The following is a 144,179-nucleotide window of genomic DNA, read 5'->3' as shown; positions in this document are numbered from 1 at the left end:
GCAACAGATAAAAATTTTAAATCATTGCGTTTAATTTCCTTGTTGGCCAACAATGAACTCGGTTACCAATCGCGTGAATACATAGCCGTATTTAAAATATGCTTTAAAAAACGGAATAATTCGAATTCTATATACAAATACAAAAGTGACGACCAGCAACAGGCTCTGGGCCCAGCTAGACTGGTCCTAGTCAATTTAAAATTCCCAGTGAAGATCAATGGCCCTCTTAAAACTATCTACTCCCTTGCTCAATACCACCTCTTCCGGTAAGCTGTTCCAAGGTTCCACTACCCTGCTAAAATAATAATATTTACTAATATCCATGTTAGCCTGAGATTTAAATTTCTTTAAACAATGACCTCTTGTCCTGTTTTCAGTGCTAAACTTCAGCCCCGTAACATCTTTCATTTTAATAAATTTAAACAACTGAATCATGTCCCCTCGGTCTCTTCTTTGCTCAAGACTGTACACTTTTAGCTTTCTAAGCCTGGAATCATAATCTAAGTGGAAAAGTCCATTTATTAGCCTTGTAGCCGCCTTTGAACCCTTTCCAATACATTAATATCTTTCTTAAGATAAGGAGACCAAAACTGAACAGCATATTCCAAATGGGGTCTTACCAAACTTCTATATAAGGGCAGAAGAACTTCTTTAGATTTGTTTGAAATAGATCTATTGATAAATCCAAGCATCTTATTGGCTTTGTTACTAGCAATGCTGCACTGTTGACTAAACTTTAAATCCTGACTTATTAAGATCCCCAGATCAGTAACTTTGTCTGCAATAATAACATGGAAGTTCCAAACACATTCTATCAAACGCAGAAAAAATACTCTTTATTTTTGGTTCTAAATATTTAATTTTTTTTAATATGTGTTTAGAGCAAAAATCGCGAAAAAACGTTTAGAGATTTTTAATTAATATCTTAACTAATGTCGCAACCTAGCTAAGAACTCTCGATCAACTCTCATTTCGAACATTTTTTTTTTTTTTTTTCAAAATCGATCCATTTGTTTAGGCGTTAGAGTGTCACAGACAGATACACAGATACGTCAAACTTCTAGTCCCCTTCCTTTGTGTGTCGGTTATTCAAACTATGAGAAAAATAGTAATTACCTAATTCAACTAGTCTTCTTCTTACACAAAAGAGGTAAATTTTGTTTTTAGAAGTCAGTTTTAATTGTTAAAATGTTAAAATTGAAATATTTTTCCCAACGTTAAATTGATTATTTTCATGAATGTTGGAAAACCGATATTGGTGCATGAACATCCATCTGCAAAAAGCATGTCAAAGATGTCTACCATTACTCATCGAAACTCGCTTAATTTGGCGACTTTCTTAAAAATTTCACCAGACTTTAAAACCTTGTAGTTTGGTGATGGGGCCACAAGGACCTGTAACTTATGCTTCAAGAAACATACTTTGCAATGCTCTTTGGATGACTATCGGTTGGTTTCCTAGTAAATAGTACTTGTATTTGCGAAACATATTTAAGTAATTTTTACAAATATTTGTTACAAAAAATGTCAATTATCAGTGTGATTTGCCTCAAATGGTATTAAAATCATTTCAATTTTCATACAAGTGAACTACACCCCTTCCCCTCCCCCCCCCCGGCTCTTTTCGTTTTAAAGGGAAGGAAACGGCATTCTGCTATCGAAAGGGAAGAAATTCAATTAATTTTTCTCTTAGGACGCAACAATGGGTACTTATTGCAAATATTGTCATTTTAATGGACTTTTCTGAGAAGGCGGAGGTATCCTTCATGTGTTTAAACATCTCTAATTCCTAATAATTAAATAATGTTTTTCTCATCTTCTAACACTGAAATCATTTAATATGAAGTGAATTGACAGACGCCATGCTTAATTAAGTTTACTGTCTGCTTTATTCATGCGAAGATGAAAATCACGAAAGCATTTGTAAAGATGATAATGGCTTTTTGTTCCATTCGTGAACAAGAGATTAGAACAGCAGAAAAAAAAAAAAAGAAGTATCTTATTGTTGAATTCGAAACGACTTTGATGTATGATTATTAATTTCATTTTGAGAAATGAAATCGAAGGGTAAACTAAATGAATTTAAAAATGAGATTGTGTTTCTTGAAAACGGAATAGGAGACCTTACATAAAGTTTGTACCAAATAGTCAGTGCCAAGAAAATTTAAATAAAATGATATAAAACATAAAAAGGAGATGCAGTGAACATGCATCTGCTTATTTATGTTTTATATCATTTTATTTAAATTTTCTAATCAGCATGCAGCTAACATGTTATCTTAACTGTTTGAACTTTAACCATCACATTAATAAATGAGAATTAATAAACAAGAAGTTCAGTCTAGAACTAAACTAGCCGGTTTTTCCGTATGCTAACATCGACTTTCTAGCATTTGGTCAATATTCTCAGGTTGCTAAAAGTGCAAATTATGTCAAACATACCATTTTAATTTAATGTAGATAAAAACATAATTCGCAACTCCTGAGCTCGAATACGCTACCTTGCGATGATTCACAATACAACTGAAAAAGGTAAAACATTCCGTTCCACGTGTTTTCTTTGGGGTAAATTAGAGGCTTCAGACAGTTTGTGATGTAATGTAATTTCAAGGAAATGGAAAAGAAAGCTTCCCACAAACACGACGGAAAATTACTGTCAGTCACTAAGCTTCAAAGTAAGTTATAAGTTATGGCATTGGTTTGTTTTACCTTTTTTGTCCGCCATTAGACATTGGCTGCATGCCCCCTTTAGTTTATTGGAGTTGCGAATATGCCTCTCGCGTCTGATGAAACAGTTTTTAAAAATAAATAAACGAACAGATAAAGTTGTTTCACCTTTTAAACAATGCAACTAACATATTTTTTCCGAAAAAAATTCTTTTATCGTTTTCAAAATAAATCTTTACTAATAATAAAGCAGAAAGTATCTCTGTCCGGAGGATGTCTGTAGGATGTCTGTAGGATATCTGTAGGATGTCTGTGACGCGCATAGCGCCTAAACCGTTCGGCCGATTTTCATGAAATTTGGCACAAAGTTAGCATGTAGCATGGGGATGTGCACCTCGAAGCGATTTTTCGAAAATTCGATGTGGTTTTTTTTATTCAAATTTTAAGAAAAAAAAAACTATCATAAATTACGAAATTATCATAACGTGGAATCGTACCATGGGCGCAAGCCAATGGGTGAGATACGAAATTATCATAACGTGGAACTGTAACGTCGGTACAAGCCAATTGTCGAGAAAATTCACCATACATTATTTGTAAATATATACAAGCGAACCAAAAGACCTTTAATTTTTCTATTACGGGCGAAGCCGTGCGGGTGCCACTAGTTACTAATAATAAAGCTGAGTCTCTCTGTCCGGAGGATGTCTGGATGTCTGTAGGATGTCTGTGACGCGCATAGCGCCTAGACCGTTGGGCCGATTTTCATGAAATTTGGCACAAAGTTAGTTTGTAGCATGGGAGTGTGCACCTCGAAGCGATTTTTCGAAAATTCGATGTGGATCTTTTTCTATTCCAATTTTAAGAAAAAAACTATGATAAAATACGAAATTATCATACCGCGGAACTGTAACGTGGGTACAAGCCAATTGGCGAGAAAATTCACCATACATTATTTGTAAATATACAGGCGAACCAAAAGACCTTTTAATTTTTCTATTACGGGCAAAGCCGTGCTGGTTCCACTGGTAAGAAATAAAACCGCTTGCAGTTTTTTTTCCGCTTTAAACTCACTTCACTTCGATTCAACCAATCAAAATCTAACTTTGGTCAATTTTAACTGTTTTTTTTTTAATTTTTCTCTATTTTTGAAATAAGAAAAATATTTCATTCAGAATTTCTTCCTTCTTAGATTTTTCTGCGAAAAAATGAAAGATAATAACAATAATAATAATAATGATTTTTGTTGTTAGATTTTAGAAAAAGATATTTGAATTTTTCCTGAAGGAGTAAATATTTTCAAATGTTTCATAAAATAGCCTCAAAATTGTTGAATTCAAAAAAAAAAAAAAATGAACGTGTTCTTTATCAAGAATGTTTTCACCAAACTTATTTGGAGCAAGTCTGCCTTTTATTTCAGAATTAATTTTTGCCCGAAATTCACCGTAGGTGCTAATATTAAATTTTGTTAAACTGTTAAAAAATTAACGAAAATTATTTGAATATAAAAAAAACAAAAAATGAAAATAAGGAGTCATATTCCAAACTTTCGAACAAAAACGGTTTGTTTGAATACGACTATTCTCTCAAAAATCACGAGAGGAGCAGGGGGGAGGTGAGACCAGCAGACCGATTACATATGCACAATGTCCATCTCAAACCACTACTTTCAATCTTTTTTTTTCTCAATAGTTATTTATTTATTTGTTTTATTTACTTATTATTATTATAATATTTATTATCTTGTCTTGCGACTGTATTAGTTCATTAATCATTTTTCACTGATTTTTTAAAAAAAATATTTTTACACGAAAGTTGTTAAAGCAGCTCGAAATAGTTCTAGAGACGTGCACTGCATAATTCTCTTGGAATGCAAACGTTTTCATAAGAATGTGATCTCTACTAATAATAAAGCTGAAAGTCTGTCTGGATTTCTGTCTGGATCTCTGTGACGCGTATAGTGCATAGACCGTTCGGCCGATTTTCATGAAATTCGGTACAAAGTTAGTTTGTAGCATGGAGTGTGCACTTCGAAGCGATTTTTCGAAAGTTCGATTTTGTTCTTTCTCTATTCCAATTTTAAAAACATTTTCAGGAGCAAAATTATCATAAGATGGACGAGTAAATTACAAAATTATCATGACGTGGAAACGTACCATGGGAAGAGCGAATGAACATAGCCAATTGGCGAGAAATTCATTATCCATAGTTTGGCGAGATCCAAGGCGAACCAAGATCTTTTGATTTTCTACTACGGGCTACTACGGGCAAAGCCGTGCGGGTACCAGTAGTCTTTACTAATAATAAAGCTGAAAGTCTCTCTGTCCGAAGGATGTCTGTAGGATGTCTGGATGTCTGTAGGATGTCTGTGACGCGCATAGCGCCTAGACCGTTCGGCCAATTTTCATGAAATTTAGCACAAAGTTAGTTTGTAGCATAGGGGTGTGCACCTCGAAGCGATTTTTCGAAAATTCGATTTTGTTCCTTTTATATTCTAATTTTAAGAAATATTTCCGAGCAAATGATCACAACGTGGAATAGTAAATTACGAAATCATCATAACATGGAACCGTTATGAGCCATGGGCGAGTCATTTAACATAACCAATTGGCGTGAAATTCATCCTCCATTATTTGTTTATATACAGGCGAACCAATGACCTTTTAATTTTCTACTACGGGCAAAGCCGTGCGGGTGCCACTAGTAAATAATAAAAATGAAAACAGCATCAAAATTAATTTTCAAAACCAATCGTTTGCTGTTCTTCCTTTTGAGAGAAAATTAAACACCTCGGGTTAATTTTTCATCGTTGCCAAATATTTAAAAAAAAAAAAGTACGCTTTAGCAGGGGGTCATAGCAAATCTTATATATCTTTGGTCATAGCGCATTTTGATCGTCAAAAAGTAGGAAAAGTAGAATATTTTTGCAAAAAAGTAGGAAATGTAGGACACTTTTACAAAAAAGTAGGAAAATGTAGGACCAGTATTTTAATGCAAAAATAAGAAATTTTCAAAACAATGAAAAAGTAATTGAGCATTATATTTTCATGAAAAACTTCCTTTCATATTTTTAACTTGCCAGTACGCATCTTACATGCAAAATATATTTTTAAAAAATAAACAAACAAACAAAATAAAAACATAATTATACTTAACTGGAGTACTATATGGGCAATTCCATGAAACTAGAAATATCACACTAAAAAAAAAAAAACTTCATTGTATCAGAAATTTCTTTCTTTCACATAAGGTAAAAAAGACTGCATTTTTATAAAACTATGCAAAAAAAGTATAAACACGTTTTTGTTAGTTTTATAGGCAAATTCTGTCAACACTACTCAGTGCCCACGTGTCGTTGTATTAGCGGTTCTAAAAACAAATCTTTCTTTTTCAATTAGGAAATTAATTGTTATGTCTACAATCTTATTTTTATTGAAATTTATTTTACATAGGAAGATAGACCAACAATGAAACTTTAAACTGTTATAATTCTCTTGTAACATTTTTTTTTAACTAGGCCTCATAGTAATGTAACATCAGTCACAAAATTGTATAAAAGTTTGCATTGCTTAAACAAAAACAAACCCAAGTTTATAAAAAGTCATATTATCTTTATTTATGATGATATTTTTAATATTAATCCCTTAAATGTTTAGAAATAGTTGAATTTAAATATTTAAAACTTATTTAAAATATGTAACATCAGTCACATTAACATCAGTCGCATTTCTCTTTTCGTTAATTAACCTCAAACACATTGCACAAATGGTATTGGCTGCTGCAGAAAGGCAAAAAAAGAGGAGAGTTTAATTAATAAATAAAGGAAAATATGAAAATTATTCAAAAAGTAAAACAAAGTAGAAGCTAAAAATAGCGGATGATAAAAAATAAATAAAATAATTTTTAAAAACCTAGCATAATTACCAAAGTTAGTTCTGAAAAAAACTAAAAAGAGAAATTAGGTGAAGAAGTAGAATAAGAGTAGAACAAATTTAAAGTATTGAGGTCCCAGGTTTCAAGTAGCAGCTGCATTAACCCTCTTAAAAAAATTGAAATCTTGGTAAAACCTGTTAGTCATTCAAAGCGCTCTTTGTCATATCTTCACAAAAGAAAACTGCGGCTGTAAAAAAAATTTCCAACATGAAATTTGACAAACAGATACGCCTAGTTCTTCATGTGTTACATTTGAGGAAATATGCTACATCATCGATACAGAAATATTTCTAAATGTTCATGCTTCACAGCTTCATGCAAATTTCAGAGCTATCACCATCCGACTTGCATTCATGTTATAAAGAGTTATAAGCTGCAACAACACTTTTTTTACATTAAAAGAGGGAATCACTTCCAGCTGAACACGTTCCAAAAATGTTAGCTGCAACTGGAGAATGGGTTGTTGGAGACAAAACATTGTATTGCGAGAAGTTAGAGGCATTGAAATTGATAACTAGGAGTATTTAGTAATTCTCAAGATTCAAGCAGAAAAACATTGGAAATAGTCTGTCAATGTGGATGAAATTTATTATTCACATGAGAAAGTAATAAAATATAGCGCAGACTTTTTATTTTTTGAAATACATTAAAAATATAACTCAAAACTTTATAAATGTATTTTTCTTGTAATTTAAATACAATTTTACAATTTAAAACAAAACATATGCTAATTTTATTTTCAAAGAGAAATAACTTATAATTGCAGCAATTTATTGTAAATGTAACATCAGTCACGGGTGTTAAATAATTTTTATACTTGCAATTTTTAAGTTTTTTTAATGAAACAAAGTGTTTTCATCAAATCTAAAATTTCTACTTTAAGGGGAAGAAATCTGTTTAGATTTTACGTTATCAGTTTGAAGAGAATTTCAAATTATATATAAGTCACTTTTTTCAATGTCTCTTCTGCGCAACGTCAGTCACATTTTTTTATTCCCCTTAATTTCAAACAAAAAAATTTCCTCAAGTCTGAAAACAAGTGTGGAGACAGTGGTGTACCATATCATGATATTTTAGATCAATTTCAGAAGAAACAAATTTAATTTCAAGACAGTGCTGAATTTACAAGTTAAAAATTGAGTCAAATTGTAACGTCAGTCACCGTGGACAGACCCATATACACATTTTTAGGTCGACTCAACTTCTTAAGCGAGTTATTAGAAATTGGAAGATTTTTTTTTTTTTTTCGAAGTTCAGATGAAATATCATTCATAAGCATGAAATCAAAAGATGCGTACAATACTTATGTAGAAGCAATATTAGATTGTAGACTCCAAAAACTTCAAACTATAAGTAAAATTTACAACTTTTTAGAGCTGTTGGTGCATAAAGCTTTGTTATTTTAATTTTATTATTTTTAAAAGCTACATCCTTAGTTAAATGCCTTATCCTAGAGCTCAGTTACATTTCTTCTAAAATGATTATTTTAAATGAAAATTTTATTAATTTTAAATTGTAAATTTCCTTTTTTTAAAATACTAACATGTAAACTTAATTAAGTACTTTTAAAATACTAGACGAAAGCTTGCAAGTAATTTAAAAAAGAAATATAAGAAATACAGTAGTTTGTCCACTGTAATAGGAAATTTGAATTTATTGTTTCAAAGCAGTTTACGTATTACCGGTAGAATTAGATGTGAAAAACATAATCATCCAGTATTGCAGGTTGACAGGCAGTATCTTGAACATAATACGAACACATATGTCAAGTTATATCACTAAGCAAGAATAAATAAGACGGGTGCGACTCTCAATCGTAAGGACGCACCACCCTAAATACCACACAAAAAATTTTTTTATATAGTAAGCCTCCCCCCTTCCAAAAAAAAAATACCCCTTAACCCCTCCCCCCCCCCAAAAAAAAAAAAATTCAACGCAGCAATCTGCTCCATGAAACTTCTAGGTGGACACCCCTGAATAAGAATAAGTAACATACTTATTTAAAGCCAAATGCTATTCTATTTCCCAGAACCCCTCCCCCCCCCCTTTTTTTTTCTCTTTTCTTTGACACTTTGTTCAATACACTAGTAGCAACATTAAATCAAATATTTTTGTTGCACGACTTCTAGAAAACTCTTTTAAGTCAACAAGAATTTTTTCACTCAAGAATTTGTTCAAAAACGTGTGGGTCATTGGATGTAAAACGAACACAATTTTCTACTAAAATTTATGTTGTCATTTAGGATTTCAATGAAATTGGTGCAGAGGGGGACACATTCATTGAAAGCTTTATTTTTTTTACATTTAAATATGAACCCCATTATGATACATGCTATTTCAATACATACATTTTTTTTTAACTTTCTGAAGAGATGCATTTTGGAAAAAGAAGACTTTATTTTAAATTTTAATTTCATGAACAGTTTTAATGAGCCTTCAAATTTTATTGATGTTTTTTTGGATTTCTACATAGCTGTACTTTCAAAATGGATGAATACTTTGAAATGCATTTAATGACTTTTTATGTGTTATCGATATCACCCTTTATGTTAAATTTAATCATTATTTACTATTGTGCAGCCAAGCTAAGAGTGTCCCAGTGGGAGGGCGCTGAGATCTTCCAAAAATTTCTTTATTCGGCGAATTTTGTTTGACCATTCCGAAAATTTGGGACAAAACTGCAGTTCTTCAATACCCAATTGTCTCTTTTTTAACACACTTTTATTAGCTTCACCTGTCTGCATGTATGTCTGTATATATGTGTGTATCTTGTAACGGAATCTTGCAACTCAAATTTCGCCCACTTCTTGCGAACGGATTCTTTTGCAATTTTGCACGCGATCTCAGAACAGACAATGCAATATTCTATAATGAAGTTAATTAATTAACTATTAATTATTAGTTTATTCCAATTTTAATCAATATTTTATCATTAATCGAACAATGTAAAGAAAAATTTTAAAAAAAAATTTAAAATGCTCTCAAAAATAATTTTAAAATATCTATTAAAAAAAAACCTTTGATTTTTCTGCATCAGACAATGTTTGTTCCAACGTTTCAAGATAATTAGAACATGAGTTACAATTGTTTTTAACTAATTTCATGCCAAAATTTCGGTGAGCCTCCAATTGGCAATTCATTTTTGACCAGGCCATTGTTGAACAATACTTTTATTAAAATGTATCTCAAATTTTCAAAGTAATATAAATATGAATAAAATATGACAACGTATATAAAGTACAAATTGAGAATGAAAAAAGGTTAAGAAAACAGGCAAACAGCTGTTTCGGCACTCTAAAATACAAGCGCCATCATCAGTGCATTAAAAACGAAGACAGGTTCATCCGACTAAAACACAGTCGAGGCGAACAAAAGTTCGAACAAAGAGGCGAGCAAAGACCATATTTGTTCGCCTCTTTGTTCGAACTTTTGTCCTCCTCGACTGTGTTTTAGTCGGGTGAACCTGTCTTCGTTTTTAATGCACTGATGATGGCACTTGTATTTTAGAGTGCCGAAACAGCTGTTTGCCTGTTTTCTTAACCTTTTTTCATTCTCAATTTGTACTTTATATACGTTGTCATATTTTATTCACTATGCAGTACAAAGTTTTCGACTACTTTTTCTTTACTAATAATATAGCAGAAAGTCTCTCTGTCCGGAGGATGTCTGGATGTCTGTAGGATGTCTGTGACGCGCATAGCGCCTAAACAGTTCGGCCGTTTTTCATGAAATTTGGCACAAAGTTAGTATGTAGCATGAGGATGTGCACCTCGAAGCGATTTTTCGAAAATTCGATGAGGTTCTTTTCCTATTCCAATTTTAAGAACAAAATTATCATAAGATGGACGAGTTAATTACGAAATTATCATAACGTGGAACCGTAACATGGGTACCAGCCAATCGGCGAGATACGAAATTATCATAACGTGAAACCGTAAGATGGGTACAAGCCAACTGGCGAGAAAATTCACCATACATTATTTGTTTGTAAATATACAGGCGAACCAAAAGACCTTTTGATTTTTCTATTACGGGCAAAGCCGTGCGGGTATCACTAGTGTAATATAAATATGATTTCTGCACACATACATTGATGACTGAGATGGATTATTAGACAATTACTCGACAGGCAATTTAACGGCCCAGTTGAATGTTTTTAGATCTCGGCTATTACACTTTAAGGAGTATAATTATTCTTTTTGGAGTTCAAGAGACCGCGTTATGAATGCTGCCGGAGCCCGGAGACCTATAGTCGCTTTTTGGGGGGCAAACTCCATGAATTTGAAAGATTTTGAATTATACTGAAATGAATATTTTTTCGTTAAACAAGTTTAACTAAACAGAGAAAAAGAAAAATAAATAAAAGTAAAATAATAGTTTAAAAAACTGAAAAAAAAACAACGAGTTTTTGTAGCAAAATGAACTGAAAAGTAAAAAATAAACTTTGGATGACAAGGTTCACTTTGCTACAAAAGCGTGTTTTTTTTAGCTTTTTAAACTATTATTTTATTATAAGATATATTTATGTGTCTATATATGTACTGCTATATAAAAAGACCTATCTACTTCAGTACTTTGTATGCAACAAAATATTTTAGGTAAGAAATATCATGAAATTTTTAATTTAAAACTTTTTGACTTAAAAAGAATGTTTTATTTCTCTGATTTAAGTAAACTTCATTCTGTCAGACTGAAAATTATATCTATTTTACAAAACTCTTGAACTTTAAGAAAATGTGACAGAAACAAAAAAAAAAGTTGGGGGAGGATTCAGATTTTTTGATTATGGTTCAAATTGAAATTTAAATGCAATAACTACATTACATACCAGCAAAAAAAAGAAAAAGAATAACATACATAATCAAGTGTAATTACCAAAAGTTTCTATTTATATTGATGGATTTTTTTATTACATACTTTTTAAAAACTAAAGTTGTTTCTTAACAAGCAGTAGAATTCAAAAGAAATTGCAAGCATGTATAACTTAAATAATTCAATATTAAATATAAACAATTTACAATCAAAAAATTTTCATTTTCTGAATGCAAATTTCTTGAAATCATGTCAATTTCAAAGTCTTCTGAAGGAATTTCAAGCTAAATTCTAAAGGAAAATCAAGCTAAAAAGTAGGAGAAGTAAGAATGTTTTGCTGAAAAGTAGGAAAAGTAGGAATTTTCGCTGAAAAGTGGGACTATTCCTACTTAAGTAGGAAAAAGTAGGAAAAGTAGGAGGAAAATGAGCTCTGCTTTAGAAAATAAATAAATCTATTCGTAACTCCAACATACTATAGGGGGCACTGCAGCCACTGTCTAATGGCGGAAGAAAAAGGTAAAACAAACGCATGCCGTAGCGTAGAAAATGCTCATAAGCCTAGTAAATTTTGTTCGTATGCATGATTTTTTCGCTTTATTCTTTTTGAGTTAATTTTCAAAGTCTTGTGGATATTCTGGCCCACGTAGAAAGAAATGAGAATTCAATAAGCATTAATAAACGTCAAAAATTAATGCAAATTACGTAGTTCGTAGTTCTAAGCAGCCATTTCCACGATGTTGAATTCGATATTTATCAATTCTTGATAAAACTAAATGATAATTGTGGCCTGAAAGGAATAACAATTAATGCTAGATAATTTAATTATATGACATTACGAATTATTATCAAAAGAAGATTATACTTCTTTGTCTTGCTTGACTAGCGCTAACTATTTTGCATTTGTAGCTGAGTTATTTTTCTCAAATTGCCGAATCGGTTGATTTAAAATTTTTCTGTTTCGTATGTTTCTAATTTCTGAGTTATGATTTAATTATGTCATGCTACATAAATCATCAACAAAATTCTCACGGATGTATGGTGGTAGTTTTCTTTTCAACTAATCTAACATTATTTCTTTTTATTACTTATCAAATTCTGTAATCTTTTACCATTTTATTCCACTCATGATAAAAAAAATAAATATGGTTTAACTGACATGCGAAATCTTCTCAAGGGTTCTTTGCTCACACAATACTAAAACTATAACCCTAAACAAATTTGGCGAAACCTTTCAGATGAGAATGTAAGCAATAAAGTAAATTCTTTCTCGGTTAAACATTTTTCATTTCGTTCTACGATATATATTCAAGAAAATATTTTGCATACTGTCCATTCCAACTAAATGCTGCTGTAAAATATGGTTAGTTAAATTAATTTAAGATTTTAAAAAAACCGATATTCTTACAAATTCACACAAAACAATGAAAAAATTTTACCTGGTATAACGTTACCCAAGTTTGTTTATCCAGAGTTTTCTTGTGTTTACGTTTTCACCATTTAACAATCAATTCATTTTTTAGAAGGGAACTAGAGGACCCGACAAACGTTGTTCTGTTTTGTAAATTGAAAGGTTAATAAATTTCAATAAACTATCAAGTGTTTGAACCCTTCTGTTGAAAAAACTAAGTAAAAAAAAAATGGTTTAAGCTGCTATGGTGTCAGAAGTCGCATATTTATTACAACTTGATTTATCTAATGTCCACTGAGCAGTTGCTTTATTAACTGTTTTTTCTCCCGTACTTGATGGTTTGTTCCTTCAACCATACTCAAAAGATAAAAAGCGTCCTCAGATATTAAGTGTAAAAATCTAACTACCCATCTAGAACAAACGGGAAATCCCGCTGCAACATCCCCCATATGAAAAAGAAATAAAACAATCGAAAGGATATCGTTTAGAAAAAGGATAAAGGTAAAAACAATTCTCTGAATAAGCGAAAATCACTCATCCCTCTCCCCCTCCCGGTATACGCCCAAAATGTCACGGCCAAAATGTCGTCGGCCCAAAATGTCGCCGGGCCAAAATGCCCCCGGTCCAAAATATCACCGGCTCAAAATTCCCTCGTTCATGCGATACGAAAAATTTAAATATACGTCGATGCTTTTCAGCATAAAAGTTGCGAAAGAATGCTAATTGCCTTTCAAAGTAAGTTTATTGAAAAATTTCAAAAATTGTCTTCTGTCTTAATTCGTAAACTTCAGACATATTCCAGAAAATAAATAGTATACAGGAAAACATACGTTTTTCTGTATATTGTTGCATGCGTAAACATACGTGAGGGTGGTGCAACGGAATTCTCTTTCGTGTTTAATATGACTGCTATATTTCAAGACGTAATGCAAGGATTCAGACAAAAAAAAATTGGTATGGAAGTAAAACTAAACAGAAACAGGAACTATTTGTTTTAAAATGATTTTTTTAATTATTTACGCGAGTCATAGTTAACGTACTTAAGTAAACATTAAATTTAAATATTTCCCATAGATCGTCTCAAGATCAGGCAATAGAGAAAGAGGGCAATTGAGCAAGATATCAAAAAAAAAAAAAAAAAAATTGAACTTTGACATCTTGAATTCAAATTATGTTTTTTCGCAATCACGAGTGTGTCTGTATGTGTGTTTGTGTGTGGGGGGGGGGGTATGTGTCTGTGTGCAGGCATAAATGTGTTGGATGTGTGTGTGGGGGGTGGATGTGTTTGTGTGCACATCATGTTTACTCTGCACATGCACATTTACATCACAAATACACATCTTAATATATAAAAATCTTCTGTGCGGACGTTTATAACCATAAGGCTTTTAAACGGCTGGACCGATTTTGGTCTAATTTTTTGTGCGTAATTAAGTTGTGGCAAGCATGGTTTCGATGCGCGATGGATCGAATCGGAAACGTTTTTGTTAATTAATAAATTAATTTTAACGTTGGATGGTTATGTCTCCCAAATAATTAATATTTATTTTAACCTATTATTGAGCGAGAACTGAAATAAATATTTAACCCGTTGCCAAAGAACAATAAGAAAGCCAGCTCTGCTTTTTGTAATGAAATTTCCTACTGTGATATGTCAGTTGAGAATAGATAAAACGTAGGGAGAAAGAAAGAGTAAAGCCTTCATTTCTCTTGAAATCAACGATTTTAGTTCCCGTGATATATCTTAAAGCAAAGTACTGGAAGGTTCACGCAAAACGTGTGTTCTGTCGTTGTAGTTGAACCATATGACCGGATCGGTGCTTTAGGTTTTCCTAACCAAATGATCAGAAAGTACTGTACCTAGCAAAATTTGTTTCTCGGCTCAAATCCATCTGAGTTTCGGTAATAATGGCAAGAACACTTTAAGGATTATCAAACTAATCAGTACATAATTGAGGGAAAGGATAGCGGAATCTAAAGACGAAACAAATTTTATTTTAGTCCAACAGGGTAGCTCTGTACACAAAAGATCAGTGCAGTGGAAGATCTTTATCTTTGGTGGAAAGAACAAATTAGGCAATATATGAAGTTTTAAAAGTTTCCGTTCAAAAGATCGGACTGCTAATCGGTCGGAGTTGACTTCGCTCACCGATCGGCTGGATTACAATAACGTGGTGGCTTAGCGACTTTGGCTATAAACAATAGAGTTGCGTGATCATTTGTTTACATTTTAAAGCAACTGTTAATGTAATTTGTTGTATTTTTTGTTTATTTGGTGAAATATTTTTAATAGCAAAGAATTGCTTTTCGTTTTTAAAGAGTTTTTTGTCATTTTAGTCGAAGAATGTGTTTGTTTTACATTGGGAGGGGGAAGGGGGGAATGATTGATTTTCGCTTATTCAGAAAACTGTATTTACCTTTAACATTTTTTTAAACGATATCCTTTCGATTGTTTTATTCTTTTCATATGGGGGATGTTGCAGCGGGATTTCCCGGTTGTTCTAGATGTTTAAATAATTTTTTACACTTAATATCTGAGGGCGCTTTTTATCCTTTGAGTATGGCTGAAGGAACAAACCATCAAGTACGGAAGAAAAAATAGTTAATAAAACAACTGTCAGTGGGCATTAGATAAATCAAGTTGTAATGAATATACGCATTCTGACACCAAGCATCAGCTTAAAACATTTTCTTTTTACTTATTTTTTTCAAACAAACGGTTCAAACACTTGATAGTTTATCGAAATTTTTTAACTTTTCAACTTACAAAGTTTGAACAGAACAACGTCTGTCGGGTCCTCTAGTTTGATGTAAATACTAACATGATGTGCAAAAACACATGCTCACCAAGCAATCACCTCAACTAGAAAAGCTTCCCGCCAAACAAGATCAACAATTTAAAGGATCTATCCATATTTCTGAGAAGTTGAAGGCGAAAGCCTTAATATCCATCCTTCCTCCTCCTCTTTTTTTTTTTTTGTTTTTCTTGGGCCATTTTCGTGGCACATTGTTTTTGGTCGATTCATGCTTTCATTTTTATGTTGCATGATTATTTGAGTATATTTCATGCTTAAAAAATAAAAATAATTAAAACTAAGCATAAAAAATTGTAATAAATGTATTTAATAGCAAATTAAATTGAATTATTACGTAAATATGAAAATGAAAATTAGGCGTAGATGAAATTAAATCAGTACATCAAACCAGACTCGTCATTTAGGGAGGTCAATTGCTCTCGTGGTTTTCGGAAATTAATGTATTTAGATGTAGGTGAGCGTGGTTTTTGTTGTTTTTATATACAATTTACATTGAGTATACTCTTTACCCTTTCCTCCCGTGTAAAGGTTCAAAATGGCAGATCCAGCCAAAATCCATATTTTAGGTAAATCAATTATCTCATCAATGGTATTTCACAAGCAATTTAATCAAAAAACGAATACGAAAATTTCTTCACTTTTTCAATTCCGGTATTTGATGACGACTCTTAAACTGAAGTCAAAAAATGCCAAGCAAAAGAGCTGCAATGAACCTCCGAAGTAACATAAAACCGTAAGTATGCTCGGATTCGCATTTGTTATAATCATTACGGCTTTAACTTCGTTTATGCGCGGTACTTACGTAAAAACCCCATTTTCGGCATGCAATCCAAAACATCCTTCAACTCCGGATATGCCGCATGTCTGGCGACAAGAGATATCAGGAAGTTTAGTTTCGTTTGGGGTTGCCAGCAATAGCGAGATTTATCATCGTTTCAATGGCGCCGTGTGCTATGAACGAAGTTAATATTTTTCCTCTTAATTTCGGAATTAGTTATATTCGTTCAGAACTGAAAGAGTACCCTTAGTGAGATAAATGTGCGACAAAAGTAATCTCATTAGGATTTTTTCGTTTTTATTTTTTTTTTAAATAAAAGCAATTCTGTTCAGTATTTTTCTTAAGCATTTTATTCAGCGCAATATCAATTATTTATGTTTTTACCCGCGGCTTCGCTCACGTTGATGTAGTTTTTTTTTTTTTTTTTTTTCCTTCAATTGATTCAAGTTAATGTTTATTACAGGCAGAGGTCAAATAGTTACCAAAAAATTTTTTGTCTCTAGTTTCGCCGACATTACAATTCAAAGAATTCGAATCGAAAAACGGAAGGAGCACGAGGAAAGAATAAAATTGGTTTTCAGTACGAGGTACCACATGTAGTGAATTTACCTTGGGATATGAAAATGTTGCCTGCTTTGAGCGCTCAAAAATCAAATGAATATCGGTTATCTATGGTTATTTCATAAGGATGTGACAAACAACTCATTGCTGAGTCTAAACTGGATAATTCTACAAGAAAAGAACAAAAACAGGCTGTTTGAAAGGCAGTTTTATATTGGAATCTTGAAGACAAAGTTCAAAACTCTTTTGTTGTGATACTGCAGCTTCCAAAACAGGTCCTTTCAGTAGTTCTTGCGCTATTCTTGAGCAAATATTTGATAGAGAAATGCTTTCCTTTGCTTGCCGCCGTCATATATATGAATTGATCTATCCCACTAAAATACAGTGCTATGGAGGAGCTGCGGAGTTGTTCCGAATTGTACATTAACTTGGAAAATTTATTTGACTTTTACCGTGCTGAACTCGCTAATATTACGGTCAGGGATGGCTATAAAGAGTTGATAGAACTGCCTATCATATTTTTAGGTGGAGATACAGAAAATGAATTTAAAATAAGACCACAGGGAGCCATGCTCCAAGCTCGATGGACGGCTCGAGCGATTTACTCCCTTCAACTATTACTATTTAGTTCACAACTAAAATTAGATACGAAGGAAAATGAAACATTGTTATGTGTCCTTTTTTTGTAGTAACAATATACGTGAAACCATGGCTTCAATGCATTTTGGCACTCAAAGCACCCAACAAAGATTTGTGCTTTTTGAAAAAGTGTACGAAAATGTGGACCCAATTATTTCAAAAGCTGCTCTACAAAAATTCATCCAGCTTTTATGGTATGGTCAATAATATTTCATTCTTTGATGTGATAAAGACTGTCTCAATGTTAAGAGCAGTAAGCGATGCAGCTGAAAAAGAGGTAAAAATGATGCAGGACTTTCATGGTTTGCTTACAGCTGATGAGGGACAAAAACAATGTGTGTTACGTTGCGTTTAAGAGCACCAGAAGCTCTATCCTGACTGCAAAAAGCAAACACTGAAATAAAAATATGTACAGTAATGTTTCTTGTAGTCTAATATTGTTGTAAATATCTGCTTTAAATAAATTGATGTCACGTGTAGTAAAGAATTATACAGTTAGCAGTATTTTCACTGTAGTCGCTGTACAGGATTTCAGGTTCAACTTTGACCTTAAGTCGGCACGGGTTCCCGTTATTTTACTGCAATAAAACTTTTTTCTCATGTTTCTGAGGTGAAAAGGAAAACAATTGGAGGGTATGCGTATTCGGTTTCACAAATTTTTTTTTCGCCATTATATCTTGGGACACCCTAATATATATATATGTATATATGTTATTTCAGGACATTGATTTTTATATAATAAGATTTTTCCGAATACGAGTAGAAGATAATTAAAGCGGTCCTTTCCGAATTAATTTTGGGGGATGACAAACCCTCACATTTGCTACGGAAAATGAAACAGTTGGCAGGACAAACACTTGGCGATGAGTTTCTCAAAACGCTTTGGCTACAACCAGTGGCGTAGCTAGACCCGACTTTCGGGGGGGTTACTTTTCTTATATATATATATATATATATATATATATATATATATATATATATATATATATATATATATATATATATATATATATATATATATATATATATATATATATATATATATATATATATATATATGAATCTCTGTTGTAATTGTGTTTTATATATATATATATATATATATATATATAAATGTTTATATATATATATATAAATATAATCGCTTGGAATTTTTTCCTTTTCTTCTTTTTTTTTTCTTTCTCTTCTCTCTTCTTTTTCTCTTTATTTTTTGAGACTAACTTTTCGGGGGGGGGGGGGGTTGTCCCCAAAACCCCCCCCCCCTTAGCTACGCCCCTGGCTACAACGTCTACCTAGTCAAGTTCAAGCTATTCTTTCCGTATCTGAAGACAATTTGGATAAATTAGATTTAATGGCCGATAAAATGCATGAGACTGCAAGCACAAATATAGATGAAGTAAAATACGCAAACACTGCAATTTCTGACGTTGCTGAATTGAAACTGCAAATTGCAGAACTTAGTAAACAAGTTGAACGCCTCTCGCGAAGTCGCGCTAAGGATACTTCGAAGAGACATTTTTCTCGTCGCCCACGTTCGAACTCGAATAAAAACGAGAAAACTTACGGTCAGTGTTGGTATCACTGGAAGTTTGGAAATGATGGAAAGCATTGAAATTCCCCTTGTTATTTTAAAAACTCGGAAAACTAAATAAGAAATCACATAATTTGGCGCAATGTGATTTCATGCCAATAAGAGTCACCTTTTTGTACAAGATCCGGTTTCAAAACTAACTTATCTTGTCGACAGCGGAAGTGACGTATGCTTACTGCCTTTTCAGAGGAAAAATTGCAACTCTGATAGTACAAATTTTACTTTATTTTCTTCTAATGGCTCCACAGTTAAAACATATGGAATTAAAGTGGTTACGTTGAGCTTAAACTTGCGTCGAAAATTTCAGTGGCCGTTTATTCTGGCAGAGTTAAGCAAGCCTATCATTGGTGCGGATTTTTTAAAGCATTATGGATTACTGATCGATTTAAAACATGGGTGCCTTTAGGATCCACTCACTAATTTAATTAGCAGCGGGAAAAAATCACTTGATAACACTCCACAAATAACCTTAATAGCAAGCGACTCATCTTACAAGGATATTTTAAACAAATATAGCGATGTATTTAGGCCATACCCTAAAATGAAGGAAATTAAGCATAATACAGTGCATCGCATTTCGACTCGGAGACAACCGGTTTTTGCTCGACCTCGCCGGTTGCACCCGGCAAAGCTGGCAGCAGCCAAAAAAGAATTCGAATATATGATTGAACATGGAATATGCAGGCCTAGCGCACCTCAAACTGGTCGAGCCCTTTGCATATGGTGCCTAAAGATGATGGTAAGGATTTTCGTCCTACCGGCGACTACAGAGATCTTAACCATATTACAATATCAGATAGATTTCCTTTGCCTCATTTACAAGATTTTTCAAGTCAATTGCATGGTGAAGTTATTTTTTCTAAAGTAGACTTAGTTCGGGCATACCACTAAATTCCGGTCCATCCTGACGATGTCCCAAAAACCGCAATAACCACTCCTTTCGGGTTATTTGAATTCCTCTACACCCCGTTCAGGTTATCTAACGCTGCTCAAACCTTTCAAAGATTTATTGATGAAGTTTTACGAGGTTTGGACTTTACTTTTGCCTATTTATATAGCATCTTAATCGCAAGTCATTCTGAAGAAGAGCACAAGACGCATCTTGAGTTGGTTCTAAAACGACTCTCAGACTACGGCATTCGCATTAATTTGAACAATTGTATCTTAGGTGTTTCCGAGTTATCTTTCCTAGGATTTTCAGTAGACCAAAAAGGTATCAAACCACTGCCAGAGCGTGTTGAACCTATTTTAAAATACCCATTGCCTACAACTGTGAAAGAACTCCAGCGTTTTCTAGGATTGTTGAATTACTAACGCAGAAATGTTAAACAAGCTACCCATATTCAAGCGCCCCTCAATGAAATGCTAAAAGGCAAAACAGGTAAAAAGAAGTGTAATTTGGAATGGACTGGAGACCAAAAGTCAGCATTCGAAGCTTGTAAAACACAGCTAGCTCAGGCCACAATCCTAGCTCATCCTGACCTTGAAGCCTATTTAACGCTTTTTACTGATGCTAGTGATACAGCAGTTGGAGCTTCGCTAAATCAAGTAAAGAAACTTGACAACGTACAAAGTTATCGAACTTTTTGCATTTTTCTCATCAAAGTTGTCTCCACCACAACAAAAATGGTCTACTTACGATCGTGAACTATACGCAATTTACGCTGCCATTAAACAGTTCAAGCACATGCTCGAAGGCCGTTTGTTCACTGTTTTTACAGACCATCGTCCTCTCTGATTCGCTTTTCAACAAAAGTTGGAAAAATGCTCACCGAGACAGATACGGCACTGCCCTAAAGCTACCTGGAGAATTCCTCTCACCTACACCAAAGGACTTGAACGCTGCCGAGTTTGTCCAACAATTGAAGGAGACTATGCAGAAGTCTTCTCCAGTCCCCACAAGCAATCATGACACCAAGTACCGATCTTTTATCGCCTTAGATCTCAAGAAGTGCAGCCAAGTTTTCGTACAGTATGATGCCGTACAACCCCCCACTGAAACCACCGTATGATGGACCTTTCAAGTTTCTTGAGAGAACGGACAAAGTTTTCAAGCTGCAAATTGATGTAAAACATAAATTCATATCCATTGATCGCCTAAAGCCAGCTTTCGTTCTGAACGATTCGGAACAACATCATTACCAGATGTTGACCAAAGACTCCGACCTGACTGCTGAGACTTGCTGCAAGCCACCAATGGAGCAAACCACGGAAGATAAAGGGGAGCACCCTTGTGAAGTTAAACGCACTCGAGCTGGGAGACAAGTCCGCTTCCCCGCACGTTTTAAAACCAACATTCCACTAGGAGGGGGGTACTGCGGTGTCAGCTTTTCTAATCAAAAGAACTGAACTCGAACTTGTTTTAACTGCAACTGTACCCGCATGCATTTTGTTTACTCGCACGTTCTATGTTCTGCCACTGCTCGCGGAGAGAATTCGACTCTTATAGTCGTTCCTTAAAATGTATAAGTAAAGTGTATATATATCTCAATTTTCGTAATAAAATGACAAAAAGAATCATCTGTATTCTTGTCACAGCTTGCACTTTAAACAGGTACTTGACTTCATCAACACATAAGTACCTGTACTTTCTTAACCAATACACATTCACTTTTAGTGACTCAAGAGAGGCCATGTTAGCTTTGTCAGAAACTAGAGGCGCAGTAATTGGAAGGACCCCGCTCTAAATCGTAGTTTAGCATAAGTTTCGAAAACTTCATAGGGGGAAGAGATCTGGAGACCAAAGTGACAAGAGGGCCACATTAATTTTATTAGAGCGGCTTTATTAATTTTTTCCTTTTACTGTAATTCAAAATTTGTATGAAATAACTGTTTGAAGAATGCAGATACTATCTTAAAATTTCAAACACTCACCCATCACACAGCGCTATGAAAGATTATGTATCTTTAAGTCAGTGTTTTAATTTCTCCGTAATTAAGTCCTGTAATTTCTTTTCAAATGATATATCGGACGGCAGTAGATCGCGGTAGTAGACATATATCGATATATGAAGGTATATCGGTACATCGTCCAGCCCTAATGGAGAGTTCACATTTTAATCAGCATAGCAAGTAAGACAATATAGTACGAGATCCGGCTGCAGAATTCTGCACTCATCGAGTATAAAGTCTAAATCACATTTTTATATTACTTTATGAAAGGGGCAATGTGTTTTGGCTAGGTTGCCTAGCAAGAAGTGCTCGCAAGTGTTTTTTATCAAATTAATACTGTTTGACATTTTGGGGTAAAAATGACGCATTTGTTATTAAAAGAAACTATACTGTACTTCAAAGAAATATACCTGAAGAACTTGAAAAGTTATGGTTGCCGTTGCGCAACGGGACGCAACCTTTTCGCAGCCACATGTAAACGGGTACTATTGGTGCACATTTATGCACTCATAAAGTCTAGTCATCATTTATACAGGGTCCATTATGAAAGTAATGAGCATAATATTATTGTGACGCGACGATAGGTGGCAGCACGGTAAAACTGGCTGGAAAATGTGGTGGGGGACATGCCCTTTCAATGCATCCGGTCGTCAGTTGAGTTCGAGCAGTGTGAGAGGAGATACGTGCCTCCGCTTGAAGTGTGTTTTCAACTTTTGTAACATGACACGATGGAGAGTTCGCTTAAACAACGAAACGCCTTAAAGTTTTGCGTGAGGCTTGGAAAAAATGCAACAGAAACATTCCAGATGTTGCAAGAAGCCTTCAAGGACGATTGCATTTCAAGTCACAAAGCCTTCATCATTACCAATTTCCTGGCCCGGAGCAACACCCCGGTGATCCCTCACCCCCTTACAGTCCCGACTTAGCTCCATGTGACTTCTTTTTGTTTCCGCGACTCAAGAGAAAGATGAAAGGTAAACATTGGGAAACCGTGGAGAACATCCAACACCATGTTACAACGTTCCTGAGAGGCATTCCCTTCAAGGAGTTTCAGGGTGCCTTTCAGGCGTGGCTAACACGTCTCCGCAAGTGTATTGATGCAGGAGGAATGTATTTTGAAGAATATTGAACATTTGTACAAATTACGATCAATAAACAAATTTTGCCATTAAATGCTCATTACTTTCATAATGGACCCTGTATATCAAATTAAAGCTATTTTTTTTCTGAACGCGATAAACTGAGGTTGCCTATGCAAAAATGGCCGCAAGTGGGGGTTGCCAGGTGTTGAAGATTGCTTAGAATGAAAGAGTTAGCGCTTTTTAATATTCGTTCGACAGGGATGGCAATAGCTAGCGCTACGCATAAGCGTATCCAGAGAGGGGCAAGGTTGGGCAGCTCCCCCCCCCCCCACCAACTACAAAAACTAAAAATATTTTGAGTTTAAAAAAAATTAAATTGACGGTTGTTTCAATTTCTAAATTTATCAAAGACTTGAAAGTGCATACATCTTCTTTGGGAATGAAAAGGGAAAGTAATTGGTGTTTAGTTGGTTTAATACCGCACTCATTTTATAATTTCAATGCTTCCAAAATCATGGAATAAAAAGGGGGGGGGGTGCTGAAACCAAGTCTCCTAACTGCCCAAATGATAGGCCTTTTCAGGTGTGCCCCGAACTTCAAATTTTATCAGGGTGGATACTCTCAATGGGCGGAATAGAATGTCAAATTTCCCCAAATGATATTTTTATCATGTCGTCAAAAAAATCTTTCCGAAGGATGATATTTTTTCCATATTGTCAAACAAAATTTGCCAAATAAGAACATTTTTGGGAGGTAGACCACCCATCAGGGTTTCCTTACGGCTGCTCCCCCCCCCCCCCTCCTTTCATGGTTGAGCTGGATACGCTCTTAGTTGCACGAGTTTTTAAAGTCATCGCGCATGCGCCAATTGTTTGTTTTCTTAACCAACGCAACGGTGTAAACAGTAGCAGAAACAAATTTTAAATGCTCCAAAAAATAAAATTAATACATTTTTGTGTGGTTACATTTGAAACTTCATAGACATATAACATGTATTCCTCAATAAAAGGTAAAATTAATTTGTATTGTAAAAATATTTAAATAGTTTTTTTGTTTTTCGGAAACATTTTCTGTATAGTATAATTGTCTTTCCAGAAATAATTGGCGTCATATTCTTTCATAAATATTAATTTTTTATTCTAATTTTATAGATGAAAGATATTTTACGTTTTATTGAGGAATACATGTTATATGTATATGGGATTTTTAATGTAACCAACAAAAATTTATTAATTTTATTTCTTTTGGAGCATTTGAAATTTGTTTCTACTACTGTTTGCACCGTTGGTTGAAAACACTAACAATTGACGCATGCGGGATGACTTTAAAAACTCGCACAACCAAGGGCGCATCCAGCTCAACCAAGAAGTGAGAGGGGGGGGGCAGCTGTAGGGAAGCCGATGGGCAAATTCGGCAAATATTGTTTAACGATATGGCAAAAATATCACCATTCGGAAAGTCTTGCTTGACGATATGATAAAAATATCATTCGGCAAAATTTGGAGTTCCTTTAGGCAAATTGTCAACATTCGGGGAAATTTGGAATTCCATTCGGCTCATTGAGAGTTTCCACCCTGATAAAATTTGAAGTTCGGGGCGCACCTGAAATGCCCATCATTTGGGCAGCTAGGAGACTGGTTTTTAGCATCCCCCCCCCCCCTCTTTTTCTTCTAAGATTTTAGAAGCAATGAAATTCTAAAATGAGTGCGGTATTAACCCAACTAAACACCAATTACTTTCCGTTTTCAATGAGCTCCCAAAGAAAATGTTGTACACTTTCAAACTCAGAATCAAGTTACTACATCCGAACTCTTTGATAAGTTTAGAAATTAAAACAACCGCCAATTAAAATTTTCTTTAATTTTAAATATTTTTAATTTTTGTAGTTGGGGGGAGGAGCTGCTCAACCCGCCCCCCTCTGGACACGCCCATGCGTAGAGCTGGCTATAGCCATCCCTGTCGAACGAATATTGTGAAGCGCTTACTCTTTCATTCTAAGTAATCTTTAACTGCTGGCAACCCCCACTTGCGGCCATTTTTACACAGACAACCTTAGTTTATCACGTTCAGAAAAAATTAGCTTTAATATGATGTATAAATGATGACTATACTTTATGAGTGCATAAATGTGCACCAATCAGGGGCGGATCTAGAGGGATCCAAAGCCTTGTGATTGTAGTATTTTTTTTAAGGAAAAAAAAGAAAAAAATATTTTGAGAAGATAACAAAATTTAACACATCTGTTTTACTGAAAAAAAAGGATAGGCCTTATTTGGGAGATAAATTATATCCCTATCCCCAAAACAAAACTTTTTTTTTTCAAAATGTTTCTCCATCTTTTACATCATTTCTTGATTCCAACTACATAGTGACACTTGGACGATCTCTAAATACTGCTGCTCTCAGAGTATACCTATTGTTCACAAGACCAAAGAGAGCCTAAATTTTCGTTTTTATGGCTTTAATTTTGAAACTCGGGGGAGAATCCTCTTTTCCTATGCCCTTTCACAAATGCCTTGATATGTAGCAAAAAATTGCATTTTAAGTCTTTTATTTGGAAAAAATGTCAACGGAAACTAGCTTATCCAGCCCTTATTACTTAACTTGCTTAAAAGCAACTTAAATGAAATTTTTTGGGACTTTAATTACAAACGATTTTTGATAGGACCCCCTCCCTCCCTAGTTTATATCGTGATGATAGCTTTAAAAGGAGGTTTTTGGAGGAGCTCACGAATCTTCCACCCCTTTCTAAAATATGGATAAATATAGTTAAAAATCGAATTTTTAGAGCCTCAAAGGAAAAATATTTCCAGGAAGGAAGGATTCTAAGCACCTTCACACTTCCTTTAATGTAAGCAAACATTACCTAAAGGTACATTTTTAGGCTGGACAGCTGAAGAGCTAGAAGAGCACCCTTCCTTTTCTAACTTCTCAATGTATAATGACAAAATATTTTGGTATCTAAGCTTTATTTTCAAAAAGTATTTTGGGGCCAGCGCCCGAAACCTGACCTTTCTCTGTACATCATCAAAAATTGACAAAATGCGTTTTTAGTTTCCTAATTTTCAAAAAATACTCGGAAATTTAAATTTTGAAACATTTTTGAGGGGGATTCCTAAATTCACCCCTCACCCAATGTCTCGATACCCCAAAAATTGAGTTTCTAAAACTTCATTTTAATATGATGGGGAGTTCGGAGTTTGTTCAAAAATTTCGGATGGCCCCTCCCAAAACAATCGGCTGGATCCGCCACTGGCACCAATAGTTACATGTGGTTACCGTTTACATGTGGCTGCGAATAGGTTGCGGCCAGTTGCGCAACGGCAACCATAACTTTTCAAGTTCTTCAGGTATATTTTTTTGAAGTAGAGCGTAGTTTATTTTAATAACAAATGCGTCATTTTTACCCCAAAATGTCAAACAATATTAAGTTGATAAAAAATACTTGCGGGCACTTCTTGCTAGGCAACCTAGCCAAAACACATTGCCCCTTTCATAATGTAATATAAAAATGTGATTTTGTGATTTGACTTTATAATCGATGAATGCAGAATTTTGCAGCCGGATCTTAGACTAATACAATGTTAATACATAATTTCGGAAATTTATCAAATACAATGCCAAAAAGAAAAAAAAATGCACGTTTGGATCTATGTTGTAAAAGAAGTTGGATAAACATCAAGACGTTGTCCAGACTTTATGTTGCGGAGTCTCAAATAATTAGATCTGCTTTTCTTTTTCATCGAACAATATATTATGCGAATTTACAAAGGTTTTTTTTTTAAATTAATTTGTCATTAATTACTTCAAACTGATAGAAACTTCAAAAACAAAAACAAAAAATTCTTTGAATAAAACGACGTTACTTTCCAGCCCCCCTGATTAAAGCTTCCTCTCTTATCACCACAAAAAAAAAAAAAAAAGGCGTCTCTCTAGTCATATGTCATTTCTATCGTTAAAAATAAAACCGTATGAAAATTTTCAAATAATTTCTCGTTTTATGCTTAACATGGGTAGCAGATTTTCCCGTAGAGAAAGCATTAGCTGCGAAAACCAAGATGGAAGGTATCAAAGTTCCTTATAAGACATACTAGGGAAAACTAGAAAAAATACGAAGACAAGAACCAAAATTTTGAAAAAAAAATTTAGAATCTTTTTAGATTTTTAAGAAAAAAAGTAAGCTGTGAGGCCAGAAAGAGGCAAAAAACGGAAGATAGGTTTTAAAAATCAACAAAAAAAAGGCGGTATTCTGGCAAAAGACGGAAAAATCCCATCCCTGTAAGGGCCGCCATTCACGGGCGCTCCATTCATCCGAATGGCGCGGCACCACTCCAAAATCCGGTCGTGAATGCCGAACGCCTCATCCATTTGGATGGCGTGGCGCGGCTCGCTGGATATCCAGCCGAGCTGAAATCCATCGCACCGCGCCGATTTTCGAACGTTCCATCGCATCGTGAATGTGAAAACCCGCTTGGAGTGGGAAGTCGAGATCGCATGTACTTGAAGCGACTAATTGATATCAACCAATGAGATTTGAGCTCCCTGGGTTTGAGAGGCAGCAGAGGGGTGAAAATCGTGATGCAATATTTGTTTTTGTTGATAAAATCATGTTCTCTCGTGTAATGGTTGTGTTTTTCATTTGTTTTGAATGAAACGCATAATGTTTAAAGGAAAGCAGACAATATGACAATCATCCGTTGAGAATGAATCTGACAAGGGTCAAAGATTTTTCAATAATTTTCTCACAACTGAATAATACTTAGGGAATTTTTAATTTAAATTGTAAAATAAAAGCAGTATTATTTAAACCAATTACTGTTTGTGAAAATACGTTTCGTAAACAGAGGTAGGAGAACAAGAAATTGGAAATGAAAAAGATTAACTCGTATGATCTCACTACTCTCAAAAATTAGAGCCTATAAAAGTAACAATATGAAATAAATAGGTTTTATTAACAGTTGTTAGATTCAATAGATTGTACTCAAGGTGAGGTTTTTTTCATATGGCTAAAACCAACTTGTGCAGCACATTATTCATACTTGTCAAAAGAAAAAAGCTAAAAATTTTATACGTATCTGTTCATCAACTTTAGTTAGTAACAACTAAAGCTGACTTTTTTTTACAGCATACTTTAAATATCTTTTTCATAACTGTAATGTAAGCATTTTTTAGTGCTACATAATGCTGCACTAAAAACTGCATATTCTGATGTGTTTCAGTTTCATCAATTAAAAAAAAAATTCTACATGCCTAAATTCTTGAATTCAAAGAAAAAAAAAGAAAGTCATTCTAATATTTTGAACACAAACAAAACAATATGAATTCTTTTTTCTTAGTGATAAAGATTTCATTGAAATAAATAGTAAGAGCAGATATTGATGGTTTTTAGCACTCAGCTAAATTTTCCTACAAAGACCTTATTAAGTTCTTGCAATTAAATGAATAATCAAGTGCATATTTTCATTTTAATAAAAACATGTGCTATAAACTTTGCACTAGTGCAGATTGATTTTTTTTTTTTTTTTTTGGTCATAACAGTTTTGGAATGACAATATATATTAAAACCAAATGTTCCTGGGGGGGGGAGGAGAAGGGGCAAGACTTTCTTTGCAGCACTACAGTTATGAAAAACTTACCTGGCAGCAATGAAATGGTAGGATTGAGATTTGCATAGCCTTTACAATACTGCCAGGTTAGGTTTGCCCTAACTGTATGTCTTTAATTGATAGCAATGTGCCAGATATCCAAAAGAAAATAAAGATCTGTATCCATATCATGATTAGTAGATCTTAAATGGATTTTTAGCCATAAACTCTTATTACATATTTGAAATTCTACATGTGGATAACTATAAAATAACATACAATTAAATTTGAATTAGCTTTACATTTTTTAAAGATATTATAAGGTAACATTTCAGCAATTTTTTTTTATACTGATTTAGGAATTGTACTATTCCTCCTATCGACTTTTCCAGCCATTCTTCGAAAAATTGAGACAGAATTCTCCGATTACTCTTCGTAAAGATGTTCTTGGCAGTGCTATGTCGGTAAGGGCAGGTCGAGAGGAATGGAACAACAGCATTTATATGCCGAAATATTATTTCTAGCCAGCAGATGTAGCAGCTACTAGTATAGCGACAGACCAAGCTAGAAATAATTTTTCACATTTTACTTCGTCTTAAATGCAATGCAGTCTCATTCTTACCGACACTCCCCTTCTCTTCGTAGAACTTATTTTCAGAATAAATCAAATTCCTGATTATGTTTCTGCTATGGATTGATTTTTTAAATAAATCGTGCTTTTACCCTTACGGGAATACCTCTCATCTCAAATTTTACACTTGGACAAGGATCAAATTGGGTTAAAAATTCAAGGTCCATATATGTATTTGCGGATCTACATTTTTATGATCCGGCAATTAACTTGTAATTATACACTGTAGCAGTGTTCTATTTTCAGTAGGAGATTTATGGAACCACTGTCAATTTTATAAACAAAATTTAATTTTAGAGAAAACTAAAAACATTAATTGTCAATATTCTGAAAATATTAATGATAATTATTTGTCTTTTATTCGTTCAAAAACAAATGCTTTTGATTTTTTTTTATTATTTGTGTGTGTTTATGAAGGTACTGGCTTTACAGAAAAAAAAACATAGATTGAAATAAGAAAAATTCTCGTAATAACAAAATAAGTTTATTCATACAGCATTTATATACATTAATCTTTTAAAGTGAACATTTATTGCCAGGTGGTGTAAAGTTGCACACATCAAATAAAAGACTATGTTACTAAAATATAAATAGTTGAAAGAATGTTAAAAATATATATATATATTTAGATTTTATCAATAAGGAATTAAATTTCAATTTCCAAATTTTACTGCAGACAATTCTTTACTTAGAAAAAGCAATGGTGTTATTTACTTATACAACATTTTAAAATCGGAACACTCTCATTTTCGCTCAAATTTTGTAGAATTTTCATGACATTGGCTGCGTAGAAAGCTTCATTTTTTTAAAAAGTTTCATGTACTGTGAACAAAGGCAACCAATGCCAACTTGTATCCAAAAGCGTGAATCAGTATGCCTTGTGTACCAGGCTAACGTAGGGTAAACCTTGTGTACTAGGCAAATCGGAATCCTTTTTTTTTTTTTTTTGAAAATTCGTAATTCCAAGTGGATAAAAAGACGCCCCTTTTGTCCCCACATGTACCATAAAATCATTAATCTCAGAGGCATCTCGTACAAAGCCAAAAATTTATAATTTTTCTTCAAAACCATTGATTATTTCTTCCTTTTTAAAAAAAATCAAACATAAGTCTAAAGAAAATATAAAGCTGAAAAATATATTAGCTAACAAACTTTCGAATCAACATTTGCAAATGAATAATAAAAAAAAACATATTCAAAACGAAAAAAAACAACTGAAACTTACAGAAATCAATATTTTTAAGCACTATGCGGGAGATTTTAGTGATGCATGAGAGCAAAAACTATTTTACATTAATTACCTAACTACAAATAATCAAGATAATCAGTTACTATTTACTGTTTTTCTATCTAGCGAATGCTTCCACACTTTCAAAAGTAAAGACGCATTGGTCTCCACTTTTCTAAGTTCACAATTATTAACTAATCGTAAAATAAAAGTACAGATCGACTATTGTGTTTTCAGAAAAAAACAGACAAATATGTTTTACATTTTTCTCATGTAATTTTATACAAATTGAAATGGAAGGAGGGAGTCTCTACTGGGGGTAGCCATCCACCTCGATTTTTGAGATTATGTCCCAAATATATTTGAGAAGGTCATTTAATTAATAATCACGTTAAAATCCAACATAGTCAAATTTTCATTAAAAGTTGACGATGAAGAGTTTACCCTAATCATCTCTTCCTGCATCTTTTTTGGTGCATCAGCCATCTATAAATCTTTAATGAGCCAACTTATGACTACAGAGCATTAAAAATGTATATAATTTAATTAAATCAAGCCGATTTCTTTCAAAGAACTAGCTGTGTCGAGCGTTTTAACTTTTATGGTTCTTTTAAAATAGTCGTATATCTGTTGTTTAATTATGACCACCTTGCCCCATGTACCACTCCTTTTACCTCACCACATGGGGTAAAGCAGTCATAACTACATATGAAAAAGAAAGTGAATAAAATATTTTTTTTTTCTTCTGAAAACTTAATGCAATGTGTTCTCTTAATGTAATGTTTCAAAACATATGTGAAGTTTTTACAGGAAGTCTTAAATATTTATTACGTACATAAGTTGAAAAGCAGGATTTTATGACAATTCCCCACCCTTTCCTGACCGTAATAAATGAAACAATATCATAGAGAAAAATAATAAAGTACATACACCAAATCTAATTTTTCTTTTTAAATTAAAACTAAAAATTGCATTGCATAAAAATAGTTTTCATAAATGTCCTATTTTCAATCACAAGTGATCATAGCCCCTACCACAAACTAAAGGAAACATAAAATTATAAGATAATTTTTTGTGCTGAAATCATTAAACGAAGAAAAACTGTTTTCCTATAAATTAAAATTGCATAACTTCAACATTTCAAAACAGTAAATATAAAAGTAGTATGAAAGTCAGTGGCGCACACAAGGGGGTCCAGGAGGGTATGGGTGGGGTCCGGACCCCTCCCATAGCTCGTTTTTTTTCCTGATTAAATTCCCCGCATGTGAAATAATTTCAAACAAAGGTAACAATTGTTTCAGTTCCAATGAGTGAAAAACTAAAATCCTCGTGTTAAAACATTTTTTAAAATATTGTGCCCTTTTCACATAATGCATTGCCTTTTAGAAGCGCAACGGTGATTATAAATGAATACACTGTAATAACCCTGTTTTTAGTTTTGACATTATAGAAAGAGAATTGAAAAGAGATTCTATGAACTTGAATCTATTTTTTAATTATGAGAAATGTAAAAGTGAAAATTATTTTGCTCTCTGGTTATTTTGTGTATTTCATTCAATGATGCTAATTACTTATTCAAGTTTATTTTTTACTGTTTTCCATTTTCGGGCACTGATAAAATCAAGTCGATATGTTTGACGGCATATTGGGGTATGAGATAGGAATTGCGCTTTCGACCTTCGACCCTCCCCCTTGCAAAATTCCTGTGTGCGCCACTGATGAAAGTGTATGATAAAAGCAAAGTCATTATTGCAAAACAAAAATTATACAAACCTTTCTTTTTTTTTACTTCCACTACTGAGGGATACATCCTAAAAGCCAACAAAAGCGAACGCCAAATTTAAATTAACAGGCAATCACCATCGTATGACCATTGGGACGAATTCTCTTTATCCCTTTATGTCACTTACCATAAACATGTTATGCGTCCTTTTCAGTTGCATGCATAGTGAACAAAATTGCCATTAAAAATATAATACTGCTGCGGACGAGAAGGTAAAATAATTACTTATTGAAATGAAAAATTTTAATTTAGGGGAGTAACTCAATATTAACAAACTTATATTTTACAGCATTAAAGCAAATGCGACAAGCTGTTTGCTTTTTTTTGAGTAATTGTAAATATATATGTACACATGTGTCAGGTTTTTCAAATAGATCATAAAAGAAAGAGACGACTTTTTTATGAAGTTAGAGTACACGATAAGGACTTAGAAAATGCTTCTCAGTTAATGCAGTCAGTTAATGGCTCTCTCCTTGTTGGTTGCTATAAAACTAAGAAATAAATTATCTTAAAATGGGCAATGTAAGTTTTTTTACCTTCAAATGTCTGTTAAACAAGGTAGTTTTGCATAGCACATTTCGAGAAACGTCAATCGTTGTGCGAACGATTAGCGAATTTCAGTAAAAGGTAATCTGATCTATGTTTGCAACGAAAAATCTTAAATTACATGTGAATACAAATGCTTAACCTCATCTTAGTAAAAAATCAAGACACGTTTACACAAATAAATGAAGAAATTTGGCTGATGAAGCCAGGAAATAAACGTATACAAAGCTATTTGAGGACTAGCTATCATTAAATTGACGTTATTTGACCAAGGACATCCAAATAATTTCAAATAAATGCAGGAATAGCGATTTTCTATTTCAAAACAAACATTGGCGCGGTGCGGTGTGGATGCGGTCGTGAATGCGGTAACAATTTTATCCCATTCCAAATGGAGCGACTCCGAATGTAAGCTACAAACAACTCTAAACAGATACTAATTTCATGGAAACACAAAATAAGATAATTTTAAGGAATTAAAATGCGAAAGAAAATAGTTCACAATTTGAATGGAAATGAGATTTTTTGAACTTAATTTAAAAAGGCTTGTAACCTTTTTTTTCGAGGTAGAAGCTTAGTTTTCGACCGTAGGACGAGATAGATCTGGAGTAAAAAATGTCGCTTTTTACAATGGTGTCAAAAAGAAAACTCTGGTACAATTCCTTCACTTTTTATTGATAGATTTAATGAAGAAAGTAGTGCCTAAATTTCAGCTAAGCCTAAACAAGTTTTAGCTAAGAAAACAAACAACCCCCACCGTAAGTAAGTTAGAGCATTAAAACAAATTGCGTAGAACGCGGGAAGTTCTACTCTTTCCACTGATACATAATATTAATATATGCAAGTAATTTTTCACCCCCATATTCGGGAATTTATGTGAAAATTGGGCCTAAATTGGAATAAAAAAAGAACTATTCATCGAATTTTTTTCGAACCGGTCTGCAAACCTTTTCAGGACTTAAAGGAACAAATTGCGAAATTTTCAGCGAAATCGAACGGGTAGTTCTCCAGTTTTGTGAGTTCAAACGCAAAGACGCTTTTTGGAGACTTCATTTTATATTATAGAGATAAAATTGAACTCCTGAAATATAAAAATAGAAATTTAAAAAAAAACTGAAACTGCATCTTATGTCTCAGTAAGGACGTGTTAAGGCGCCATTCCATGAAGAAATGGACAATTTGTCCCGCACATGTCATGTCATATGTTTTACATCAAATAGTAATTTCAAAGGGTAATGAACACAATTCTGTTGAAATTGTTATCAAAAAACTTTGTTCATTACCTTTGAATTTTAATAGTTTTTAACAAACTACATGAGCTGTCACGAGATGGATAAAATGACGGCTCTTTCCTTGATAAAGCGTCTGCATTACCGTGAGACAACCCTTTTCGGTGCTTGATCTCCATGTCACTTTTCAATTTTAATGTTATTATTCAGTGTCAAATTGATAAATGCAATGTTTAAATTCGTTAAACAGCATACATTCAAATTTCGGATAAAATTTTTCCGGATAAAATGATAAGATTTAGCACTAATTTGAAATTACCAAAGTTATTAGATTTTTCAGTTTGACGAAATTAGGGCTTGGTATGAAAGCATTTTTACTGGTTCTTGAAGAGTAATATTATTTTTGTCTTTTTTAGTTTATTACTCTTGAGTAGCTTTTTTTCAAATATTATTTCGTTTTCATTAATTTCGTTTAATTTATGTCATTAAAAAGGTTTAAGTCGGACCATTTCTGTGTTGTGCTTTCTTTCGTTACTCGATTATTATTTATTTTCAGCAAGCATGTAAACTAGTACAACAGAAGTATAAATAGTTATATTTTTGGTTTAAGCGGTTGAGTTTCACTTTGTTGAACATCTACGTAGGTTAAACTCTAGTTGAACATATTTACTTACGAAAAAGAATACGCACATCTTATTGCTTTTCCCAATACACTTCTTCGTTTTCACTTTAAGTCTACGAAGCTGATAAATAAATTGTTCTTACTTGAAAACGTTGTGAGTCAGTGGAATATTATTATTAAAGGCAAGTTAATATGTAGCATAGGCCACACATATACCATAAAGCACAAGCGCTGCCAGAACTTGCCTTCTGTGGAGAGGGGAGGGGAGTTTGGTCATAACCATCTTTACATGAATATAAACTACTGTATTAAAATTATTGGCAATCTAAATCTGCGTTAAAACCAAGGGCCCGGGGAGGAGACCGCAATCCCCCCACCCCAAGTGTATATCCCATGATTTTCACTTTAGTTCTTAGAACCTGACAAATAAATTTCATTCACTAGATAACATTTTGAGAGATACTTTTAAAAATCAGTTTTCTCACTGAGACAAATGGCGACTTTTCGGGCAAAACTTTTTTTTTTTTTTTTTTGTAGATTAATTCGGGCTTATCCCATATTTCCGATCAGTTCTCACTGTCTCATGATCTGTGATGTATTCATTCTGAATGGATATGTTACGTTTGGTAAATATTTTTGAGAAAGTTAGATCCTTGAAATATCATCTGTATATTATGGGCGTTTGCTGTATGCTTAGTTTAAATCAATCTGCCCACTAGTTTGCTTGAAATGAAAAGTTAAATAAGGATTTCTGAAAAAAAAAAAAAAAAAGTCTTGGTATTTCAGCGGGAGGAGAGAGGTTAGGGCTGCTGGAGGAACCTTTTTTTTTTTTTTTTTTTTTTTTTTGAAAAAACTTACAAGAAACTTTTTAGGTTTGGAAAACTACAGCCAAACTTTTTGGATGGGGCCGGCATGAATTTTTTTTTTTTTTTCCACATTAAAAGTTTAGGGCCAGTCCGCCCCTGTATACATTCATAGAAAATTCTTACAAAAGACACTATTTTTGAAAAAAGTCATTCATCAACAAATGCTTTTTCTGGTTACTCTTTAAATTTGTCATTTCTGAGTGACACCAGATATTCTTCAAAAGTTAAATTTATAAAAACCCTCCTTGTTAATTTTGGACTGTTTGAAAGCGACTCTTTAAAGGAAAAGCCGACGTCCTTTTACATGCGTATGTCTTAGTTTGAATGTTTATTCGCTTTGTTTGTATTGTGGAGAGTTTAAAAAAAAATTTTGTACTTTATCAAAACATCTTCAATCCGCTAACCTTAATTTTCGGACTGTCCATGCTTCAGCTAAATCTACAGTCGAAACAGTTAATAAATTTTGCTTGGATGTATATTTCAACCAAGAGCAAAACTTTAAATAAAAAAATCTTAATTCGCGCCAATTTTAAAAAGGCGGAAAAAAATCCAAATGAGTTTAGAAGGTGACAAAAATCAACATGATGATATCAAGTCACGAAATTGAATTAGTATTTTGTATCAGATAAGAGATTGTTTCTAATAAAATTTAAATAAGATTTGATAGTAAAGATTTATCTGGGTATTGTTGGCCTTAAGCTCAATGTTATAGGGGCATTCCAAGGTATTTTTGACATTTATGTAGAGTCCGTAATGTGACCTTTTTTGCCATAACTTTTTAATTTACTGTTTGATTAGCAAAATTTTTTATTTTGATCTTTTCCTACCAACACACCAGCTGATATTAAAATAATTTTCAAATCAAACGGTAAATTAAAAAGTTATGGCAAAAAAAGGTCACGTTACGGACTCTACATAATGTCAAAAATACCGTGGAATGCCCCTATATTGATAGGTTATTGAAAAGGAGAAATAAAATGTTTCAATTATAAGTAAAATTTATAGCACTGAGCAAGAAGAATTGTTTTGCAAATAGCCACTACACTATTGAATGATGAAAAACGAAGAATAGCACAATATTCAAAGTTACCTGGGTTATTTTCAAGAGAAAAATCTAAGAGATGTGTTTTCTAACTTTGTAGCTTCAACTGTTTTTCAATCATTCCAATTGGCTCAGCTAGTTGTGAAAGATCATTTTTGTGCATTAGGAAGTTAGAAAATTATCTTCGGAGCACAATGGGACAAAAAAGACTTTCATCTTTAGTTATATTGGCAAAAAAGTACGACATTGCTTATTGATGGAATAAAGTAACACGATTTCCAGATTCTAAAAATCGTACATTAAAACTTTCTGAAAGGTAAAAACTAATATCAAAATATTTTCAGGAATAATTTATGATCAAATAAAACTATATTAATTAATATTTAAGCTCTCTTAATAGCCTTATTTTTATAAATACTTAATCCATTTTATGATCCTATCTTGTTAACCAACATGTATTTTAATCCAAACTGAGATAACTCACATTTAAAAAACTCGACCCCCCAAATGAAACGTTGAAATGCCGCCCCTGCGGTAAGCACGACATTAATATGAGTGAATCTTCCATACGTACAATTAAAAGTCAAAACAAAAAGATATCCGTAAAAGTTCAGAACTTAGTTTCAATATTAAAGCTTGCAGAGCAGTCTAGCAAAGTAAATATTATTAAAATATAAGCTGTTCTTGTATTGTGGATTAAAGAGATAAGAAAGAGAGGCTGTTGCCCCAAATTGAAACGTTATAAAAGAAAAGGCGAAGCAACCGTATTTATAAATGCATTAGATGAGAATAACGGTCTGATCATAAAGCATAAATCATCATTATCTACATTTTTTCACTCATAAATATTATTACTGTATCTACTGTGCAGTACTATTATAGTTCAGCATTTTATTATTAATCCATACTTTGCGTACCGTGTTGTTTTATTTTGTGTCTATATCTCCCATTCCTTTTGAGCATTTAAAATATTTCATGTTGGATAAAAGTTTTTTTTTTTAATTTTTAAATATGGTGACAGTTTAGTTCTTTATTTAAGAAATTGTAGTGTAGTTAAGAAATTTTTTTAAGCAGTTTGAGGGGTGTTTATAAGTGTCTAAAAGAATTTGGTATGCTTTAAAACAATGTTTTACATATATTTTTCCATAACGCGAAACTTCAACTTACGCGAGGAGTATTGGAACGCATCCTTCGCGTAAGTCGGGATTCGACTGTACTTTGCTTTGCAAGAAACAATTCAAGCATATTATAGAAACTTCACTACTATTTAGGTACCTCTAAATAATTATTTGGTAATATTTGGCCTGACCTAAGGGTTTTTTTTAAACAAAGGAACAAAATGGCAAAGTAAGAACAAAATATTGTCATAGTTTAAAGATGATCAAGTAAGCAACAAATCTTCATCTCTCGCTGTGGTACTTTCAAGATGTCACTACCCCCAGTTGGAGAATTTCTGGTGTCTGCCCAACGTTGTAAATTTCACGCAATGAAGGATTGAATCGTGGTGAGGGCTTGCTGCTGCTTGGCTTTATGACCAATCAGCAGCTGCTTTTTAATACACAAGAGATAATGCAGTGTCACATCATTCAAACTCAAATTTTTTTGAAATTAGCATTACAAACTGTTGCAGAAATTCTTTTAGATTTTTAAGTGTTATTATTATGATTATTTTTTTTGTAACAAACATACACACAAAAACAGAAAGGGTTGTTTTCGTCAACCCATCCAAAGCGACCACTCGGTCGGGCCTCTCCCCTCACCCCTTCCTTTCTACGCTACTGACAAAATTGGTGAGTTCATGCTGGCAATTTTTGCTTCCATTTTTGAAGATTTTGCACTCAAATTTCGGCATAAATTTCCGTGTTCTCACTTTCGATTGAATGTTAAGTAGTTTTTTCGGCCCGTTTGTACGTGCGCATGCATGCCTCTGAAAAATGTCTTTTTCTTTCTTTTTGAGCAATCACGATTGTTTGTTGCTTTCATTTGACTGTTTTGATGTCCTATCATTTTATTTTCCCGCCAGCACCCTCTGCAGCATCACCGTCGACCGGCCGCCTCACGATGCTGCTCCTCTAGCGAAAACCGTCTCCAGGTTGCGTCAATATCCTACACTTACACGCATACATACACGTACACGCACGTACACACAAACACATGCACACAGGGGCGGCAAATAGGGAGGTAAAGAGGGGGCGGTCGCACCGCCAAATTTTTTGAGCAGAATGATAGAAAATGGGTGAATTCAATTTATGTAAGTCGGAAATCAATGTTCATTGTTCATTAAAGGAAATCTCGCTGGTTCTCAGCAACTATTTGATGAAACTCGACACATTCTCAGACTAGAAAAAGGGGTTTTCGTTATTTGGATGATGACTTAGAAATTCATAAAGTATTTTCGGCTTCTTCAGAACATAGAAAACTGATAGAAAACCATGGTTTATTTTAACTAAAGAAGACATTGCCTCATATAGGCTAAATATTTCACACTTGTGTGCCCAGTGTAACGATATTACGTCCAATATGAGAGTCTCGTGAAAAGTGGTGTGGCTGCATGGTTTTCACAAGAAAATTCCTTGATATTTTACATTCACTTTTACGCTAATTTTTTAAGTGAATATTTATTTAATGAGTGTTCATCTCTTTCTTCTGCTAGAAACATGTTTCAGCTGCTCAATACATTATAATGCTTTCATAGAAACTTCTTAAAAATGCATGTGATTATTGAATAAAAAAAAACACATCAACCAACTCTATAATTATGCAATCGCGAAGTGACACAAGATAATCTTTAACAGTTAAATAATAAAAACATTTCCCTATAACTTCAAAGTAGTGATTTGACGACTGGAAGAATAATTGCAAAACGATTCTTTCAATGGTGAAAAAGCTCATGCCTTTTAGCATGTATGACTTCGTTTGAATTTTTATCCAATTTGTTCGCATCGGGAAAAGATTTTTGAAAAATGCTTTACTCTATCAAAATCTATATCTTCAATCCGCTACTCGACTATTCAAACCACAGTTCAATTTAAAATTGAAACTGAAAATAGATTTTTTATAGATGTATATTTCAATCAATCAAGAAAAAAAAAACAAATTCTTCCTCCGAGCCAATTTTAAAACGGCGCAAAGAAAAAGAAAAAAATTCACATGATGATGTGAAGTCAAACATTGATTTTTGAATATTTTGTATGAAGTAATAGATTCAGTTTCGAATGAAATTAATACAAGAATTGACGATAATCATTTTTCTGTATGGTTGGCTGGGATTATGGTTTTTTGGATTGGATTTTGAAAACGAAATATAAAATGTTTCAACTGTGAGTAAAATTTTTAGCATGAGGCAAGAAAAATTACAAGCAATATACCGACAGAATGGTTTTCACATCCAGAGACTGCAGTTTCGTCTTTGTTATGGACTCATAAGTCTGGAATAGTGAATAACAGAGCTGGAAGCAGATGCTATCTCATTGAAGCTGAAAGCGCCCAGATTATTCAATGATGAAAAGTTTAAGCCCCTCACAGTTTTTGAAGTAGCCTGGGTGATTTTGAAGAGCAAGATGAAAAAAGTGTTTTCATACATAACTTTGTGTTACTTCAATTATTTTTTAACTATTACAATCAGCTCAGCTAGTAGAGAAAGATTTTTTTTATGTCTCAGGAGGTTAGAGAAATATTTTCGAAGCACAAAGGGGGAAAAAATACCTTTTCTAATTAGCTGAATTGGCAAAACAGCACGACATTGGGCACTGATAGATTAGTAACACGATTCCCTGCTCTTCCGAATTCCAAAAATCATGCATTATAACTTTTCCAAAAGGTATAAAAACTTTAGTAGCGAGATGTTTTGTATGGTAACTTTTTAGTTAATGAATCAAAATTTTAATTTTTTCTAAACACTAATTTTATTCATGCTAAACCGATTTTATGACAACTTCTTGTTAGCTAATGTGTGTTTGGTTTCGCTTTGGGGTTATACATATTTAAGAAACTCGACCCCCCAAATAAAATGGTGAAATGCCGCCCCTGACTAGATCCTCTTTGTATAGTTAATACTTGATTGTACAATGAACATTAATGCCACTAATTAGTTAAATTAACCTTTATTTGAACTGATAATAATTATATTTTAGTGGTAAATTAAATGCTACTTTGTTGGTTAGTTACCTGTTTTACAAATGGAGTGGCGACTGCAAAAAATGTGGCTACTATAATTGCCTTTTCTCACCACTGGTGACCAGAAAATTCCCCCAATCTTTATCTTTGAATCCTTTTCTTTTTGAAAAAATATTTATTTATTTATCTAATTACTATATGCAGATGAGAAGGCTACGATAGCATTTCTCAAGGGGTTGTTATGGTGAAAGTTCTTTCAAATTGAGCATAACAACGGCAAAGTCGGGGACGGCTACGGAGAAGGATTTCCTGAATTTGAAAAATTAAAGATTTTTCTGTGATCTTTGTTTGTATGCAGGGGTGCTCACCCTGCTCCAAACTCAAAGGCGCAAATCACCCCTTCACCCACTCTCAATGTTTGTTAACTATCTTACGCTGAAATTTTGTACTAAAGCTAAACCTAGCACTTTTAGAGTCTCAAATTCCCAGTTACGAACTTCGGCAAAATACATGAGGTATTACATACACTATATGACCAAAAGTATTGGGACACTTTCAAAAATTCACAATTTTACTGATTTCTCGAGAAATAAAAGATCAATTGCTCTCTGCTCTGTAATTTTTAACTTTTTTTTTTTCCATTGTTTCTGGCAATAAATAAAAACTTGAGGTAAAACGCAGGAATTATGACACAAAATGTAAGCTAGAAAACAGTCTTTAATAAAAATAAAATTAGCTACAATTCGCATTGCTGCACTGGAAAATAAAAACTATGCTATTTTGTTTCTCACGTAATGTTTTAAAAACTGTATACTATCGTACATGTCTTAAAATAAGGAGTAATATTGCGACCCCATAAGAAACGTTTCACGATTCTATTTGGGGTCAAATTATGCATCGTTTTCTTACTTAGAAAGTTTTCTAAAGAAAAATACACTAAAATCCTATTACAACGTATACTAATGCAACGAAATACTTGTTTCAACCAAATAAATTTCTAGTCCCGATTCTGAAATTCGATGAATTTTACTGTATATTATGAATTACATGTTCAATGTGTATCTACCTTCTAAAGAAATTTGACGAGTCTGGCTCTTAAAGACACAAATAATTTTCAAAAACGTTTGTTGAGCTGTGGAAAGCACTTTATGTGTGTACATTTGTAGTAACATAAAACACATGTAAAACGATGCAAAATACCTAGTATCTGGAATCTGGAATACGATTTAATCCATATATAAAAATATTTTTCTACTGGAAGGGGAAAATGTCAACTTTTCGCATTCGACAGCATTGTAACAATCTTCATTATATCGTTAATAAACAATTTGACTCAGAAATATTCCTTTCCAATCTATTTCTTTTCAAACAACAAATTTGGGGGGGGGGAAGCAGATGTTGCTAATTTAACAGCTAATAGCACGCATCTACATGAAATCACTTTTAAAAGCACTTGATTCTTCAAGAAAGCCTTAGGAAAAAAGAGGAGAACGTACAGCGAAGGTCATTGAGGGGAACTAATGAAAGGGTAATAAATCTTACACCCCATTAGCGCTCTCCCCTCAAAAAAGCCAAAAAAGGCGTTTACTATGAGGGGCGGGGCAAATGCAAAAAGTGAACGTATTTTGAAATTTTTTTCAATAGTTAGAACCCGATATTTGTTTAAAAAATGGTCGCATTATTTCAAACAAGATCTCAAAAGAGAGCTGGAAATATTTTGCGTGTTAGGGCGTTCTTAAAATTTCGATAGCACGAGTTCCAGATGTTTTACAGAGCGAAATGTCCAACAGTACCTCGTTTTCAAAGAAATTCATTTTTTCTCGAATTTTAAAAAATCGGAGAATGGACACATCAAAAAAGTAAAAACTAAAATACAAAGACATGGTCTTGAGAAATACTCAGAAAATAAAATTGATCCGAAAACTTCACAGGAATTTGTAAAACAAGCTCCAACTTTCCTGGTAGGTTAACATTAGATCCGAATCTTTCAGACTCTCAGTGAAGAGCACCCTTAAGGGGCCACTGGAGAGAGCCTCAGAAGCTTCGAAGTCAATGTTAAGTCTACGGGGAAGTTTCCTCCCGATTGCTAATTCGCATTTCAATATTTTGAGATAATTTTTTCTGCATAAAATTCTTCACAGCAGTACAAATAACGCGTCTTTTTTAATTTTTCATTTTCTGTTAAAATTTAATATTAAATGGCTGTCAAATTTATGAGTTGACAAAATAAGAGGTGCTTTCTGTTTAAACACTTCATAAGTACTCAAGATCTAACATCTGCTCAAATTGAAAAACTACGCGTTATTCTTGAAAGTTTGGGCTTTTCAGGGATATCTTTCTTTTAATCATACTCAAATTAGGATAAGATTAATTTGGAGGGGAAAACTGGAAAATTTTGCAAAAATTGACGAATTTCCGTGTTAACCACGCCTCTCGCCGGTGACAATAGAGAAAGAGGGGACAGCTTCTTTATCCCCTTTTGGGGTGGGGCAAGGAGATCGTCTTCAGGCAGTCTTCAGGGTAATAAAAAAACATGTTTAGGGGGAGGGGATGACAGCAATTAAGGGTTGAATGAGCGAGAGCATTTATTTCCTTCGGGTCTAAACTTGGAGTAGACTATTTTTTGAGCTTCGCTACGCAATTTTTCCTTGCTTACATACAGATTTGGAAATACATATCCTAGCAGGGGGAACCCCCCACGTAATTCAAATAAATTTGAAACTTTTTTTTAGCGAAAATATTACACTATCTAACAATAGGTTTGCATTTTAACTTCGCGTAATTGCCATATTATCAACTATATTTTAATGCAAAACAAAAACTTTCTTTCAGAAAAAATGTATCAGAAGTGTAATAGGCAAATAAAATAAAAGATGTCATAATTATGTGCCCATTGAAAGTGATTACAATGAACTTTGAAGAAAAGCATCAACAATCTTTTGTGCAAATAAACAGTTGCATTAACTAAGATGAAATACTGTGAAAGCACTTATTCTTACGAGCCTAAATTTTAGCGAAATTGAAAAAATCTACGAATTTCTGAGTTGCAAATTTTGCGAATTTTATATGAACAGAATTATTCTATAAAACATTATTTCGCGAGGTTTAAATTTTCGTGATTACGACGAACTCTGGAAAATTGCGAAAATGAAAGCCTCGCGAAAATAAGTGCTCTTACTCAAAGTCATCATATAAATACGTTATCCTGAATCACTATTGATCTAATGAACTAATTTTCACGTGCTGAAAATCTAACTTCATGGTTCGAAAAGAGCCTTATGTTATTTAAAAAGTTCTATTCGGGAATTAATGTACCACTAAGTGCTTATAGTCATAGTTTTTTCCCCCTAGTTCGAGTCTCTCACTACCGAATTATGGCTGGGGGGGACAGCAATTAGGAAACTGAGGTGCCCCGCGTGGGAACACAGAGCGATTTGGAATGAGGTACAATGAGACATTGAGAAGGCTCATAATCAGTTATATTATGACACTATATTATAAATACTGAATACAGGTTAATATATAGTGAATGTTACACAAAACATTACAAGACTAAAAGTTAGTTATAACGATAAATTATTTATAAAGTAACGTTTGATGCATCACAAATTGAAAAAAAAATATAATAAAACATTAGATAAGAAAATAGGAATTATGGAACGTAAGAGACATTCAAATCTTCATTGTCGAGAAATTATTCCATCGTTGGCCATCGCAATTGGCCATACCTTTTCAGTGCTGTTACCAGTAGCCAGCTTGAACACGAAATAAGACTTTTTGAAAGTGAACCAAAAAACTCTTTGTGCTTGAAAAACTATTTTTTTAAATTTATAAATAATTTGCTTTCAAAATATTTTTTAAAACTTTTTACAAAATTTATTGGTTTTAAAAACATAATGGGGTTCTTTCCTTCAGTCAAAAGTATGTACTACTTTTAGTTACTGAAACTGATAGAAGCAAAAAAAAATAAATAAATAAATAGTAATAATAATAATAACAATAATAATAACATGGAGCAAGGAAAAACTTTCATTACCCAATGCTTAATTTTTATTTAATTATTTTAAATGTCCAATTTTAAAAATAATGCGTGGTCTTTATGGCGTCACAAATGATGTACTTTGGCGCATCTGTCTACCGCGTTTCCACGTTATGATAATCAAGAAACGAATTAAATATTGCGCTCTACGCTTACTCTCAGCCATATCATTGCCAGTACACGTGAGTAAAGATGCGAATTAAATATTTCGCTCTGTGAATGGCAAAAGTGAATGGCATTTCATCATTTGTGATATCATCAGCAGAAGCGTAAACAATGAAAGCTTCCGATTAAAATATCTTTTTAAAAATATTAAACTTAGTCAAATTATGTAAAAAATGGTCAGCTCCCATGTTTTTAAACATGCTCTTTTGGGAAAAAATACTTTTAAAATTTTGGAAACGACCCCATTTGAGGAAATTAATATTTTTAATTTAAATGTAGTTTTCATAGTAAGAATGATTGTGTACAATTTTCCTACTCCATCTTTTTAATACATATTGTTTATTTGTAATTTTGTTGTAAGCTATTCAATTGTTTTCGAGGTACCTATTGCGTTTTAAATTTAAAACTTTCGTAGATTCATTCATTCTGAATGAACCTATGATCTGAATGGCGAATGAATCTACATCTGAACGATTCAGTCTGATTAATAATCAGATACAGACAAAGCTTAAACCCATCATCAAGCCTGCAGTTTCAACATAGGCGAATGTAACACTTTTTTTTCTAAAATTAGCAGGTATTCCGGGAGGATATTTTAATGCTCCGTAATTGTTCTAAAGTATATCCTAAAAACTGTACCAATACGTGCGCCATGAAGTGTTAAAAAAGTGCGTTAAAATGTATGCTGAACAAAATACATGTTCCGAAAAGCGTTATCCGAAGTGTTCTCAAAATTACTCAAAAACGTTCTAAAAAGGGGGACAAGAGTCCATGCTTAAAAAGTATTTTGAAAAGTGTTCTCAGGAGGGTTGAAATACCTATTTCAAAAAATGTGTTCTCAAAAAGGGGACAAGTGTCCATGCGCAAAAAGTGTTCAAAAAGAGTTTGATTATTTGTAGTGCACTTAGGAATCAGCAAGAGGTCCAAGGCTAAAAATATTGCTTAGGAGAGCACTTGATTTCTTGCATAAAACTCTGCTAAATTACAGCTCCATAAGGCGAAACGTTCTGCCAATGTCCACAGTTCTGAATAAGACTCGTTTTTTTTTTATCGCGTCGCGATTGAAATGACAAAATCACCAAGTTTTGCTTTCTTTGCTTACAACCTGAGATGTTTGCAATGCTGATATTTGGATGCCTCACTTTCCGAATTGTTCAACTCCATAAAACAAAAGGTAGGGAATAGTTATGAGGAAGATGGTATTATACATAGGAGTAATTAGGCTGTCATGGTACATTTTCTGCCATCACTCGGTCAGAAATGTACTGAACCAAAACTTTTATATAAATTCACATGCTAAGCATTGATAAAGCACTTCTAAATCAGAAATGAGGATTTTTTTTAAAAATGGAGATAATCGATTTGGCAATTGAGATATCCATTTGGTGATCCTGATCAACTTTTGGGATAGAAGAACCCAGTTGTATAGCAAAAGCTCTATGCACGGTAGATTTTTCACAATTTGCTGCCAAAGTAGGTTAAAAATCGCATTTTTACAAATTTTAACCATACATCATCGGCTTGTATCTGCTGAGAGAATAGTTTTCTGAAGTTAATTTTTTCCTCGTTTGTTGCCTGTTGCTATGTCCGAAAGGTATGCAAGTGTCATTTTGATAGCTCAAATAATTGCTGTATTATCCTAGCTGAAAAATGAGCCAAAAATCGATTTCGTCAATTTTGTCTCTATTTCAAAAATCAATATCTCAAAAGGGTCCTCTATAATTTGGTTTTCCTTCACATCATTAAAAAGAGAGCACATTTTTATCAAATAAAAAATGTTCGTTTCATTTTCGAGAATAATGTACGTAGTAAAAAAAAAGAAACTTTTAAATATTTTAGACCGTTAGTAGGGAGATAATGGGCATTCACCAACAAGAGGGGTATCAGGAGATCAGATCCCCCTCCTCAGCCTCCACTTCCTCCCAACTCCTCTCATTCCCCCTCTGACCTTGGGTTGATCTTCCTCCTGATAGCCGCCTCCAGGGGCCGCCGCGAGAACCCGTAGAAGGTGACGAGGTTATTTTGGCGCGTTTTTGAATATTTTTCCGCGTTTTTGTACTTAGAATATTTTTGCACTATGTCGTTTTTTTTTTACTTTTTAGGGAATGGCAACACTTGCTGTCATGACAACTCAAGTTTTCGGGTGGCAACACTTGTTGCTTTCGATTTTTACTTTTAAGAGCGTTCGTGGCGCCATCTATCGTGACTTTGAATATTTTTTTCCGGACTTAAAATATTCCCCTGAATTTAATTATTTTTATTTTTCAGAGTGTCGGGAATCGAACACCCAAACTTTGAGTTAGCAAAAACGTATGCTAACCACTATGCTATATCTCCCATTACACTTTCAATCTTAATGTGAATCTGTACCATGACAACGAATATTACAATTAAATTAATTTTAATACCATCAATTAATTTACTCTTTAGTACTAATTATGGCACATCATTAACTAAATTTCAGCTCATAATTGAAACTATCATCATTATTATTATTTTTCATAATAACAAAGTTTTTCACTTAAGTAAAGATTTATTTAAATGCAACCCATTCGAGATTTTAGATTTATTTCAATGCTTTGTGGACTTGAAATATATTTTAAACTTTGATTTTCTTTTTCATGCATTTCAAACTTTATCATTTTTTTTTTTACAACATTGATTCTTTGCATGAATTTTAAAACTTGCAACCAATTTATTCTTAGCATTAATTAACCCTTATCATTAACAAATTTTGACGGAATTTTTTAAAATCATCTTAAATATGTTTTTTCTTTTTTTTTTTTTACTTTTATACAACAAAATAATTTTTCTAACTTGTAAAAATTTCGAAGAAATAATTTTCTTAACTAATTTTTTTTTTAACTTTCATACAACAAAATATTTTTTCTAACTTGTTAAAATTTCGAAGAAATAATTTTCTTAACTATTTTTTTTCTTACTCGTAATTTTTTTTTTATTACGAATAAAAATGAAATCATTTTTTTTTTTTTACTTTCATACAACAAAATATTTTTTCTTACTTGTTAAATTTTCGAAGAAATAATTAACTTAAATGTTCTTTCATACATTTTGAACTTTGTCGTTTTTTCCTGTCATTTAGCACTTTGATTATTTTTTTCTTTTTCACTATTTTGCCGTTTTTCAATTATTTTCAGTCTTTAACTATTTTCTTACTTTTTAGTCTTTAACTAATTTCAAGCATTTCAGACTTAGATTATTTTTTCATGATTTCGATTTTTTTTAGTATATTTTAGAGTTTGATCATTTTCTTGCTTGTTTTTACTTTATCGTTTTTTTTTTCCGATATTTTTAAACTCAGAAATTTTTCACAATTAGTAACAGGAATCGGACCCTCAAATTTTTCGAAACATTATCAGTTCTACAATTTTCATCCAACTAATTTAATTTAAAAACTTGCAATCAATTTACTCTTAGTAGTAACTAACACTTATCATTAAAAAATTTTCACGATTTTAAAAAAATCAACTTAATTAATTTTTTCATGCAAGCTAATTTCGCACTCAAGTTACATTTCATCACTACATATGCTTTTCAAGAGTTTCATTTTATTTATCACATTTTATTTAATCAACTCTAATAATTATTTTTTGATTAGTATTTAACTTAGTCATTTCATCGCATAGTATTTTACTTAATATCCTACAATTAACAAATTGGTTTTAACTTTGAATTTAAGAAAAATAAAAACTATTACACACTTAGTAACATATCTATCGATGTATATTATTTCATGACAAATCACAAATAGGTGAGGGTCTTTTATCGATCATGTGATCAACTAAGTTAAGAAAGAGCGTTCTTATCTCATATGAGAATTTATAAGTCTTTAATATTTCTCTTTAATGTAAGTGCATTGATACGTACGAGTTTGTGTATGTGAATATAACTGTGTATTGTTTTCAAACCATTGACATGTTTAAGCTTTACGGTTCTAATTTTGACTTTCCACTTAGCATTAGTCGAAGTCCTTCGCATGTATTAAACTATAGAAATATCACAAAAATTATATTTTCATTCAGTCTTAATTACAAAACCATACAATAAGATGAAGACAACACCGATAGTATTAAGATTACTTACAAGAAAGTGCATATAAAAAACATATGTAAGAGTGATTTCAAAGTATAATCCATCAACCATATTCAACAACTCAATAAAAACACAAGTCTCTTTTAAAATGATAAACACAATTTATTCATACACACAGTAAAAGACAATTAAATAAACTTACATCTTTAAATAAAACTCTTCAAAACTTTCAAGCATATTTTTAACATCGATTGCATCAAATAAATCAGACACATGACATTTTAAACATGGACTATCAACATTCAAAGTAACGAAGTCACGAGTCAAGTTTTCCCAATTAACATTAAAAAGAGCCTGTTCGAAAAAAGTGTCGAACTTTCGACCCCTTGTTAATGATTCACATTCATGCACTCTCATGTAAAAAATGAATCCATTTTTACAATCCACACATTCTTTTTTAGAAAGGTAGTTATGTTGCATATGAGCTCATCAAATAGTCACTTACGTAGAGAATCAGCCAATTTACCAACTTCTTGTGATGTATATGTGCTGATTTTATCACATCGACAATCACAGGGATATTTTTTCTCAATTTCCGAAAGGATGTACTCTTTTAGAGTATAAGTCATAAGTTTGTCTTTGACACTACGTGAGATACAAGGGGACGCGTAACACAATTTGTCAATCTAGCTTTCCAAAAGTAGAACTCTATCAGGCATCAACTGGAACACTTCTCGTTTCAGTTTGAACAATCTTTGCACACTAACACAGATGTTACCATTCGCACTCTCGACGAATACACATAAGTCCTTTTTTATAACAAAAGCGAAATCACGGTCTTCGATTAATTTTTGATTTATATTTTTACGTAGGCTTGAATTAAGTGATCTCCACACATCTGGTTCTAAGGAAATACCATCCTTAGTTGGTCGAAGAATACCATCTTTCCCACACGTATATCTACCCACATCGAATGCCGATGACGTTTTCGCATCTCATGCAAATTGACATGATCAATTACACGTGATTGACCATGTCATGCGCGAGATGCGAAACATCATCGACATTCGGTGTGATGTGAAAACCGATGTGATGTGTGTGTCAAAGTGTTGGCATTTTCTAAAAATCTGAATACTGTGGAAAACAACTCAACTCTGCTCAAAAGTTCGTGTGGTATTCTATGACGTCAGTAGCAAGAGACTTATGTACACTTCTCATTGGTTAAAGTGAATATTCATTGGTTTATAGTGGATGTTTGGAGAATCATTTTCAGAGTGATTCTGAGCTTTGAAAGACGTCGTGAAATTTTATTCTATGTACTTAGGATTTTTCTTCACCCGCTAGTGTTAAAACCTAGTTTGATTTATTTTTTAAGTTCACAGGAAGTTATTTTAGTATTGTGACTCCTAATCCTATGAAAGTTAAGAATGACTAACGCTGGTGAGAATCATTCTGAAACTTTGAAGCCTGAAGATGAACAGATGGATGCAACGAACATGAAAATGAACATTGAGGCTTCTCCACAGCCTGATGATATGATACACTTGGGTGATTGTATTTTCACTTTAGTGAATACTTTTCGGAAACGTACACGAGTGCATATTAGAAGATATACGTGTGGGAAAGATGGTATTCTTCGACCAACTAAGGATGGTATTTCCTTAGAACCAGATGTGTGGAGATCACTTAATTCAAGCCTACGTAAAAATATAAATCAAAAATTAATCGAAGACCGTGATTTCGCTTTTGTTATAAAAAAGGACTTATGTGTATTCGTCGAGAGTGCGAATGGTAACATCTGTGTTAGTGTGCAAAGATTGTTCAAACTGAAACGAGAAGTGTTCCAGTTGATGCCTGATAGAGTTCTACTTTTGGAAAGCCAGATTGACAAATTGTGTTACGCGTCCCCTTGTATCTCACGTAGTGTCAAAGACAAACTTATGACTTATACTCTAAAAGAGTACATCCTTTCGGAAATTGAGAAAAAATATCCCTGTGATTGTCGATGTAATAAAATCAGCACATATACATCACAAGAAGTTAGTAAATTGGCTGATTCTCTACGTAAGTGACTATTTGATGAGCTCATATGCAACATAAACTACCTTTCTAAAAAAGAATGTGTGGATTTGTAAAAATGGATTCATTTTTTACATGAGAGTGCATGAATGTGAATCATTAACAAGGGGTCGAAAGTTCGACACTTTTTTCGAACAGGCTCTTTATAATGTTAATTGGGAAAACTTGACTCGTGACTTCGTTACTTTGAATGTTGATAGTCCATGTTTAAAATGTCATGTGTCTGATTTATTTGATGCAATCGATGTTAAAAATATGCTTGAAAGTTTTGAAGAGTTTTACTTAAAGATGTAAGTTTATTTAATTGTCTTTTACTGTGTGTGTGAATAAATTGTGTTTATCATTTTAAAAGAGACTTGTGTTTTTATTGAGTTGTTGAATATGGTTGATGGATTATACTTTGAAATCACTCTTACATATGTTTTTTATATGCACTTTCTTGTAAGTAATCTTTATACTATCGGTGTTGTCTTCATCTTATTGTATGGTTTTGTAATTAAGACTGAATGAAAATATAATTTTTGTGATATTTCTATAGTTTAATACATGCGAAGGACTTCGACTAATGCTAAGTGGAAAGTCAAAATTAGAACCGTAAAGCTTAAACATGTCAATGGTTTGAAAACAATACACACACAAACTCGTACGTATCAATACACTTACATTAAAGAGAAATATTAAAGACTTATAAATTCTCATATGAGATAAGAACGCTCTTTCTTAACTTAGTTGGTCACATGATCGATAAAAGACCTTCACCTATTTGTGATTTGTCATGAAATAATATACATCGATAGATATGTTACTAAGGGTGTAATAGTTTTTATTTTTTTTAAATTCAAAGTTAAAACCAATTTGTTAATTGTAGGATTATATTAAGTGCTAAAAATGTGATATTTTCGCTTATAATTTCGGTTGATGAGTAAAGTTTTATTACAAGTTCCCTCACACGAATGAACAATAACATGCTAGATGGATATTTGAAAGCTTGAGTGAATGATTTGTAAGTATCTTAAACATTGTTATTATTATTTGTAATGCGTGTGTGTTAATTAATACTTAGAGTGCAAAGAGTAAATGGTTAAGTGCTATTGGTTATTAATACTAAGAGTAAAGTGATATTGAGTTTTAAATTTAATTAAATCATTTCGTTTGAAGATTCAGTTGAAAAAATTTTATTTTGTAAGTTTGAAAATTTTTGGAAAAAAAATATAGTTTTGCAAAAAAAAGATTGAAAAGAAAAAAAATAATATGTTACAAAAATATTATTATTATTATTATTATTTTTTTTGTTTTGAAAAAAATATTTTTGCGGAAAAATTTATTGTTGTAAGATTAAAAATTTATTTTTATATGATTGAAAAAAAAAAAATGATTTTTTTTAATTAGTGGAAAAATATTACAAGTTTGAGATATTATTTCTTAAAAACATTTTATGTGATTGAAGAAAACAAAAATTTTTGATTTCATTTTCTAAGTAGAAAAATATTACAAGTTTGAAAATATACTGTTTTGAATCAAAAATCTGTTTTTGAAAGAAATATTCTTACAAGTTGGAAATTTTTTTTATAAGTTTGAAATGAAAAAGAAATTAATTCGAAACTACTTATTAAAATCTAAAATTTTGATTGGAAAATCTGGCATCAGGCTATTGACGATCAATGATTGAGATTTGCTGTGACGTTTGAGAAACATGAACTAATTTTAATTGGTCAGAAACAGTGACATCACTTGAAAAATGTAGGCTAGGGGTGAATCATACTCGCACGTGGGGTTTGTTATCTGTTATCGGGTAGATAGCAATATTGATAAAGTCATTTCCTCAATTCGCATCGGTGTGTGTGGACGATGCGAAGTTCCTTTGGATTACGGTAGTTTTTTTTTTTCAACAGCCGCGTTGCTTTGCCGATATCACGGCATGCCTTCTGCAAATCGACGATGGGCAGCCAGCCGTATGCAGCGATTTCAAATAAAACATGCGTGTAGTTGTAATTTGTGAGATTGAGTTATAATTAACAATCTACTTATTACAATTTCATTCATTGTTTTTAAATAACTTCGCGATAGCTGGTACTTGAGGGATTTCACCCCAAAAAGGTTAGTCTTTTGTATTTAATTTTACTCAGTATTTAGTTATAACTTAATTTGTCAAATTTTGGATTAAGTTTCTTAATTTAACGTATAACTAACCATTTGAATGTATCGTTCGAAAAGGATAAAGACTAAAATAAATGATATCGATTTTGTTAAAGAAATTAGTTGTTAAAGTAAAATATTATTGGGAAAATGAAATAGCCAAAGTGATTCTAATTCATGAAGGTTGAAAATTTTGTTTTATTCTAAAAAGAGTGCTTGTATGAAAAAAAAAATAATAATAATAAATTAAAATACTATGCGATAAAATGACTAAGTTAAATACTAATCAAAAAATAATTAATAGAGTTGATTAAATAAAATGTGATAAATTAAATTAAACTCTTGAAAAGCATATAAAGTGATGAAATGTAACTTGAGTGCGAAATTTGCTTACTGGAAAAAAATTAAATAAGTTGATTTTTTAAAATTCGTGAAAATTTGTTAATGATAAGTGTTAATTACTATTAAGAGTAAATTGATCGCAAGTTTTTAAATTAAATTAGTTGGATGAAAATTGTAGACCTGATAATGTTTCGAAAAATTTGTGGGTTCGATTCCTGTCACTAATTGTGAAAAATTTCTAAGTTTAAAAATATCGAAAAAAAAAAAAAAAACGATAAAGTAAAAACAAGCAAGAAAATGATTAAGTTAAATACTAAGCGATAAAATGACTAAGTAAAATACTAATCAAAAAATAATTAAATAAAATGTGATAAATTCAATAAAACTCTTGAAAAGCATATGTAGTGATAAAATGTAACTTGAGCGCGAAATTTGCTTACATGAAAAATTATTTAAGATGATTTTTAAAATCCATGAAAATTTCTTAATGATAAGTGTTTATTAATGCTAAGAGTAAATTGCTTGTAAGTTTTGAAATTAATTTCAGTAGAAGTTATTTTTCGGTGAGTCTATTTTTAAAATTTGTAGGATTGAAGACATGAAGTTTTGATACTCGACTTATAATTTTAACATTTCTTGGGTTCTTCATTGATGTTTAACATTTTTATGTGATGTGTTTTATTTTAGCGTAGGTAAAAATAATTAAATAAAAGTGAAATTTATAAATTGTAATGAAAATTCTGTTAATGAAATTAGTTGGTTGTAAAGTAATATTTTGGAAAAGCTGTAATGAATGATAAATAGTAAAACGCAGTAAGAAAAATAGTAAAGTATGGTAAAGTAAAATAAAATATTATTGGGAAAATGAAATAGTCAAAGTGATTCTAATTCATGAAAGTTGAAAATTTTGTTTTATTCTAACAAGAGTGCTTGTATGAAAAAAAAAAATAAAGTAAAATACTATGCGATGAAATGACTAAGTTAAATACTAATCAAAAAATAATTATTAGAGTTGATTAAATAAAATGTGATAAATAAAATGAAACTCTTGAAAAGCATATGTAGTGATGAAATGTAACTTGAGTGCGAAATTAGCTTGCATGAAAAAATTAATTAAGTTGATTTTTTTAAATCGTGAAAATTTGTTAATGATAAGTGTTAGTTACTACTAAGAGTAAATTGATTGCAAGTTTTTAAATTAAATTAGTTGGATGAAAATTGTAGACCTGATAATGTTTCGAAAAATTTGAGGGTTCGATTCCTGTTACTAATTGTGAAAAATTTCTAAGTTTAAAAATATCGGAAAAAAAAACGATAAAGTAAAAACAAGCGAAAAAATGATCAAACTCTAAAATATACTAAAAAAAATCGAAATCATGAAAAAATAATCTAATTCTGAAGTGCTTGAAATTAGTTAAAGACTAAAAAGTAAGAAAATAGTTAAAGACTGAAAATAATTGAAAAACGGTAAAATAGTGAAAAAAAAAATAATCAAAGTGCTAAATGACAGGAAAAAACGATAAAGTTCAAAATGTATGAAAGAACATTTAAGTTAATTATTTCTTCGAAAATTTAACAAGTAAGAAAAAATATTTTGCTGTATGAAAGTTAAAAAAAAAAAAAATAGTTAAGAAAATCATTTCTTCGAAATTTTTACAAGTTAGAAAAATTATTTTGTAAATTTGACAAAGAAAAAAAATAGTTAAGAAAATTTAACAAGTTAGAAAAATTATTTTGTTGTATAAAAGTAAAAAAAAAAAAAGAAAAAACATATTTAAGATGATTTTAAAAAATTCCGTGAAAATTTGTTAATGATAAGTGTTAATTAATGCTAAGAATAAATTGGTTGCAAGTTTTGAAATTCATGCAAAGAATCAATGTTGTAAAAAAAAATGATAAAGTTTGAAATGCATGAAAAAGAAAATCAAAGTTTAAAATATATTTCAAGTCCACAAAGCATTGAAATAAATCTAAAATCTCGAATGGGTTGTATTTAAATAAATCTTTACTTAAGTGAAAAACTTTGTTATTATGAAAAATAATAATAATGATGATAGTTTCAATTATGAGCTGAAATTTAGTTAATAATGTGCCATAATTAGTACTAAAGAGTAAAATAATTGATGGTATTAAAATTAATTGTAATATTCGTTGTCATGGTACAGATTCACATTAAGATTGAAAGTGTAATGGGAAATATAGCATAGTGGTTAGCATACGTTTTTGTTAACTCAAAGTTTGGGTGTTCGATTCCCGACACTCTGAAAAATAAAAATAATTAAATTCAGGGAAGTATTTTAAGTCCGGAAAAAAATATTCAAAGTCACGATAGATGGCGCCACGAACGCTCTTAAAAGTAAAAATCGAAAGCAACAAGTGTTGCCACCCGAAAACTTCAGTTGTCATGACAGTAAGTGTTGCCATTCCCTAAAAAGTAAAAAAAAACGACATAGTGCAAAAATATTCTAAATACAAAAACGCGGGAAAATATTCAAAAACGCGCCAAAATAACCTCGTCACCTTCTACGGGTTCTCGCGGCGGCCCTGGGAGGCGGCTATCAGGAGGAAGATCAACCCAAGGTCAGAGGGGGAATGAGAGGAGTTGGGAGGAAGTTGGGGCTGAGGGGGGGGGGGGATCTGATCCCCTGATCCCCCTCTTGTTGGTGAATGCCCATTATCTCCCTACTGCCGTTAGTTTTTGTGTGAGCGTCCCTCCAACAGTCCGAGAAATGGTAAAAAGTGACATTCCGGTTCCTGGAAACGAAGTAAAATATGACTGTTAATTTGAAAGTAGTAACTTCAGGTTTAAAAAAAAAAAAAAACCTTGATAACAGGACGAAGCCATTTCTTCCAAGCTTTTCCATGGCTTTACAAATCACATGAGGGGAGGGGGACATGGCCACAGCCCTCTTATCCTGGAAATGAAGTAAATATGTATGACTGGTTCAATTTGAAAGTAATAAATTTTAAGAATAAAAAACCCCCGATTGCAGAAAGAAACTATTTCTTCCAAGCCTTTCCATACCATTGCAGACCACAATTTAATCTGCTTTTAAGTTTTGACCAAATGTGAGAAGGGATTACAGTCTCCTACCAAATATCCCCATTAATACGCTACTGCCAGTGGCGCACACAAGGGAAGGCCTTGCTTTATTTTCCATTATTGATTACGATTCTATGTATTTTGTACGTAAAATAATTTCGAACAATAATTTCAGTTGTAATAAGGTAAAAAAAAATCCTCATGTTAAAAGGTTTTTAAAAATATTGTGCGCTTTTCCTACAGCGGATTGCCTATAACAAGTAGACTGGTGATTATAAATGAATACACTAAAAATCCATGTTTTTAGTTTTGTAGTTACAGATTACATCAAATGAGATGCTATGTACTTCTATGATCATATGGTGCTTCTGCAACGATGAATTCGCTTTGCTGAATCCATTTTTTACTTATGAGAAAAGTTTATGCGTATATTATTTTGCTTTCTGGTAATTTATTTAAGTTTATTTCGTTAAATAATGCTAATTATTTATTCAATAGTTTACTTTTTACTGTTTTTCGTTCTCAAGAATCGACAAAATCAAGTTAATATGTTTGGCGTATTGGGGGTATGATATGAGAATGAGGCTTTCGATCTTGCACCTTCCCCTTGCAAAATTTCTATGTGCGTTCAGTATCATTTCATTTATTTTCAACCTTTTATTTACTGATTCATTTGATCAAAAATTCAAATATCGGCTTTCCCCTTATTTTTGATGCAACATAACACTTATCAGCTCAATCGTGACTTCATCCTTATCAAATAGTCTAACTGATGATAAAGCGTTATCAACTAGCAGTTTTTTGTCACCAGGTAACAGTGTAGCGATAGGTATGACAGAAGAGATAAGAACGTGGTTCGCCTTATTAGTATTCCTGTCACAAGGTTTTGGGTGGAGAATATGATCCATTGCTGCTTATCCTGCTCATTTGCACGAACTGCGAGCAGGAGCGAAAGAGAGAAAATAACGAATTACACTGTGGCGGGCAAATGAATAAATAAATAAGTAGGGGTGATGGGAGAAAACAGCGGTTATATTTGGATCAGAGGGAGGGTCGCGTTTTACATAAGAATCAGAAAGAATGGTGTTCCCCTAATTTTAAAAAAAAAATATCGAAAACGCTGTATTTTTTATACTAGGGTTTGTTTTTCTTTTTTTCGAAGTAAAACCAGGGTTTTGGACTCCTGTAAGCCACGTGTCCACAAAATGTTTTCCGTTGCAAAAAATGTTTTAAATAGGGCATGAAAACACTACATGTTGCATTCGAGCCGCACCACAGATTTTCAATAAAGAGATACACCGCCCCCATCACTATATCAAGAAGTGTTAGCAGGTGGTGATTATTAGTGACGGCGATCCGTGAGCTATGGAAAAGCAGCAATGTTACATTGCAAAAAAACTTAATTTCATTTTGAATCTTAATTATTTGATTAGAATAATTTGATTAAAACATATTTTTTGAACATGGGGCTTATAGGAGTGAGTCCGATACTCAGGTTTTACACCAAAGAATTACTAAGTGAAAGAATTGTAAAACAAACCTCTAGGAAAAAGATATTTTTCATGATCGTTTGAATATTTTAGGGGGAATGCCTACGAGACTCTCACCTTGCTCCAAATACGCGTGCTTTTGAACGTTGCACTTCTCTAAACCCTCATGGAAATGTTAATGGTTATTATAATACTCCCTTCTTGTCCAAATAAAAATTATGGCCATGAAACTGTCCAAAACTGAAAGAAAAATGGGAAGGGGGTGGAGATGGGGCGTTAAAACTAATCCCCCTTCCAAAACCTTACCCTTTTCCAACCTACAATAGTCTAATACCGTACGGAGCTGTAGACTGCGTAGAATGTAAGAATAAAGAAAATGTAAAAATGTATTATTCATGCATGTGTTACTTTAAAATAATACATGTGTGTATGTAGTTTTAATACGTTTTTTCAATTTCAAAAAATCTCCTAACTTTCTCAAAATATCTTTTAGCAAAATAAATCTTGCATTTAAATGCTTTTTCCCATCGTTCAAAAATGGTTGAAAACAGTAAAGACAAACTCATTGCAAAACTAAAGTTTTTTTTTGTTTCAAATCGTAATTTCTCTCTCTCTCTCTCTAGCGGCAATGAAAGTTTTCTTTCCTAACTCAACGAGCCGATTCTGGAAGTCTCCTGTCTTATAGCGAAGCAGAGGGTCTTCCTAAAAGCCCCGGGGTGACCGCAGGCGTAGTAAATAGGAAACAAGTCAAAGCAACAAGGGGAAACCACAACCCCTGAAGGTTGTCCATTATTGGGATGGCAGCTAATAAATAACATGTGAGGGGGTCCTAGATGCAGTGTCAATTCCTTCTCTGATTGGATGCTCGTCTGTCAATCATGTGAGCTTAGCACATGCCTTCTCGCCATGTCGAAAAAGGATCTGAAGTGAAGCGGTGGGCAACTTTCAAATTAGATCTCTATCCCGCGGCACCTTAAGGCAGTTGGTGCGACTCTGGATGTACTTTTCCCTCTTTGTGATGTAAATTCTTTCATGCGTTGTTTATATGTATTATGTACTGAAATAAAAAATGTAACATGCGTAAGGGAGGCAAGAGACACTCAGAGTGTAGTCCTCATCAAAGTAAACCTGTGAGAAAGACAGAAAATTTTTCCAATTGATATTTAATAATCACAATCAGAAATCGTTTTACAGATGAGCTGAACCACATGGTAAGAATAAGAAAGCACGTGTTCACGCTTTAGCAGTTTTGTTGCCATTTAAGTGTCCAAGATTGGAATTCGAAAGCCCTGACAAACTTTCTCATGTCGTACTCACTCAGGCACTTGAACACGGTGTCCACGCACGTCCACGGCAAGGGAGACCTATCTTCGGACAGGAGGGAGAAATATCCCAGGCACCGATCCATGAGTACCCTCCTCTCCTCGGCCCTCCTCATTTTAAGAGCGATGAAGTCGATATAGTTGGGAAATCTCTTTGTCAGGCGATCATCACTTAAACCACGAAGGATAACTTCATTTCTGACATAGGATGCGACTTTGCTCGTGTGTTGCCTTGCAATGTCATAGAATGACACCCCCGATTCACACACCCGGGCTTTCTTCATCCGCTTGATCTCAGTTTCACACTTGGAGAGCTGTTGCATGTGGTGCTGCTTTATGTCCTGGCGAAGCTTCAACTCTTCCCAGTCGATGGTAATGCCCTTTAGGGCACACATTGCAAGAATCACTTTCACAACATGAGACTTAGCCACTTCCAGTGGATATTTTCCACTCTTACTCTTAACATGTGGGTGCGCGCCACTACACCACAACTTTCTCAAAGTTCCAGCAAACCCAATGTTGGCAGCGAGATGCATATGCGTCCACCCATTCTCACATGAGATTTCAATTCCGCTGCCAGCAGCATCGGCTAGAAGCTCCGCGATGGTCTCCCGCCTTTCACAGATTGCGCTATACAGGGGCGTCGGTATACCGTAAACGAAATCGTAACCGGTTGGTCTCACATTTCTGTACGGACATGCATTTGCTCCGCCAGCAAGCAGCTTCCTTACAATTACGATGCGTCCCTCATTTGCAGCAATTTCAAGAGGGGTTCGTCCGTATTTATTTTGGATGTCGTTCTCACTGTCCCAATCAACCAGAAGCTCCGCTGCCTGTTCCCTGCCATGTATAGCTTGCTCAGTGTCGCCGAAAGGAAACAGAGCAAAGTGGAGGGGCGTATTTCCCTGGTTATTTAGGGCCCGGGTGTTGAAGCCTCTGGCCAGCAGGTTTCTCACCACCTCCACATCCCCTTCTTTTGCTGCCAAGTGCAACATCGTGTTCTCTTGTTTATCCGTATCTAATGAGACTCTTAGCAGCAGCAGTCGGGTCCTAGGGGGAAAAAAATTCTAGTTAAACACAATTAGTGGTCACAGACGGCATTCGGTGCGTATGGAACCTACAATATGTAACCATTGAATGGCGTGTTTGGAGAATGAAGAATTGACTTAATAATAGTGTTTTATAATTTCTTCATGTTATTTATTTCATCTTGCATTAAAAAAAAAAAAGTAACGTCAAAGAAATGGGGTCGTTTCCAAAATTTTAAAAGTATTTTTCTTTATGAAAGGGCATGCTTAAAAACGTAGGATTTAACCATTTTTTAAATAATTTGACGTAGTTTTAATATTTATTATCGATTATTGTAAATGGTGCGCTCTTATGGTTTGCGCTTCTGCACATGACATCATGATAATGAAATACCATTCGCAAACCAAAATATTTAATTCGCATCTTTACTCATTTTACGTTGGAAGGGAAAATAAAAATAAGCCAAAAAATTCAAAATGTAACTTTTTATACGTGCCCCAGGTTCTCTTAGTTATATTTAGGGAAATATTCTCTCTATTGAAAACTAATACTGACACAAAAACTTGACATTTGTATTTGTGAGACCAAAGTTCAAGGAGATATTCCATTTCAAAGTTTTAAGGGACCAGACAGAAGATAAAATAGGAACTTATCACCCTTTCAGAAGAATAACGGTTGTCAAAGTAAAAAAAAAAGCAAAGAATTTATATTTTTCATTGCTATTCACAAAAAATGCTGTTATGCCGTGATACGCAAAAACACGCCACTAAACCTCGAACAATTTGAAAACCACTCTAAGCGCACATATAATTTAAAACACTTGTTAGCTCCTATATCCCCCCCCCCCCCAAGGGTGTTATTGACAGCGAGTGTAAAGTGGTGTAAGTCACAAAACGCTGCGTTTCATACCTCGGTGATTATAAATCGTGCTAAACTGCTTCGTGCTTCTGCGCTTGGTATGGTTGGAAAGCACGAAAAAATACTTTAAAATTATTTGTTGCCATTTTTTTTAAGAAATGAAATTCTTGCATTTGTTTTTTATTATTGAAGCTTTTTGGGTAACTACGGGCATTTTAAAAAGTTTCATTTTCATTATGTTTTCCCGATTTTAATATGTAAATAAATCATTTTCCGCAGGGAGGGAGGACTTTCAGTTTCAAAAAAATCACCTTCTGAAAAAAAAAAGGAAACTAAAAACACAGTTTCCAATAATACCTGCATTTGCTATCACCACAAACAGATCTCAAGGTGAAACTTTTGATAAAATTGGTGCATTATTACGACGTCCTGTGCTTTCGCATAAACAATTTTATGTTGTCGGGAGTAGAATACGTTCATTTGACTGTTGGAAATTTTATATTTCTAACGGCAAAGGTCTTACCTACTTTTACATAGAATATTGTTGAAGTACGTATTAAAGAAGTTTTGCGGTATCATTTCATCCAGGACGACTTTCCTAATTGTGAAATTGGAGAACTTGATTCATTGGTGTCAAATTTTTGACACCAATGTCAGGGCGAGAAATATTTTTCTTTTGCATTCGTAAAAAAAGGACAGTCAATTTGCAAGGAGCTGACTACAAATGAAGTCCCTCTTCAAGGTGGAGTTCATTAAATTGTAACCGTTAGTGACAAGGGAAAGGGAGTAAATGACAAGAGGGACATACCATGACATAAAATTTCTAAAAATAACGTTCATGCAGGAGTTTTACGTATAATCTGAGTTTTGCAGCATCTATTGGCGTCAAATTTTTGGCACCCATTGCAGCGCGAGAAATGTTTTTCTTTGCATACGTAAACGAAGAGTAGGGAAATATATATTTGCATACGGTTACCACAAAACAGGGGCAATGAAGTCCCACTTTAAGCCGGCTGGTGGCATGATGGTTAGGAGCTGGCCTTCTATGCTTGTGGACCCAGGTTCTGGCCTGGGTGGCCAGTCGGTGGATTTTCGAGATGCAGAAAATCTTCAGCGCCCATGTCGTATGATTATGCGGTACGTAAAAGATCCCTTGGGTATTCGTTTGGATTAGAATATCCCTCGGCTAAATTAAATTTATAGTGCAATTTCGCATCAAATGAGCACAGGTGCCTCCATTTGGTGGAAATGGGGCGTCAAAAACAGTACTGTGTCATGCACCAGCGCCTAATGGTGGCACATGAAAGACTGATGCATTATAGGAAAGCGCACTAGGTCTGGTTATGACTAGTGATGTGCTGGATCGTTAAAAAGTAGATCCGCGGATACGGATTACTAGTGTCAAGATCCGCGGATACGGATCTCAACATTTTTTTACCCAATTCAACTATCCAAGTGTAAAATTTGTTACGAAAGGTTTTCCCGTCAGAATAATTATGCAGTTTCTTCAAAAAATGTCAATTGTGGCAAAAATATAATCAAGACTATGATTTACTCTTTAAAGAAATCTCCATTAAAATTGAGGGAGAGTTGGAAGGAATGGGTCAGCGCTGCTAGATGGAATGTGAAAAATTATTTCTTGCTTACTCGGTAGATGTAGGATACAGGAGCAAGAGTGTAAAACTTGATAGACATCGGTAAACGATATTTATCCGCGTTCTCATTCCTAATGTAATGTAATATAAAATTAGCTTTATTCAAATTAGATTAACTTCTCAACTCTTTCGGCACGTGTAAAGTTTCAGTTTTAGGTTGGCATCCTTTGATGCCCAATCATATGTAAATGAGGCAAGTATAAATAGTGAACGATTCCAATCGTTCTCTCTCTTCTTTTGTGTTCGTCAGCCTCTTGTGAGTTAGGTCCGATAGGTGTTGGGGAGTTGCGAACTCCGCCTCCACTTATGGCCGGGTTTTATTCTTAATAACTTAGTTTTGTTAGTTATATTTTATTTTAGTTACTATTGACCAATAAATTCTTGGTAAGATTTTAACAAGTTTCCAATGTTCATTTCTTCACATTAATATTTGATTCTGCACCTTCCACTGTGTGATATTATCTCTGCTTGTATAAGCATGTAACATTGTTGACTGACTTACGAAATTTAGCCCTTCGGCTTTTCGTTTAAACATCGTAAGTTATCATAAGGGTTATGGGCCCAGCCCTACCCAATTGTATCATAACAATTACGTGTTCAGTATCATGATGTATTAAGATGTTTTCGAATTGTCAGCAGAGTAGAGTATTAGACTTCGTGTTTTTGTGATGAAATGGAATGTTGTAACTGACTTGTCTTTTTGCTGAATCGGTAGATGACAAGTGTTTGGAAATCTTTTCAAATTGTTTTCCCCGCATCGGCGTTGAATGAAAACTGTGAAAATAGAAGCTTTTCTTTTACTTTTTGGAAATTTGTATCGAATCTTTAAGCCATGTGTAGTGTAAACTTTTTCTCAGACGTTTCGTTTGCATTTTATGGGGGGATATAGTTGGTTTGGTGTTAGGCAGAATAGTGGCTGCTAAATTCAGCGGAAGACCTGGACTTGTTCCAGGGGGGAAGCTGTAACAGTTGCACTATTTAGGTTTTTTTTTCGGGGATATTTTGAGATTTTGTTGGTTGTTTTTTTTGAAATTAGGTTTTTTTTTATTTTTCTTGGCGTTTTTCGTGTTCTTATCAATCATGGCATCCCAGAGTGTTCCTATCGAAAAATTAAGGTCTGACAACTATGTGAGTTGGTCATCTGATATTAAATTTGTCCTAATGGAACGAGGTTTATGGAAGATAGTTGATGGAATTGAAAAGGAACCTTTTTCTAATGATGAAAAAAAGGCTACTGAGCTGGAGATTCGTAATTTTCAAAATCGACAGGATGTGGCTCTATCCATAATTTATTTAAATTTGGAGAAAAATTTCAAAAAGATAATTGAAAATCAGGTCAACGCGGCTGATGCCTGGAAGGCTTTGAAAGCTCACTTCTTTCCTGACAATCGTTGTCAGCACATGACATTGTTTTCAGAGTTATCCCAATGTCGTATAAAAGAGGGAGAGTCGATAAATCTTTTCGCTGCCCGGACTCGGCAAATTTTCGAAAGAATTAAGGCTATAGACGCGAATTTTTCTGAAAATTATTTGATTTTTCAAATTTTGCGTCATTTGCCCTCAGAATTCGACAATATTTGTCAAGTTATTCTTAGAACTACTGCACAGGAATTCACATTTAATAAAGTAGTCAGCGAACTTATTGCCGAGGAATCGCGAATTCGACTAAAAGATGAGGACGATAAAATTATCGGCAGGGCTAACTTTGTAAAGAAACCGGGTAATTTTGACAAGAAAGGAGTAAAAGGGAAACTAATTTGTTTTAACTGTAATAAACCCGGCCACAAGCGGAATGTGTGTCAATTTAAGAGGCTTGACAAGGACCTCGAACAACGTAACAGAAAGTCAAGATCACCAATACGGAACAAGAGGAAGGCGAACAAGAAAACTGCGAGGTGCAGTTCCCCATCAGTGGAAAAGGAAACATGTGAGTACCAGAACTTTTTCATTTCCGAAGTACATCTAAATGAAGTATCAGAAGACCCAAATGAATTTATTTTCGACACTGGTTCCACCCATCATTTCGTCAACATTCGTAGTGCGTTTGAGGACTTTAAACCATTACGAAACAAAGAAATGGCTGTTGCCGTTAGAAATGAAACTTTCCCCATTTTGGGGATGGGAACTGTGAAATTAAAGTTTGATGATACTATCATTGTTTTAAAAGATGTAATGTACTCTCCTAATCTGCGTCAAAATTTGTTATCGGGTACTAAATTCGATAAGGGGGGTGCTAAGTTTGAAGGGGGAAACGGCTCCGTGACGATATCTGGTCGAAATGGATTTATATTTAGAGCAATTTTAAGAAATGGCATTTATTTTGTAAAACCTCAAATTTTGTATAATAAATCGTATCAAGAAAGTATAAAACCAAATAAAAGTAATGATCATTTCGAAAATGAGAAAATTGAATGCTCTAATGTAGAAAAATTAGAATTGTGGCATAGAAGGCTGGCACATATTAACACCGATAGTATCAGAAAGAGCGGTGAATTTGAGTGTGTCCATGGCCTGCCTAAATTCAAAAATGTAAAAATAGATTGTGAAAATTGTAAAATTGGTAAATTTAAACGTGTTTCATTTAAACCAATAGGTAAAATACGGTCTAAATGTCCCCTTGAATTACTTCATGCTGATGTGTGGGGTCCATGTAATATTAAAGGAAATAAGGGGGAACGTTTTTATTTATCAATCATTGATGATTTTTCACGTAAATCTGCTTTGTATCCAATTAGTGAAAAGAGCAAAGTACCAGAAATTTTCATAAGGCACATAAAGCGTGCTGAAAGATTTTTAAATCTTAAAGTAAAAGCTGTTAGAACTGACAACGGGGGAGAATTCGTAAATAAAGTCTTTGACAACTATTGTTTGGATAACGGTATAAAACACGAGTTAACCAATATTTTCAGTCCAGAGATGAACGGTTTGGCCGAAGTGTACAATCGCTCAGCCGCTAATGCTGCAACAGTATTATTGGAAGAAAGCGGGCTAAGTAAAAGATTTTGGCCGGATGCTATGCTTTATTTCAATTATACTTGGAATAGGATTTGTCACTCAGGACAAACTAAAACACCTTTTGAGTTATATGGTGGACGTAAGCCAAGTGCTAGGCACGTCAAACCTTTCGGTGTTTTGTGTTATCTTGGAACACCCCGTCAGCAAAGACATAAACTTGATGTTAAAGCCAAAAAAGGTATATTTTTGGGCTATGCATTTAACACTAAGGGTTTTCGTATCTGGATTCCCGAAAGCGGAAAAATTTTTGAAAGTATAAATGTAAATTTTAATGAAAATGTGTATTACAAAGAAGCTTTTAAAAATATATCAGAGAGTGACTCTAGTGGAGCTGTGCTGGGTCCCTGTCTCGAATGGTCAAATATTCAATCAGATTCTCAAAATTCAGAAAATGAATCGAATTCCGAATCGGATAACGGAAGTGAAAGCCCGAGTACGCCGTCTAAATTCTTATCTTCTGATGAGAGTGAAAGCGAGACGAGCGGGGATGAATCAGATTCGAATTCTGACTTGAGTGAAAATGGGGAAAACCCACCACGCGCCCAGCTGCGTGAAACAGAATGGGTGAGGAAAGCAATCCCAAGGTCAGATAAATCTCGTACTGATATTTATTTTTATGAGAAACATTCTTCTAAACGATTACGTTCTTTAAATGATGTTGAAAAATATTGTTCTAAAAATGCTATTTTGTTTAAGCCACATTTATTTGATTTTAATGGTAAAAATCTATATCAAGGTGAAATTTCTGATCAAACTGTTCATTTAAATTTATGTAACTTATGACTAGATGATGAAATTGTAATTCCTAAGAATTACAAACAGGTTCTTAAATCTAAGCAAAAGGACCAGTGGTTAGATTCAATGAGGGATGAATTAGAGGTTATGCATTCTAGAAAAGTGTGGGATTTAACACCTTTGCCTGCAAATGAAAAACCAATCGGATCGAGATGGGTTTTCAATGTTAAAAGAGATGAATCGGGGAAAATTGTTAGATATCGTGGGAGACTTGTTGCTCAGGGATATGCACAATCCCCTGAATCGTACGATCAGACTTTTAGTCCGACGATTCATTTTTCATTGGTTCGATTTTTCTTTTCCTTGAAAATATCAGAAGGTTGGTTTGATTTGCAGTGCGATGTGAAAAATGCTTATTTATATGCACCTCTAAAAGAATGCATCTTTATGAGACAACCACCGGGTTTTGCAATAGAAGGGAAAGAAAACCTAGTTTGTAAGCTTAATAAAGCAATTTACGGTTTGCACCAGAGTGGCCGTATGTGGTTTTTTGAGATAAACAGTGTTTTATTGAAAATTGGTTTTCAGAAATTTGAAGAATGTAATTGTGTTTATATTTATAATTCATGTGTCATTTTATTGTTGTATGTTGACGATATTGTTTTGCTCGCACGGAAAGAAAAGAATTTAAATCATGTTTTAAATTTACTTAGGAAAAATTTTGACTTAAAAGTTCTCGGAAAAACGAAAAAACTGTTAGGTGTTGAATTTGAAAGAACTGAAAATGGTTTGAATTTGTTTCAAACTAAATATATCATTGAAGTTTTTGAAAAGTTCAAACATTTTAATTTTCCGGTTTCATCTTTGCCGATTTGTAAAGGTACTGTTTTTTCGAAATTGAATTGTCCTAATACAGAAAATGAAAAATTTGAAATGTCAAAGATTCCTTATCGTAATTTGTTGGGTTGTCTTTCTTTCATTGCGAGCAGAACGAGACCGGACATTTGTTATGCGGTCAATATCTTCAGTCAATTTCAAAGCAATCCTGGTGTCATTCATTGGAACGGTCTTTTAAAACTTCTGGGTTATGTTTTTCAAACAAAAGATTTAAAACTTAAATTAAATTGTAATAGAACCCAATTAATAGCTTTTTCTGACGCCGATTATGCAGCTAATCGAGATGATCGAACTTCACTCGGGGGGCAGTTAATTTTGTTGGATAATGCGCCGATTGAATGGCGAACCTTCAAGGAACGTTGTATTAGCCTTTCCACTATGGAAAGTGAGTTTGTGGCCCTTTGTGAAGTGTCTAAAGAGCTTATGTGGTTTGACCGTGTATTAAACGAATGTTTACGCTGGGGAATTGTTAGAAAAAGTAAAATTAAATCTGTAATGTACGTTGATAATCAATCGGCCATTGACTTTGTTAAATCTCCGATTGAAAATCACCGTACAAAACATATTGATGTAAAATTGTTTTTTGTTCGTGATTTGATTCAACGGGACATTTTTACCGTAAAACATGTAGGTAGTAAATCCAATGGGGCCGATATTTTTACGAAGCCGCAGACCCGTTTTGAACTGAATCGTTTTTGTGAACAAATATTTTGTTAATTTTTAATGGTATGAAATTGTTTAGTATAATAAATATAATGGGGTATTAAAGTATAAATATTTTTGTAACAACTGAAATTCTTTTTCAAATTTCTCGTTGGTTTAATCTTTGAGATGGAGGAATTTGATTCAATGACAAGAGTTTTTTTGGAAACTAAGAGTTTTAAATAATTTTGTCATTGTGAAAAAAAAAAATTTTTTTGTAAAATCATTGTGCCCATCTATTTCAAAGATACTGTTTCGAGTATTTTTGTCAATTACAGTTTGAGAAGATAGTTTGCAGTGGAAATGTTAATCTTGGACTTACTATTTCCTTGGACTGTGTATCATCAATAGGCAAGAAGGACTTTTTTGAGAAAGGACTTCAATTAAATAAGCGGTGATGTATTGAGCTGCTGATGGATGATGTATTATGATGGATATATATCCATATTTGTTTATTGTTGAATTGTTAAATTTTGTAAAAGATTAAGCCTGGCCCTTTGTGGATTTTTTTGGGTTATTTTTTGGATCTATTAAAATTGTATAAAAATTTAAAGTTTAATAACATTACTGAATGAGAAGGGGGGATATGATAGACATCGGTAAACGATATTTATCCGCGTTCTCATTCCTAATGTAATGTAATATAAAATTAGCTTTATTCAAATTAGATTAACTTCTCAACTCTTTCGGCACGTGTAAAGTTTCAGTTTTAGGTTGGCATCCTTTGATGCCCAATCATATGTAAATGAGGCAAGTATAAATAGTGAACGATTCCAATCGTTCTCTCTCTTCTTTTGTGTTCGTCAGCCTCTTGTGAGTTAGGTCCGATAGGTGTTGGGGAGTTGCGAACTCCGCCTCCACTTATGGCCGGGTTTTATTCTTAATAACTTAGTTTTGTTAGTTATATTTTATTTTAGTTACTATTGACCAATAAATTCTTGGTAAGATTTTAACAAGTTTCCAATGTTCATTTCTTCACATTAATATTTGATTCTGCACCTTCCACTGTGTGATATTATCTCTGCTTGTATAAGCATGTAACATTGTTGACTGACTTACGAAATTTAGCCCTTCGGCTTTTCGTTTAAACATCGTAAGTTATCAAAACTGCTGCTGGACAGGGTAGAAATAATCTTTCCCATTTTATTTCAGCATAAATGCAGCTCTGACCCATTCGACCGAACTTCTCCGACCGACGAAATACAGAGTCGGGAACACCTTTACAAACAGTAAATAGATAATTTAATCTCACTTTTTTCAAAGGATGCTGAGAAAAACAAAAATGAAGAATAACAGAAACCCCAAATAAATAACAAAAACTAATATTCAATTAAAAATTAAAAAAAAACAAAACATGAGCCGACCTCATATTAAGATGAATTTCGCGGGTCAGAACACACATTTGTTAACAAGTATGACTGACAGCAGGTAAAAATTTTAAATCATTGAGCCTTTTCTCCTTATCTTCCGACTATGAAATCGCTACCAATCACGCGTATAAAGGCTTGGAATTGCAATAAAAATTTACTTAACAAGATAATAGCTCCTACTGTATATAAGTTGGAAGTTTCAAATAAATGTCAAACGAAGAAAACTTCGTTCTTTCAATTAGGGCCAACATTTTTAACGTATGGGTAAATTTTTACTACTATAATTGTGAAAAACGTTAAATCTGTTTTTAATTAATATCTCCGGAAACTAAGCATATTTATCTTGTAACGTGAGTCACGCATAGTGTGCATCACAGTCAATACAAGATAACATTAACTTCCTAGTGATATATTATGTGCCCTAATGTTATTTTAGGGGCTAGTGAGAGGTTAGCCTTTATATACACACCTATGTATATGATTAATAATACTACTGACATTACTTAAATAGTATAACTTTATTCGGTCTATTGTTTCAAAATGTTTTAATTATTGCAATAGTCAATATTTTTGCCCTTAAATTGCTATCTGTTTATTTTATTTTAACCAATGATACCTTCGTACCTGCCATTTCTAGCTTAACCGGTGAAGGGTACATTGGTGGATGAGGGGGAGAGAAAGAAACTGAGGAAATACATATACATGTCGTACATACGCATACCTTATGTGTACACACACACACACACACACACACACACATTATATCAGGGTTGGTAAAAAAAACGTTTTTTTTTTCAAAAACCAAAAAAACCGGTTTTTTTGGTTTAAACCAGGTTTTTTTGGTTTAAACTGTTTTTTTTTTTTTTTTTTGGTTTAAATATTATTTGCGAGAAAAACAATTAATTTTCTGAAGGTAATTAAGGCTCCATGTAATTAACAGTTATTCAATAGTCACATTATACCTAATTTCTTAATTAAAGAGATTAGAACAAAATCTTGTCACTAAATTAAATATTTAAAATAGCTTTCTGCGGGGAAACATTAATTGAAATGTTTGACTTGATTAACATATTAGTATGCATGTATATATAGACCCTTTATGATACGAAATACTGGCTTCATTTTTGATTTCATCAAATGAAAGCCAGATTAGGTCTTTTTTTCTACCAGAATTAGACATTCTTTTTAAAACAATATGAGTAAGTAACTTTTGTAAACTGCACAGGTTAGCTAAGGCAAAGCAAATACCAAAATCCTAATTCCGATGAACAAAAGGGGGAAAAAAACTTAAGAATTATCTGCACCCAATCAATAGTCATAAAGCAGCATAGGTGTATAGCCAATCAAAATGTTTTGAGCACACAGAATCCAAAAAAAAAAAAACAATGGAGAGTGTAGTTTATATGTTAAGATTTATATATTTCTCAATCAATTTTTACACATACATTTGCATTTTGTTCTGGGAATTTAAAAATTTGTCTTTTAATCTTCCTACATTATAATATAAGGAACTATTATGTATCATAATATGAAGTATAAACTTTTTTTTAAAATTAGATTCAAAAAATATTATTTGTGTTCACCTGTAGAACAAATCTTCATTTTTAGGTGCAAACAATTAAGTTAGACTGTTGATTACCTTACAAGTCAAAGTTAAAATTCCAGTTTTTCTACCTTCTAATGCGGATGCCTGAAGACGTATCTCGCACGTGCAGTCGCCAATCTATGACGTCACGACCTTTACGTAATCGACGAAGCATCGTAACAGATCGGCACGTGCCCGATGCTCATTGGCCAGGGGCTATGTTGGCGTGTATCAGAAGGTGATTTGGCGTCCGCATGCTAATGAGTTCACTTAGGATAAAAGGAAATGTTTCGAGCAGAAAATCGACTTCTTCGGTGTTTTCTCTCTGGCTAGTTGACTCGAGTGCCCGTTTGCTTTTAAGCAACGATGTGGGGTTATTTCTTTAATAGATAGATAATAGATTGATATAGCTCAGCTCTAGTTTGCGTTGTTTCAAATGTTTTTAATTTTATTTAACTAACTTCACTAAATTACCAAATAAATTTGGTTTTTATTTTTAAGTTGTCTTCAACTATTTTTTAATCATGCATTTCTAGTCATACATTTAATTAGGTTATTGCATTTGGAGGTTATTAGTCTTGAGCATTCTCTTGATCATTAAAAACGACCCTTTGTTGAGGTGCTTAGCGCACAGTCCTCTTTAAATACATTGAGATGATGCTCCCGTATGCAATCTAAATATGAAACAACTATAATTTCAAAAAATTAAGATGAGACCTTTAAACCCTCACCCTAGTCCATGAATATGGCTTAAAAACCTCGCTTTTTAGGGCTTTTTGTTTTAAGGTTCTTTGGGAGAAACAAAACGCCCCCTTTCCTGTAATCATAAAAGTTTGTCGGCAACTGCCTTTTGGAATTTCAGTGTCAAAAAATTGGGGTAAGAGGTTTACGTTATCTCAAATCTATTTTCAAAAAAAAAAAAAAAATCATCGAAGACAGCACCGAAGTCCCACCCCTTACTCTAAAGGCAACACATTTCGCCTATAATCGTGTTTTTAAGACTTTTCTTAAAATTCCCTCAGAAAGCCCCCTGAAACTTTCTACCATCTAAATCACCAGAGACCATCTAAAACTGCGTTCTTAAGACTACAATTTCAAAAATTTCTCCGAGGGAGAACCCCCAGACCCCCTAGCAGATACGAGTATTTTTAAACCTGCTCCCCCCCCCCTATAAATATTTTCTGGTGGCACAGCCCAAGTGCAGGAAAGCCTTGACCGTACTTAGGATTGATGAATACGTGAAGACAACGCGAAACTGCTTTCAATCATGACCATTTTAGGAGGTGGGGACCTGGCTTTATTTTTAGAAGAATGTTTCATATGTATAAAAAAAAGAGGAATTACCAAAAAGAAGCGACTATATTTTTAATGCAAAAATGAAAAATTGTAATGTTTGATTTTTTTTTACCGTGGGGAGGGGCGGCACTTTGAAAATTTGTCCGGGGAGGCAAAACTGCTAGAGCCACCCCTGCAGGAGCGATAAACTACTCTTTTGACCACGATCAAAAGTGTGAGAAAAAAGGCCCCAGTTTTTCTACCGGGTATGCGGCGACACTCTGAACCCATCAATCACCGAGGCGAGGAATCGTCTGGCAAGAAAGAATGCCGTCACAGCGCATGCTCTAAATATCTATGTGCTGAACCTGGATGGCATATGTGATCAGCGCAGGAGACTGGTTAACCCATTCAATTATAAAGATATGGTTCCATCGGTAAACCACAGATTTGCAAATGAATACAACGCGATGATGAGAAGATACAAAATTTTTCTAGTCGATTCCAGCCTTTTTTTTTCTAAGGAAAAACTATTTTATTCCTTAGATAAAAAGGCTTGAAATTTCAGGAATTCCAGGACATTGAAGGACATGAAAAAAAAACGAATTCCAGAACAACTTCGGGCTTAACTTACTACAAAACTCACTATTGTTGTCACAAAGCTATCGCGGACTAATAAAACGCACAAGGAATTTATGATATCGGGATGGAATATGTCACCCTTTTCATTGACCACTTAACCATTTCAAGAGGATATATCGATGGTGTGTGATAAAAGAAGTTATTTATTTACTTGTGAACCAGAAAAACACATTTTCCCAGCTACTGTACAGCCAGAATCACGGCAGCTTTAGATCGGCCTGGATCTGCACAACCGCAAGCCCCGCAGTGCAGGGGGGGGGGGGGCCACCTCCTTAAGGGGCTTAACGTCCCAAGAAATGAAAAAAAACCTAGCACTAAGACTTATTAACATGGCAAATATACACTCTTGGCTTCTGGGGAAGGGCCCTACAGATTTTGTTGCAGGGGGGGGGGGGGGGGCAAAATTTATATATCAGGTCCTGGCCCAAGAAAAGCATGTCCATTTTTTTTTCTTTGTTTAGTTTGTTACATTCTAAAAGCCAAAAATCAGGTACTTAATAGCGCTGAATAATACTCATTTAATTGGAGGTTCAATGTTAGCACTAAAATGTCATCACCTGGTCTGCAAAGCAGATATCTTACCTAAGGGATTCTTCTTCAAAGCTTCCAGAACGAGACTCGGACATTTCACCTGCTGCTGGCAGCTTATGGTCCGATCCATCAGAACGTCTCTGGAATAAAGGAATAGGAATACTGTTTGATTAAATCGAATCAGAACAAATTTCAGCATGTAACATTAAAAAACTGCCGGATGATATAACACGTGGCTTAAATGAATCAAGCGTATGCGACTGACTAATCATTTCCCCCTAACATGAGGTGCATCAGTGCAGTCAGTTTTCTTTGCTTTCTTTCAGTAAATTAAAATTTATTTTTTGTAAATAAGTAGGATTGAAAAAAGGGGGGAAGCAGGGTGTTGCAAATTTTTACAGGCAGTTTTCTCGGGAAAAGTCAAAGAAATCCAGTGAGAACGAGAGAAACATGGTGTCGACGAGACTTCTAACTTGAGCAGCGGTAGCCATAACAGTGAAGCAACGGGAATATAGTTGAGAATTATAGTTTTACTGCATTCAAAGAAAAAGTGTCAAAATTAATTACCACCTACTTTTAGTAATCAACAGCAGTTACCAGGGGCCAATCCAGGATTTTTTTCTCGCTACCTATTTTTGTGAAAGTATTGCATCATTCTATTTTTGTGAAAGTCCCGAAGTTTTCATTCATTTCTTAAAATATGTTATCAAACATCTTGCAGGCCGAGGACTACTGATGGCCTTTGAAAAAAGTGAGAAAGGTGACAAATTTGAAAACAAAGGTGACTAAAAGGTGACAAAAAAGTAACTAAAAGGTGACCAAAAGCAATTTGTTAAGAACTCAAAAAAACAAAAGATTATCCCTTTTTACTGACTTTTACCAAAATAGCCTTATACTTTTTGTAAAGATTTCTTTACAATTTTGGAAATGAATATTATAGGGCTAGAAGTAGCGAAATAAAAATTTTAAGACATTTTCAAAAAACGTTCAGTGTAAACTCTATGTAACCTTTCTTTAACTGTAAGTATGCTGTTTAAAAATCTTTGTCTTATTTTCACCAAAAAGGTGATTTGAAATGGAAAATCGTCTTTCAATGTCAGCATTACCATGTGATAATGCAAGTGAATCTTTTATCACCTTAGAAACATTAGGAAACTTTAGATCATTGGAAGTTGAGTCTTTTTTTTGAAATGTGCTGCTGCCAGTAGTTATTAGTTATCAATGGTTTTGTTTTCGGATGCTTCATCATCTTTTTCCAGCTGCAAAGGTTTCCATTCATCTTGCAACCTATCGAGTGGAACATTAAAGGGCATAATTTTGGCAACCTAACCTTTATCAAATCCTTACAGCTTCTAGATTTACTTCTCTCTTTTGGATCCAAAAATTTAAAACTTTTCAGTAACCTGTATGATATGCAACTTTTTTCTATTACATATTTGCATGCAGTCACACAATGCTTTTAAAGCAGCTTTTAAAAACGTAACCTTTTTATTTTCTTTCAGTTTTGACAGTTCATCTGTCACCTCCTTACTAACAACGAGATCTTCAAGAGGTACTCTGTTACCAACTGCAAACAGTGCATCCGTGTCTACGTTTGAAAAATCAACTTTTTTTATAACAGAGGCTTTTATAACTCGAGCCATAAAAGTCTGAACAATGGTCTCTATTTCTTGGTACAATTTATGTATCACAGGCACTTGGCATTGAAAGCGTTTCGTGAACTGCATAAACAAATCAGCAGATGAAATGATAAAATGCAGCTCAGCTTTTATAGAAGGTCTTTTTAAAACATTTGCAACAGCTTTATATGATCTGCATTGCATAGCTGAATTATTTTTTAAAGGCACATGTTTAAAAAAATAATACTGAAGAGCATCCCACTGTTCCAGTATTCTGTTTGCTGCAGGTACAAGGGTAAGCCAACAGGTACTTGTGTGTTTCAGGAACTTGTGATGAGGTGGATTTAGTTGAGTTTGCACTTCTTCGAAGTCCTCCCAACGGGAAGGTCAACCATCAAAATAGCTATAAGTACTAAGAAGAAGTTCAGATGCTTCTTCACCTAAATACTGCAATGCTTTGACATTTACATTATGCATTGTATGAACACTGCAAGTACCAATATTTATTAGATTTTTTTCTCGTGTCTCAAGGATAATAGTGCCAAACAACCTAAAAACATTTTTATTAACGAAAATGCACCAAACTGTCTCCGAGACGCACCAAAAAAGGAAATGTTAAGAAATTTTTACACAGACCAAGTTCACTTCACATTTACGCAGCAAAAATGGAACCAGAACCATTTCTGTGCAAACACAAAGTGAAACTATAAACACAAACCAAAACTTTTCTTTATTCCCCGCTCAAAGAAGACATCGAGGCATGCCTCCTTAACCCATCACCCTTTTTTCAAATTGAACCGCTCGTGGGTGCTTAGTCGCGGCTTTAGAGGTGAGTAAAAGTAAAACAAGCAAGTAACGCGCTCGGCTCTAGAGATGAGCGTGAGATTTAGAGACTCCAGATGAAGTCACTTGATAAACACAGAAGACAACTTGCATTCGATGACCGCTCACTCAACAAAGTGTGCAGAAACAAATTGCGCAGCTGAACTTTAGTCGAACAATGCTCTATGGCCAGAAACACGATAGGAAACAAAATGGCGTTTAGACGAGACTTGCGGAAAACGCGTCTGACGGCCGAAGGGGGATAGAAAGACTGGTTCTGCTCATAGGGTGCAATTGCAAGCGATAAAAAAATTCCCTGATTTCCCGGTAGCATAGCTATTTTTCTTAAACAACAACAAGGTAGGAGGGGGGCATGTTTAATGCTTACTTTTTTAATTAATTTCACTGTTAAAGCTATCATTCAGATACTTTTCAAGGATTTAATTATTAAAAAAAAAAAAATCCTAAGACACATTTCAAGAAAGGTGAGAAAGGTGACAAAAGTTGCAAAAGGTGACTAAAAGTAACCAAATTTTTAAAAGGTGACTAAAGGTGAGAAAGGTGACTGACTCCTCGGCCTGATCTTGCCTCAATTTTTCTTTTTCAAAAACATTTAACTGTTTTGGTTTTCCATTGTGAAATTTTAAAATTTTCCGCATCAAAAATTTTATCTGTTTGGAAAACAAATGTCTGTAGCCCAAGGAAAAAGCTTTTACCGGTTTGAGCTGAGATGATATTTAGCAGTGATATCTGAAGTATTTTTTCCCCTGTTTATTTACATTTAGATATCATGACTCTTGAATTCCTTGATAGTTTCATTTTTTACCTTGAAAATATTTAAAACTGCTGGTCTCTCTCTGTAAATATATTTAATTTTTCTTTTATTTTTATCAACTTTGTTGTGATCTAGATGATGTTTTGAAAAAAAAATATACAGAAAAATATGTTGGAAGTGAAACCCAATAACAGAGGTAATTATAAAGGAAAAGATAGAATATTGTGTCAAAGAAATTATTTATTAGGAAACTTGTATGCAATGCTTAGTGTGGAGAACTAAAGCAGACTATGGTGAATATTTTGTGTACAAAATAGGGGATATTATTGGCAAAGGCCGCAGGAGGTCACTGTGAACTCCCCAAAATTTCCTTATGCGTCAAACAATGTCTGACAGTTTGGAGACAACATAAAAATTCTTTAAAGGGATGTCTATTGTCTGTTTTCGTTAGATTTTGCTACACGTGCAATCATGCATACTCATGTTTTGTCATTCCGTAAAATTTGAAACTTCATTCGGTAAATTAATAATTTCATCCCTTCAAAAATTTAAGCTTCGGGAGCCGCTAATTATTGACTGTCAAAACTAAACATGAACTAATAAATTATTAATTGCAAAACATATACTTATTGACATGATTCAAAGACATCAAGAGAAAAATTGTTTCATGAACAAGTTTTTTACATTGAACACTTTCTATATCATAGCTTTACCGAATTTTGAAATCATTGTTCAAATCAAAGATATTGAAAATTTAGTGTCACCGGGTTTTGAAAACCAGTGGGGGTGCTCAAACACCGAGCACAATGGACCAAACAAGGGCAATTTTTCCGAGTGTATAACTCTCAAGAAAATGTGCTTCAGTTTTATAAACAGAAACACTAGGCGGAAAATCTTATTTTACTTCGGGTTTTTACCACAAAAAAATTTTACGAGAAAAAAATAAATAAATGAAAATAAAATAAAGTAAAATAGAATGAATTAAATTAAAGCAGAGAAAATTTTAGTGAGAATCAAAACACAAATAGTTTAGGAACAAAAACACAACAGTATAATTTGTTCTTTTTGTTAAGCTTAGCTAAATATTTAAAAATTCGGCCCTTTTTGTATGGCCTCTTTTTTCTGCTTGTAGAAAAAGAGGCCATACAAAAAGGTTTTCATCAGTTTTCTGCTGATAGTGGGGGTGCCCGGCACCCCCGCAAATATTGGGCGGGGGGGGGGGGGGTGCTGGAGCATCGCAGCACCCTCGGAGTCGGCGCCCCTAGAAAATTATCTGTTTTGACCAGAAACAGTACCTAGACTCAAGCATTACGCCCCCTCTCCTCTAATTGCTTTTTTCTGCTCAGTGGTAAGGTCCCAATCAGTTCTAGCTGTATTTTTACTGCCCAAATACTAGCATGCCACTTTCCTTTTATTTTTCTAATGAGCTGTTCATTTTTTTCTCCTCCTGGATATGCGCCCTTTTTGGCTTGCGCCCCTAGGCCAGGGCCTAGGTTGCCCTATTGGCCATTTCTAAGGCCGATTACTGGAGCATTTTTTCGTATTAACAATAGCTTGGTTTTTAAAATAAAAACATTTTTATTCCAGAAACAAAATAGTGAATCATTATCAGAAAGGTACAACCTAAAGGTTTACATTGTTTTTGTTGTTGTATTGATAGCTGAAATTTTTAGGTTAACAAAACTCAACAACTGATCTCTTAAATGGTCGACTACTGGAGCTTTTACCCTATATCTTTACTTAGTTTCCTTCCCCAACGTAAATGTTTTCAATATGCAGTAAATTTTTAAAAACCCACTTTTCTGAGAAGGTGTTCAAGGTGGGTTCACCTGAAAAAATAAAGGTGGTTTTTTCCGGGCTGGGCCTTGTTTGGTGAACCCTGACGAGAAGATACTTTATATTCACTTTATGAGGAAGATCATACTTTTTTCACTCATGAAATATTTCACAGCAAATTAAAAGTAGAAAGCCTTTTTTATTTTTATTTTTTAATTCTCCTATAAAAATTGTTAGCACAATCATTACAACATACAATTTTTGATACAAGCAATAAAATTTAAAAATAATAATAAATAAGCTAAGAACAAAAAGGAAAGTGAAAAAAATAATACAAAAATCTTAAAATCAAATACCCAATTAAGTTTTTGAATTTCAAGATCATTTTCTTAAATTTAATCTCGAAAAAATTCAAATGCCTGATGCAAGTTACCATTAAGGATTCAAATTCAATTTGAAGTCGACTAGATAGAGTTTTCAATTCTTTGTTTCGTGCCTCTGTTTGCTCCAACTGCGTTTCTAATTCAGCTTTAAGTTCTCGACTGCTTTTTTGAAACTCTTCCAATTCTAACTTGGTTTCTTGATACCTATTATTTTCATACCACAATAAATAAATAAATAAATAAATAAATAAAAATAAATAAGTATCAGTAGTAAAATTTCAAACAAACATTGATATTTAATGAATGTTCAATAAGATTACACAAACAAGGTCTGAAAAGGTATATGATGGCTTTAAGCAACATTTTTGAAAAAGAAATAGCCAATGAAACTTGCTACATATCCTTTTAGCAAAAAAATTTACATTTTTCATGCCAATTAGGCAAAATTGTTTTACTTAACCATATTTCTCCAATTTATTCCTAACACACAAAAAAAAAAAAAATCTTTAATAGTCAAACTCTTGGGGTTGGGGGAAAGAGGATGAAATGTTAATTTACACTTATTTTAAACTAACAAATGTATCATAATTCAATACTAGGAATAGAGACAGTTACAGTGCAATGTATATGCATGAAAATTGCACTCTATGTTGTCTGTAAAAAGCTCAAAAAGACTTATTTTTAAAGTAGTTAAATAGTCACAATATAATTCAGCCAGCATGCACTTCAGAAAACCGCAGTTAAGCAAGTAAAATGAACCACCGTTTACACAACGGTAAACTTGTATTTACATCTAAATGCAAGATCTGTCCAATAAATACTCAAACTAAGGTGCCTAAAAAGAGTAGTGTGCCGACCATAGACTAATAAGAGTAGACAGAGCTTACCCAGACTTGCTGATAAAAAATTTGGTTCATGGATACATCATGTGACTGGTGGAAGGCTTGGCGAAAACTTTGGCAGCATGGTTGCTAGATGGCAACATTATCTATAGTTTGGCACCCGATATGTATTTTAAGACGTAATGTGTTTTCATTATAATTTTTTTCCCCCAGGTGCAGAGATTGAACTGTATTTCTTTTAGTTATGCATTATTTTGACATTAGTAATTAGTTTTTGATCACAATTTTTCAGTAACTTTTATTTCATTTGGAACTGCTACGCCAGCGTTGACGTGAACGTAATGGCATATACGTTTTGCGTTAACGCAAAAATGTACTAATCCGTATCTTAAATTGAAATTGTAGGTAAAAATCTTAACGTTTGCAGATTCTTTTCGGGCGCTTGCATCTTTAATTGCTTAGAGAGTTATTGAAATTGACTAAAGAAAATGCACAATACTATCGAAACGAAAAATTCACTATATTAACAAAATATTTACAACTTAGAACAACAAATTTACATATCGGACAATATAAAAGATCATTCTTCCGTGTTCCATCAATTCTATATATTTTATTTCTCGTGAGCAATGATCCTCTGCTACGATCAATGCCCGCTGTTGCTGGGATATCCACCAGTCACATGGTTTGGTTTATGAGCAGCAAAAGGGTTGCCATGGCTTGGTCTATTCTTATTATAAGTCTATGGTGCCGACCGCCGCTGTTTTCCTCACGATTCTTGAGGACGAAATTGAGGAATTCCGCTAGAGGGCAATGCGGTTAGGGAGCACGTTACTTTTGACGGAGTTCACATTAGCTGATGCGGGATTCACAGTTATATTTCGGTTATGCGTTAATATTGTTTTTCCGCATTTCGTAAAATAGTTATGAAAAACTTTTAAAATATTTTAATGGACACATCAAAGTCAAATATTAAGAGAAAATAAGTTACGTCTTGTTTTATACAGCGTGCAAAAGTGGTTACGGATCAGGCAAAGAAAACTTTTCGCTTTTCAGTCATCTACCGAAGATGAGGAGAAACAAGCAGTGGTTGTACCTAGCCTGGGTGACAACCAGGGAGCCAATTTGTCGTGTCACGTCCCCCCTCCCCCTCAAAAAAAAAAAAAAAGGTTTTAGTATTCTTTGTAAGCATGAAATTCATACAACAGTCCAAGTACTGACAATATGAACCTAATCCTGAGTATAGTATCCACCCCATGATGTGAGGTGAAAGACGGGGGTCTTGGGGGGTTTAAGAAATGGAACTCTTTGATTTTCTTTAAAAATTTCAATGGTGTTGTCTGCGCCATAGCCCCCTCCCCCCTCCTCGGCACCCCAGCGCAGCTAAGGGTAAATTGCTCGAATCGCTGGTTTATCAAGATGACCGATAGCTTTTATTGCTGAGTTCTGAGTGCCCTCCCCCAAATTTTACGAAGCCCCACCACACCCAAAAAAGTTCCTCAATGACACTTTAATCTGCACCCTGATCATGCCCACTCCCCCCCCCCCCCTGTCATCCCTGCTTTAGCTTTACTTGAAGTATTACAATTATTTCCTGGAAAATTTACTTTGATGGCCGATAGGTTTTGAAAATGCAGATGGCTTAGTCAGGGTTCATACTCAACTTAGAAAATCAAAAGTAAGGAGTTTTTAAGGAGTTTCGCAGGGAGTTAATTTTATTTTTTAAGGACTAGTTACCTGTTTAATGAGGTATTTTTTAAAACTTATTTCAGAAAAAATATGTACAACTCTAATATTATTTATTTTTGTTTTCATACAAAATATTGAACGCACAAACATATTAAAATTATAGTAAAATATGCATTTACTGCATTTTCTTTGACGTGAGCCGCCTCGGTATCAAATTCAAATGCAAGGGGGGGAGGGGGGGGGGGGGGGGGGTACATAAAAGAATTTATAGAAGCAAAAAAAAAAAAACTTTAGAATGGTACTTTAACAAATCTACAAGATGTTATTTTTACAAATAACTATCTACATAATCGTCATAAATTTGAAAAAAAAATTCGGATGTGGGGAAGAAATTTGTCTAATGGAAAAAATTGGATTTCCGGTATTAGCAGACGAATAAATAGCGGAATTTTGGTAAAATTAGGTACAGCGTAATCACTCCTATCAGATTGGCGATAGAAAAACTTCTTTAAGGCCATGTAGAATAAAAAATAAGGAGTTTGTAAGGAGATAATAGCAAAAGTCAGGAGTTTTAAGGGCCCTTATTTTCTTTTCTTAAAAAGCAGGAGTTTATAAGGAGTAGAGACGTACCGAGTACTCGGTAACTACTCGGTACTCGGCATACTCGGCCAATTTGCCGAGTACTCGGTACTCGGCCAAATTTTGATCCGATACTCGGCCAATACCGAGTAGTTGCAAAAAATTGAATATTGTCCAAGACAGATATTAAAATTTATAAAAAAGTGCATGCATATATAATATTCTGCAATCATTTATAGAAGTCAAATTTAAATTTTGAGAATAATGAAGTTTGTAATGCTTCAATGGAATAAATCTCTATTTTAATGTCCCCAAAGTAAATAAAACTTATTTATTAAAAATTGTGCAAAAAAAGTAAGTGTAGAAAATATTGAATTTTTATATTAAAAATGGATTTTTGCTACAAACAAAAATTAGTTATAAGAATTATAAAAATACCTTTGCTTAAAAAATAAAAGGAAATAAAACAACGTTAAAAGCACATTACAGACATGTGTTATAGCATTACGAGGAGTTCCTTTTTCAATGCACAAAGTGTGAGCTCATGGCTTTAAAGGCATCCGAGAAAAGTCGGATTCTTTTGTCAAATGTCTTTACATTCTTTAGCTCACATTTTATGCACTGAAAAAGACGTTCCTTATATCGCAGAAACATGTGTCTGCAGTGTTCCTGCACATTTGTTTTATTTGCTTTTAAAAATTATTCATGTTTGGCAGACTATAACTATAATTGGTATAATTTGTTTTAATTCCAACTTTATTCATACCTTTTATTTATGTATTTTTAATTTTAAATATAATTTTTTTGTAAAATTTTTGACATAAACAAAATGTTTTAAATAATGCGTAATTAAATTTCAGCAGGAATTTAGTTTTAAAAACTATTATATATACAAGGAGGTCTATACAACTATTCCAATAAGTTCAAAATTCATCACGTGTGTCAGTGGTCCTTCTTAAAACGTAATTAGTACTTGGTAACTCAGCCGAGTAGTGAAAGGCCGAGTACTCGGTAACTCGGTACTCGGCCGAGTAATGAAAGGCCGAGTACTCGGTAACTCGGTACTCGGCCGAGTAATGAAAGGCCGAGTACTCGGTACTCGGCTACTCGGCCAAAGTGCTACTCGGTACGTCTCTAATAAGGAGTTTGTAAGGAGCGTACGAACCCTGTTAGTTATGAATGCCATCCCCCTCCCCCAAGAGCGAACGCGCAACCCATCCACATAACCAAATTTTACGAAGCACCCCACCCCTCAGAAATGCTATCCCCCAAAATGAGACTTATCTTTTCATAGCACCCTTCGTAAAAATTTGAATGGCATAAACAAGCCTTCTTACCCTCTCCCCCTTCCCGATTTAGTAAAAAAATTAGAATTAAATTGCTGAAATATTTACTTTCCGAGATGGCAGACTGATGTTCTACATAACAGAAACAAATACGCTGATAGTTAATCTATGGACGTTTCCGAAGAGTGATGACACAAAGTACCCCCCCCCCCATTTTACTCACCTTCCCCCCCCCCAGTAGGGCCCAGTAGTTTCCTGATTATGATACTATAACCATTTTGAAACACCTTCTATAAAAATTTCAATAGTGTAGTCTCATCCATGAACCATCATCCCCCCTCCCCCACCCGGGGTCGGCACCCTTGCTATAATTATATTAGGAAAAAATACTGAAACAAATAACATAATGACAAACAAAATAACCACAGGCTGTTCTATGCAAACTTTAGTTAGGAAAGCTCATCCTAAGGGCGATAACATCCCCTCTCACTATTTTAGAGCCCCCCCCTCCTCCCCCTGAAAGTGTTTCCCCTTAAATTGAGCCTGAAATTCTTTTAAAAATGCCTTCTTTTGAAATTTTCGCTGGTGTAGTCTTCATCATGAGCCCTCCCATCAACTTCCTCTTCCCCTGACGGCACCCCTGCTTTAGCTAATATTATTTGAATAAATTACCGGAATATTTATTTACCAAGTAGAATGCAGTAACTTTAACAAGAGGTACCCACCCCCAAAATTTATGCTCCTCCCCTCTGAAGTTTAAACCAAACACCCCCCAAAAACACGACCCTCATAATGAGACAAAATCCTTTAAAAAACAACTTCTCTAAACTATTCTTTTGTTTTTAAATCATAAAATAAATTCTAAATTTTCTGACTTCTCTATTTTGTATCAAATTTGCAAATTTGGACTGCATATTTTACCAAATGGTATTTTAATTAGCTGAAATAATTCAGAAGCAAGTGTAATAATTAAATAAGAGACACGCAGTCCTTCAAAAATTTCTTTTGACAAATTTTACTATCCAGTTTCCTTTTTTCTGTCCAGGAACGATGAAAGGTCACGCCAGTTGCTAATGAAATATATTACGAAATAAAGTAAAGTACGAAAGCATTATTGCTAACAAACTAGTGCTAAAATTTCAATAAATCATTTTTTAAAAAAATGCTTTAAAAGCTTATAGTGTACTATATTCATTAAAGAGGAGTCATGTAATGTTTGTGTTGCTTCGAAAAATAAATAAAAGCCCCTGCCAGACATAGAACTTGTTCCAGAATCTATCTTTTGTGATGAAATAAGTTTGATCTGAAAAACGTAGCTTTTAAGCAGCGAAATTAGCATGTAATCACTGATTTAAAACGAGTCTGATTGAGAAACATAACGTGCTCCCGGCAGGGTTTAAGCTAGGTTCAAAGGTTCTTTAGCATAAAAGCTAAAATTGAGGGAATAGTTTTAGCAAAATGCTAAAATGTTACACATTCTCATATATTATATATGCCTCAGAGTGTTTCATTGCCAGTTGGAAAATAGAATTCATATTTCATCTGTGACATCTTTGACGAAATAAATACAGCTGCTACATATTTTATTTAAACGTAAAATAAAGAAAAGAAAACACATGATTGGTTTTTAGAACGTTGCCATCCCCTCCTCCTAATAAAGCAGTTATTGGGCGGACATAATGCCGGATAAAACTGAGTGTTATTGAACTTAATAGTAGTTTAGACATCTTTGCTAAGATTTAAAAAAGATTAAGTAGGTCATCGCCACGAATGCTTCCTCTCTAGGATCTTTTTTTTTTTTTTTCTAGCAAAGAAGCGAAAATGCATTGCTTTATTTTTGCAATTGAGATAGTGTTTTCGCGTTTTGCGAAAAATGCGACCGTAGCAGAAACCCTGGCTCCCGGGGCACAGCGCCATCTGGATTTTCCTCAGATCTGACCTCACTTTTTCTCCGTCGATCGGCACATTACTGTTTCTAGGCACTATACTCAAACAGAGGCAATAAAAACTTTATTTTTCAAAAATTAGTCTACATCAATTTTGTCCCCTTCAAAGTACTTTCTATTCGTTGCTATGCACTGCTTAAAATTAGAAAATTATATTGTTGTTTACATTTTTTTTCATATGCATTTTTGCTAACTCTCCAGGCAAAAATCAGAATGATCTTAACTCTAAAGAAATTTGTTTTGAACACAGTGTGTTGTACTTAGGTTTTGAGCACAATTAATGTAGAGCAGTTTATGCAAAACACAAATAACAAAGAATATACAATACAGTAGACCATCATTTTACGTAGATTTGATTATATGCTGTTTGAGATTTTACACCTTAATTCTATTTTACGTAGATGTGGTAAATGAGTTTTCTGACTTGTTATTGAAGAAGATCCAGTCATGGATATGACACAAGAGATCATGGGTATGTTTATGCCCTGCAAAGAACTTACACAAAGAAAAAGAAAAAAAATCACTGCCAGTAAATATCATAACCAGCTCTTTTATAAACATTAAGAAAATTCCAGTTTTCTTTATGCATGTTGCACAAATATAGCCAAAACAGTACACATTAAATTGGTATCGCTAGATTGACGTTTTTTTTTTTTTTTTTTTGTTTCATCTATAAAACCTAACCCCAATTTCAACACTACCACTACTATTAGGTCTTACGTAGCATTTTTGTGGAACATAACACTTGCATAAAATGAGAGTCTTTCTGTATTTAAATAAAAATAAACATAATTATTTCCAATTAGTTTTTAAATGAACATACTTGGCTTCAAAATTGGCAGCTAAATCTTTGTAATAATCTCTTTCTTCCTCCACTGAGCTAAAGTTTCCAGGTTCTAACATAATTCTTGAATAGAAATTCTGCATGAACCTTTAATACATATTCAAAAAATCAATAACAAAATATAATCTTTTAAAGGTAAAGCACTGTATTATACAGGCTGTCCAACCTATTGGTGGACCAATAGCTAATTTCTAAACAAAATAAAATGAAAAAAAGAGAGAGAGATAAGCATATAGTTCCAAATGGAAAAAAATCTTTAAATTACATAAAGAATTAAAATTTGAAATTTTTGTCAAAAATCAAATTTTGAAAGAATTACAAAATTTAACTTTTTATACAGTTCCCCAATCCTAGCAACTATTATATTTAGTAAAATATTCTTGACACAATAACATTTAAAACTAAAAAAGAAATCACTCTTCTACGACCAAAATTGACCGAGTTATGAAGTTTTGAAAACACTATTTTCGAAAATTTTATGACGTCAGTGAGTTAGCACTTAAGGGCACATATGCGAATTGACAAAGTGTGTTAATAGGTTTAAATTTATTTTTGGTTCTGGTCATCAGGAGGCAATATTAATAGTTGAAAAGACTCTGCAAGTACTATTTATAAGCTCAAAGGTATATTTATGATTAAAAGCTTTTTTTAATCTTATTTATTTTAAGAATATCTAATACATGACTTAGATTGGAAAACATATTTTGTATCTCAATTTATGGAAAAGGTTATCACTGTATTTAATTTTACAGAGTACTGATAAAGAGGAAAAAAATAGTACATTTGTAAGAAAAGGAAAACAGCAAAGGTTTGAATTATTTAGAACTTTTGTCATGGTATTTCAGAGGACAGACGATAATTTCATAACGCTGGAAAAAAAATTTTTTTTCTTTCTACGCATTTCATTTAATGGTCGTTCTAACGAAAGTTTCTGGCCAAGAAAGAAAAAAATGTTGTGCAGACGATATAAGCGGTGGCTTGAATCTTTTGTTACAACATTAATTCTTTTTCTGGAACAATGCTAGACTTTAGGTGCTCTTTAATTTAAATATTCTCATTAGATTTATTTTCCTTATCCTTTTTTTTATAAAACTGATTTGATTGCTTGCCGTGTTTCATAAATTAATTGACGGGTGCGAATTTGTTTCTCATTTCTGACCCATTCCATTTGTAGAACAGAAACTCAAAGAGTAGGGTCCTATCGCAATTTGTGGTGGCGAGGAACATAATTTGAAGTTAAGATTTTTAAAACAATTGAATTTAAATAATCTTGAATTTAAATTATGTTTTTTGCAATCACGAATTACGAAAGCCTATTTGTTGGGTTTCTTGTTTCCACAAATGGAATGGAATAGAAATGACTAAGAAATTTGCACTCGTCAGAACATTAAGATTTAATTTTCTAGACTAAGTAATACGAGGCTTATCCATGAAAAGGAAGAAATGGAGATTAGGATGCGGTAGTAAAGGTAAAGATTGTATGGCCGATATCCACCAGTACACTTATCATATACAGTAGAAGACCGTTATAATGCCGACCTGTAATACGCAATTCTCTATAAACCGCACTACTTTACAGAAGTAAACAATTGGTTTTGAAGTTTAAAAAATCCCTCTGTTTTGCTTTGCAAAAAAAAAAAAAAAAAATTGTTAGGCAATTAAATTTTGAAAGTTTTTCATCTTTCCATCTTATTTCAAAGCTTTTAAACTGAAAATTAGTACTCATAGTAAACAGAAAATACCAGATGGCTCTTGAAAATGCAGCTGTTACGCAAACCATGAAGCTACCCGAGTAGCATCAACTCATCGGCCGTTCATCGAAATCCGATCAAACTTAGATCGGCCGATGATCGGATTCCGATGAGTTTTCATCGGAAATTGCTCCAATATGTCTCATCGGCAATAGTAAAATCCGATCATCGGAATCCGATGAATTTTGCTCCCTATGCCGATGAGATTTGGAGCAATATACGAGCAGTGCTGTTCCGAGGCGATGAATTTTGGATGAAAATATGATGAGATTTGGAGCAATATACGAGCAGTGCTGTTCCGAGGCGATGAATTTAGGATGAAAATATGATGAGAAGTAGTAACAACTGCGATATAGGGACAAGCAGGAGGAAAAAAAATAACAGTGGGAAGGGGGGTCCACCATCTTGGATGATCACGTGACCCTTCCGCCATCTTGAAAACTTTCAAGAGGGGTATTTTCGGATAATGTCATTTGGGACAATAATTTAATATATTTTAATTTTTTTTAATAACTTCTTTATTTAATTTCTAATTTAACAACTTTTGATGCACGTGATTCATGAGCTCAATCTGAGTTGCTTTAGCCGGGAATCGATCCCTAGACCTCTGGAATACGAGATTCATATGCTAACCACTAGACAAGTAATGCTCTTTCCACGGGGAAAATAATGTATTAAATGGAAAATCATTTGTGGCGCCATCTATCGGGGGCAAGGCCATGACAGATTTCTGAGCGGAAAGTGAGAATTTTATTCAGTGAATATACTTGTGGCGCCAGCTAGTGAAGAGTCGGAGTCGATCATTTTGCCTGCAAACCGAGTCGGAGTCGGTAATTTTGGGAGTCAAATTGAACGGAGTGGAATTGTTTTGGAGATAGAGAGAAATCATTCAAGAGTTGGAGACTCATTTTGTTTACAATTCCAGTGAGGTAATTTGGGTTGGAATCGTGGAGTTAAAGTTGAATTGATTTTGCAGCAAATCGGAGTAAACCCTTCCAAAATCCAGGAGTTGGATTCGGAGTCAAAGTCTCAGTCATTTTTCCTCCGATTCTCAACCTTGAATGTTGATACGTATAGCCTTACGTTTGATCAATAGTCGGATATTCGAATAATAAAACTTATCCTATTTTAACAGTTGGGAGATTTCCAAAAATTTTAGATTGGGAAAATTTTTATCGGAAAATTTAAACGACCTACTTTTTTTAAGATAAAATGTAACTCGGCAAATTTGAATCAGAAAATTTGATCGTTACGATCTCTTTATCCGATGAAATGTAGCTCGGCAAATTTTCATCGGAAAATTTTATCGTTAAGATCTCTTTTTCCGATGAAATGTAGCTCAGCAAATTTTCATCGGAAAATTTGATCGTTACGATTTCGTTTTTCGATGAAATTTCGCTCGGAAAATTTGATCGTTACAATCTCTTTTTCCGATAAAATTTCGCTCGGCAAATTTTCATCGGAATTTGATCGTTACGATCTCTTTTTCCTATGAAATGCAGCTCGGCAAATTTTCATCGGAAAATTTGATCGTAAGGATCTAGTTTTCCGATAAAAAACAGCTCATCGAAAACCGTTCTCGGATTCTGATCGCAACGATATCAGCGTGCGTTACGCAATGAGTTTGGGAGGAGTCGATGATCGGCCGAGCAAAATCCGATGAGTTGATGCTACCTGGGTAGCAGAAGTGCAGGATTTTGATTGTGAAACATATTTGTGAATAACTTATTGTAATATTGGTGCTTTAATACTCAGTGCCAGTGTTGCCAGATTGGGGGAAATTTCCCCATTTTGGGGAAATCTGGTGCTCTCTGGGGAAATTTTCGGGAAATGGGTTTTGAGGGGAATTCTTTGGGGAAATTTTTTTTTCTTGGGGGAAAACCTGGGGAAAAAAAACTCGAGGAAAAAGTTTTTTTTCCGTATTTAGATTCGCGTGAAGAAGTAGTAGTTACATTGTTTGTATTAAACAGTGTTGGTTTAGCTTTAATCAATTTTATGGAATTCCCATTTCGCATTATGTGGAATATTATGCTACAGAATTCGCATTAATGTTCTGCGTGAGTAACTAGTTGATACGTCAAACGGGTAAAAAATAAGTGTGATGAAGAATGTTCTTGGATAAATATATACAAAAATCATAGTTTAAATGTACATACAGAAGCAGAGTACAGTAAACTCCCGATTATCCGCGGAATTGGGTGGCACAAGTGCTGCGGATAATAAAAATCGCGGATAACCGCAAAAAGACTAAAATGGGGGACAAATCAGGTAAAAATTGTCCTATCTCAAATTCTTAACTGTATTGATGCATAACACTTTCTGCAAACAGTGAAAATACATATTGAGTACAGTACAAATGTTTTGTATTTTTGCACAACCGGACTTAACATCAATAACAAACAAGTGTATGTACGATGAAGAACGCACAATAATAATAATAATAATAACAAAATTAAATTAAATCAATCAATCAAGCAAAAACAACCGAGTGTAAATTTACAATTTAAAAAAAAAAAAAAAAAAACAGCCACTGGTATTCGCTTTTTACTGCGAAAATACATGTTTATGATTGTTGATTGTTTCGCGGATAATCCGCCCCGCGTATAAACCGCTCGCGGATAATCGAGAGTCTACTGTAATAAATGCAAGTAGAAAAAAAACATTCGGCTATTTCTCATCTCTCAGTTAGGATGACTAGTGGCACTTGCATGGCTTTGCCCGTAGTAGAAAGTTAAAAGGTCTTTTGGTTCCCCTGTACATTTACAAATAATGCATGGTGAATTTCTTGCCAATTGGCTTGCCCACGTTACGGTTCCACGTTATGATAGCTTGGTAATTTACTCGTCCATCTTATGATAATTTTGCTCTGGAAAATGTTCTTAAAATTGGAATAGAAAAAGAACAAAATGAATTTTCGAAAAATCGCTTAAAGGTGCACACCTCCATGCTACCAACTACAGTTAACCCTCATTTATCGCGGTTAATTCGTTCCAGACTTCATCGCGATAACTGAATTTCCGCGAAGTAGGATTCTGTATTTTTAAACCGAATATTTTCTTAATTAGAGGGCATAAAACTTACTGACGACAATTTTAATAGGTTTTTAACATAGTCAGAGCCCCCTAGACATGAAGCAGCACCCTTTATTCAACATTATATTTGTATTACTTAATATATTGCACAAAATATGAGAAAACGAGATATATTAGACGGAATCAATATCACATTAATTATTGGGAAATAAAGTACACACACACATGCAGTTCTTACACACTACTAATCACCTATGAAAATAGCTTAACTTCAACTTGTTCAATGATGAATTAATTTCCAGTTAGTAACCGTATGTGCCCCCTTTCTTCCTCTATCCTCATCAAAGGTAAGCAAGTACGTTGTTACACACTATTAGAGATGTATTTATCCCGTAGTAATAATACAGTGATTTATACTTTGCAGTTAGCGTTTAAGGTGAAATAGAGATTAACTTTCTTCGGCAATTTTAAACCTCCACTCCCTCAACTAGTACAGCTACAGTCCCTAAGAAGATCTTACCTTACTTAAAAGACATAATTTGTAGTTCTCTTATAAGAAAAAGTTTACATGAGAACATAAAAAAGGCTCATTGCTATAATTGAAAAAAAAAAACGCGATGTAGTGAAACCGCGAAAATCGAAGTGCGATGTAGCGAGGGACGAATGTCATTCTTTGCGAGACTTTCAGCTTTATTATTACTACAGATAAAGAAAGATATTGATAAAGAAGACAAAAAAAAGCGAAAATGGGAAGAAAAAAAAGTTGGGAAATTTTATAAGAAAATTTGGCTATTTGGGGGAAAAAAAATTTTTCAAGAGACAGAAATATTAGAGGAAGTCGATTCATTTTCTGAAAATATTAGTGGAAAAATAATTTTTGAGTCAGGGGAATTTTGGTAGAAAACATCGCTTTTTGGGGAAAAATTGGAAGGGAATTGGGGAAATCTAGATTTGACCATCTGGCAACACTGCTCAGTGCAGATAAATCTCATTCTGAAGTGCTTATATATAGATATATTATGAATATTAGTTTCAAAATTTGTGAAATGATCTATATAACGCAAAAACCTGTATAACGCAAAAGCTCTGGTCCCAAAGTGTGCATTATAACGGTCTTCTACTGTATTATTTACAGCATATACCGTCATGTATTTTTATTTCTGATCAATTTTTACCTTAATCACACTTAAATCAGAAAATTGCACAGGGTTAAAAATTTCAGTGTTAAGGCTTCAATTCAGAAAAATTTTCGCTGGAGATCTCCCAAACCCGCTACCCCTCTAACAGTATTGAAAAGAGCCTGTGATTGCTTTAATTGAATTTCAATTTTGAAAATTTGCCAGGGGAGGACTTCGAATCTCTCCACCCATTAACCTTACCAAAAATCTTCCAAAATTGCGTTTTCTACAGATCGAAATTTTTTCGAGAGAATACCTCTCTCTCTCGTCAACATCATCGAAAAACGTCTTCAATCTCGCTTTTAGTGCTTCAATTACGAAACATTTCTGTGCGCGAGCCCTTTCAAAACTCCACCACCACCCCTTTCATCGAAGGTTAGTTTAAATTACATTTTCGGATCTTTAATTTCAAGAAACTGGTGGTGCACTCAATTTTAACAAAATAGCCTACAATTGCGTTTTTAAAGCTTTAATTTTAAAAAAAATTCTGGGAGGTGGTCCCCTCATCTCTCTTCCCCTTAATATCACCATAAATCATGAAAATTGTATTTGTCAAACTACTATTTTCAAATTTTAGGGCCCCCCGGACCCCTCTTTACCTGTGATAATCAGAAACAATTCACAATTGCATGCTTGGAGTTAGAAATTTGAAAATATAATCGAGGATGACCCCGAGTCTCTTCTTCCCTTAACATCACCATAGATCGTCTAAAACAGTGTTTTTCAAATAACAATCTTGAAAAATTCCCGCGGGAGAACCCCTGCCCCTCCCCCTCTTGAACATAATCAAATATAAAGTACGATTGCTTTTTGGGAACCTTAATTTGGGTAAAAATTATCAGGAGAGGCTCTCCTGGACCTGCTCTCCCTTGCTTTCCCAAGTTAAAATAAAGTGCAGAACCTTTTATCCGGGAACCAAAAAACCGGGAAACCAGAAAAACGGCAACCTATTGTCGATTTTCTTGCCATTTTTTAAAAATACGCATTTTCGATAATTTTTGAAAAACCAAGCATTTTTCTTTTGAAATACCTAAAAGAAAATGAGCGATTTCTAAATAATTACCATATTACTCATCTATAACTCAGGAAAATGTTTACCAAAATAAACTTCAAAGGGTTATCTTTAACGTAGGGAAAAATTTCCGGAATATTTTCTTAAACTAAAATGTACACACGTAAGTCTGAAATTTTTGTGTTTTATTCCAACTGAAAACTAAAGAAACGAATATTGTCACATTATAATGCAATATTTTATTGAATGGCCTTTAATTAAAAAAGTTTAGAGCGCAAGGACGTCGCAAAAGCACGTGAAACGCCGCGATTCTCGAATTTTCCGGATAGTTAATGGTGGAATCTAGAAATCGTTAAACGCAAGACTGTAATAAGGCTGCAGGAACTTATAAATTAAATTTCAATTGGTATTAACTTAATGCAAAAGCGATAGTTATCAATAATCGCTAACGCCAAACCTTTACAAAAAAAGTGAAAAAAACAAAAAACGAAAAAAAAAACGCGTTCATGAAAACAAATTCTCTCATACACTATAGTAGAAGAATCGCACACATTTACGTTCAAAAACTTGATTCTTGCCCTTTCCTTCATTCTCTTTCATTTTAAAACATCGAAAATTGGTGTTTTTCTCTCCTTTTTAAAATGAATGTGATTGTCTCAGGTCTTATTAAATAACTTAAGGTTTTTGGTGTTTAAATTATTCTCTCACTAGTAGTTTTTAATGTTTCGATATTGATAAGCATTTCTGAACTGGTTTCTTCTTATTTTAATACCAGGGTTCGCGTTTACGCGCTATAGCGGGTTTCTTTACGCAAATTCGTGGAAAGGGGACGCAACTTCCGCGAAAATTCGGGTCCTGGGGACCCAGAAAACCCAAAAGATAAGAAACAAAAAAAAAAAAAATTGTGGAAAATGCTGAAGATCCATTTAGTAATTGCTTTTAAGCTTCAATAACCAGGAGAATCAGCAGAAAGGAATTAAAATGACCCTATCTCTGTATCAGCTATTCAAACACACCCCTATTGTTGACCAGTCAATGGAGTTTTATTAGTGATAAGATTGGAACTTACAGTGACCTCCTGGGCTGAGCTCAGGGAGCAAAATATTGCAGGTTCATAAATAGTCCATTGTACTGTAAACCGTATTCTAAGAAGAAGCTCTCCCTCAACTTTTTCTTGAAAACAGCAATCAAGACTAAAAGTAAGAGTGTGGTTTCAATGTAATCTTCAGGATTAATACAAGACAGCTGTACAGTTAAAGCATATCTATTTTGCACTCATGTAACCAGAATTATTTTTGAAAATCATGCATCCCCAATAACAGGATAGGAGAAAAAAAAATGGCGAACATTTTCAAGATCGCGCTGAACACAAAGTTCTGAACTTCACACATTTTTCTTTTTAAATTGCTTATGAATACTTGAACTTTATACAAAAGCACTTCAAGCTTGTTCTCTTTCTAGCAAATTCATCTCTTTCTAATGGGTTTTTTTTTATTTGCACTTGCAAAAGTCAGGTATTAATCGACCGCGCCATTTTGAAAATGGCGCGATTTTAAAAATAGCACGAAAGCCAAAACAGATATTTTAAAAGAGTCAAAATTAAGTCAAATGTACTGATTTACGATTGCAAATGAGCAGTTTTCACACTCATGTGAGAGAATGGTTCTGTTTTTGCGATCGCGATTTTTGCGTTGGGTTCATGTTCATTCGCTTGCGATTTTTTTTCTTCTATTTGTGTAATTCCCAATGATAATTGATGATAGTTCATGCTGGATAGGGGGGAGGGGGCTTTTTGGTATTTTCATCAAGAAAAAATTCCAGGAAAATAAAGGTAAAGGGAGTGCTTTCTGCTTGATCAATCAGAGGCACTTGTTTAGTATTTTATGGTAAAATCCAACTTTTTTTTTTAAAAGTAAATTTTGAGTGTGATTATCTCATTGTAACTGACCAAATAGTTTCTCACATAACTAAGTCTTGCAAGTGTATTATTTGAAAATAATTTTACAATGATAATCAGAGAAAATAAAGCCAATTTAGTTTATTTCATAACTTTTTTAAATCACTCTGTGGATAGTTTTTTTCCCCAAGTATTAACCTTTTTATATTATTCATTTATATGGTAAGATTTTCTGTTTAAAATTTAAGGGACTCATTTTTTCCACTAAAGGACCCAAATCTGTTTCATTAATGGGTCCCTGGGACTCAGGTTACGGATAGTTGAGCGTGAACACTGAATACGTATTACTATTTATTACAGTAATTGAAGTTTTATAAACAATCGGTCAAAAGCTCTTTTTAGCCATCCAGAAAACCGGGAAATTCAGATATCCGGGATAGCTATGGTCCCGAACTTCCCGGATAATTGGTTCTCTACTGTATAGTCTAAAACTGCGTTTTTATATCTTCGATTTCGAAAAAATGCCAGGAAATAGCCCTCCAATACACCCTATTTCTGACTGAATGTTATCTTTACAATTATATTTATATTACTAGTACTAAGGTCTATAGTAATATGATGAATATCCCTACTAAACCTAAATCTCTCTCTCTCTCTCTGCATATCGGAACATGCATTTGAAACAATTAGGGGGCCGCCAAATGCGTTGGGGGGTCCTTTGAAATTGGTTGTATGGTCTTTCTCCCCAAAAAAATTCAAAACAACATAAAATGATATAAATGTATAAAAAACAAACACTTAGACTATTGTTATAATTATTGCGATCTAAATAAAAAAAAAGGATTTTGAATTCTGTAGGGTAGGTTGATGGTTTGGTCCAACGTGCAAAAGAATAAACACATTCAGCGCGGCTTGCCGGGAGTTTGTACTTTGTAAAGTTCACATTTTAAAATAACAAATAAAATAATTTAGTTTCGCATAAATATAATAAATTTAACATTATACACCTTAAAATAATGAAAAATTAGTTGTACTTACAGCTTTTTAAGAAGAATTCAAGGCGATCTACGTGAGAGCTGAACACATTACCGAACGAGGAGCGAACGTGTCGGATCACGTATCCGGATCGAAGAAAAAAAAAACAGATTTTTTGGATGGCAACGGTCCGCGGATAGGCTCCTGATTGTAAACATTGCAATGCTCGTCTGCTCTTCGTGTTATTTTAAATGGAGTTTTTGAGTTCTTTCAAATAAATTGATAAATAAATGCTTGCACATTGCTTTGCATTTGAAAAATAATTACACTTTTGCTAAACTAACAAAATTAATTCTAAATCTGCCGAAAAAGATGTCTCTATATTTTAAGAACAGTATTTTATTCTGGAATATTAAGGTTGAATTGAATTAAGTATTATTGTTTTTTTGCTTACTATTTTGTTTCTTTGCAGCCTAAAGATTCCTTTTGTTTAATCTTTTTTATCAACAACAAATTTTCCTATTTGTTAAATGTTCCTTATGCTTTATGTTCTTTTTATAATATTTCTTCTTTTACATCAGTTTTATAGTTATCAGTTAAATACACAAGTTTATTACTTGTATTTAGGCAAAAATTTGGGTTTAAAAAAAAAATCTTATCTTCAATTCTTTTTAAACTAAATTTATTAGTAAGAATTTATGGCTGTTTTTGCTTAATACTAAGGGGACAGATTTCATTCAAGGATGATGCAAGAGTGGCTTTGAAATCAAATTTCATATTGTTGAATAATTGCAAATCCGTATATCTAAACAATGATCATGTTTGTTTGGTGCACCCCCCCCCCCCCCCCCTCCAAAGTTTTCCGTCCGGATGCACAGCACAGATCCGGGCCTGATTATAGTATGTTTGTTTGCAAAGATTATCAACTGAACTTTATATTTGCACCTGAAAATTGTTTTTGAAAAACTTCGCAATTTCATAGCATATGTTTAGCATGAATGAAGTAGTAAGCATATGTTTATGCTAGAAAACATCGATGGTGTGGACGAAGCAGGTGACAGCCCACGGCCTCGCACTCCAGGAGCCTTGCAATGAAACTTAGATTTATGTCTCAAAAAATCCAAAAATCCGAAGTTACCTTATTGTGCCAAGAGTAATAATATTTTGTAAAAATTGCAATCAATGTGATCCATTTTTGTAGAAAATGTATGAAAGAGAATCAATGTTTGCATTATCAAATCAGGGTTGCCTAGAGCGCGAGAGCCAAGGTCGATTTCTAGTCAGTTTGGTCCCTGCCCCCCCCCCCCTAGTCCCTGCATAAAATTTATAAAAATTAAAGAACTACGATACTAACTGGGACCCCTCCAAGGATTGGTTCCCCCGAATTTATAGAAATGGCCTCTGACTAGCCCTGGTTGAATTCTTATATGGTAAGTCGAGTCAAATTTTAACTTGCGAGGTACACACCTGTAAAAGTTTCCCTAGAACCTTCTTATTTCTCATAAAATTTATTTTTGAAACATTAAATTGCCTTTAGAGTCGATTTCTCAGGGTCAGTCGGGCAGGGTTCCGAACTCGATGGTGCTAATTTTTCTCTTCTCATTGGCTACACTAGATTATTGTGCAAAATTATTTGAACTTGATTTAAATCCTCCTGCATATGTAGAAATACCATTCTGTATACTGCTACTTTTACTCTACATTATCATCGAATACATATTCGACTTTGAGGCATTTTAATTGAGAAGTGTCTTGGCTGGGGGGGGGGAGTCTGGATAGGTTGTCTGCTTTATCAGTTTTATTTGCTATAGCAACTAACTATATTAAGCTGTAATAATTAAAGATAACTTTAGTTAGACTAAAAGCAGAACATTTCGTTACTACTGTAAGTTTTGTTGTGCTAATGCATATTCAGGGGTTTGTCCAAAATTTTCACAGGGTCCATTTTTTGTGAAAAATCAAATAATTTTGTGAAAAGTGAGTTAATTTTAAAAAATCAATTTCGCAATTTTTTTTTTTGTTAAAACGAAATTTTAGAATTTAGAGAGGGCACAAACTGTATAATTTAAACTTAAAGTTGAGTGTTTTCCTCTTCTATATTGAGAATATCATTCTGGGGTGTTTTTCTAGTATTTGGCAGGGGTGGGGGGTAGCATCACTCTCTCAAGTAGCAATATTTATCTACCATTCTACATTATGTTAAATTATACTAGAAATATTTCTGTACAGCATTTAAAATAATCAAAAAAAAAATCAGACGAGGGTTCAGCATTTAACTTTTTGACTCAAAACACTCTTAAAAAGCACAGAATTTCGTTTAAAACTTATAAATTCCAAGATTTTAACAAAATATAAAAAGAGATTTTATTTGTTTGTCTCTTAACAAAGCGTACTAAATATCAAAAATTCAAAAAATCAGATTCCCATAGCAGATGCAAAGAGATTGCAATTCTGAAAGTGAAGGCATCAAAAGTATAAAGATGGCTTGTAAAAGAAATATTTTTTATAATTATTTTAAAATTGCATTTTGGAGTCCTATGATAAACATATCATTAATATCTGTAGACACGGTTGAAGCCAAAAATATATATATACGTGTGTGTGTGTATATATATATCTAATTTGAATTCTGACACTATGAATTCAAATTATGTTTTTTGCAATCACGAGTTACGACAGGACCCTACTTATTGGAGGCTATTGTTTCTAGAAACGGCTCATGCTCTCCCAAGCCTGCTTCTTCGTATATGAACCAAAGTTATAAATATCTTTTATTTAATTTAGCAGGTTTTCCAAAGACCATCACGATTGTTTAGCTCTGAAGCTGAATTGACAATTGTGTCTGAAAAGGATGGTGTCCGAAAAATTCTATTGAACAATCCTAAGAAAAGGTAATGCTCTTAAATTGCTTCCAATAAATCAGCAATATTATCTCTGTGTTATTTGAATGCTTGCAATTATTTTAATAAAAACATTTTCCTAATGTACTAGAATCTCTTAAAACTGCTTATGATATTCAATATAAAGTTGTTGCTATGAAAGATGGTTGTATAAAAATTTGTTCTAAAGAAAGTAAAATAAGAATAGAAGGAAGAAGAATCAATGAAATAATATGTATGGAAGACCTGGTTCGTACACTCTGGGAAAACTTAGAATTGTCAGGGAAAATGACACAGTTAAAAATGTCAGAGAAAGTCTGGGAATTTTCCAATTTTGTCCCCAAAATTTTTTTTCCCAATGTTTCCCCTGGGAATTTTGTACTATGAGATCTAATCTTCATTTTTATTGATGTTTCCTGAAAAAAATTGTGTACATTTTTTGGGAAAATGATGCTGGCAGGTGGCTACGCACAAAAAAACTTTCTCATTCGCAATTTTTTCACTCTATAGTTCCCAAGAAAAGAAAAATCTTAAGGTGAGCAGAAATTATGCACATACTCAACAGTGGAGAGGAGAATTTATTGCTTCAAGCCTGAAGATGAGAGGGTCGTTCACTGAAAATAGGATTTTGATCGGAAAGGCGATGTGTAAAACGTAGTCACCATACCTATTCACAAGATGGAAGTAGACAAGATGCTTAAATGCCTAAGTTTCCAAAGACAAAGTAGAATTGGATGTTTTCTTTAACTGCAAAATAATGAAAATAAAACAATGTGCAGCAATTTTTTTTTTCATTATTTTAAATAATTTTTTTGAGAAATGAAAAAAAATTACCCTCAATGCCTTGGACGTAAATGTGCTAAAAACTTTTCAACTTAATTGTAGTTTAATGAGGATTCATTATTTTAAAATTATTTTCATGTTACTAATTCAAAAATTTATACCTATCTTAATTTTTGGCGTAGTCGCCATATTTGGTCATTCCCAAAATGGAAGTACACAAGACTTTTTAAGTACCTAAATTTCCAAAAATAGAATTTGGTGCTTATTGCACTGCAAACTGTTGAAAACAACGCAAAATGTACTCTTTATCCCGATAAATCTTTATTATTTTCTGGAAAAATGCAAAATTTTATCTTCAGAACATTATTTTATCCTAATTGCTTTTGTGCCATGTTTGGTCGTTTGTAAGATTAGTGTTCACACATCTTCCAAAAAAGGGTAGGATGCAAATTTGGATTATAATTCTGCTGAAGAAAAAAAAGTAAAATATTGAAACAAAAATTTCCAGCCTGGATTTTAACTTGCGCCGTTCCCGTTTTTGGCATGACACTCTAGCTAACTGAGCAAATGTGTCTTTGGTTTCGAATGCTATTCATGGAAGTAATGTGTACAAATAGGGGCTGTTTTGACAGAAAAAGCAGTTTTTGGATGTTGGGTCTACTTTTCATCATTAGCCGGCATGATAAGCTTTAAAATGAGGGGTAAAACATGAAATTTGATTAAGAAGGGAGAAAGTTATCTTGTAGTGACAAAAAATAAGCTAGAGGAATAATATATAAGATGCTTATTGTGTTTAATCAGAAATTTAAGTATAAATCTTGTTATACTCTTCTGCATTGCGACTTTTAAAGGTATTTGCTCATGAATGGCAACTAAAAATATCTGTACTACAAATATATACACTTTTTGGATAAAACCGAAAAACAAAATATTTTTCTGACATATTAAGTAGTTTGATACTTATTTTATCTTTTGAAAATGGTTCTAACTCATTAAGAATTTAAGTTGATAAAATACAAGCATAAATCATAAGGCAAAGGTTATTTTTATTCTCTCAGAATAAAGTACACATAAAAATTTAATAACGTGGTATACAGTGGAGGGTCAAAAATCCACACAACTTGGGAGAAGTAGTTGTGCAGATTTGAGGATTTTAGGTCATATGAAACTAGCTTTTTAAGCGGTATCTTAAAACTGAAAAAATAACACAACAATAAAAACTTTGGAAGATTTATGAAGTACTTCATAGGAAGTTTAAATAATTTATATTCATTTTTAAAAAATGACTTATTTTTTTAGCTGTTACTTAATAAACTTCAAAATCCAAAAGTAATAATTGCTCTTGGCATAACCACCACTCTAAGGAAACAATTGTTTGGGCATATTATCGCAATTTTGATTGTTATAGATTGAAATAAAATGAGAATGGAGATTAAATTCGTATTTCACAGAAAAATAAAAACCCTTTAAAAAAAATAAATAAATAAACCGCAAAAAAAATCGACGCAGATTTCGGACATTGACGGATTTTAGGTCAGTGAATTTGTGGCGCTCCACTGTAAGTGTTTTCATTTTCCCAATCTTTTAATTTTTTCTTATTGAATATGGCAGTTTAAAATTAAAAAAAATATCATTAATATTATGATTTTCTACATTGCATTTTCAAAAATATTTTTTGTAATGTTTACAGTCATAGAGCAAATTTTTTTTCTGTACAAACACAGTTTATGATACAGGGGATAGGAATTGTTGAGCTTTTTTGGTTGACAAGTCTTCTCTCTCTCATTTTTTCCCCTCCATAAAATGTTACCAGATTTTGAAAATAAATGCTCAGTACCGTAAAAGCAGGTGAGAATGTTACAAACCCCAGTTTTGACGAAAAAGCGTTCGTAGCGCACTCTGGGCTAGCCTAGTTTCAATAGGAACTATTGTGCAACCTTCTCCGGTAATGAGAGAGTTGTTATCACTGTGAAAACGTCCCACCAGATGAATAACCTGGTGATTGTGAATTTATTTGTGGTGAGCAACTGGTGCTATGTGTTTGTAGGCAGCTCAGAAATTTATGTTGGTGTACTTCTAGTGCGGAAGGAATCACAAATTCGTATGTACCTTTCGCTTTCATATTACTGAAAGAAAGTTACCTCCAATTTTGATTCAAGAATAAAATATTTTGTTTTTGCTGCAGTTACAAATGTGTAAAGTTTACAGTCTGGAGGGTGAATGTGGTACAGTAATTTGTCGAAATTTTGGAGGATGAGTTGTGTTATCAGGAGAAAAAGTATGCAGGAAAATCAGGGGTGTAGATTCAAATGAGTTTGAAGTTTGAACAATGTTGAAGCGATGTAAGTTTTGGCAGTGGCCTGAAAAAGATGATAAGATTTGGTATCCATCTTCAAAAATTATGAAGAATATAAAGCTTTTGTTTTATCTTCATTTTATGATGTACTTGATTCTCCAAAGTTCAAATTTCGGCATAACTACATCTACAACTCTCCCGTTAAAATATAAATTAGGTAGAATATGGTACAAACCACCAAAACCAGTTGGGATAGGTTAGGGAATTTTGTTTTCACCACTTTATTTAATAATTTACATTTGTATTTATTTAAAAAACATTTTGTTCTTTCTAGTAAGAGTTCTAGGAAAGATCCATGTCTCTTGAGCAGAGGTTTTTGCCGGGTCATTACTTTGGGGTTGGCTTTCAATTTCGTTTCAATTTTCCAAAGAAAGATTTTGTATGAAAAAATAACATTTCCGGTCAAAATGGTACTAAAGAACATCCAGATGTTTCATCAAACTCTGTGGCTGACATCAACAGTGGATGACTTCGATGCAACTGATGGGCTGCTCCGTTCACACTGGTATTTAAGAAAAATTGCTTTTGGGTGCTGTTTCCTGATTAGATGGCATTCTCAAACTGCTGGTGGATGACGTTTCCTGATTGGACCACTGATGATGTCGGCCGCAGAGCTTGAGGAAACGTCTGGACTTTCATTACCATTTCCACCACAGCCAATAAGCTTGGAAATCTTCATGTCGATGCCGACCGTGAAAGCCTCAAGCAGTTTTTAAAGAATTTTGTGTTGTTTTTTTAACTTTATTGTTCTGTCCTTCATTTGAATTTTATTGAGGAAGAGCTATTTGAATCTGGTACCATGAGCAGTTTCAATGTAATATTGTGCTCATGATGTTGCTCAAGAGGGACTTTAAGGGTACATACACCAATATAGTCTGCAGATTTATCTAATTATAAGTGTATTTTTTCCATTAGAATAACTTCAGAATTTAAATTAACTATATAAGGATAGAAATTTAAGACATGATCCTCTGTGCTGAATCAATTCAGTTTATTTATTTATTTTTTTTTCTTATTTATTTGAGAAGCGCTATGGAATAATGCCTATAGTAGAAAATGCTGCTATTTTATGCTTAAAAATGTAGAAGTCTGATCTTTAAGAACTGTTGCTAAGGAAATGTCTTCTTGGTTTTGGTAATTCTTTGGCGGAATATGCCCATATTGTTTTAAAAGTTTAAATTAATGTTAGCAAATTTTTAAAAATATGTTCCAAATATTTTTTAAAAAAAATTATAATGCATATTAAGCTATTAACCTAACAAACTGTGCTTCAAATGCTACCTGTTTTTTAACAAAAATGAGTTAACTATGCAGCAGCCAAATATTCGGCCTTGATTGCGACTGTGTATTTGGTAGTGATATTAAAGGTCTTAAATGACATTTTGTTTCAGAAATGCTCTTTCTTTGGCTATGCTGGAAAGCCTGAAAAGCTGTGCTTTTCGCGATGTAAATAGTCCTAGCCTTCGTTGCATTCTGCTACAGAGTACGGGCCCTGTCTTTTCCTCTGGCCATGACCTAAAAGAACTGGTAAGTAAAATTAAGCATTTTGTGTAAAAAGTCATCTAGCATTGAATAGATGTTTAATGATGGTAATTGCACATTTCTATTTCATTTTTTCTGTAAAAAATTGTTGTTGCATGTTTTAGTCGATCATTGAAATGCACTTGGTATTTTTATGTTCATTAGCTTTTAACAATATCATAGTAGTTAACAATTTCTGTTCATAATCAATATCATAGCCAGTTTTATTGCTTGCTGGTTGACAAGTTCAAAAACATTAGAAATATATTGTGAAGACTATAAAGACAAAATGATAAAACTTTTAAACATTCAGAAAATGCATACTAAAAAAACTAAAACATGAATAAATGGTACACTTCCTAAAACTGCTTTTTATAAACATTTCCAAACCTTCTCACTGTTATGAAGAGTGTCCACATGTTAATAAACTCTAACTAGAGACGTACCCAGTACTCGGTAACTACTCGGTACTCGGCCTACTCGGCCAATTTGCCGAGTACTCGGTACTCGGCCAAATTCTGATCAGATACTCGGCCAATACCGAGTAGTTGCAAAAAACTAAATATTTTCCAAGGCAGATACTAAAATTTATATAAAAAAAGAGCAAGCATTATATTCTGCAATCATTTACATTTACAATCAGGGGTCTGGCTAGAGCAAATTTGGGCCCGTTAACAGACCCTTCACAAAAATCCGATCTACTAAAACGGACCTTTCACAAAAATCCAATGAACCAAAACGGACCCTTCACAAAAGTCTGATAAACAAAAACGGATCTTTCACAAATTGTTTATTGAATGAGCAAATCTCAAATTAAAATAATACAGCATATTTCCTGTATAAAAACGATAATGTTTAGAACCTTTCTTAAAGTTAAATTAGAGGAATCAACTTATACAAAATCAGCTAATTTTGCAAAAGGAAAAAAAAAATCAGCACTCTTGTGATGCTCCTTCAAGTCATAAATAATTACTACGGCCAAATAAATATAATGCCTGTTATTGGTTTCTTTGAAAGAAATTAACAGCTGAAAGTCAGTTTGGTTTATAATTTTGCTAGTTTGTTGTATGCAGCGGTGTTGTTGTAAACTTCTTTGAAAAAGCGTCAACATTCTCTGAATAGACGTAGCAAGCACTTTTCTCCTCACTCATGATTTAATAATCTATAATATACAGCGAAATGAACTTAGAACTGCAAAGGATAGTAGGGGGGCGGGGGGTGTGATCGCTTCAGATAGAGTTACCAAATTCTAACTAATCGCCACTTAGCGTTTCACGGTGCGATGTTTAACTGTTTATCGCCACTTAGCGTCTGGCAGTGATATGTTAAACTGTTATTTTGGGAGAAAGTTATATGGGTTTGGTTTTTCGATGCTAAAAAGGATAATTAATTTTAAATAAACTCTTTTGTTTACCGTTCTTTTTTTCTATAGATGTCTACATTTTGAAAAACGCAATTTTTTTACATCCAATATGAGAATCATATTTTATTCTTTTTTCAAGCTAACTTTGCTTTATTAGGATTCAAATAAATGAAAAGTCTCTTTATTTTTGTAATAAAACTTATTTCAAGTTTTTAAAGTGGAATTCCATTTTCGATGGTTTATTTTTTATTTTATTTATTATTATTATTATTTTTTGCTTCAACTGTGTCCTGATATTAATGATATGTTTATCATAGGACTCTAAAAATGTAATTCTAAAATAATTTTATCAAAAATATTTATTTTACAAGCCGTTTTTTATACTTTTGATGCCTTCACTTTGAGGATTGCAATCTCTTTGCATCCGCTATGGGAATCTGATTTTTTCGAATTTTCGACGTTTAGTACGCTTAGCTAAAAGGTAAACAAATAAAATATTTTTTTATTTTTGTAAAAATCACGGAGTTTATAAGTTTTAAACGAAACTCTGTGCTCTTAAACAGTGTCTTGGGTTAAAAAGTTAAATGCTGAACCCCTGACTGAATTTTTTTTCTTACAGTTATTTTAAATACTATACAAATAACATTTCAAGTATAATTTAACATGATGTAGAATGGTTGATAAATATGGATACTTGAGGGGTGCCCATCTCCCAGTGAGCAATGCCTCCCCCCCCTCCCCAAATACTAGAAAAATATTCAAGAATGATATTCTCAACAGAAAAGAGAGAAAACATTCAACTTTAAGTGTCAATGATGCAGTTTCCACCATCTCAAGAGTCTTAACTTTCGTTTTTACAAAAAAAAAATTTGATTTTTCATAAAATTAATTGATTTTTCACAAAATTATTTGATTTTTCACAAAAAACGGACCCTGTGAAAAATCCTGGACAGACGCCTGACAATTTATAAGTCGAATTTAAATTTTGAGAATAATGAAGTTTGTAATGCTTCAGTGGAATAAATCTTTATTTTAATGTCCCCAAAGTTAATGAAACTTATTTATTAAAAATTATGCAAAAAAGGTAAGCATAGAAAATATGGAATTTTTGCTACAAAAAAATTAGTTATAAAAAATATAAAAGTGCCTTTGCGTAAAAATAAAAGGAAATAAAACGTTAAATGCACAGTGCAAGAACACTGCAGGCACGTGTTTTGGCGTTACAAGGAGTTCCTTTTTCAATACACAAAATGAGAGCTCGTAGATTTAAAGGCATCTGACAAAAGTCGGGTTTTTTTGTCGAATGTCTTTACATGTTATGCCCTGAAAAAGACGTTCCTTGTAACGGGGGGGGGGGGGCAGAAACAGGTGTCTGCAGTGTTCCTGCACATTTGTTTTATCTGCTTTTAAAAATCATTTACATTTGGCATTCTAGAACTATAATTGATTGGTATACAGTGAAACCCCTCCTAACGGACACCCCTCAAAGGCGGACACCCCTCTTATGCGAACAATTTTAAATTCATCTGTTCCATTGCAAATAACATTATTAAACACCTGTCCTGCGGACACCCCTCTATTGCGGACAAACAAATTTTTCCTGTTAGTGTCTGCATTAGAGGGATTTTACTGTAATTTGTTTTAATTCCAACTTGATTAATCATACCTTTTATTTATTTATTTATTTTTAATTTTAAAAATAATTTTTTTGTAAAATTTATGACACAAACAAAATTGTTTATATAATGCGTAATGAAATTTCAGCAGGAATTTAGTTTTAAAAACTATTATATGGACAAGGAGGTCTATACTACTATTCCAATAAGTTCAAAATTCATAACATGTGTGTCGGTGTTCTTCTTAAAACATAATTGGTGCTTGGTAATTCGGCCGAGTAGTGAAAGGCCGAGTACTCGGTAACTTGGTACTCGGCCAAGTAGTGAAAGACCGAATTCTCGGTACTTGGCTACTCAGCCAAAGTGCTACTCGGTACGTCTCTAACCCTAACATATGCGTACTAGCAGTGTGTTACCGCCCCTAAGCCATGGTTAAGGTTTAGAACTACATGCAATATACCAGACAACCCGTTTATTGCATCCTAAGATTGAAAGCAGTTATGAAGAGTGTCCACATGTCAATAAACCCTAACATATGCGTACTAGCAGTGTGTTACCGCCCCTAAGGTTAGAGCTACATGCAATATACCAGACAGCCCGATTATTGCATCCTAAGACTGCAGTTTCGTTCTTATTATAAGTCATCAGTCTGGATTAGTGAATAACTGAGCTGGAGTCAGATATCATCTCATTGAACCTGAGAGTGCCAAGAAACTGCTAGATAAAGCAAATTTATCTCACCAGCAAGTGTCCGCAACATGGCTACAATGCAGGGTTTCTGCTAAGGTTACATTTTTGGCAAAATGCGAAAACACTTATCTCAATTGCGCAAACAAAGTAAAGCGTTTTTGTTTTTTTGCTCAAGCAAAAAAAAATTATTTAAAAAAAAAGAGAGAAACAATGTATAATCCAAGAGAGGAAGCAGCATGACAATAGTCAACTTAATCTTTTTTATATATTAAGCTAAGATTTTAAAATTACTATTAAGTCACCAATACTTAGTCTTCAGGCATTATGCTCTTCTCAATAGCATAGATAGTAACTAACCCTCAATAACTGCATTATTAGGAGGAAGAGAGTGCAACGTTCTAAAAACCAAATATGTAGGGGGGTTTTTTCCTTCATTTTACGTTTAAAAAAATAGCTGATGTACTTATTTCTTTAAGGATGCTATAGAGATGAAATAAGAATTTTATTTTCAACTGGAGATGAAACACACTGAGACATTTAGAAAGATATGCGACTACCTAACATTTTAGCATTTTGCTAAAACTTTTCACACAATTTTAGCTTATATGCTAAAGAACTTTTGAACCCAGCTTAAACCCTGCTGCAATGTTTACAAATTTAGGCTCATACTAATTAATTTTATCACTTTTGATGTTGCTTGTATTAACTTCATTTTCAAGGTTTAACTTTTATTATGGATTTTAAGATTTCTTTTTGTAATAATTTACTCATGGTGGAATTTCTACTTTTTTATGCTTCTTTTCATCTACTTTTATATTTTAACTTTTGTTCTGTCCAAGGTTCGAAAATATCGTGATAGTTTGATATATATCCGATATTTTCAATCAGCACAAACTGAAGTCTTCAAAATAGTAAATGCATCCTCAAATCACTTTTTGTCTTCTTACATTATTGTTGCAATGCGTCGACTTAAAATTAAGGTTTCTTTTATTGTTTATATCTAATATTTTATTTTGCATTTTTATCAATTTTAAGGGAGTTAATTTAGCATTAGCTGTTTTACTCATTTATCTCCTGTTAGCTACTTTTACACTGTTTTATGATTCAGAAATAAAAAGTATGCATCAGTCGGTGCAGTCATGGGACATTTTCCTTCTTCATTTTTTTTTTTTTTTGACCAACATTTAGTTTTTAATTAGGCACTTTTATTATGAATGTACAATAAAAAGGAGTATTATAATACTTAATTATGTATTAATGACGTATTAATACATCTTAAAAACACAACTTTTTGGTTATTTTTAATATTAAATTAACAATATTACTGTACATGAAATACACCGCCAGTTCAGTCATTTCCAGCCGAGGACTGCAGTTTCGTGCTTATTAGCACTCATCAGCCCGGCATAGGAAAGTGACTGAGCTGGAGATGGAAAACCTCTTAAGGAAGCCAAGAGTGCCAAACAAACTGGTAGCTAATATAGAATTAGCGCAGACCAGAGGAGTGACCCAAACAATGGTTCGGTTCAACTCGAATATTGAAGGCAAGGCATGGTATATTCAGTAAATTACCGCCCAATAACCAGGGCTAAAGCAGAAATACATGAAATACACCGCCAGGTTTTCCATCTCCAGCTCAGTCACTTTCCTATGCCGGGCTGATGAGTGCTAATAAGCACGAAACTGCAGTCCTCGGCTGGAAATGACTGAACTGGCGGTGTATTTCTGCTTTAGCCCTGGCAATTGGGTGGTAATTTACTAAATATTACTGTGATTATTTATTTTTATTTATTTATTTATTTATTTATTTATTTTTGAAAATACTATAGTTGAAAAAAATAAATATCAAAATATCATGATATTTTCAAAATGAATATTGGATGTATATCATGATATATATATCAACTGATATGTATCGATCAACCCTGGTTCTGTCTTCTTTTTTTTTCTACTTTTTTAATATTTATAATGTAATTTTTAGCATGCTCAGCTATTAGTAATGTTGTTATCGTACTTATTTAGTGTGATAAACTTGTTGTCCTTTCCTGTAAGATTGTATCACTTCCTGTAAGATTTTATCAGAAAACCGCTTGAATGTGTATAAATAACTTCTGAAATGACTTAGCAGCTAATATAATAGAATATTATGTAAAGATTAATTAATTGCTTCTCTCAATCAAACTTACAAAGACTTCCAATTCTACTTTCGTGAAAAGTTGTACAATCAAGACAACTTAACTGTTAATATATAGAGTAGGGCTTGAAATTAACTGTGGTTCGCTAGTCTGAGACCATAAAATACATACTGGACCAGCAGCATTATATGTTGCTGGTTATGTTTTAGTGGTCCGTCGGACCAGTTAAGTTTAATTCCTTCAAATATTTTCAGTATCAATTTTTTTTTTTTTTTTTTTTTTTGATCTATTGAAAGGTTGTGCCTTTATTTGCAATGTTTATGCACCAAAATAGGGGCAATCTTCTCAAAAAGGTCGGTCACCCCGAGTTAGGAGATTCAGTTATCATGCAATGTTTTCTTATTTTGCATCTTTATGCTTTAGGTTCCTCAGGGTTTTTTTTAAAAATATTGATCCAATTTCATTCTTTGCTTGTTTTGTTTACAGAAATACAGCATGTATATTATCCAGGGGTGCCTCAAACTAAAATTTTTGAGGGAGGGGGTACTTTAAACTTGCCAAATGAAACTCTGAATTTTACCAAATTTTAAAGTATGAGTATGCATTCAACATACATCTTATTCAAAGATGTATTAAATTTCATTTTAAAAAAGGTAAAAAGTAGGCCATTTTTTACTGTCACAGCATTGTTGGACAAAATTTGCCAAATAATGGCATTTGGGGGAGTTTTCTCATCTGATATTACTACACATTTTATGTAGTGTAAGAGGCTTCTTTTTCTTTCTCTTTTTAATAGTTATCATCAGATACTGGGAAAAGAGAAGAGATTTTTAGAAAATGCTCTGAACTAATGGTAGGATTGAGGAACTTACCTGTACCAACTGTTGCAGTTGTTAATGGTAAAAACTATTTATGAAATGTACTGTAAAAAAAATTAAACATGTGTGTAATTATTTTACAAATAAATAATTTTAGAACATAAAAGGAAAAAGAAGAAAAAATGAGCATTTTGTCATGAAGAGGAAGAAAAAAAAATTTTTTTTCATGCAAAATTATGTAGTATTTATCTATGAACTAAAGCGCAAAACTGCGGAAATTCATTTCTTGCCAGTGGCCAGTAGTAACAATTTTGTTAGTATCCAATTTTTTGACATCATTACCATTTTTTTACTTGAAGTACTAAACCATTTTTTTTTTAAATTTGTTAAAACTGATAATCTTTACATTGATTCCTGAATATAATTTTTCAATTATTTTTTCTTAAAGATGGCTTCTTGATTTGTGTGGAAAAGATTTTAGCAATAACACATTACTTTTTATACACTTTTAAGGCCACCAAATTTATTTTTAGACTGACGATCAGGTTTTGATTAACAGATGAATTTTTAATCGCCATTTTTTTCATTTAGTCGGCTTATGGCTAGTAACAACCGCAATTTTGCCCTTCACTGAGAAACATTCAGGTATTAATCTTGATGAGTAAACAAGTAACTGTAAGTGAGTAAGAGTTGTTACTAGGCAGTAAACCGTAATCAGCCACATTGTCAATCATTGATAACACAGGTCTGCAAAAAAAATTTTTTCAGCCACATGGAATATTTTCGATAAACTTTATGTTTTTGAGAATGCTGAATCCAAAAATAACCTTCATTCCACCCCCCACCCCCCATCATGTACGGTTTTTGAGGAAATAATAGCAGTGCCGAAAATATTAAAAATATCCTAAGAACGATGGAAAAAACTAAATTTATCACATTAACACTAGAATGCCGGAACATTTTCTTACCCTAGAGCACCGGCTGGTGTCATTTCGACACTGGTCAAAACTATGTGAGATATTCGAACAAAATAATTGCAATTTTCATTTTAATATCTTTTTAATTTATGAATGGTAATAAAGTAATAAAATGACATCAAGTTTATTGATAGATGAATTATTATGTCTCTAGGAAAATAAATAATTGTGCTGAATATTTTTCAGAAAAACTTATCTACATCATGTACATTAAACACAGAGATATTTTATATGTTTGGTTCACTTTCCATATACTACTCTTTTACCTCTTTAACAGGAAAAACATATTTTGGTCAGCACATTTCCAGTACAATTTTTTACCTGAAATTTTTTGCACTTTGTTGGTCTGTTATTTTGAAATTCATGTTCATTCCTTTTCTTTTTTCCTGCAAATTACTGATATTTTCTCTGCGCATTTCGCCCTTTTTTGAGAAACATTTATTAAATTTTCAAACTACAGTTGGCTCTCTGTTTAACGACGTTCTATTTAACGACTTTCTCTATTTAACAACGGCTTTTCACGGTCCCAGATGGTCCACTATAGTGTTAAAAGCATTCTATTTAAGGACGATTTTTTGTGGTCCTTTGAAAGTCGTTAAACAGAGAGCCAACTGTATAATAATATAAAACGCCCAAATAAAAAGCATCATAAATAATCCAATGAGCTGCCAACACGCATGAAAGTGCATCAACTATCTCAGCAAAAAGGAAAATCCAAAAGCCCGGTGCATTTGATAAATCATAACACATGAGCGCTCATATGGCATCGAAAACTATCACGTGATAAGCAGGTGTCAAAAATTAAAATTTGATTACAGGCATGGTTGACCTTCAGTACTCTGATGCTTATATAATAGAACTACTGTTTAAAAAAAATCAGTATATTGGGGATAAAATTATTAAGTGTCAAAATGACACCCCGCTGGCGTTCTAGGCAAATTCACCCATAAAATAAATTTTTAAAAAGCTAATTTCTCATAACTTCGTGCATGAGTTTTCCTTACATATTGAATAAAAGTCACGAAAAATCATATGGATCTCGTGCAAATTTTACATTTTGCATAACTTTTAAAATACAGAGGTGTCGAAATGACACCTCTCGGTGTTCTAGTGTTAAACTAAACTTCCTCAAAATAAACAATTTGTTCATTATATATTTCACATTGTGTGTTCACTCTTCTTGTCTGTGATACCTTTTTTCTTCTTTTTAATACTCCTCCAAACAGCCTTTTGCTTTCCATTTTCGTTTTCCACTTGATCATCCAGCAGTAGTCAGCCAGCATATTTATGTAATCTTCCTTGGTAGTGTTTTTCGATATCACATCCTGGGGAAATCTTTCACCCAGCTCTTTACTATAGGGTTCCAATGTTTCCACAAAATAGGTGAGATTAGAGAGTAAAAAATGGACCTTTTAGCTCATCTTGGAACCCCCATTACTTCTGAAAAGAGTGGAACAGATAAAAGTTTTCGTATTTTGGGACCAGTAAAAACTTCCTCTTTCAACTTGGCTTCAGACAGTTTTGGGAACTTGAAACATTGCCCATCTTTTGGCAGTGATTTTGCAAACTGCTTCAAAACCCCTAATTTAATATGCAGAGGTGGTAATAAAACCGTTCATGTAGTACCAAGGTCGTTGTAATGACGTTATTCTAATCAAGGATTAAGACATCTCTACATGACCAGTCATTTTTTTGTCCAATGGAAATCTCTGGCTCGACTGTCTCACAAGCATAAGAAGTAGGGATGTTTTGTATAACCTATCTACTTCTTCAACCAACAACGTAATTAGTATTTTGAAGTCTCCACAAACCATCCGTTGATGTTTTTGATAGTTGACTTTCTCTAGAGTCATAGCCAAAGCGTTATAGTTTTCTTCCAAATGTACCGAGTATCCCATAGGAAGTGATTCAAATGTATCTCCATTATGCAGCAAGACTGCTTTGAGGCTCCTTTTCGATGAATCAATGAAATGAGTATTTGAATATTTGAGTTTTTAAAAAAAAAAAAATTGACGTGATGGAAATATTTCTCTGTTTTTTGGTTTTAATGAGTAAAAATCTGTATGAAACAGTAAAAAAATCCCATAGTTTTATAGTTGCAGACATAAGCAGCCAATTTTTTACCGATTAATCGCAGGAATGTATTTTTTGATTAAAATTACTTAAACTATGCTTTGAAGAGAAATGTTTTTATAAATAAATTTACAAACAGTAAGTAAACATACATTTTTTTTTCATTGTTTAAAAAAAAAAACTAGTTGATTGTGAGATAGTTATATGCATGTCTGATTTGGTTCCCTTTGCTGCCCTCACACTTTTGAGGGAATATTCCTTTTCAAACAAACAAAAAAAAAGTTACTTTTGTTTGTTCAACCGTTTTCAACTATTTCTGTTTTGCATTATTGTTTAAAATTCAACTTATTACTGTTTTCTTATTTAATAACTAAATACTGCATATTTTACATGTGTTAATCTTTGTTTTCAGTAACGTTTTAGCAAAACACAAACTCAATACTCCTCTGAAATTCTTTAATTTTGGTTAGTATTCATGTCCATTGTTTTTTAATAGGTTTAGCTGCTGCAGCGGGCTGCCAACTAGTAGCATCCTGTGATATTGCTGTTGCTACTTCTACTTCTGAATTTTCTACACCTGGGTGAGATTAAGATATTTCTGAAAATATTAGTACTTTTGTACTAACTCTAATACTGCATGCATTAACTATCCATGATTTAAAGACCAGTTTAACTATGCTACTGGACAAAATTATTGCACGTTTGAAAAGTCTTAACTTCTTTTCAAGTATGCCTTCAAGTTTGCCTTAAATAAAATGAAATAAAGATTCAATTTCAACTTTCACTGAGCAGAAAAAACAATAACGAATTTGCCATTTAAATGTTTTTAATTGGGAATTGAATGAGACATCAAGGGATGAGATGTACATAATGTACTTTGGATCCAAAAGATTAATTTATTAGCACTTGAGAAACAAGTTAGCATGAATATATATATTATATTTTTCAGCTTTGTATTACATACTTTTGTATAAAATTGACAGAAAATGTTGTATGATATCTTTGCAAAGAAATTTGTTTAATTTTTAAATTGAAGCACTAAATTGGCTCTTTAAATGAGGTACATCATAATACTATAATGTACAATGTATCGACCCAGATGTAACAGAAGTTAACCTATGTCCCTATTTTTCATTTATTGCACATTCTCATTGGGTCTACAGAGTTTGTATAGAACATGGAAAGTCATGGGGAAAAAATGAATTTCCGACATGGAAGTTTTATAGAAAATTAATATTTTCATGAAAAGCCATGAAAATTTATTTTAATTCATGAAAAAATTCCTTGGCAGTGAAAGAATAACAGTAGCGGAAAGATCATTTGAAATCTTGGATAATTGTATAGTACAATGAACGAAAGCTGTTAAAACTGAAAAATTGAATGATCATGTAATAAGGTCATAAAATTGTTTTATCAAGTTGAGAAAAAGTTATAGTAATATTTCATCCCAATAGAGTGAACTCTGAGACTAACACATTACTCTCAGAAAAAAATTGATGCATTTGTTCTGAAAATAAATTGATGTAAGCAATGTTAATGAAGAACGAAAAATACAAATTATTGCATATGCATGTTAAATGATGAATAAAAGCTGTTAAAACTGAAAAATTGAAGGATCATGTAACAAAGTCATGAGAATTTTCATCAATTCGTGAAAAAGTCGTAGAAATATCGCATCCCAATAAAGTGTGAACTCTGAGACTAATACATTACTCTTGGGAAAAAAATCAATACATTTGTGCTGGAAATGATAACAATGTTAATGAAGAACAAAACATGCAAATTATTGCAGGCGCATGTTGGGGGCAGGGCCGCACCGTCCTTATGTGCAAGGGGGCACGACGGCGCCACAGCCAAAAAGGCGCCAAGCTCTGCCGATCAAAATGCTCCAAATGAAGGGAAAAAATACTCTAACCAAAAAAGTAATTCTTCATTATATCTAATGGCGGCTGTGTAATTCAGGGGTCTGTCCAGGATTTTTCACAGGGTCCGTTTTTTGTGAAAAATCAAATAATTTTGTAAAAAATGAATTAATTTTGTGAAAAATCAAAAAATTTCGCAAAAAAAAAATTTTTTTTTTTTGTTAAAACGAAATTTTAGAATTTAGAGATGGCACAAACTGCATCAATTAAGCTAAAAGTTGAGTGTTTTCCTCTTCTACGTCGAGAAAATCATTCTGGATTTTTTTCTGATATTTGGCGGGGGGGGGGGGGGGGCATCGCTCTGTCAAGTGTCAATAATTATCTACCATTCTACATTATGTTAAATTATACTAGATATATTTCTGTACAGTACTTAAAATAATTGTAACAAAAATATAAATAAATAAAATAAAATTCAGAATAGGGTTCAGCATTCAACTTTTTGACCCAAGACACTCTTAAAAAGCACAGAATTTTGTTTAAAACTTATAAATTCAGTGATTTAAGACAAAATAAAAAGATTTTTCAATTGTTTACCTCTTAACAAAGCGTAATAATCATCAAAAATTCGAAAATCGGATTCCCATAGCGAATGCAAAGAGATCGCAATTCTCAAAGTGAAGGCATCAAAAGTATAAAAACGGCTTGTAAAAGAAATATTTTTGATAAAATTATTTTAAAATTTCATTTTAGAGTCCTATGATAAACATATCATTAATATCTGTGGACACAGTTGACCCAAAAAATAAAATAAACCATCTATTCAGCATTTTAATTTTTGACTCATAACAGAAAATGGAATTTTGCTTTAAAAACTTAAAATGAGAGTTCTAACAGAAATAAAGAGACATTTCTTCATTAATTTGAATCCTAATAATGCGAAGTTAGATTGAAAAAAGAACAAAATATGAGTCTCATATCGGATGTTAAAAGATTGCATTTTTCAAAATGTAGACATCTAAAGAAAAAAAAACTGTAATTAAAAGAGTTTATTTAAAGTTAATCATCCTTATTAGCATCGAAAAATCAAAACCCATATAATTTTCTCCCAAAATAACAATTAAACATCGCACCGCACCATAAAAACGCAAATATTGACAAGCTGGCAAAATGATGAGAATATTTTCTAATCAAGTCATTATAAAGGTTCAACACCAGACACTAAGTGGTGATAATTTTGAAGTTGGTAACCCTATCTGAAGCGATCATATTTTTTCCTCACCCTTACTATCCCTTTGCAGTTCTAAGTTCATTTCGCAGATATATATTATTATTGTTTATTAAATCATGAGTGGAGAAAAGTGCTTACCAATGCCTTTTCAGAAAAGTTTACAACAACACCGCTGCTAATTAGCTGTGATAAAACAAACAACCATTATATTTATTTGGCAGTAGCAATTACTTATCGCTTGCAGGAGCATCCCAAGAGTGCCGATTTTTTTTTTCAAAATTAGCCGATTTTTTATAAGCTGATCCCTCTAATTTGACTTAAAAAAAAGGTTCCAAAAATTATCGGTTTATACACAGAAATATGCGTTATTTTGCTTTCAGATTTGCTCTTTCAATAAACAATTTGTGACAGATCCGATCTTGTTTATCAGAATTTTGTGAAGGGTCCGTTTTGTTTGATCGGGATTTTGTGAAAGGTCTGTTTTGTTTGATCGGGATTTTGTGAAAGGTCTGTTTTGGTTGATCGGATTTTTGTGAAGGGTCCGTTAACGGACCCAAATATCCTCTGGCCAAACCCCTGTAATTATACTGCTCATTGAAACTATTAATCAGTCTCTCTGAGAATCTAAAGGGTAAAATTATTGACTAGTTGGGCTATTGAAACATGCTATTCAATAGCCCAATCTTTTACACTGAAAACAAGCGACTTTAATTAATGCATACGTTGGAGTTTTCCTGTTTAATGTGGAGCCATGAATGCTATTTCGGAATGTCTATAGTACATAAGGTTGAGCATAAATGGCGTAAGAAATTTGCTATTCCTCATTTTGGTTCTTGTGGTGAATATCTTGTATTATTATAACATGTGCAATTATAATCCCTTTGTGATTTTTAATTCGTGGTAACTCCACTGCTTTGTTTTATACATAACAACATACAGTAAGCACATGCATATTATTATCTGCATATTACTTAAATGCGTGTAATATTTATGTATTGTAGACAAAAATGTAGGTAAACTTTTCAGTTCTGAAAAGTAACGACTTGAAGATAATTATTCGATCCTCCTCACTTTTATTTTTTTAACTGTTTGCATTTTAAATTAAAATAAAAAAGCTTTGGAGAGACTATGAATTTGTTTTTGATGTTAAATTCTTGCCTTTTGTAACGGTTCTGTATTTTAGAATTTTATTTTACCGGGAATGATTTCAATTTCAGATTTTAAGGGGAATATCCTCTACTTCAATTTAGAAATCTGTTCAGCACTCTGTTGTCATGTTTTGACAGGCATGAAAATTTGAATAATTATTAACCAGTTAGAGATTAGACAGTTATTTAGAACAATGTTATAACTTTGATATTTAAAATATTTTTTTTTTCCAAAAAACGCATTCGCATATCAAAGGTGGGGTTCGTCAAACCAGGCCCAGCCCGAAAAAAACCCGCCCGGTTTTTTCAGGCAGGCATGCTTGAAACAACCCACTATTTCGGTAAAGTTAGGCTTTCACAATTTTCAACATTTTGAAATTTTTTTCAGAAACAAATTAAATATTGACCAATACAAGTCCAGAAATCAACATCTTTGCTTTCTGGACAATATACCAAATATTAGAAATTTAAGCTGCATAATAGCCGTTTCCCATTTTTCAAAGGACTTATTAGACTAAAATAAGAAATAATTATTTCAATCAAATTCCAAGTTTTTTTTGGGGGGGGGGATGAATGTTTTAACTGTTGAACTGTTTAAACTGTTGAATGTTTTAACTGTTTTAATGAAACTTGCCACCAGTTTTTTTTTTTTAACAGCAGCTGAATGTAAGGTTTGTAAGAGAAAAAGTAAGATTTCAAAAATCAATTTCTATCGCCCCTCCCTTTTATCCGCCCTTACTCGAAATAACATCAAGATATGAAGTAAAAACGTACACTGTGCTCCACTGATAAAAATTTACAGATTGTTTTTCTTTTGATAAATTTAATGCCAAACTTATTTTTTTCCACATTACATTTGTCTTTTCAAAATCTCACCCCATGTGTTAACTTTGTTTTGCTCCAACGTTACTGCATAAAGGCGCTCAAAAGACATTTGCCCGACGGCGCCAATCAGGCTTGGCGCTGGCCCGGTTGGGGGTTACAAGGAAACCTCTTTTAATGCAGAAGATGCTAGTTTATGGATGAAAGAACATCCGACAAAGGGCTTTGTTTGACTTGGTTCTGAAAAATTGCTGATTGTTTTGGAACGGAGAAAAAACTTCAAGAGAAACAAAATTTTGACTCATAAGGCTTCAAACTATTGTCAGTTGACAGTGTTTTCATCTGAATCCTGAATCATAATTACAATGGACTCATGTTGTTCTTGAATTTCCACTGCTCATACCTTGTCCTTGATAACCTTTGGCGTAAAGCTCTATACTAGGACCTCTGAACAGTACTCACTTGCTACCAGAGTGACAAAAAGTACTAGCCACTTTCGACTTTTTGGTATCCATTAAAAAAAAATATTCAGAGGGAGAAAAAGAAAACCTTAAAGGAGTTTGCTCCAAATTATATTTCCAAGGAGTTGACTGGTGCTCTGAACGACTTAAGATTGGTGTTGTAACATGATACACGATATGATTTTCAACAAATAAAGAGACACATGATCGCTTTTGGTGACAAAGTGATTATTAGCCATTTTCAATGAAATGATCGCTTGTTAGGGACTGGCGACGGCTAATCTAGAGCTTTGCTTTTGGGCATGAACAGTTTGTATCAAATACAGTTTCTTTACAGTTTTATGAACGATATTCATAAAAATGTTTTTAGGAACGTGAATTGTTTTGCTGATGATGTCAAAGTTATGGGGAGTGTAGAAAATGAAGAACAAGCAAATCAGCTGCAAGAGAATCTAGATCATATTACGAAGTGGGCTGATAAATGGGGTATGGCTGTTAATGTTGGAAAATGTCAAGGGTTACATTTAGGGCATGGAAATAAGTGTACAAGTTATTATTTACAAGGTTCAGTCATTAGTCAGGCAGAAAAAGTTACTGATCTGGGCGTCTTAATAAGTCAGGATTAAAAAGTTTAGCTAACAGTGCAGCATAGCTAGTAACAAAGCCAATAAGATGCTTGGGTTTATCAATAGATCTATTTCAAACAAATCTAAAGAAGTTCTTCTGCCCTTATATAGAAGTTTGATAAGACCTCATTTGGAGTATGCTGTTCAGTTTTGGTCTCCTTATCTTAAGAAAGATATTAATGTATTAGAAAGGGTTCAAAGGCGTACTACAAGGCTAATAAATGGACTTTCTCATTTAAAACTGTGATTCCAGGCTTAGAAGGCTAAAAATGTACAGTCTTGAGCAAAGAAGAGACCGAGTTGACATGATTCAGTTGTTTAAATTTATTAAAATGAAAGATGTTACGGGCTGAAGTTTGGCACTGAAAACAGGACAAGGGTTCATTGTTTTAAGCTATTTAAATCTCAGGCTAACATAGATATTAGGAAAAATTATTATTTTTGCAGTGTAGTGGAACCTTGGAACAGCTTACCGGAAGAGGTGGCAATGAGCAAGGGAGTAGTAAATAGTTTTAAGAGAGCCATTGATCTTCACTGGGAATTTAAATTGGCTATTACCAGTCTAGCTGGGCCCAGAGCCTGTTGCTGGTCATCACTTTTGTATTTGTATTTTATTTTTTGATTAATTCATATTACTCATATCTTTTAGATAAATGACAAATTTGTTGAACACTTTTTTAGTTACTTTATTGTTGGCAAATTAATATAAATGATTTATTTTGCAGTGCATCTGTTGGTCTATTTTGCTCAACACCAGGAGTTGCTGTTTCAAGAAATGTCCCACTTAAAACTGCATCATACATGTTATTCACTGGAAAAAATATTAATGCACACAGTGAGTCACTTTCACTTATTGTATTTATTGATATTTCCTAAATTTTACTTATGGTATTTATTGATATTTCCTTTATTTTTATAATACAATGCAAATAAGGTGTATCCCAACATATTAAAACCACTAATTGCACGCAAAAACAGCAGACCCTGCAGATTTTTTACATTTCCTAATTTTTCCTACTTTGTCCCATTCAGCCTTGCTTCAGACTTTTTAATTCATTACTTTTGTTTTGCGACATCAAACATTTTACCTTGGTTTTATCTTGATACTGAGGAATGAGCAAATTATGTAGCGGTGCAACTGTTTCTCTTGAACAAAAAGAGTAATTTTTTCCATTTTGTACACTAGTTTTCGAAACGCCCTAAGTTTAGTTTGAAGCATATTGATGGCATGATCAACATTAACCTTTTATGTATGAAGTAGTACAAACTTTGTACAAGAAACATTTTGTTCTTTCTTAGAAATCACTGTTTGAAATTTTACTGTTGACTTTTTGGAGGCTTGAATGTTTCTAGAGATCTTATTGAGTAAATTCTTGAAAAATTGTTATGTCCAACAGCCAGGAATCAACAAAGATCAACATTTGAACTTATCTTTAAAAAGCAAATTGCAAGCTGTATTAATGTGACTAGGTTCAAGAAATTAATACTCTGTATTGAAAATTTAATGGAGTAAAATCATCTAAAAAGAAAGAAAAAAAAAATACCGAGACAAATACTTTAAATGCATTACACGGGGCAAAAAAAAAAAAAAAAAAAACTTTGGTGCCCAGAGTTTTATAACTGGTATTAGCTATATTTGGGGCTTTTAATCGAAACATGAAATTAGCTATTCTGTATCAGTTCTACTTTTTAGATCTGTATACTGCTGTTATACCAAAAATGTCTAGTTTTAACTCAATTTTGTGCACATCTAAAGCAAGTATAGGCTTCTGAAATATTTGCCCATGTGTCCGTCTTTAGTCCAGTTACTTGAAGGAAAATTCACTTGATAGAAAAACATTTGACAAAGAGATAATTCACCTTTGCTTACTTTGTTTAGGAGTTTTCTTCCAAGCAACGTTACTTTTCGAGTGCCTGGTGGTATTCTTTACGCCAGATGGATCACAAAGGCCATATAGAGTGAAACTTCAATAACTCGACGCGGGGGTAACTCTAATGCCCCGTTAACTCAACATTTGTTTGCTTTATGGTTGACCCAATGCTAATTTCAATGAGCGAAAATCTCTCTACCTTGACACACAATTGCAGAAACTCCTATAAGTCAACATCCAATTGCTATTCTAGTCCAATTTTTTCTACTAACATTCTTTCATATTGACCTCTTAAAATTTTACACTGCAGTTTCTTATCAGTCAATCCTTTTCTGGAAAGCTTATTTAGAGAATTCCATCTTTTATCCAATTGCTGTTAGTGCAATTCTAAAAAGCTAGGAAAGGGTAGGATACACATACCCTCGGAAGTCCTCTAGAGAAAAAAGGCACCATGGCGAGCAGGACATTTTGTGTTTAACAAACCTGACTGACAAGAAGCTTTTTTACTTTTTTTCGAAGATTATGGATTTATTCCTCATGAGGTATTCAAATAATATTAGTGATTTTATTATGTACTTTTCAAAAAAAGAAAACAAAAAGAAAATTTATTTGCTGAATTTAATTTTTATAATCTGAATTGAAGAATAGTAAGTAAGTGATACAGAAACCCTTTAGGAATTAAAATAATGGAATTTCAGTAAGTTGACATCTGCTTAAGTCGACATGATTTCATGTTCCCTTGGGGTGCCGTGTTCTCGAGGTTCCACAGTCCTTTTTCAAAATACATATTTTAGAGATCAGTTTTCCTTAACCAATAAAAATTATCGCCATTTAGCATCTGGCATTAAACCTTTTTAATGACTTGATTAGAAAATATTCTCATCATTTTACCAGCTTGTCAATATTTGCGTTTTTATGGTGCGGTGCGATGTTTAACTGTTATTTTGGGAGAAAATTATATGAATTTGATTTTTCGATGCTAACAAGGATGATTAACTTTAAATCTTTTACTTACCGTTTTTTTTTCTTCAGATGTCTACATTTTGAAAAATGCAATCTTTTAACATCCAATATGAGAATCATATTTTGTTCTGTTTTCATGCTTACTTCGCTTTATTAGGATGCAAATAAGTGAAAAGTCTCTTTATTTTTGTTAGAATGCAATTTCAAGTTTTTAAAGCAAAATTCCATTTTCTTTTATGAGTCAAAAATTAAAATGCTAAATCGATGTTGATGATTTATTTTTTTTATTTTTTTTTTTGCTTCAATTGTCTCCACAGATATTAATAATATGTTTATCATAAGACTTTAAAATGCAATTTTAAAATAATTTTATCAAAAATATTTCTTTTACAAGCCGTTTTTACACTTTTGATGCATTCACTTTGAGAATTGAGATCTCTTTGCATCCGCTATGGGAATCCAATTTTTCCAATTTTTGATGTTTAGTAGGCTTTGTTAAGAGGAAAACAAATCAAGTCTTTTTTTATTTTTCTTAAAATCACGGAATTTATAAGTTTTAAACGAAATTATGTGCTTTTTTAAGAGTGTCTTGGGTCAAAAAGTTAAATGTTGAACCTTTGTCTGAATTTTATTTATTTATTTATTTATTTATTTATTTTTTTGTTACAATTATTTTAAATACTGTACAAAAATATTTCTAGTACAATTCAACATAATGTAGAATGGTAGATAAATATTGATACTTGAGAGAGCGATGCCCCCCCCCTGCCAAATACTACAAAAACACCCCAGAATGATATTCTCAACATAGAAGAGGAAATCACTCAACTTTCAGTTTAAATGATGCAATTTGTGCCATCGCTAAATTCTAAAATTTTGTTCTCCAAAAGAATTTTTTTTTTTTGTTTTTTTTTTTTGCGAAATTATTTGACTTTTCACAAAATTATTTCATTTGTCACAAAAAACGGACCCTGTGAAGAATCCTGGACAGACCCCTGCAAGGGTTGCTACTAATCTGCTGAATTTCATCCCGATATGAATTCCCGAGACTATAAGGTCTCCTTGTAAGTTATATGAACTTTATGAAACAAGAAAATGCTTCTATCCATTTGCAAAACTTAATGGATGTGTCTGTATGGATGTGTCTGTGTTCATGAAAAGGTCTTTCATTAGAATTAAAATAGTTTGTTAAGGTATAAATTTCTATATTTTAGGAGCAGTACAATCCGGACTAATCAGCAAGGTAGTTGATGAATCGGAAATGGAAGCAGCAGTACGTATTATCATTTTTACCCCATTTAAATGATTGATTATAAATAATTTTTTAATGTCAGCATCAGGCCCATTATTTCGAGCTTTCAGGTAGGGGAGAGAAGGAGAAACGGTATCTACTCAATACATTTTAGAGCAGAAAAAACAACAAAATACCTATAAAAATGCCAAATTATTCTATACTTCTAAAATCTAAGGGGGCAATTTACCGCCTGTGACCCACTGTCCAGTTGGGTTTCTACCTTTTGTAGAGATTGTCTTGGTATATCAGAATTTTTACCAGGAAGCATGTTATTTTTGATTGCCCTAGTGTGCTGGAGATGTAATTATCCAATTTCAGTAGCTTAGCACTAAGCTGATGTTTACTCTCACTCTTTGCTTTCGAAGGGTCTCCTGTTTAGAGCAAGGTGTTCGGATTAGTGTTGAAATAAACAACTTGTGAAAAACTCTGGTGATGTTCATTTCGGGCAAGTCAGATCCTGTTTTAGCATAAGTCCACTGTAATTGCATCTCAGTATTTTAGTTGAGAGGAACATTACCTTGGAAGAATATACACAATATAGTTTGGAAAATTAGGCTTTTTATTTATTTATTTTTCAACTATTTTTATATTAGGACGATTCTCGAAAAAATATCCTTTGCGTAAAGCTAAGTTTTGAATTAAATATGGGATTAACTATTGTGCTTTGACAGTATATTAAATCATGTATTACTCCCCAACAGCATTATTTTTTGAAGGCTTTGGTTAGCTGGAAAAAATAAAAAACCTAGCGTTAAGCACAGGACATTTTTTCCAGAATTGCCCATTATTTGAAAATTACTATTAAAAAAAAAAAAAAAAATTCTCCAGCTCCAAGTGTGGAAATTTTGAAGTTACGAGTAAAACATCTTTAAAGTTCATATCCTAGGTAGGCTTTCACTGAAGTTTTTCTCTAAATCAGTCTCTATAGCAGCACCTACCAGGGCTACTATTATCATCTCTGGGACCAGATAATATTTATCCAAAAATTTTAGTTGAATGTGCCAAGGAATTAGCAAATGTAATCGTAAATATTTTCAATGCGTCATATAACTCGGGGACAGTGCCAGAGGACTGGAAGCTGGCTAACATTACACCGCTCTTCAAGAAAGGGTCTAAAGGGAGTGCAGGAAATTATAGACCTGTGAGTCTAACTTCGGTGGTTTGCAAAATTTTTGAAACATTGATAAAAATTAAGATAGTAAATTTTTTAGAGACTAATAATCTATTGACTAGTTTTCAGTACGGTTTCAGGAAAGGTAAATCTTGTGCAACTAATTTATTACATTTCTATGACAAAGTTACCATGGCTTTGGACAATAAGAAGCCTGTAGATGTTGTTTACATTGATTTTCAAAAAGTTTTCGCTAAGGTACCGCATGTTGCTCTACTTAGCAAATTAGCTGATATAGGAATAGGAGGGAAAACTTCCATTTGAGTAAAAAACTGGCTGACCGGAAGGAAACAAAGGGTAGTTGTAAGGGGAAATTATTCTAATTGGAGTGAGGTTTTAAGCGGGGTTCCCCAAGGATCAGTGTTAGGACCTGTTTTGTTCTTTGTTTTTATGAACGATATTCACAAAAATATTTCTGGGAACATGAATTGTTTTGCTGATGATGTCAAAGTTATGGTGACTGTAGAAAATGAAGAACAAGCAGCTGCAAGAGGATCTAGATCATATTACGGAGTGGGCAGATAAATGGGGTATGGCTGTTACTGTTGGGAAATGTCAAGTGCTACATTTAGGGCATGGAAATAAGTGCACAAGTTATTATTTGCAAGGTTCATTCATTAGTCAGGCAGACAAAGTTACTGATCTGAGGCTCTTAATAAGTCAGGATTTAAAGTTTAGCCAACAGTGCAGCAATGCTAGTAACAAAGCCAATAAGATGCTTGGGTTTATCAATAGATCTATTTGAAACAAATCTAAAGAAGTTCTTCTGCCCTTATATAGAAGTTTGGTAAGACCTCATTTGGAGTATGTGTTCAGTTTTGGTCTCCTTATCTTAAGGAAGATATTAATGTATTGGAAAGGGTTCAAAGGCAGGCTACAAGACTAATAAATGGACTTTTTCATTTAGACTATGATTCCAGGCTTAGAAGGCTAAAAATGTACAGTCTTGAGCAAAGAAGAGACCGAGTTGACATGATTCAGTTGTTTAAATTTATTAAAATGAAAGATGTTACGGGGCTGAAGTTTAGCATTGAAAACAGGACAATCAGTCATTGTTTTCAGCTATTTAAATCTCAGGCTAACATGGATATTAAGAAAAATTATTATTTTAGCAGGGTAGTGGAACCTTCGAACAGCTTACCGGAAGAGGTGGTAATGAGCAAGGGAGTAGATAGTTTTAAGAGGGCCATTGATCTTCACTGAGGATTGTAATTGACTAGGACCAGTCTAGCTGGGCCCAGAGCCTGTTGCTGGTCGTCACTTTTGTATTTGTATCTCTTGCCCTAAAACAGAGGAGAGGTTTTTCCTACCATTTGTACTGATTACCTCCAAATTTCTAATTTTGGCACTTACATTCCTTTGCTTCTCACTGCCTCAAATAATATTCATCTAAAAATTCTAGTTGAGTGTGCAAAGGTGTTAGTAAAGGTTTTTCAATTTTTTTTAACTCAGAAATGGTGCTACTAGATTGAAAACTGAATATGACAACACTATTCTAATAGTAGTTTAATTTCAAAAAAAAAAAAAAATGGGTAGCTATAGACTTGTGAGTCTACTTTGATGATTTTTAAAATTGTTTAAATTTTTTTAAAGATTAGGATAATGAATTTTCTCAAGACAGTTTTCAGTATGTATTTGTTGGAATCAGATCCTTATGTCTCTGATTTATTGCATTTCTATTAAAAAAGTAACCGTGATCTTAAATAATAGCAGCATTGAATTTACATGGAACTTTTAATTCCGTTTTAATTAAATTAATAATTACATTTAAACTTTTAAAATACTTTTAGTAGCATACTGCAGAATGCTCTTATTAGAAATTGTTATGAATTTAAATGATTGTTGTGAGACATTGGTTGTTTTTGTGTCAAGTGATATTTTGTCAATTTTCTCTTAGTTTAAAATTAAAAATTAAGAGAGACTTTTTACACGTAAAAGCACATTTTTGTAAATAGTGAATCATTAATTAAAAAAATCATGTAAAATATTGTGTTTTCCTCATATTTGCAAATACCTCATTATTTATATTGCATCAAAAATGTCACTTATTTCCAAAAGAGCAGTATTTGCCGAAAGTTCTCCATGACTACCTTTGAGGAAAGTAACTGCGAAAATGTGAAGCTTTTTTATTTATGTTTATGATGACCATGCTTCATTGGAGCCAACTTGCAGATAGGTTCCAAATCTTCAAAAATGTTAATTTTAATGTCAATGACAGAAAATGTGATGATGCCCCAAAAATGTTTTGAAATGGGAAACTTCAGAAATAGTTTGATATTGATCCATGTGAAATAATGTTATCTACTTGAACTAATACATTTGAAGAAATCTTTTAAAGTAAGACAGCTGGTACGGTGAAATGAACATGAAAATCTGATTTTGTGGCACTGCAATGCTAGGCTACGTGTTAGTCAACCCGTCTGGACATTCCTTGAAAGTGTGAAATGAGACCTCCTTCCCCATGCACCATATTCACCGGACATTATCCCATCAGATTTTCACTTGTTCCAGTCAATGCAGTTGGCACTTTACCCCACATGACAGCATGCAAAAATGAGTCGATGACTGAATTGTCTTAAAAGAAGTAGAATTCTTCACGCAAGGAATCTGTTATTTCCCGAAAGATGGCAAAAATTGTCACTCCGGTTGAAAAATATTTTGAAATCAAATTATTAATATTTTCATTTTCAAACTGTTTTTGATTAGCATAAAAATTGACAACAAAGTGAAATATGCCATCAAAGTAAAAGTTAAATGAAATGAAATCAGGATGAACCGGTTTCTTGCATACTAACTAGAAGTAATGTTGTTCTTGTGGGAAAGTTCTGTGTTACTTTTTGCTTTAAACAAGATATTCAGAAATATTCTTAACTTATCCACAGATTGAAGACATTCTTCAGTCGATATTGAGCAAAAGCAGATCAGTTCTTGCTTTGGGGAAGAAGTATTTTTATGAACAACTGAGTTGTAATTTGGAAGAAGCATATAGGTATGTTTAAGTTTACATTTGAAAATTTTCTTTGTTCCATGAATGTGGTTTATTTATATGTTTTAACCTCTGTGAAAGGTAAAAACAATGTTTAATATGTATGATTTACAATAAAGTTGCAGACAAATGTTTCAAGGTCATAAAGAACTTATTTTTCAGTGTAATGAAGTTAGCTTATGGATGTCTTCTCCTCCTTAAGTGTGTTTGTGTGTGTGTGTGTGTTTTTTTTTTTAACCTTTCATTGCAAATTCTTACACACAATGCACGTTTTGATGTTTTCATTACAAAATTTGTTTTTAATTATAAAATGTAACATCCAAAACAACAAATTCTGCTTATAAATGAGCTTTTCCAAACTGCTCTAGAACAAATAGAACAAATCAGTCAGATTAGCATTTTCAATGTAACATTTGTTTAAAAAATTTTATTTTTTCCTATTTCTAACCAGGATTTTTTGTACAAAATTAAAATCTGATCATTTCAATTCTTTATAAAGTTTTTTCCTTTTAAATGGGTCTCTGTGTACTGTAATTAAAATGTTTTTCTTAAGACTATATATCGTACAAAAAACACAGGGGGAGGGGGAAGAAAGGAAAAATGTTTGAAAAGAAAAGCTCAAAAACTTTTTTAATTTGAGTTTTATTTTAAATATTTATTTTGTGTTCTGATTGATTGGTAATGTATCAATAAAGGATTCTTTAATATACAGTAACTAGAATTTATAACAACACTATATCTACCAAATTTATGGCTATAACCTAATCGCTTCAAGACCCCTTCATGTTTTACTGTGTATTTTTGAACCTTTTATAACAAAATTACGCCTATAACGAAATTATTACTTGGTTCCTTTAACTTTGCTATAAACAGGTGCAACAGAAAAAATAAAAAATTCTCATTTATCTTTTGGTATAATATATTTGTCATAATAATTAAATTACTCTTTATGTAATAAAAAATTGTCATTGATTATCCTTTTTGCCATTTTATATCCAGAAAAGGATCCAAAGTCATGGTAGATAATTTAGCCCATCATGATGCTTCAGAGGGTATTAAAGCATTTTTTGAAAAACGGCCTCCAAAGTGGGTGAAAGTTGAAGAAAGCTAAGTGAAATTCATACCACAATACAAATGTGTGTTTGAAATGTTTGTAATGATTGACATTGCCTCTTTTGTTATTTGTTATAATTCTATAAGTGTTATAATTCTATAAATATTCTACATACATTTTTATGTACTAAATATTTTAATAAATTTTGTACTGTATAATTTTGAAGTGCTCTATTATTGTTTCAGTTGTTCATTAGTGGTTTTACAGAAAAGGTAGCGGATTTAGTTACCTCCTCCCAAGAATTAGAAGCATTTTTTGCGTATAAAATATTTTTCAAAAAGCAAGATTATGTTTTTTGTGTATGGGGTTTTTTTTTCCTTAAACTAGTGGACTACACCCCTTCTCACTGATGCTCACCAACCCCCGAAGATTGCTTCACAATCTTATTCATAAGCAAATATTTAACTAGTTAATTAGAAAGAAACAGATTAAAAATGCATTATAAATTCCCTTTGGAACAAAAAGCACCCTTTTTCTTAGTTTCAAAAAACTTTTTACCAACTTGCAGAGCCGTAAGGTCTAAGGGGCTCCTGAGCAATGCAAAACTGCAGTTTTGTACGTTTGAAAAGTCTCTTTCATATTTGTGGTCTCGAGTAATATATTTTGCTCTTTAGCTCAATGCTTGAATTGAGTTGAGCCTAAGATTTTCCATTTAAATTGAAACCCTTAAAATTTGAATAAGAAGGAAGAAACAAACAGGTTTTATTGAAACCCTTAAAATTCGTGAATAAGAAGGAAGAAACAAACGAATCTAAAAGACGTAACTATGGCAACGCCAAATAATGCATCAATAATTTGAATGGAGATGAGGTTTTTCGAACTTAATTAAAACGGCTTGTAACTTTTTTTCCTTTGAAGATAAAAACTGAGTTTTCGACCATAGGTCGAGTTAGATCTGGAGTAAAAAAAGCCGCTCTTTCCAGTGCTTTCAAAAAGAAAACAGTCGAACAATTCCTTCACTTTTTACCAAAAGATTTAATGAAGAAAGTAGTGCCTAAATTTCAGCTAAGCCTAAAAAAATTCGAGCTAAAGACGCAAATAACTACCGCCGTAATTAAGTTAGAGCATTGAAACAAATTGCGTAGAACGCGGAAAATTCCACTCTTTTCAGTGATATATAATATTAATACGTGTAAGTATTTTTCACCCTTTTAATAGGTAATTTACACGAAATTTGAGCTTAAAAAGTTAATTACATAACAACTAATTCAAAATTTAAAAAACAAAACCCAAGAACAAACCACCGGGGCTGGATGTAATTTTGTACAAAATTTCAAGGCTGTAAGTGCTATGGGGTCTCCTGGACGTAGGCCCACCAGACTTCCATTCAGAATTTTCTTGACCTTACTTTTTTTTAATATAAAGAGATAAAAGTTTCTAAAAATGATAAAAGAAGGTTTAATATATCTGTTACTCTTTTCCTAATTTTTATCATTAATCCGAATTGAATACTTAGAAACAAATTGTATGTTTCTAACATCTATGTCCATCTTTGAAACATTTATGTTTTTGATGTTCATACATTGGTTGAGCATAATTTTTTTGGGTAAATAAAAAACTAAGTCACAGACAGGGAATATTGTATGTGTAGTGGTATATGTGAAGAAAAGATTGTGCAAGTTTAAGGGCTATGATATCTGTCATATGACTTTGATTTGACAGCGATTCAAATACTCATAGTTTGTTTTCACATACAGAGAAATAATATATGCAGGGGCGGATGCTGACTATAATTTTAGGGGGGCTTTCTGAAGAACCTCCTCCATGAATGAACCAATGGTTCTGTTTACAAAAATTTCTGAAAATGCTTAGGTTTCAATAAAAAGCACCGAATTGACCAGGAATATGATACCTAATAGGGCATAAATGATGCTAATCATTTTCATAAGCAATGAAAAGAAGTTGTAGTTCGAATATTTACTGTTTAAAATAATTAATTGAAAAGAATACCGAATTCGTTTACGTTTTATTCATCAAGTATTTGAATATAATAATGGGCGGATAATATTTTCTGTGTTTTAGGTAGGTCATGACCCCCAAGACCCTCCCCTTGTATCCACCCCTGAAAACATGACAAAGTAACAGAATGCTAGAGATTTTTTTTTCCCCTTAAGAAATCAGCAGCTGAAGTATGTGCAGAGCTGCCAACTTTTGAAAATCTATATTCGTAGCAGAGTTTTGTTGGGGAGGGGGGAGGTAAAACTATGCATTCCATAACAAATGTAACAGACGTATAATGAATAAGTTACGTTAGAAAAATCTAGAAAGTACCTCTTCCCCCCCTGTTTTCAAAACCAAGCGACAAATTTAAGGTGGGGGGGGGGGATAATTATCAAGATTTTTAACATGTTGTTTTTAGTATTACTAATAATTAGGTCATTTCTAAGTTTTGCGACAATTTTGAAACGTGTTTTACACGTCAATGTTCATTTTTAGTGTGCGTTCCAAATTTGTTCGTTCGAAATAAATTCTGTTTGTAACAGATGTGAACAAAAAGAAAAGGCCCCCTAGCATCAAAATGGGCCAAGACAAAGCGGAAGGAATGAATCCCTGGAACTGGCTAATTGTTTTTTTGCATGATTTTTGAAAAAAAATTTATATGTGATATTTGTTTGCTTTATTTTTGTTTTTTTTTAGAAAAGAAAACCTGCACATGGAGGAGGGAACAAAAATTCTAAAAATGTTCTGACAAGCAGTGCTCAAAATGTTTGGTGTGTGTGTGTGTGTGTGTGTTTTTGATGGAGTGGTAAATGAAGAAGATTGGCAAAAATTACTAGGATATACTGGATTACAGAATGATCTTACTTTCTGTTAAAATGGGGGGGGGGGGGGGTATTATCGATGGAATGTTGACTTTCAGGATTTTAACGAATATGATAAATTTACATTGGATGATTACAATAAATTTATATTAGGACTAGCTCCAGTTAATTTTGAAAAAATATATAATTTTTAATTAGTTTATCATTTAGTATGATATTTTTTTTTTTTTTTGTTTATTCTTAGCAAAAATTTGTAACATTAGTTGGCACAAAAGCATTATTAACTAAATGATTACTAATGTTGGCAATATCTGTATTGATGGAAATTGTTTTAATGTTATAAAAAAAAGAAGAAAATCGTAATTTTTGGACCTGTTTTCATAGCGTCATAGTTCAAGGCTGTAGTTCGTAGAAACTACGATTTTTTCGTAGCAGTTGGCAGTTCTGAGCATATGTGATGTTACAGGAAGCTTATGTAGGTATGTTCTTCATTATATCACAGCTAGAAGGTGGAAAAGAATTATCGAAAATCAACCAATTATTGACAGTTGATCCTGGTTTATGGCCTCAAAAATCTGGGTAATATGTGTAATAAGCAAAATTTCTTTAATCTTCAAATTTAATGTTGAATGTGATGAAAAAAAAAAAGTTTTGTATCAAACTTACATGTAATTGTTTACTGGATATTAAAAAATTTCACATCTTTTTCAGTTAAAGTATTGGTGCACTGTCTTCTGTTTCAAGCACGTAAGGCATCTGAACATGGTAATACGGATGCAAATCCGCATCCCTGGATGATTGGCATCATGTTTCTACTTTTCTTAAAATTTTATATTCACATAAATGAAAATTTTAAATTATAATTGCAATAACATTACTATCAGTACACCAAGGATTCCTTTTTATTTTGTTTAAGCGGGGAAACCAGTTTAGGAGGCCTAAATTTTAGTGTTTTTCGTGAATTTTTTTAATCTAAATGAACTAATTAGAATTTCATTAAACTTGGGGAATGTTTTATTCATTTTTTGAACTACACCTTGTAATTTTTTTCAAGTTATTTCCACCAGAAATAGTGGAGTTAGAAGCTGCTGGTCCATGGGCAGTCGCCATCAGAGCTTGTTGCTGGTGTGCATTACCGAAACCACAATTTTTATCTATAATCATTACAATTTTTCTGTCTCATAAACAACATATTTCTTAAAAATATGAACCTAATTATGATCAAAAAAGTTTAAAATTGCATATTTTTTAGCTGTTTGATTACTATATCATGTTTTCTCACCATTTTTTTTTTTTTTTTTGCATTTTTTCCTTTTTTTAAAAAAAATATAAATAGTATCATCCAAAAGTTAAGTTCACCTGCCAACTTTTAGGGTTTGGCCTTACAATGTACGATTTGAGTACTAATTGTACAGCTGGAAGGTTCTACACTGATAATATACGGTTTCGCGTAAAATTGCCCCGAAACCTCAAACTGTTAAATCTTCGTTTCACAAAGTGTTGAACTGCCGAAAGTGAGTAGTTGTCATTAAGGCAGGTTCATATTTAATGACTCTTAATCATTTAGAAGCATGATAGAACTTCAACCATCTGAATCAATTAGGAGTGGACCCCATTTGGATAATCAAAATTTCAGATACTTGGATTGTTACGAAAAAGCGGTTTACTTTTTGGTGATCAATTACTGCATGCATTGGGAGAAAAGAACTTTTTTAACGGAGTTTTCAAATAATCAAATGAAAGGCAAGGCACACATAGACAGAATCTTTATTTTGGGAACAGCAGTATGTTTCAGTGTCCATTCTATTATTATTATTATTATTTTTTGTCCGAAAATTTGAAATTGATTTGAGTAATTGGAGTTCTGCTGTATGTTTCTGATTTTAAGGTTTTCTACAGGATATTGTTAGGTTTTCCTAATAGACATGTTGGCAGTTATGAGTTCATGTAGAGTATAATTTTCAGAGCAGTTGGTCAATAAATAACTCTTTGAGCTTGAATGCCCACCATTTGAAAAAAAGTGAGAAAAACAGGTTTGAAAAAAGCTGCTTTGAACGTTTTCAGGTATCCGCTGTCACTTAGGTGCTCATTAGCATAGGAACTAATAGGAATAGTTCACTAAAATTTTAACAACATATTCTTGAATAGTTTTACTAACATTTTATGATATAAAAAAGTGAATTTTTTGAACCATCTAAACTGGTTTCCCCCTCAAATGAAAAGCTTCTGCATAGATTGCACAATATATTATCGTAATATAGCAAACAATCTGGTGTACTTGGAACATTAGCAGACACCACTCCAGCTGAACTATTAAGCGTTTGCGGGACTGTTCTTAATTACGTATTTGAAACATAAGACAGTAGACCATCTCTTTAACTGGAGATGATGTGAAAACAATTTCTCGTTTGTAATTTTTAGCAAGCAATTATGTGTAACTTTGCTATAAAACTTATTTTCCATTTTATTAAACATTAAGACTGCTGATTTAAGCGGGGCTCTCCTTCCCCACAAAGCTGATAGTGCACCCCCTTAAATGCCAGTGAAGACGTTTTCCCCCAAGAACAAAACCCCCCAATATGAGAACAAAAACTCTACAAGATTAATCCCCCCTCCCCTAAATTTGAAATGTGTAGTCCGCGCCACGTGGGCACCCCTGATTTAAAGATTTGTTTTGCTTATACCCGGATCACTCAAATGTTTCATAATAACCGGATTACTCGAGTTTTTGATTCCCCCGATTGCCTTTAGTCCCATTTAGTCTGGATAAGCGAGGTTGCACTGTACTTGACTAACTGGAATTTAAAAAACTTAAATGACTTATAAAAAATGAAAAAAGCCAGTTTTTCAACACTCTTTATTAATATTAAAACCATTTTTCCAAACATGAAATTCATTATCACTATAATATAACCACGCAGTTTGTATCCAATACATACTGTCCAACATAAACTCTCAGCTCATTATGAATTGTTTCAGGAACTTGCCTAAGTTCTGGGCATGCAAAAAATCTCATTGAGAATACTTCTAAATGAATAACAGTTAAAAATGTTTAGCTGAATAGAATGCATGCTTCCAAAATCGAAATGAAAAAATTCTGGAAACTTCACATTGATAGAGTTTAAAACACAAAAAGCCAACAAAATTGATTGTTACACATTTGGCTCTTTTTTTAAACACTTTTTTTATGATAAAGTGAGCAATACACTAAGCCTTGTGATGTGCAAACTGTTAGTGGCGGGAATCGTACTTTTACGCTGCTTTATTCTTACCATTAATACTTTCAAATTTTGCTAATTTCAACTATTGCAGTTCATTGTATCTTGCAAAAACAAAGCTAATATTTTGATTTCTGTGTTACCTGAGTCAGGGATTTGGCTTTGAAAACAATTAATGGTTTTTAAAGGTTTCCTTTACTACAATACTTTTTAGGAAATTTTCATTCAGTTTGTATTTTATATCTGAAATTGTTATGTAGCATTAAATAACAAGTTAATTTTTTCAATGACTTTAGAAAGAAAAAAAACAATCAAAGCCGATGTTATGTGCTTAAGTATTTTTTGACTATTGTTATCATACTAAGATTTTTTAACATAGAATTGGTGATAATCAGAAAAAATGGTTCTTGTAAGCTATGTATTTTTTTAAAAATATGTTTGTGCCCAGACTTCTGCTTACACAGAAATCAATAATTCTGCTGCAATGTAGTTTTCATTATTTTTTAGTAGATTATAATTTAAACTTTAAATTATTACATGGGTTACTTTATTTTAGTGCATTTTATTATTATTTAACTCGATTTTTTATGATGTTTATTTCACAGGCTTTTCTTCATTTCTTATTATTTAACTTGTTTTTTATATTCATCCCTCAGGTTTTTTCTTTATTTTTGTCATATATATATTTCAATTGAGGTAGTGAGAAACAAAGGGATGCAAGTGGCAAAATTAAAAATTTTGAGATAACCAGTACAAATGGTAGGTGAACCTTTCCTCTGTCTTGGAGCAAGCGATAGTACTAGTAGCCCTGGTAGGTGCTGCTATACAGCATGATTTATAAAAAAAACTTCAATGAAAGCCTACCTAGGATCTGATCTTTAAACGTGTTTTACTCGAAACTTAAAATAGCTCACTTGCATCCCTTTGCCTGCCTCAATTGGTCTTATGAACATATCACGGTTAAAAATGTCTTACTCTTAAAAGCATGTGCCATATATTGTCGTAACATCAAGAAGAATGAAAATATTTGTAACATAGTAAAACCTTTAAGGTGTTTTGACCAGTTTCTTACATAATAAAAAACTAATCAAACTTTAATTAAAATAACTTTAAGCTATGGGAAAGTTATTTTACATTGTTTTTTCTTTAAACCACCCCCGTAGCTTATTGATGTAAATAATGTTGCATTTTAGTTCTAGGAGAGTGGTTACTTTAAATGGTCTTTTTCTTTAAAACAACTGCAAAGCGTGGGAGTGTAAACAATGAAAGTAGATGTCTTATCGAGACGAGAAATATAAAAACATGTTGCATGGTTTTGCATTATGAAGATGCTCTTCACAGATACAAGGAAGCTGTTGTAAATGGCAAGCGATGCTGCTTTTGCTGCTTGCCAAAAAAGTTAAATATATCATGATAAGAATTTATGCTGAAAGCTCTTTTATACTTGAGTGCGTATTGATTTTGAAAAATATAGTAATTACAGTGCAGTTTGTAATAACATCCTGTTATGGATACGGCCATTTTTTTATAGCAAGAAGGGGGAGGGGGTCTAGCAAACTATCAGAGGAATAAATAGAAGTTGTGTTGTTTGTTGTACGTTAGAAATTTCTAAATTGTTTCCCGTGTTCTTTTCTTTAAGGTTTTTCTGTAATCTTTACTTTTTAATGTATTACTAAATTTGTCTAAATTTTTTCACGTTGCAACCTTTTGGAAGTTTTTTTTTCCTTTAATTTAAAAGAACATATGTATACATTTTGTTGTCATTTGAGATCTTTATCAGTCGTGAAACCTTATGCTTCTAATTATTTTTTTTCATTTATTTATTTTCGTACTTTTGTGTCAGTTTGCACACCACTTGCTCTACAATGAGGTGAATTCTTGAACTTTAAGACACATAACATTTGCAGCTGCCTTTTAACTGTGGCAGGATTGCAGGTAACAATCACAAAGGGGTTTCCTGATTTAAAAAGGAGTTTTAAAATGTGTGCGTAAGTGCATATAGAGAAGTAAAACATATATTTTTTGTGAAAATTTATTCATTTTGAGCTGTTTGTGTTATGCATGATTAGTGGTGAATTGTTTGTTTTAATATTTAGTTTCAGTAATTGATTAATTTCAAAACGAATATATAGGTCTTTCATACATTCAATTTTTGAACTGTGAAACAAAGAAACATGCTTGTAGTTTACTTTTTTCCCCTGTTGATTTAACACTTTAACTGATTTCAGAGATATCAGTCATATGTTTGTCTAATTAATGAACATATTGCATTTAATTAAAAAGTTGTTTGAAAAATCAAGTTACACATAGTTTAATCAGCATTTCTGAACGTTTCCAAAAAGTTTTTATTTTATTCTTTTAATTATAAGTGACCAGTGATTTAATAGCTCAAAATATTTTGGTTACTTTAAACTGAGGTGAAAATGTATATAGTTTAAATTAAAATAATAAAAATGTGTGCAATAATTAAATAAAAGGCAAAAGTAACTTGAGTAAATTTATAGGTAAAGATATTGTGTAAAAGCAAGCAGCTGTTTTCAAAGACATAAAATCTCTGCTACTTCAGAGTTGAACTCAGATAACCAAAAGAGCTCTTTAAGAACAACTGTCTGCTTTTATAAACAATTCTTATTTGTGCTTTTCCTGCATTATTTTTGCTTTCAGTATCTACTTAAGTTCTGTGTAATCAAAATCTAATATACAATTAAATGGGTGATTTGATATAATGTAAGTGCAAAATTATGAAATATAGTTCCATTAATCAACAGTACAATTTAGTTAATATAACAATTACTGAAAATGCCATTATAAAATGCATTTAAATTTCACAACAGTTTCAATATACAAACATATATATATATATTTTTTTATTTTACATTGCTTTATAAATAAATATGGTTCTTATATTTAAATGAAAATAAAACACCTTGCGTCTTCATTTTCAAAACATCAACAACATTAAATTTCTCTATTGACTTCTCATGTGGTGCTCCTAATTCTTTCTTTCTTTTACACCAATTTGTTACAACACTGGAGCATTTTTATGAAATGTGTATTTTGTTCATTGCTTTTACAACTTTTATTTTTAATATTTTGCTTAAGACAATATACACTCACAGTATAGTTACATTTTTTTCAGTCTATGAAACCACTTAACAAAAAATATTTTAACATTTATAAAATTTACATTTTAAAAAATTAGAATTTTCTAAATTTCAAGTTTTGATTTTAAAATTTTAATTTGATGTTTCATTTGGAAAGTAGACTAAGTATTTACAAAAGCATGAATGCTGAAACTTCTTTTAAATGATTCGTATTTGCCAAACTCATTTTATTTTTCTTTCTGTTTATATGCATTACATATCAGTATTTTATTTTATCACAATGGCCATTTTAAAGCTTTTCATATCATACCTTTAATTTTCAAGGCAAATAATATCAAATCAAAAAGTAAAATTTAACAAATTTTTATCAAAGATATTTATGTTAAGAGAATTTATGAAAAAATACCTAAAAAATCAATTTTATGTAATGAATTATCAATATGTATTCCATTTAGGTAAGAATTTTGCCCCATAAAAACTAAGCCATGCTCATAATCTACTGATCTACTTCATAATAACAGTGAACATTTAGGTACATTTTAATTTAAAATTTGATTACAAATTAATCCTGAATTTCAAGCAATTGTAGTATCTAAATATAGTAAATAATTTTTGATTAGTATTAGAGATGGGAGAAAATTAAGTTTCAAGAGAGTTTTCCCACAAATTGAAAACAAAACTTGTTTTCAAATGATCTTGTTAAAGTATTTCAGAAATGTTAGTTTGTCATATTAAACAGTGAAATCCCTGATTCATATGCATTATAAATTAAAACTTTAATATTTAATGTGCAGAATTATCATCTTATTCAAGTATTTGTAAAAATGAAATTTTGTGATTTTATATTTTGTACATAGTGCTTACATTTTTAGGTTATTTTAAAATTGAGTTGTTTAAAAATATTTATTTATTTGCTATTTGATTTATTTTAGATATTTGTTGTCCATTAGGTTCCTATCTCATTATAGCTACAACATTAATTTGATGTCCAATGCTCTTTTAAAATCAATAGTTTCCTATTGTTATAAATTTCAAGTGAGATTGTTACATGTTAAATTATTTCAGTTTTATTGTGGAAAAGAAAAATTAAAACACAGGAGAGAAAAATAGAACTTACAAGAATACTAATTCTACATAGTAGTCTGAAATTACTGTTGAGTTGTAATAAAAAATCCTAGAAATTAGTATTTGACTTTCTGGAACATGTTCATAATAAAATGGAACATATCCGTTTTGGTTTCCTATTTTTATTTTTAAAAGTTTTTTTTTTTTTTTTTTTTTTTTTAAATCTAATACTCAAAAACATTAAACTTGTTGGCATGGCAGCAAAAATTGCAGAAATTTTGAAAAGTTTGGCTGAAAGAAACTTAAGTGTTTTTTTTTAAGTTTTTGCATCTTTTTAGCATTCAATCCTTTAAAAACCGTGGAACATATGTGTCCCTTAAGTTTAAAATTTATTTTATAATTTATTGATTACAAATAATTAAGAAATTCCCTTTTTTCCTTGTTTTCAACCTCAGAATTTTTAAGATTAGCAAAATATAGTAATAATTGTTTTAAAAAATACCCATTAATTTATTTTGAAAACATTGCATTCATACTGTCTTACTCCAACTTTTATTCAGAATTCCTTTTTTCGATAATTATTCAAAGATTTCGAAGTTGAGTATTGTCCCATTAGTTAACTCAAAATTTACGGGATCATTCTCACATAAACTTGTCACACATGTTATTTGTGTGGCCATTTAATAACTTATGAAAAATATCTGTACTCTACGGTGAAACTTGTAGTCTTTAATGTGGTAAATGTTAAATAATTTAGTAAAGGTCTTTTTCTAAAGTCATTTAATTCAACTGTTTTATCCTACTTGTAATACCACTTATTTCATTTGATTCTGCAAATACATATTAATGTAAACGCAGTGGCATACCTAATTTTAGTGACCCCCGGGGGCGGTGCTTTGGTGTTACTCCCACCTACAAACGCAAAAAGGAAAATAAAAAAGGTTTTATGTCCTATGTGAACATGAAATTCATACAATTTTCAGAAACACCTGCATTAGTGTTATGACGAAATTTTTGAACCTCTCCCTGCTTTTTAGAAACAATGATACATTTGTACATGTGTATATATAATATGTATCATGTACTTTGCCTCCCCCCCCCCAGAAAACTTTTAAATGGTGTACCTAAAGTTACCTAATCAATTCCCCGATGAGTGCTTAAAATTTTTTGAGAGTCCTTGAAAAGTCCTTAATTTTTTTTTTTAAATGAGTATGAACCCTGTTGTAGTGACGCCACTCTAAATGATTTATCCTTGTAATACTGTTTCTCACCCAGACCTCTAAAAACGGTGCTGTAAAATGTCTTATTTAATAACTTTTTCTTTTAATAATAGAAATTGCATTTTAGCCTTTCCGTTTGGTTTGAAATCTTGAAATTTAATATCTACCCATCTCTAATAGATAACTCCAAATGATTTAGTTTCTATCAAATGTACGTTGGCGATTTTAAATCATACTTTTCACTTCATCATCCAGGAGAAAATATTTTTTTTTTTTTTTTTTCAATTAGCTTATGCTTTCTATGTTAAAATTTCTCTCTAGACAGTGAAGTTCTAGGCAATAAAGATATCTACACTTTCTCTTAATACTTACAGCAACTTTGGATCCAAACAATCCATGATTTGCTGAACTTTATAGAAATAAATCTAATGTTACAAGCCATTTTCTTATCTCCAATGTGGCACTATATTAACAGTTTCTATGTTACAAATATTGTGCTGCTAGCCTAAATTATTTACAAGAAATATACATGGGATACATATACAAAGAACCATCCATTTACAAACATTGAACTACTATTGCAGTAAATTATCAATCTATTGGAAATTCAAAATTATTTGTTCTGTGAGTCCATACCTGCAACCCACCACAAAATGCCTACAGCATGAGCCACAGGTAACTTCCATCGTCTTTACAGCAGGATATTCTTTCCTTCTTTGAGTTTATACTTGAAATATTTTTGAATCTTTAAGTTTTTTTAAAACGAAAATAATTCTCGTGAGAAATAGTTAATTCGTCTCTTTGTATGCAGTATGCTTCACTACCAAACTGACAAACTTGCAGGCGTTAAGGGCACAGACTCCTCAGAACCTCATAGCTTGTAGAGACGGAAATAGCTACTTCATGTTCTATACGGTGTTAAACAAGTTTAACGACCTCCCTCTCGCTCCTGTGAATATGCCGGGCTGGGGTTTCAACCTTCATTTCTCGCGCCTATGATATTGCCGTGCTGGGGTGTGCAATATTAACGCAACAAAACAATTAAAATCAGTTCATTTATTTTGCCCGGAGTACATTTTATTTCTCTTTTTATACACTAGATAGCAGCACCAGTCAATTTAAAACGTAATTGTGGATTTTAAATGTAATTGCAGAGATGCAGGAAGGAATTTTGGTACTAACTTACCAGATTGTGACGTTGGCCTCTGTATCTCAAGCTTTGAAATTTACCACACAAGAAAACTTTACTTATTTTTACTTATATTGCACAGAAGATTAATAAAATTCTTTTTTAATGTTTAAAAGACGTATTTCTTAAATTTTCGCTGCTTTCTTGCGCTGCTTGTTGACTTTTCATAAAATTTTTATTTTTCAAAAATTCTATCTAAAAACTATTGAAAATTAAAAATTGAATGCCAAGTTGTTCATACACTTATTTTTATGTAATTTTCTTAAATAAAAAAGAAACACTTTCATGACCGTTTTCTTGAAAATTATCCGGTCGTTAAGGGGTTAAGAGTACGTAAGTTTTACCTTTGGATTCTGAATGCATCGAAAAATATTGACAAAATACATTCTTAGTCCTTCTGCTAAGCGCTACAAAAGTAATAAAATAAACTTCAATTTAATGAATTAAGCATGCTTCTTTGGTGGCTGTTGCTTGCCGTTGTAATCTCAAGACTTTGTCGGCACTGAAAAAATAGTTCCTTGTTGGAAAATAATATGCGAATGCAGTAATTTCGCATTTTTGTACTTCAACAGCACTGATTTTATATCAAGGAAAGTCATTTCAGAGCAATTAGTATCGAAAGGAAAAGCTTGTCTTTTGTACCCCTGCAGAATGCCCTCTACGGCATGAAGAAGCTATTTTTGACCCTGCAATTGTATGATTCCAAGTTGTTTCCGTGCCCTCTACGCCTCTAGGATATTGTTGGTTTTGTTGTAGTGAAACTTTTTGTATGAGTTTCACGATAAAGTCCAAAAGCAAAAATATTCTTTAAAACCTTTCTATATCAGAACTGCTATTATGAGAGCAGATGAGTAATTTTTCTTATTCCAATATCGAGATATTTTTTAAACGAAAAAAGGATCCACTTGTAGCTGCATGGCAAAGTTGTATCAGAAAGAGATGGGACACTCGTCTTCCTATTTTTCATAATTTGCCATTTTTCAAATCAAAAGAAAATGCTGCAACTTTTTTGACTGAGCCTACAAAATTTTAAAAGAAATATTTTGTGTTCAAATTTTTCCTGATTGTCAAAAAAAATATTTTAATGTATTCCCTCTTTTTTGTAATTAATGATATTAGCATGGTTTGAAAAGATTAGTGCAGATGTAAAAAAAAATATATAAAAATCATTTCAAATCTTATGATACTCGTAATTTCTGCATTTAGGTAAGTAAAGTTCCTTATTTGATGTCATGGTGCAGTGATGCACTCTGCATCTTTTGGCCACAAAACGTTCACACCATTCGTCTTTTTTTTTTTGGCAAAGTAAAGTGTGGTTTATATATGTAAGCTAACTAAATTTTATAAATGAGCTAAAAGCTGCGATATAGTGGCAATACTGATTATTTTGTGCATGAAATAATAGTAAATTTCAAAGAATCCTGCAGTGTGTTCTTAGATAGGTGCAATTATTACAAACTATTGAGATTTTACAATTATATTACATTCTAGTAACTTTTTTATTGTTAGAAAGAAAGGCAAAATGTACTGAATGCAACAAATGAAATATACATTTTGATCGAATAGTTACCACAAATTAAAAGGTTCAGTTCTTGGCCATACCTTGGGATATTTATTTCTTTATAATTTTCGCTTTTTAGAAAAATATATTTCACTACACTATTTACTTTTATTGACCCGTGGTAGAATAATTTAAAATCCAGATAAATATTCATTAGAAATAATAATTACTACTTTGAATCATCTAGAGAACTTGAACTTCATGTGTTATTGTGCTTATTGCTTTAAAATGTGTAGAAATTTCACCATTTGAATCTTGCAAATTAGCACTCCAATGTGAAAGTATTATTTTGTTCAAAAGTAAAGAAAATTTCTGTAAAAACTTCATTCTTGTTTACAAACGTGTTTACCTGTGACTCAGCATGCAGTGGATATTGTACACAATAACTAAGTGTCAGTTAGTGATAATGTTCACAAACGACTAGAACACTGATGCACCAATGACTAAAACACTTTTAATATTAACAGTTGGGCTTTCATTTTCTCCCTTTCAACCAACACTGCAACAAACTGCTTATGGAGCTTCTGCACTAAAAATTGTCATAGATAAAGTCGGATTGAATTGTTCATGTACTATAAAAAGATAATTGTGTGAATGTCATTTAGCCTAGCAGTGACCAACCCACTTTCACCAAGTATTAACTCTAGCGGGAAAATTGCTCACATAAGATACTTAATTTGTGAAACAGTACGTGCTTTCTGAAATGTTTTTTACACCTTTTATTTTTATATTGATGTGATGTTGTATTTGTCTTTAATAGTCTAAAAAAATATAACCAGTAAATGTGCAAAAAAGCACTTTGAAAAGCAAAAAAGCACATGTTTTGGTGCATTAATTAATTAAATGAAATTAAAATATGTATATATTTCTTCCTTTAGAATGAAATCTGAGGAATTAAAGCCATATCAAAACTGAATGTCTCGGATTTCTATAATCCAGACTTAAAATAATTCGTATTATAGTGCAGTAAGTTTTTTATTGTAATTACGGTATTTTTATACTTTATTAATTTATGGTTTCTTCAGATGTTTTATTGCCACATGACTAAACTGTAATATACTTAGTCTGCATATAGTTTTGTGTTTGTTTTTTTGAAATGGCAAC

General features: G+C 32.9%; 2 protein-coding genes across 4 annotated transcripts; one reads left to right on the top strand and one right to left on the bottom strand.

Moving 5' to 3' along the window:
• Positions 1-59,336: 59,336 nt before the first annotated feature.
• LOC129216953 (ankyrin-3-like) lies at positions 59,337-94,412 on the bottom strand. Its single transcript, XM_054851174.1, has 5 exons — positions 94,394-94,412; positions 86,331-86,438; positions 79,216-79,369; positions 73,842-73,930; positions 59,337-60,546 (listed from the first exon to the last, which is right to left on the bottom strand). The coding sequence occupies exons 2-5, from the start codon at positions 86,432-86,434 to the stop codon at positions 59,415-59,417; spliced, it is 1,479 nt and encodes a 492-aa protein (XP_054707149.1). The 5' UTR covers positions 86,435-86,438; positions 94,394-94,412; the 3' UTR covers positions 59,337-59,414.
• A 658-nt stretch (positions 94,413-95,070) lies between these two features.
• On the top strand, positions 95,071-129,068 carry LOC129216954 (enoyl-CoA hydratase domain-containing protein 3, mitochondrial-like). Of its 3 annotated transcripts, none has more exons than XM_054851177.1 (9): positions 95,071-95,155; positions 98,984-99,087; positions 103,606-103,741; positions 110,336-110,438; positions 113,904-113,988; positions 120,283-120,392; positions 123,606-123,664; positions 127,739-127,845; positions 128,842-129,068. In XM_054851177.1, exons 3-9 carry the CDS (start codon positions 103,625-103,627, stop codon positions 128,951-128,953), a joined length of 693 nt encoding a protein of 230 aa, XP_054707152.1. In that variant the 5' UTR covers positions 95,071-95,155; positions 98,984-99,087; positions 103,606-103,624; the 3' UTR covers positions 128,954-129,068. The 3 variants fall into 3 exon arrangements, with proteins under 3 accessions (XP_054707152.1, XP_054707150.1, XP_054707151.1); XM_054851175.1 differs by lacking the exon at positions 95,071-95,155 and adding an exon at positions 96,341-96,613; XM_054851176.1 differs by lacking the exon at positions 95,071-95,155 and adding an exon at positions 97,532-97,626.
• Positions 129,069-144,179: the final 15,111 nt, after the last annotated feature.

The sequence above is a fragment of the Uloborus diversus genome, chromosome 2, assembly GCF_026930045.1.
Source record: "Uloborus diversus isolate 005 chromosome 2, Udiv.v.3.1, whole genome shotgun sequence".
Lineage (NCBI taxonomy): Eukaryota > Metazoa > Arthropoda > Arachnida > Araneae > Uloboridae > Uloborus > Uloborus diversus.
This window is presented reverse-complemented; position numbering and strand designations above follow the sequence as displayed.

Bases quoted from the DNA above. Each gene is read 5' to 3' on its own strand.
- LOC129216953 (XM_054851174.1), bottom strand. From the start codon at position 86,434: ATGCAGAATTTCTATTCAAGAATTATGTTAGAACCTGGAAACTTTAGC. The intron at 79,370-86,330 runs GTATGTTCATTT...TGAAAATAATAG, and splicing joins GCTGCCAATTTTGAAGCCAA to GTATCAAGAAACCAAGTTAG. The intron at 60,547-73,841 runs GTAAGATATCTG...TTTTCCCCCTAG, and splicing joins TTTGAAGAAGAATCCCTTAG to GACCCGACTGCTGCTGCTAA.
- LOC129216954 (XM_054851175.1), top strand. From the start codon at position 96,569: ATGTCTCTATATTTTAAGAACAGTATTTTATTCTGGAATATTAAG. The intron at 110,439-113,903 runs GTAAAAACTATT...GTTTTTTAATAG, and splicing joins AACTGTTGCAGTTGTTAATG to GTTTAGCTGCTGCAGCGGGC. The intron at 120,393-123,605 runs GTGAGTCACTTT...TCTATATTTTAG, and splicing joins AAAAAATATTAATGCACACA to GAGCAGTACAATCCGGACTA.